The 143,277-nt window shown below is 52.0% G+C and overlaps 5 protein-coding genes across 7 annotated transcripts; all 5 read right to left on the bottom strand.

The window, feature by feature from the left end:
- Positions 1-32,820: 32,820 nt before the first annotated feature.
- On the bottom strand, positions 32,821-36,818 carry LOC134759136 (decreased expression in renal and prostate cancer protein-like). The gene is made up of 2 exons (XM_063709658.1): positions 36,095-36,818; positions 32,821-36,001 (listed from the first exon to the last, which is right to left on the bottom strand). The coding sequence occupies exon 2, from the start codon at positions 35,071-35,073 to the stop codon at positions 34,051-34,053; it is 1,023 nt and encodes a 340-aa protein (XP_063565728.1). The 5' UTR covers positions 35,074-36,001; positions 36,095-36,818; the 3' UTR covers positions 32,821-34,050.
- Positions 36,819-42,346: 5,528 nt separating this feature from the next.
- LOC134759135 (decreased expression in renal and prostate cancer protein-like) lies at positions 42,347-51,416 on the bottom strand. Its single transcript, XM_063709657.1, has 2 exons — positions 45,621-51,416; positions 42,347-45,527 (listed from the first exon to the last, which is right to left on the bottom strand). The coding sequence occupies exon 2, from the start codon at positions 44,597-44,599 to the stop codon at positions 43,577-43,579; it is 1,023 nt and encodes a 340-aa protein (XP_063565727.1). The 5' UTR covers positions 44,600-45,527; positions 45,621-51,416; the 3' UTR covers positions 42,347-43,576.
- On the bottom strand, positions 51,410-55,870 carry LOC134759134 (decreased expression in renal and prostate cancer protein-like). Its single transcript, XM_063709656.1, has 2 exons — positions 55,147-55,870; positions 51,410-55,053 (listed from the first exon to the last, which is right to left on the bottom strand). The coding sequence occupies exon 2, from the start codon at positions 54,123-54,125 to the stop codon at positions 53,103-53,105; it is 1,023 nt and encodes a 340-aa protein (XP_063565726.1). The 5' UTR covers positions 54,126-55,053; positions 55,147-55,870; the 3' UTR covers positions 51,410-53,102.
- An 81-nt stretch (positions 55,871-55,951) lies between these two features.
- LOC134759133 (decreased expression in renal and prostate cancer protein-like) lies at positions 55,952-131,747 on the bottom strand. 3 transcript variants are annotated; one of them, XR_010135069.1, is made up of 5 exons: positions 127,578-131,747; positions 120,298-120,460; positions 116,161-116,326; positions 59,843-69,426; positions 55,952-59,749 (listed from the first exon to the last, which is right to left on the bottom strand). XR_010135069.1 is itself a non-coding variant. In XM_063709654.1 (4 exons), exon 4 carries the CDS (start codon positions 63,649-63,651, stop codon positions 62,629-62,631), a length of 1,023 nt encoding a protein of 340 aa, XP_063565724.1. In that variant the 5' UTR covers positions 63,652-69,426; positions 116,161-116,326; positions 120,298-120,460; positions 127,578-131,747; the 3' UTR covers positions 55,952-62,628. The 3 variants fall into 3 exon arrangements, 2 of the variants coding, with proteins under 2 accessions (XP_063565724.1, XP_063565725.1); XM_063709654.1 differs by having other exon boundaries at positions 55,952-69,426; XM_063709655.1 differs by lacking the exon at positions 120,298-120,460 and having other exon boundaries at positions 55,952-69,426.
- A 1,311-nt stretch (positions 131,748-133,058) lies between these two features.
- On the bottom strand, positions 133,059-136,983 carry C7H8orf33 (chromosome 7 C8orf33 homolog). Its single transcript, XM_004047733.5, has 5 exons — positions 136,599-136,983; positions 136,198-136,509; positions 135,949-136,033; positions 135,652-135,798; positions 133,059-135,074 (listed from the first exon to the last, which is right to left on the bottom strand). Exons 1-5 carry the CDS (start codon positions 136,602-136,604, stop codon positions 134,935-134,937), a joined length of 690 nt encoding a protein of 229 aa, XP_004047781.1. The 5' UTR covers positions 136,605-136,983; the 3' UTR covers positions 133,059-134,934.
- Positions 136,984-143,277: the final 6,294 nt, after the last annotated feature.

Genomic DNA, 143,277 nt, shown 5'->3' with positions numbered 1-143,277 from the left:
GTGAGGCAGTAGGCTCATCTGCGGAGACTGCCGTGAGGTAGGGTATGGGCCTAAATAGGCCATTGTGAGTCATGAGCTTGGTCTGTAGAGGCTGACTGGAGAGAGTTCTGGGCCTGGCGAGGCTGCCGGGAGGTAGGAGCTGGGCCAGAAGATTTAAGCACATTTACGTTTATTAGGCACTTCATTTCCATTATTACACTGGAATATATAATAAAATAATTATAGAACTCACCATAATGTAGAATCAGTGGGCGTGTTAAGCTTGTTTTCCTGAAACTGGATGGTCCCACCTGAGCGTGATGGGAGAAAGTGACAGATCAATAGGTATTAGATTCTCATAAGAACAGCGCAACCTAGATCCCTCACATGCACGGTTCACAACAGGGTGCGTTCTCCTATGAGAATCTAATGCTGCTGCTCATCTGAGAAGGTGGAGCTCAGGCGGGAATGTGAGCAAAGGGGAGTGGCTGTAAATACAGACGAAGCTTCCCTCACTCCCTCACTCGACACCACTCACCTGCTGTGTGGCTCCTTACGGCTCCATGGCTCAGGGGTTGGGGACCCCTGCTCAAGTGCATCCAAAGCGACCCTTCCCACACCAGTCTTCATAGTAGTCAAGGGCAGCAACCACTTAGCCCCCAAGGCATGTGCCTCAGCTGGCATTTCATCACAATCAACAGTAAGTGGTAGCTTGAGTCACTGTGAGGTCACTTCCTGGAAATCACCCTAACCCTGGGCCCTGACCCTAAAACCCTAACCCTGGGCCATGACCCTAAAACCCTAACACTGGGTCCTGACCCTAAAACCCTAACCCTGGGCCCTGACCCTAAAACCCTAACCCTGGGCCCTGACCCTAAAACCCTAACCCTGGGCCCAGGCCCTGACCCTAAAACCCTAACCCTGGGCCATGACCCTAAAACCCTAACCCTGGGTCCTGACCCTAAAACCCTAACCCTGGGCTCTGACCCTAAAACCCTAACCCTGGGCCCTGACCCTAAAAACCTAACCCTGGGCCCAGGCCCTGACCCTAAAACCCTAACCCTGGGCCCTGTCTCTGACCCTAAAACCCTAACCCTTGGCCCTGGCACCGAGCCTAAAACCCTAACCGTGGGCCCTGGCCCTGAGCCTAAAACCCTAACCCTGGGCCCTGGCCCTGAGCCTAAAACCCTAACCCTGGGCCCTGGCCCTGACCCTAAAACCCTAACCCTGGGCCCTGGACCTGACCCTAAAACCCTAACCCTGGGCCCTGGCACTGATCCTAAAACCCTATCCCTGGGCCCTGGCCCTGAGCCTAAAACCCTAACCCTGGGCCCTGGCCCTGACTCTAAAACCCGAACCCTGGGCCCTGGCCCCGAACCTAAAACCCTAAACCTGGGCCCTAGCCCTGAGCCTAAAACCCTAACCCTGGGCCCTGGCCCTGACCCTAAAACCCTAACCCTGGGCCCTGGCCCTGAGCCTAAAACCCTAACCCTGGGCCCTGGCCCTGAGCCTAAAACCCTAACCCTGGGCCATGGCCCTGAGCCTAAAACCCTAACCCTGGGCCCTGACCCTAAAACAACCCTAACTTTGGGCCCTGGCCCTGACCCTAAAACACCCCTAGCCCTGGGCCCTGGCCCTGACCCTAAAACAACCCTAACACTGGGCCCTGGCCCTGACCCTGAAACAACCCTAACCCTGGGCCCTGGCCCAAATTGTAATGAGGTCTGTTGGGCAAAATTCCATATAAGCATAGTATAAATTAATAAAGCAAATCGTGATAAATTAGTACGATTGACTTTCTGGAGTTTCTGACAATAAAAGTAAGGAAAATGCAGAACACAAAGACAGAGAGTAAAAAGAGAAGTTAGGAAAGCATTCTACATGTTTAATAGGAAGACACTGCCCGTGTTCGTGCAGCGGCAGTATGTCGTGACATGACATACTTTGGAGAGAAGTTAACAGATGAGGAAGTTGATAAAAATCATCAGAGAAGCAAAATACTGCTAGCGACACTCAAGGAAACCACGAAATTTCCATAACTTATGTCAGCAAAGTGGGAATATTGTACAGTGTGTGTTGAAGTTCCTATACAACATTGTTTATCTGCCGTTTGTTTGTTTGTAAGGAATGTATATACTAAAAGTTCTTCTTGCTGTCAAAAGAATATGTGTGAATAAGTCATTTTAACTTATTCTTCTGTTTTTCTTTTATCTTCCTGCCATCATCCCACAGCCTTACTTTAGAAATTTTTTCTTTAGAAAATTGAACAAGTGCCCCTTGTGGTGGCACATACCTCGAGGATGGGAGGCAGGGGTGGAAGGGTCACTTGAGGCCATTAGTTTGACACCAGCCTGGCCAACAAAGTGAGACCCCATGTCTGCAAAACAATTTAAAGATTAGCCAAGTATCGTCATGTATACCTACAGTCCCAGCTACCTCAACTTACGGAGAAAGTTCAGGGCCTGGAGAGAAGGCTGGGAGGCAGGAGCTGGGTCTAAAGAGGCCATTGTAACGATGGAGCTGTGCCTGTGGAGGCTGTTGTGAGGCAGTAGGCTCATCTGTGGAGACTGCCGTGAGGTAGGGTATGGGCCTAAATAGGCCATTGTGAGTCATGAGCTTGGTCTGTAGAGGCTGACTGGAGAGAGTTCTGGGCCTGGCGAGGCTGCCGGGAGGTAGGAGCTGGGCCAGAAGATTTAAACACATTTACGTTTATTAGGCACTTCATTTCCATTATTACACTGGAATATATAATAAAATAATTATAGAACTCACCATAATGTAGAATCAGTGGGCGTGTTAAGCTTGTTTTCCTGAAACTGGATGGTCCCACCTGAGCGTGATGGGAGAAAGTGACAGATCAATAGGTATTAGATTCTCATAAGAACAGCGCAACCTAGATCCCTCACATGCACGGTTCACAACAGGGTGCGTTCTCCTATGAGAATCTAATGCTGCTGCTCATCTGAGAAGGTGGAGCTCAGGCGGGAATGTGAGCAAAGGGGAGTGGCTGTAAATACAGACGAAGCTTCCCTCACTCCCTCACTCGACACCACTCACCTGCTGTGTGGCTCCTTACGGCTCCATGGCTCAGGGGTTGGGGACCCCCGCTCAAGTGCATCCAAAGCGACCCTTCCCACACCAGTCTTCATAGTAGTCAAGGGCAGCAACCACTTAGCCCCCAAGGCATGTGCCTCAGCTGGCATTTCATCACAATCAACAGTAAGTGGTAGCTTGAGTCACTGTGAGGTCACTTCCTGGAAATCACCCTAACCCAGGGCCCTGACCCTAAAACCCTAACCCTGGGCCATGACCCTAAAACCCTAACCCTGGGTCCTGACCCTAAAACCCTAACCCTGGGCTCTGACCCTAAAACCCTAACCCTGGGCCCTGACCCTAAAAACCTAACCCTGGGCCCAGGCCCTGACCCTAAAACCCTAACCCTGGGCCGTGGCTCTGACCCTAAAACCCTAACCCTTGGCCCTGGCACCGAGCCTAAAACCCTAACCGTGGGCCCTGGCCCTGAGCCTAAAACCCTAACCCTGGGCCCTGGCCCTGACCCTAAAACCCTAACCCTGGGCCCTGGCCCTGACCCTAAAACCCTAACCCTGGGCCCTGGACCTGACCCTAAAACCCTAACCCTGGGCCCTGGCACTGATCCTAAAACCCTAACCCTGGGCCCTGGCCCTGAGCCTAAAACCCTAACCCTGGGCCCTGGCCCTGACTCTAAAACCCGAACCCTGGGCCCTGGCCCCGAACCTAAAACCCTAACCCTGGGCCCTGGCCCTGACCCTAAAACCCTAACCCTGGGCCCTGGCCCTGACCCTAAAACCCTAACCCTGGGCCCTGGCCCTGACCCTAAAACCCTAACCCTGGGCCCTGGCCCTGAGCCTAAAACCCTAACCCTGGGCCATGGCCCTGAGCCTAAAACCCTAACCCTGGGCCCTGACCCTAAAACAACCCTAACTTTGGGCCCTGGCCCTGACCCTAAAACACCCCTAGCCCTGGGCCCTGGCCCTGACCCTAAAACAACCCTAACACTGGGCCCTGGCCCTGACCCTGAAACAACCCTAACCCTGGGCCCTGGCCCAAATTGTAATGAGGTCTGTTGGGCAAAATTCCATATAAGCATAGTATAAATTAATAAAGCAAATCGTGATAAATTAGTACGATTGACTTTCTGGAGTTTCTGACAATAAAAGTAAGGAAAATGCAGAACACAAAGACAGAGAGTAAAAAGAGAAATTAGGAAAGCATTCTACATGTTTAATAGGAAGACACTGGCCGTGTTCGTGCAGCGGCAGTATGTCGTGACATGACATACTTTGGAGAGAAGTTAACAGATGAGGAAGTTGATAAAAATCATCAGAGAAGCAAAATACTGCTAGCGGCACTCAAGGAAACCACGAAATTTCCATAACTTATGTCAGCAAAGTGGGAATATTGTACAGTGTGTGTTGAAGTTCCTATACAACATTGTTTATCTGCCGTTTGTTTGTTTGTAAGGAATGTATATACTAAAAGTTCTTCTTGCTGTCAAAAGAATATGTGTGAATAAGTCATTTTAACTTATTCTTCTGTTTTTCTTTTATCTTCCTGCCATCATCCCACAGCCTTACTTTAGAAATTTTTTCTTTAGAAAATTGAACAAGTGCCCCTTGTGGTGGCACATACCTCGAGGATGGGAGGCAGGGGTGGAACGGTCACTTGAGGCCATTAGTTTGACACCAGCCTGGCCAACAAAGTGAGACCCCATGTCTGCAAAACAATTTAAAGATTAGCCAAGTATCGTCATGGATACCTACAGTCCCAGCTACCTCAACTTACGGAGAAAGTTCAGGGCCTGGAGAGAAGGCTGGGAGGCAGGAGCTGGGTCTAAAGAGGCCATTGGAACGATGGAGCTGTGCCTGTGGAGGCTGTTGTGAGGCAGTAGGCTCATCTGCGGAGACTGCCGTGAGGTAGGGTATGGGCCTCAATAGGCCATTGTGAGTCATGAGCTTCACCTGTAGAGGCTGACTGGAGAGAGTTCTGGGCCTGGCGAGGCTGCCGGGAGGTAGGAGCTGGGCCAGAAGATTTAAGCACATTTACGTTTATTAGGCACTTCATTTCCATTATTACACTGGAATATATAATAAAATAATTATAGAACTCACCATAATGTAGAATCAGTGGGCGTGTTAAGCTTGTTTTCCTGAAACTGGATGGTCCCACCTGAGCGTGATGGGAGAAAGTGACAGATCAATAGGTATTAGATTCTCATAAGAACAGCGCAACCTAGATCCCTCACATGCACGGTTCACAACAGGGTGCGTTCTCCTATGAGAATCTAATGCTGCTGCTCATCTGAGAAGGTGGAGCTCAGGCGGGAATGTGAGCAAAGGGGAGTGGCTGTAAATACAGACGAAGCTTCCCTCACTCCCTCACTCGACACCACTCACCTGCTGTGTGGCTCCTTACGGCTCCATGGCTCAGGGGTTGGGGACCCCTGCTCAAGTGCATCCAAAGCGACCCTTCCCACACCAGTCCTCATAGTAGTCAAGGGCAGCAACCACTTAGCCCCCAAGGCATGTGCCTCAGCTGGCATTTCATCACAATCAACAGTAAGTGGTAGCTTGACTCACTGTGAGGTCACTTCCTGGAAATCACCCTAACCCTGGGCCCTGACCCTAAAACCCTAACCCTGGGCCATGACCCTAAAACCCCAACCCTGGGTCCTGACCCTGAAACTCTAACCCTGGGCCCTGACCCTAAAAACCTAACCCTGGGCCCAGGCCCTGACCCTAAAACCCTAACCCTGGGCCCTGGCCCTGAACCTAAAACCCTAACCCTGGGCCCTGGCCCTGACCCTAAAACCCTAACCCTGGGCCCAGGCCCTGACCCTAAAACCCTAACCGTGGGCAGTGGCCCTAACCCTAAAACCCTAACCCTGGGCCCTGGACCTGACCCTAAAACCCTAACCCTGGGCCCTGGCACTGATCCTAAAACCCTAACCCTGGGCCCTGGCCCTGAGCCTAAAACCCTAACCCTGGGCCCTGGCCCTGACTCTAAAACCCGAACCCTGGGCCCTGGCCCCGAACCTAAAACCCTAACCCTGGGTCCTGGCCCTGACCCTAAAACCCTAACCCTGGCCCCTGGCCCTGACCCTAAAACCCTAACCCTGGGCCCTGGCCCTGACCCTAAAACCCTAACCCTGGGCCCTGGCCCTGAGCCTAAAACCCTAACCCTGGGCCATGGCCCTGAGCCTAAAACCCTAACCCTGGGCCCTGACCCTAAAACAACCCTAACTTTGGGCCCTGGCCCTGACCCTAAAACACCCCTAGCCCTGGGCCCTGGCCCTGACCCTAAAACAACCCTAACACTGGGCCCTGGCCCTGACCCTGAAACAACCCTAACCCTGGGCCCTGGCCCAAATTGTAATGAGGTCTGTTGGGCAAAATTCCATATAAGCATAGTATAAATTAATAAAGCAAATCGTGATAAATTAGTACGATTGACTTTCTGGAGTTTCTGACAATAAAAGTAAGGAAAATGCAGAACACAAAGACAGAGAGTAAAAAGAGAAATTAGGAAAGCATTCTACATGTTTAATAGGAAGACACTGGCCGTGTTCGTGCAGCGGCAGTATGTCGTGACATGACATACTTTGGAGAGAAGTTAACAGATGAGGAAGTTGATAAAAATCATCAGAGAAGCAAAATACTGCTAGCGACACTCAAGGAAACCACGAAATTTCCATAACTTATGTCAGCAAAGTGGGAATATTGTACAGTGTGTGTTGAAGTTCCTATACAACATTGTTTATCGGCCGTTTGTTTGTTTGTAAGGAATGTATATACTAAAAGTTCTTCTTGCTGTCAAAAGAATATGTGTGAATAAGTCATTTTAACTTATTCTTCTGTTTTTCTTTTATCTTCCTGCCATCATCCCACAGCCTTACTTTAGAAATTTTTTCTTTAGAAAATTGAACAAGTGCCCCTTGTGGTGGCACATACCTCGAGGATGGGAGGCAGGGGTGGAACGGTCACTTGAGGCCATTAGTTTGACACCAGCCTGGCCAACAAAGTGAGACCCCATGTCTGCAAAACAATTTAAAGATTAGCCAAGTATCGTCATGGATACCTACAGTCCCAGCTACCTCAACTTACGGAGAAAGTTCAGGGCCTGGAGAGAAGGCTGGGAGGCAGGAGCTGGGTCTAAAGAGGCCATTGGAACGATGGAGCTGTGCCTGTGGAGGCTGTTGTGAGGCAGTAGGCTCATCTGCGGAGACTGCCGTGAGGTAGGGTATGGGCCTAAATAGGCCATTGTGAGTCATGAGCTTGGTCTGTAGAGGCTGACTGGAGAGAGTTCTGGGCCTGGCGAGGCTGCCGGGAGGTAGGAGCTGGGCCAAAAGATTTAAGCACATTTACGTTTATTAGGCACTTCATTTCCATTATTACACTGGAATATATAATAAAATAATTATAGAACTCACCATAATGTAGAATCAGTGGGCGTGTTAAGCTTGTTTTCCTGAAACTGGATGGTCCCACCTGAGCGTGATGGGAGAAAGTGACAGATCAATAGGTATTAGATTCTCATAAGAACAGCGCAACCTAGATCCCTCACATGCACGGTTCACAACAGGGTGCGTTCTCCTATGAGAATCTAATGCTGCTGCTCATCTGAGAAGGTGGAGCTCAGGCGGGAATGTGAGCAAAGGGGAGTGGCTGTAAATACAGACGAAGCTTCCCTCACTCCCTCACTCGACACCACTCACCTGCTGTGTGGCTCCTTACGGCTCCATGGCTCAGGGGTTGGGGACCCCTGCTCAAGTGCATCCAAAGCGACCCTTCCCACACCAGTCTTCATAGTAGTCAAGGGCAGCAACCACTTAGCCCCCAAGGCATATACCTCAGCTGGCATTTCATCACAATCAACAGTAAGTGGTAGCTTGAGTCACTGTGAGGTCACTTTCTGGAAATCACCCTAACCCTGGGCCCTGACCCTAAAACCCTAACCCTGGGCCATGACCCTAAAACCCTAACCCTGGGTCCTGACCCTAAAACCCTAACCCTGGGCCCTGACCCTAAAAACCTAACCCTGGGCCCTGACCTTAAAAACCTAACCCTGGGCCCAGGCCCTGACCCTAAAACCCTAACCCTGGGCCCTGGCCCTGAACCTAAAACCCTAACCCTGGGCCCTGGCCCTGACCCTAAAACCCTAACCCTGGGCCCAGGCCCTGACGCTACAACCCTAACCGTGGGCAGTGGCCCTAACCCTAAAACCCTAACCCTGGGCCCTGGACCTGACCCTAAAACCCTAACCCTGGGCCCTGGCACTGATCCTAAAACCCTAACCCTGGGCCCTGGCCCTAACCCTAAAACCCTAACCCTGGGCCCTGGCCCCGAACCTAAAACCCTAACCCTGGGCCCTGGCCCTGAGCCTAAAACCCTAACCCTGGGCCCTGGCCCTGACCCTAAAACCCTAACCCTGGGCCCTGGCCCTGACCCTAAAACCCTAACCCTGGGCCCTGGCCCTGAGCCTAAAACCCTAACCCTGGGCCCTGGCCCTGAGCCTAAAACCCTAACCCTGGGCCCTGACCCTAAAACAACCCTAACTTTGGGCCCTGGCCCTGACCCTAAAACACCCCTAGCCCTGGGCCCTGGCCCTGACCCTAAAACAACCCTAACACTGGGCCCTGGCCCTGACCCTGAAACAACCCTAACCCTGGGCCCTGGCCCAAATTGTAATGAGGTCTGTTGGGCAAAATTCCATATAAGCATAGTATAAATTAATAAAGCAAATCGTGATAAATTAGTACGATTGACTTTCTGGAGTTTCTGACAATAAAAGTAAGGAAAATGCAGAACACAAAGACAGAGAGTAAAAAGAGAAATTAGGAAAGCATTCTACATGTTTAATAGGAAGACACTGCCCGTGTTCGTGCAGCGGCAGTATGTCGTGACATGACATACTTTGGAGAGAAGTTAACAGATGAGGAAGTTGATAAAAATCATCAGAGAAGCAAAATACTGGTAGTGACACTCAAGGAAACCACGAAATTTCCATAACTTATGTCAGCAAAGTGGGAATATTGTACAGTGTGTGTTGAAGTTCCTATACAACATTGTTTATCTGCCGTTTGTTTGTTTGTAAGGAATGTATATACTAAAAATTCTTCTTGCTGTCAAAAGAATATGTGTGAATAAGTCATATTAACTTATTCTTCTGTTTTTCTTTTATCTTCCTGCCATCATCCCACAGCCTTACTTTGGAAATTTTTTCTTTAGAAAATTGAACAAGTGCCCCTTGTGGTGGCACATACCTCAAGGATGGGAGGCAGGGGTGGAAGGGTCACTTGAGGCCATTAGTTTGACACCAGCCTGGCCAACAAAGTGAGACCCCATGTCTGCAAAACATTTAAAGATTAGCCAAGTATCGTCATGGATACCTACAGTCCCAGCTACCTCAACTTACGGAGAAAGTTCAGGGCCTGGAGAGAAGGCTGGGAGGCAGGAGCTGGGTCTAAAGAGGCCATTGTAACGATGGAGCTGTGCCTGTGGAGGCTGTTGTGAGGCAGTAGGCTCATCTGCGGAGACTGCCGTGAGGTAGGGTATGGGCCTAAATAGGCCATTGTGAGTCATGAGCTTGGTCTGTAGAGGCTGACTGGAGAGAGTTCTGGGCCTGGCGAGGCTGCCGGGAGGTAGGAGCTGGGCCAGAAGATTTAAGCACATTTACGTTTATTAGGCACTTCATTTCCATTATTACACTGGAATATATAATAAAATAATTATAGAACTCACCATAATGTAGAATCAGTGGGCGTGTTAAGCTTGTTTTCCTGAAACTGGATGGTCCCACCTGAGCGTGATGGGAGAAAGTGACAGATCAATAGGTATTAGATTCTCATAAGAACAGCGCAACCTAGATCCCTCACATGCACGGTTCACAACAGGGTGCGTTCTCCTATGAGAATCTAATGCTGCTGCTCATCTGAGAAGGTGGAGCTCAGGCGGGAATGTGAGCAAAGGGGAGTGGCTGTAAATACAGACGAAGCTTCCCTCACTCCCTCACTCGACACCACTCACCTGCTGTGTGGCTCCTTACGGCTCCATGGCTCAGGGGTTGGGGACCCCTGCTCAAGTGCATCCAAAGCGACCCTTCCCACACCAGTCTTCATAGTAGTCAAGGGCAGCAACCACTTAGCCCCCAAGGCATGTGCCTCAGCTGGCATTTCATCACAATCAACAGTAAGTGGTAGCTTGAGTCACTGTGAGGTCACTTCCTGGAAATCACCCTAACCCTGGGCCCTGACCCTAAAACCCTAACCCTGGGCCATGACCCTAAAACCCTAACACTGGGTCCTGACCCTAAAACCCTAACCCTGGGCCCTGACCCTAAAACCCTAACCCTGGGCCCTGACCCTAAAACCCTAACCCTGGGCCCAGGCCCTGACCCTAAAACCCTAACCCTGGGCCATGACCCTAAAACCCTAACCCTGGGTCCTGACCCTAAAACCCTAACCCTGGGCTCTGACCCTAAAACCCTAACCCTGGGCCCTGACCCTAAAAACCTAACCCTGGGCCCAGGCCCTGACCCTAAAACCCTAACCCTGGGCCCTGTCTCTGACCCTAAAACCCTAACCCTTGGCCCTGGCACCGAGCCTAAAACCCTAACCGTGGGCCCTGGCCCTGAGCCTAAAACCCTAACCCTGGGCCCTGGCCCTGAGCCTAAAACCCTAACCCTGGGCCCTGGCCCTGACCCTAAAACCCTAACCCTGGGCCCTGGACCTGACCCTAAAACCCTAACCCTGGGCCCTGGCACTGATCCTAAAACCCTATCCCTGGGCCCTGGCCCTGAGCCTAAAACCCTAACCCTGGGCCCTGGCCCTGACTCTAAAACCCGAACCCTGGGCCCTGGCCCCGAACCTAAAACCCTAAACCTGGGCCCTAGCCCTGAGCCTAAAACCCTAACCCTGGGCCCTGGCCCTGACCCTAAAACCCTAACCCTGGGCCCTGGCCCTGAGCCTAAAACCCTAACCCTGGGCCCTGGCCCTGAGCCTAAAACCCTAACCCTGGGCCATGGCCCTGAGCCTAAAACCCTAACCCTGGGCCCTGACCCTAAAACAACCCTAACTTTGGGCCCTGGCCCTGACCCTAAAACACCCCTAGCCCTGGGCCCTGGCCCTGACCCTAAAACAACCCTAACACTGGGCCCTGGCCCTGACCCTGAAACAACCCTAACCCTGGGCCCTGGCCCAAATTGTAATGAGGTCTGTTGGGCAAAATTCCATATAAGCATAGTATAAATTAATAAAGCAAATCGTGATAAATTAGTACGATTGACTTTCTGGAGTTTCTGACAATAAAAGTAAGGAAAATGCAGAACACAAAGACAGAGAGTAAAAAGAGAAGTTAGGAAAGCATTCTACATGTTTAATAGGAAGACACTGCCCGTGTTCGTGCAGCGGCAGTATGTCGTGACATGACATACTTTGGAGAGAAGTTAACAGATGAGGAAGTTGATAAAAATCATCAGAGAAGCAAAATACTGCTAGCGACACTCAAGGAAACCACGAAATTTCCATAACTTATGTCAGCAAAGTGGGAATATTGTACAGTGTGTGTTGAAGTTCCTATACAACATTGTTTATCTGCCGTTTGTTTGTTTGTAAGGAATGTATATACTAAAAGTTCTTCTTGCTGTCAAAAGAATATGTGTGAATAAGTCATTTTAACTTATTCTTCTGTTTTTCTTTTATCTTCCTGCCATCATCCCACAGCCTTACTTTAGAAATTTTTTCTTTAGAAAATTGAACAAGTGCCCCTTGTGGTGGCACATACCTCGAGGATGGGAGGCAGGGGTGGAAGGGTCACTTGAGGCCATTAGTTTGACACCAGCCTGGCCAACAAAGTGAGACCCCATGTCTGCAAAACAATTTAAAGATTAGCCAAGTATCGTCATGTATACCTACAGTCCCAGCTACCTCAACTTACGGAGAAAGTTCAGGGCCTGGAGAGAAGGCTGGGAGGCAGGAGCTGGGTCTAAAGAGGCCATTGTAACGATGGAGCTGTGCCTGTGGAGGCTGTTGTGAGGCAGTAGGCTCATCTGTGGAGACTGCCGTGAGGTAGGGTATGGGCCTAAATAGGCCATTGTGAGTCATGAGCTTGGTCTGTAGAGGCTGACTGGAGAGAGTTCTGGGCCTGGCGAGGCTGCCGGGAGGTAGGAGCTGGGCCAGAAGATTTAAACACATTTACGTTTATTAGGCACTTCATTTCCATTATTACACTGGAATATATAATAAAATAATTATAGAACTCACCATAATGTAGAATCAGTGGGCGTGTTAAGCTTGTTTTCCTGAAACTGGATGGTCCCACCTGAGCGTGATGGGAGAAAGTGACAGATCAATAGGTATTAGATTCTCATAAGAACAGCGCAACCTAGATCCCTCACATGCACGGTTCACAACAGGGTGCGTTCTCCTATGAGAATCTAATGCTGCTGCTCATCTGAGAAGGTGGAGCTCAGGCGGGAATGTGAGCAAAGGGGAGTGGCTGTAAATACAGACGAAGCTTCCCTCACTCCCTCACTCGACACCACTCACCTGCTGTGTGGCTCCTTACGGCTCCATGGCTCAGGGGTTGGGGACCCCCGCTCAAGTGCATCCAAAGCGACCCTTCCCACACCAGTCTTCATAGTAGTCAAGGGCAGCAACCACTTAGCCCCCAAGGCATGTGCCTCAGCTGGCATTTCATCACAATCAACAGTAAGTGGTAGCTTGAGTCACTGTGAGGTCACTTCCTGGAAATCACCCTAACCCAGGGCCCTGACCCTAAAACCCTAACCCTGGGCCATGACCCTAAAACCCTAACCCTGGGTCCTGACCCTAAAACCCTAACCCTGGGCTCTGACCCTAAAACCCTAACCCTGGGCCCTGACCCTAAAAACCTAACCCTGGGCCCAGGCCCTGACCCTAAAACCCTAACCCTGGGCCGTGGCTCTGACCCTAAAACCCTAACCCTTGGCCCTGGCACTGAGCCTAAAACCCTAACCGTGGGCCCTGGCCCTGAGCCTAAAACCCTAACCCTGGGCCCTGGCCCTGACCCTAAAACCCTAACCCTGGGCCCTGGCCCTGACCCTAAAACCCTAACCCTGGGCCCTGGACCTGACCCTAAAACCCTAACCCTGGGCCCTGGCACTGATCCTAAAACCCTAACCCTGGGCCCTGGCCCTGAGCCTAAAACCCTAACCCTGGGCCCTGGCCCTGACTCTAAAACCCGAACCCTGGGCCCTGGCCCCGAACCTAAAACCCTAACCCTGGGCCCTGGCCCTGACCCTAAAACCCTAACCCTGGGCCCTGGCCCTGACCCTAAAACCCTAACCCTGGGCCCTGGCCCTGACCCTAAAACCCTAACCCTGGGCCCTGGCCCTGAGCCTAAAACCCTAACCCTGGGCCATGGCCCTGAGCCTAAAACCCTAACCCTGGGCCCTGACCCTAAAACAACCCTAACTTTGGGCCCTGGCCCTGACCCTAAAACACCCCTAGCCCTGGGCCCTGGCCCTGACCCTAAAACAACCCTAACACTGGGCCCTGGCCCTGACCCTGAAACAACCCTAACCCTGGGCCCTGGCCCAAATTGTAATGAGGTCTGTTGGGCAAAATTCCATATAAGCATAGTATAAATTAATAAAGCAAATCGTGATAAATTAGTACGATTGACTTTCTGGAGTTTCTGACAATAAAAGTAAGGAAAATGCAGAACACAAAGACAGAGAGTAAAAAGAGAAATTAGGAAAGCATTCTACATGTTTAATAGGAAGACACTGGCCGTGTTCGTGCAGCGGCAGTATGTCGTGACATGACATACTTTGGAGAGAAGTTAACAGATGAGGAAGTTGATAAAAATCATCAGAGAAGCAAAATACTGCTAGCGGCACTCAAGGAAACCACGAAATTTCCATAACTTATGTCAGCAAAGTGGGAATATTGTACAGTGTGTGTTGAAGTTCCTATACAACATTGTTTATCTGCCGTTTGTTTGTTTGTAAGGAATGTATATACTAAAAGTTCTTCTTGCTGTCAAAAGAATATGTGTGAATAAGTCATTTTAACTTATTCTTCTGTTTTTCTTTTATCTTCCTGCCATCATCCCACAGCCTTACTTTAGAAATTTTTTCTTTAGAAAATTGAACAAGTGCCCCTTGTGGTGGCACATACCTCGAGGATGGGAGGCAGGGGTGGAACGGTCACTTGAGGCCATTAGTTTGACACCAGCCTGGCCAACAAAGTGAGACCCCATGTCTGCAAAACAATTTAAAGATTAGCCAAGTATCGTCATGGATACCTACAGTCCCAGCTACCTCAACTTACGGAGAAAGTTCAGGGCCTGGAGAGAAGGCTGGGAGGCAGGAGCTGGGTCTAAAGAGGCCATTGGAACGATGGAGCTGTGCCTGTGGAGGCTGTTGTGAGGCAGTAGGCTCATCTGCGGAGACTGCCGTGAGGTAGGGTATGGGCCTCAATAGGCCATTGTGAGTCATGAGCTTCACCTGTAGAGGCTGACTGGAGAGAGTTCTGGGCCTGGCGAGGCTGCCGGGAGGTAGGAGCTGGGCCAGAAGATTTAAGCACATTTACGTTTATTAGGCACTTCATTTCCATTATTACACTGGAATATATAATAAAATAATTATAGAACTCACCATAATGTAGAATCAGTGGGCGTGTTAAGCTTGTTTTCCTGAAACTGGATGGTCCCACCTGAGCGTGATGGGAGAAAGTGACAGATCAATAGGTATTAGATTCTCATAAGAACAGCGCAACCTAGATCCCTCACATGCACGGTTCACAACAGGGTGCGTTCTCCTATGAGAATCTAATGCTGCTGCTCATCTGAGAAGGTGGAGCTCAGGCGGGAATGTGAGCAAAGGGGAGTGGCTGTAAATACAGACGAAGCTTCCCTCACTCCCTCACTCGACACCACTCACCTGCTGTGTGGCTCCTTACGGCTCCATGGCTCAGGGGTTGGGGACCCCTGCTCAAGTGCATCCAAAGCGACCCTTCCCACACCAGTCCTCATAGTAGTCAAGGGCAGCAACCACTTAGCCCCCAAGGCATGTGCCTCAGCTGGCATTTCATCACAATCAACAGTAAGTGGTAGCTTGACTCACTGTGAGGTCACTTCCTGGAAATCACCCTAACCCTGGGCCCTGACCCTAAAACCCTAACCCTGGGCCATGACCCTAAAACCCTAACCCTGGGTCCTGACCCTGAAACTCTAACCCTGGGCCCTGACCCTAAAAACCTAACCCTGGGCCCAGGCCCTGACCCTAAAACCCTAACCCTGGGCCCTGGCCCTGAACCTAAAACCCTAACCCTGGGCCCTGGCCCTGACCCTAAAACCCTAACCCTGGGCCCAGGCCCTGACCCTAAAACCCTAACCGTGGGCAGTGGCCCTAACCCTAAAACCCTAACCCTGGGCCCTGGACCTGACCCTAAAACCCTAACCCTGGGCCCTGGCACTGATCCTAAAACCCTAACCCTGGGCCCTGGCCCTGAGCCTAAAACCCTAACCCTGGGCCCTGGCCCTGACTCTAAAACCCGAACCCTGGGCCCTGGCCCCGAACCTAAAACCCTAACCCTGGGTCCTGGCCCTGACCCTAAAACCCTAACCCTGGCCCCTGGCCCTGACCCTAAAACCCTAACCCTGGGCCCTGGCCCTGACCCTAAAACCCTAACCCTGGGCCCTGGCCCTGAGCCTAAAACCCTAACCCTGGGCCATGGCCCTGAGCCTAAAACCCTAACCCTGGGCCCTGACCCTAAAACAACCCTAACTTTGGGCCCTGGCCCTGACCCTAAAACACCCCTAGCCCTGGGCCCTGGCCCTGACCCTAAAACAACCCTAACACTGGGCCCTGGCCCTGACCCTGAAACAACCCTAACCCTGGGCCCTGGCCCAAATTGTAATGAGGTCTGTTGGGCAAAATTCCATATAAGCATAGTATAAATTAATAAAGCAAATCGTGATAAATTAGTACGATTGACTTTCTGGAGTTTCTGACAATAAAAGTAAGGAAAATGCAGAACACAAAGACAGAGAGTAAAAAGAGAAATTAGGAAAGCATTCTACATGTTTAATAGGAAGACACTGGCCGTGTTCGTGCAGCGGCAGTATGTCGTGACATGACATACTTTGGAGAGAAGTTAACAGATGAGGAAGTTGATAAAAATCATCAGAGAAGCAAAATACTGCTAGCGACACTCAAGGAAACCACAAAATTTCCATAACTTATGTCAGCAAAGTGGGAATATTGTACAGTGTGTGTTGAAGTTCCTATACAACATTGTTTATCGGCCGTTTGTTTGTTTGTAAGGAATGTATATACTAAAAGTTCTTCTTGCTGTCAAAAGAATATGTGTGAATAAGTCATTTTAACTTATTCTTCTGTTTTTCTTTTATCTTCCTGCCATCATCCCACAGCCTTACTTTAGAAATTTTTTCTTTAGAAAATTGAACAAGTGCCCCTTGTGGTGGCACATACCTCGAGGATGGGAGGCAGGGGTGGAACGGTCACTTGAGGCCATTAGTTTGACACCAGCCTGGCCAACAAAGTGAGACCCCATGTCTGCAAAACAATTTAAAGATTAGCCAAGTATCGTCATGGATACCTACAGTCCCAGCTACCTCAACTTACGGAGAAAGTTCAGGGCCTGGAGAGAAGGCTGGGAGGCAGGAGCTGGGTCTAAAGAGGCCATTGGAACGATGGAGCTGTGCCTGTGGAGGCTGTTGTGAGGCAGTAGGCTCATCTGCGGAGACTGCCGTGAGGTAGGGTATGGGCCTCAATAGGCCATTGTGAGTCATGAGCTTCACCTGTAGAGGCTGACTGGAGAGAGTTCTGGGCCTGGCGAGGCTGCCGGGAGGTAGGAGCTGGGCCAGAAGATTTAAGCACATTTACGTTTATTAGGCACTTCATTTCCATTATTACACTGGAATATATAATAAAATAATTATAGAACTCACCATAATGTAGAATCAGTGGGCGTGTTAAGCTTGTTTTCCTGAAACTGGATGGTCCCACCTGAGCGTGATGGGAGAAAGTGACAGATCAATAGGTATTAGATTCTCATAAGAACAGCGCAACCTAGATCCCTCACATGCACGGTTCACAACAGGGTGCGTTCTCCTATGAGAATCTAATGCTGCTGCTCATCTGAGAAGGTGGAGCTCAGGCGGGAATGTGAGCAAAGGGGAGTGGCTGTAAATACAGACGAAGCTTCCCTCACTCCCTCACTCGACACCACTCACCTGCTGTGTGGCTCCTTACGGCTCCATGGCTCAGGGGTTGGGGACACCCGCTCAAGTGCATCCAAAGCGACCCTTCCCACACCAGTCCTCATAGTAGTCAAGGGCAGCAACCACTTAGCCCCCAAGGCATGTGCCTCAGCTGGCATTTCATCACAATCAACAGTAAGTGGTAGCTTGACTCACTGTGAGGTCACTTCCTGGAAATCACCCTAACCCTGGGCCCTGACCCTAAAACCCTAACCCTGGGCCATGACCCTAAAACCCTAACCCTGGGTCCTGACCCTGAAACTCTAACCCTGGGCCCTGACCCTAAAACCCTAACCCTGGGCCCTGACCCTAAAAACCTAACCCTGGGCCCAGGCCCTGACCCTAAAACCCTAACCCTGGGCCCTGGCCCTGAACCTAAAACACTAACCCTGGGCCCTGGCCCTGACCCTAAAACCCTAACCCTGGGCCCAGGCCCTGACCCTAAAACCCTAACCGTGGGCAGTGGCCCTAACCCTAAAACCCTAACCCTGGGCCCTGGACCTGACCCTAAAACCCTAACCCTGGGCCCTGGCACTGATCCTAAAACCCTAACCCTGGGCCCTGACCCTGAGCCTAAAACCCTAACCCTGGGCCCTAACCCTAAAACAACCCTAACCCTGGACCCTGACTTTAAAACTACCCTAACCCTGGGCCCTGACCCTAAAACAACCCTAATCCTGGGCCCTGACAGTAAAACAACCATAGCCCTGGGCCCTGACCCTAAAACAACCCTAACTTTGGGCCCTGGCCCTGCCCCTAAAACAACCCTAACCCTGGGCCCTGGCACTGACCCTAAAACAACGCTAACCTTGGGCCCTGGCCCTGACCCTAAAACACCCCTAACCCTGGGACCTAACCCTAAAACAACCCTAACCCTGGACCCTGACTTTAAAACAACCCTAACCCTGGGCCCTGACCCTGAAACAACCCTAACCCTGGGCCCTGACCCTGAAACAACCTTAACCCTGGGCTCTGACCCTAAAACAACCCTAACCCTGGGCCCTGACTCTAAAACAACCCTAACCCTGGGCCCTGAGCCTAAAACCCTAACCATAGGCCCTGGCCCTGAGCCTAAAACCCGAACCCTGGGCCCTGGCCCTGAGCCTAAAAAAATATCCCTAGGCCCTGCCCCTGAGCCTAAAACAATATCCCTAGGCCCTGCCCCTGAGCCTAAAACCCTAACCCTGGGTCCTGGCCCTGAGCCTACAACCCTAACCCTGGGCCCTGGACCTGAGCCTAAAATCCTAACCCTGGGCCCTGGTCCTGAGCCTAAAACCTTAAACCTGGGCCCTGGCCCTGAGCCTAAAACCCTAACCCTGGGCCCTGGCCCTGAGCCTGAAACCCCAAACCTGGGCCCTGGCCCTGAGCCTAAAACCCTAACCCTGGGCCCTGGCCCTGAGCCTAAAACCCTAACCCTGGGCCCTAACCCTAAAACAACCCTAACCCTGGGCCCTGACCCTAAAATAACCCTACCCCTGGGCCCTGACCCTGAAACAACACTAACCCTGGGCCCTGACCCTGAAACCACCCTAACCCTGGGCCCTGACCCTGAAACAACCCTAACCCTCGGCCCTGACACTAAAACAACCCTAACCCTGGGCCCTGACCCTCAAACAACCCTAACCCTGGGCCCTGACCCTAAAACCACCCTAACCCACGGCCCTGACGCTAAAACAACCCTAACCCTGGGCCCTGACCCTAAAACAACCCTAACCCTGGGCCCTGACCCTAAAACCCTAAACCTGGGCCCTGGCCCTGAGCCTAAAACCCTATCTCTGGTCCCTGGCCCTGAGACTAAAACCCTAACAATGGACCCTGGCCGTGAGCCTAAAACCTTAACCCTGGGCCCTGGCCCTGAGCCTAAAACCCAAACCCTGGGCCCTGGCCCTGAGCCAAAAACCCTAACCTTGGGCTCGGGCCCTGAGCCTGAAACCCCAACCCTGGGCCCTGGCCCTGAGCCTAAAACCCTAACCTTGGGCCCTGGACCTGAGCCGAAAACCCTAACCCTGGGCCCTAAACCTAAGAGAACCATAACCCGAGGCCCTGACCCTAAAACAACCCTAACCCTGGGCCCTGACCCTAAAACAACCCTAACCCTGGGCCCGGACCCTAAAACAACCCTAACCCTGGGCCCTGACCCTAAAACAACCCTAACCCTAGACCCTGACCCTAAAACAACCCTAACCCTGGGCCCTAACCCTAAAGCAAACCTAACCCTGGGCCCTGACCCTAAAACAACGCTAACTCTGGGCCCTGACCCTGAAACAACACTAACCCTGGACCCTGACCATAAAACAACCCTAACCCTGGGCCCTGGCCATGACCCTAAAACAACCCTAACCCTGCGCCCTGAGCCTAAAACCCTAACCCTGGGCCCTGGCCCTGAGCCTAAAACCCTAACCATGGGCCCTGGCCCTGACCCTAAAACAACCGTAATCCTGGGCCCTGGCCCTGACCCTAAAACCCTAACCCTGGGCCCTGACCCTAAAACCCTAACCCTGGGCCCTGACCCTAAAACCCTAACCCTGGGCCCTGGCCCTGACCCCAAAACCCTAACCCTGGGCCCTGGCCCTGAGGTTAAACCCTAACCCTGGGCCCTGGCCCTGAGGCTAAAACCCGAACCCTGGGCCCTGGCCCTGACCCCAAAAACCCGAACCCTGGTCCCTGGCCCTGACCCCAAAAACCCGAACCCTGGTCCCTGGCCCTGACCCTAAAACCCAAACCCTGGGCCCTGGCACTGAGCCTAAAACAATCCTACCCCTGAGCCCTGGCCCTGACCCTAAAATAACCCTAAACCTGGGCCCTGGCCCTGACCCTAAAACAACCCTAACCCTGGGCCCTGACCCTAAAACAACCCTAAACCTGGGCCCTGACCCTAAAACAACCCTAAACCTGGGCCCTAACCCTAAAACAACCCTAACCCTGGGCCCTGACCCTGAAACAACCCTAACCCTGGGCCCTGACCCTGAAACAACCCTAACCCTGGGCCCTGACCCTGAAACAAACCTAACCCTGGGCCCTGACCCTGAAACAAACCTATCCCTGGGCCCTGACCCTGAAACAACCCTAACCCTGGGCCCTGACCCTGAAACAACCCTAACCCTGGGCCCTGACCCTGAAACAACCCTAACCCTGGGCCCTGGCCCTGAGACTAAAACCCTAACCCTGGGCCCTAGCCCTAACCCTAAAACAACCCTAAGCCTGGGCCCTGGCCCTGAACCTAAAACAACCCTAACCCTGGGCCCTGGCCCTGAACCAAAAACAACACTAACCCTGGGCCCTGGCCCTGACCCTAAACCAACCCAAACCCTGGACCCTGGCACTGAGCCTAAAACCCTAACCCTGGGCCCTGGCCCTGAGCCTAAAACCCTAACCCTGGGCCCTGGCCCTGAGCTTAAACCCTAACCCTGGGCCCTGACCCTGAGCCTAAAACCCTAAACTTGGCCCAGGCCCTGATCCTGAAACCCTAACCCTGGGCCCAGGCCCTGAGCCTGAAACCCTAACCCTGGGCCCTAACCCTAAAACAACCCTAACCCTAGACCCTGACCTTAAAACAACCCTAACCCTGGGCCCTGACCCTAAAACAACCCTAACCCTGGGCCCTGACCCTAAAACAACCCTAACCCTGGGCCCTGACCTTAAAACAACCCTAACCCTGGGACCTGACCCTAAAACAACCCTAACCCTGGGCCCTGACCCTAAAACCACCCTAACTCTGGGCCCGGACCCTAAAACAACCCTAACCCTGGGCCATGACCCTAAAACAACCCTAACCCTGGGCCCTAACCCTAAAACAACCCTAACCCTGGACCCTGACTTTAAAACAACCCTAACCCTGGGCCCTGACCCTAAAACAACCCTAATCCTGGGCCCTGACAGTAAAACAACCATAGCCCTGGGCCCTGACCCTAAAACAACCCTAACTTTGGGCCCTGGCCCTGCCCCTAAAACAACCCTAACCCTGGGCCCTGGCACTGACCCTAAAACAACGCTAACCTTGGGCCCTGGCCCTGACCCTAAAACACCCCTAACCCTGGGACCTAACCCTAAAACAACCCTAACCCTGGACCCTGACTTTAAAACAACCCTAACCCTGGGCCCTGACCCTGAAACAACCCTAACCCTGGGCCCTGACCCTGAAACAACCTTAACCCTGGGCTCTGACCCTAAAACAACCCTAACCCTGGGCCCTGACTCTAAAACAACCCTAACCCTGGGCCCGGAGCCTAAAACCCTAACCATAGGCCCTGGCCCTGAGCCTAAAACCTGAACCCTGGGCCCTGGCCCTGAGCCTAAAAAAATATCCCTAGGCCCTGCCCCTGAGCCTAAAACCCTAACCCTGGGTCCTGGCCCTGAGCCTACAACCCTAACCCTGGGCCCTGGACCTGAGCCTAAAATCCTAACCCTGGGCCCTGGTCCTGAGCCTAAAACCTTAAACCTGGGCCCTGGCCCTGAGCCTAAAACCCTAACCCTGGGCCCTGGCCCTGAGCCTGAAACCCCAAACCTGGGCCCTGGCCCTGAGCCTAAAACCCTAACCCTGGGCCCTGGCCCTGAGCCTAAAACCCTAACCCTGGGCCCTAACCCTAAAACAACCCTAACCCTGGGCCCTGACCCTAAAATAACCCTACCCCTGGGCCCTGACCCTGAAACAACACTAACCCTGGGCCCTGACCCTGAAACCACCCTAACCCTGGGCCCTGACCCTGAAACAACCCTAACCCTCGGCCCTGACACTAAAACAACCCTAACCCTGGGCCCTGACCCTCAAACAACCCTAACCCTGGGCCCTGACCCTAAAACCACCCTAACCCACGGCCCTGACGCTAAAACAACCCTAACCCTGGGCCCTGACCCTAAAACAACCCTAACCCTGGGCCCTGACCCTAAAACCCTAAACCTGGGCCCTGGCCCTGAGCCTAAAACCCTATCTCTGGTCCCTGGCCCTGAGACTAAAACCCTAACAATGGACCCTGGCCGTGAGCCTAAAACCTTAACCCTGGGCCCTGGCCCTGAGCCTAAAACCCAAACCCTGGGCCCTGGCCCTGAGCCAAAAACCCTAACCTTGGGCTCGGGCCCTGAGCCTGAAACCCCAACCCTGGGCCCTGGCCCTGAGCCTAAAACCCTAACCTTGGGCCCTGGACCTGAGACGAAAACCCTAACCCTGGGCCCTAAACCTAAGAGGACCATAACCCGAGGCCCTGACCCTAAAACAACCCTAACCCTGGGCCCTGACCCTAAAACAACCCTAACCCTGGGCCCGGACCCTAAAACAACCCTAACCCTGGGCCCTGACCCTAAAACAACCCTAACCCTAGACCCTGACCCTAAAACAACCCTAACCCTGGGCCCTAACCCTAAAGCAAACCTAACCCTGGGCCCTGACCCTAAAACAACGCTAACTCTGGGCCCTGACCCTGAAACAACACTAACCCTGGACCCTGACCATAAAACAACCCTAACCCTGGGCCCTGGCCATGACCCTAAAACAACCCTAACCCTGCGCCCTGAGCCTAAAACCCTAACCCTGGGCCCTGGCCCTGAGCCTAAAACCCTAACCATGGGCCCTGGCCCTGACCCTAAAACAACCGTAATCCTGGGCCCTGGCCCTGACCCTAAAACCCTAACCCTGGGCCCTGACCCTAAAACCCTAACCCTGGGCCCTGACCCTAAAACCCTAACCCTGGGCCCTGGCCCTGACCCCAAAACCCTAACCCTGGGCCCTGGCCCTGACCCCAAAACCCTAACCCTGGGCCCTGGCCCTGAGGCTAAAACCCGAACCCTGGGCCCTGGCCCTGACCCCAAAAACCCGAACCCTGGTCCCTGGCCCCGACCCTAAAACCCGAACCCTGGGCCCTGGCACTGAGCCTAAAACAACCCTAACGCTGGGCCCTGGCCCTGACCCTAAAACAACCCTACCCCTGGGCCCTGGCCCTGACCCTAAAACAACCCTAACCCTGGGCCCTGCCCTGACCCTAAAACAAACCTAACCCTGGGCCCTGACCCTGAAACAACCCTACCCCTGGGCCCTGACCCTTAAACAACCCTACCCCTGGGCCCTGACACTGAAACAACCCTAACCCTGGGCCCTGACCCTGAAACAACCCTAACCCTGGGCCCTGACCCTGAAACAACCCTAACCCTGGGCCCTGACCCTGAAACAACCCTAACCCTGGGCCCTGACCCTGAAACAACCCTAACCCTGGGCCCTGACCCTAAAACAGCCCTAACCCTGCGCCCTGAGCCTAAAACCCTAACCCTGGGCCCTGGCCCTGAGCCTAAAGCCCTAACTCTGGGCCTTGGCCCTGAGCCTAAAACCCTATCCCGGGGCCCTACCCCTGAGCCTAAAACCCTAACCCTGGGCCCTGGCCCTGAGCCTAAAACCCTAACCCTGGGACCTGGCCCTGAGCCTAAAACCCTAACCCAGGGCCCTGACCCTGAGCCTAAAACCCTAACCCTGGGCCCTAACCCTAAAACAACCCTAACCCTGGACCCTGACTTTAAAACAACCCTAACCCTGGGCCCTGACCCTAAAAGAACCCTAATCCTGGGCCCTGACAGTAAAACAACCATAGCCCTGGGCCCTGACCCTAAAACAACCCTAACTTTGGGCCCTGGCCCTGACCCTAAAACAACCCTAACCCTGGGCCCTGGCACTGACCCTAAAACAACGCTAACCCTGGGCCCTGGCCCTGACCCTAAAACAACCCTAACCCTGGGCCCTAACCCTAAAACAACCCTAACCCTGGACCCTGACTTTAAAACAAACCTAACCCTGGGCCCTGACCCTGAAACAACCCTAACCCTGGGCCCTGACCCTGAAACAACCTTAACCCTGGGCTCTGACCCTAAAACAACCCTAACCCTGGGCCCTGACTCTAAAACAACCCTAACTCTGGGCCCTAAGCCTAAAACCCTAACCCTAGGCCCTGGCCCTGAGCCTAAAACCCGAACCCTGGGCCCTGGCCCTGAGCCTAAAAAAATATCCCTAGGCCCTGCCCCTGAACCTAAAACAATATCCCTAGGCACTGCCCCTGAGCCTAAAACCCTAACCCTGGGCCCTGGCCCTGAGACTACAACCCTAACCTTGGGCCAATGGCCCTGAGCCTAAAATCCTAACCCTTGGCCCTGGTCCTGAGCCTAAAACCTTAAACCTGGGCCCTGGCCCTGAGCCTAAAACCCTAACCCTGGGCCCTGGCCCTGAGCCTGAAACCCCAACACTGGGCCCTGGCCCTGAGCCTAAAACCCTAACCCTGGGCCCTGGCCCTGAGCCTAAAACCTTAACCCTGGGCCCTAACCCTAAACCCTAACCCTGGGCCCTAACCCTAAAACAACCCTAACCCTGGACCCTGACCCTAAAACAACCCTAACCCTGGGCCCTGACCCTAAAACAACCCTAACCCTGGGACCTGACCCTAAAACAACCCTAACCCTGGGCCCTGACCCTAAAACAACCCTAACCCTGGGCCCGGACCCTAAAACAACCCTAACCCTGGGCCCTGACACTAAAACAACCCTAACCCTGGGCCATGACCCTAAAACAACCCTAACCCTGGGCCCTGGCCCTAAAGCCCTAACCCTGGGCCCTGGCCCTGAGCCTAAAACCCAAACCCTGGGCCCTGGCCCTGAGCCTAAAACCCTAACCCTGGGCCCTGGCCCTGACCCTAAAACAACCGTAATCCTGGGCCCTGACCCTGACTCTAAAACACTAACCCTAGTACCTGGCCCTGAGCCTAAAACCCTAACCCTGGGCCCCGGCCCTGAGCCTAAAACCCTAACCCTGGTCCCTGGCCCTGAGCCTAAAACCCAAACCCTGGGCCCTGGCCCTGAGCCTAAAACCCTAACCCTGGGCCCTGGCCCTTACCCTAAAACCCTAACTCTGGGACCTGGCCCTTACCCTAAAACCCTAACCGTGGTCCCTGACCCTAAAACAACCCTACCCTGGGCCCTGACCCTAAAACAACCCCAACCCTTGGCCCTGACCCTAAAACAACCCTAACCCTGGGCCCTGACACTAAAACAACACTAACCCTGGGCCCTGACCCTAAAACAAACCTAACCCTGGGCCCTGACCCTTAAACAACCCTAACCCGGGGCCCTGACCATAAAACAACCCTAACCCTGAGCCCTGACCCTAAAACAACCCTAACTCTGGGCCCTGACCTTAAAACAAGCCTAACCCTGTGCTCTGACCCAAAAACAACCCTAACCCTGGGCCCTGATCCTGAAACAACCCTTACCCTGGGCCCTGACCCTAAAACAACCCTAACCCTGGGCCCTTACCCTAAAACAACCCTAACCCTGGGCCCTGAGCCTAAAACCCTAACCCTGGGCCCTGGCCCTGAGCCTAAAACCCTATCCCTGGGCCCTGGCCCTGAGCCTAAAACCCTAACCCTGGGCCCTGGCCCTGAGCCTAAAACCCTAACCCTGGGCCCTGGCCCTGAGCCTAAAACCCTAACCTTGGGCTCTGGCCCTGAGCCTGAAACCCCAACCCTGGGCCCTGGCCCTGAGCCTAAACCCTAACCATGGGCCCTGGCCCTGAGCCTAAAACCCTAACCCTGGGCCCTAACCCTAAAACAACCATAACCCAGGGCCATGACCCTAAAACAACCCTAACCCTGGGCCCTGACCCTAAAACAACCCTAACCCTGGGCCCGGACCCTAAAACAACCCTAACCCTGGGCACTGACCCTGAATCAACCCTAACCCTAAGCCCTGACCCTGAAACAACCCTCAACCTGGGCCCTGACCCTGAAACAACCCAAACCCTAGGCCCTGACGCTGAAACAACCCTAACCCTGGGCCCTGACCCTGAAACAACCCTAACCCTGGGCCCTGACCCTGAAACAACCCTAACCCTGGGCACTGACCGTGAATCAACCCTAACTCTAGGCCCTGACCCTGAAACAACCCTAACGCTGGGCCCTGACCCTGAAACAACCCTAACCCTGGGCCCTGACCCTGAAACAACCCTAACCCTGGGCCCTGACCCTGAAACAACCCTAACACTGGGCCCTGACCCTGAAACGACCCTAACCCTGGGCCCTGACCCTGAAACGACCCTAACCCTGGGCCCTGACCCTGAAACGACCCTAACTCTGGGCCCTGACCCTGAAACAACCCTAACCCTGCGCCTTGACCCTGAAACAACCCTAACTCTGAGCCCTGGCCTTGAAACAACCCTAACCCTGAGTCCTGGCCCTGGCCCTGAAACAACCCGAACCCTGGGCCCAGACACTGAAAAAACCCGAACCCTGCGCCCTGACCCTGAAACAACCCTATCCCTGGGCCCTGACTCTAAAAAAACCCTAACCCTGGGCCCTGACCCTAAAACAACCCTATCCCTGGGCCCTGAACCTAAAACAACCATAATCCTGGGCCCTGGCCCTGACCCTAAAACAACCCTAACCCTGGGCCCTGGCCCTGACCCAAAAACAACCCTAAGCCTGGGCCCTGCCCTTACCCTAAAACAACCCTAACCCAGGGCCCTGACCCTGAAACAACCCTAACCCTGGGCCCTGACACTGAAACAACCCTAACCCTGGGCCCTGACCCTGAAACAACCCTAACCCAGGGCCCTGACCCTGAAACAACCCTAACCCTGGGCCCTGACACTAAAACAACCCTAATCCTGTGCCCTGACACTGAAACAACGCTAAACCTGGGCCCTGGCCCTGACCCTAAAACAACCCTAACCCTGGGCCCTGACCCTAAAACAACCCTAACCCTGGGCCCTGACCCTAAAACAACCCTAACCCAGGGCCCTGACCCTAAAACAACCCTAACCCTGGGCCCTGACCCTAAAACAACCCTAACTTTGGGCCCTAGCCCTGACCCTAAAACAACCCTAACCCTGGGCCCTGGCCCTGACCTTAAAACAACGATAACCCTGGGCCCTGTCCCTGACCCTAAAACAAGCCTAACCCTGGGCCCTAACCCTAAAACAACCCTAAACCTGGGCCCAGACCCTAAAACAACCCTAACCCTGGGCCCTGACACTGAGCCTAAAACCCTAACCTTGGGCTCTGGCCCTGAGCCTGAAACCCCAATCCTAGGCCCTGGCCCTGAGCCTAAAACCCTAACCCTGGGCTCTGGCCCTGAGCCTAAAACCCTAACCCTGGGCCCTAGGGCTGAGCCTAAAACCCTAACCCTGGGCCCTGGACCTGAGCAGAAAACCCTAACCTTGGGCTCTGGCCCTGAGCCTGAAACACCAACCCTGGGCCCTGGCACTGAGCCTAAAACCCTAACCCTGGGCCCTGGCCCTGAGCCTAAAACCCTAACCCTGGGCCCTCGCCCTGACCCTAAAACAACCCTAAACCTGGGCCCTGGCCCTGAGCCTAAAACCCTAACCCTGGGCCCTGGACCTGAGCCTAAACCCTAACCCTGGGCCCTGGCCCTGACCCTAAAACCCTAACCCTGGGCCCTGGCCCTGACCCTAAAACCCTAACCCTGGGCCCTGGCCCTAAAACAACCCTAACTTTGGGCCCTGGCCCTGACCCTAAAACACCCCTAGCCCTGGGCCCTGGCCCTGACCCTAAAACAACCCTAACACTGGGCCCTGGCCCTGACCCTGAAACAACCCTAACCCTGGGCCCTGGCCCAAATTGTAATGAGGTCTGTTGGGCAAAATTCCATATAAGCATAGTATAAATTAATAAAGCAAATCGTGATAAATTAGTACGATTGACTTTCTGGAGTTTCTGACAATAAAAGTAAGGAAAATGCAGAACACAAAGACAGAGAGTAAAAAGAGAAATTAGGAAAGCATTCTACATGTTTAATAGGAAGACACTGGCCGTGTTCGTGCAGCGGCAGTATGTCGTGACATGACATACTTTGGAGAGAAGTTAACAGATGAGGAAGTTGATAAAAATCATCAGAGAAGCAAAATACTGCTAGCGGCACTCAAGGAAACCACGAAATTTCCATAACTTATGTCAGCAAAGTGGGAATATTGTACAGTGTGTGTTGAAGTTCCTATACAACATTGTTTATCTGCCGTTTGTTTGTTTGTAAGGAATGTATATACTAAAAGTTCTTCTTGCTGTCAAAAGAATATGTGTGAATAAGTCATTTTAACTTATTCTTCTGTTTTTCTTTTATCTTCCTGCCATCATCCCACAGCCTTACTTTAGAAATTTTTTCTTTAGAAAATTGAACAAGTGCCCCTTGTGGTGGCACATACCTCGAGGATGGGAGGCAGGGGTGGAACGGTCACTTGAGGCCATTAGTTTGACACCAGCCTGGCCAACAAAGTGAGACCCCATGTCTGCAAAACAATTTAAAGATTAGCCAAGTATCGTCATGGATACCTACAGTCCCAGCTACCTCAACTTACGGAGAAAGTTCAGGGCCTGGAGAGAAGGCTGGGAGGCAGGAGCTGGGTCTAAAGAGGCCATTGGAACGATGGAGCTGTGCCTGTGGAGGCTGTTGTGAGGCAGTAGGCTCATCTGCGGAGACTGCCGTGAGGTAGGGTATGGGCCTCAATAGGCCATTGTGAGTCATGAGCTTCACCTGTAGAGGCTGACTGGAGAGAGTTCTGGGCCTGGCGAGGCTGCCGGGAGGTAGGAGCTGGGCCAGAAGATTTAAGCACATTTACGTTTATTAGGCACTTCATTTCCATTATTACACTGGAATATATAATAAAATAATTATAGAACTCACCATAATGTAGAATCAGTGGGCGTGTTAAGCTTGTTTTCCTGAAACTGGATGGTCCCACCTGAGCGTGATGGGAGAAAGTGACAGATCAATAGGTATTAGATTCTCATAAGAACAGCGCAACCTAGATCCCTCACATGCACGGTTCACAACAGGGTGCGTTCTCCTATGAGAATCTAATGCTGCTGCTCATCTGAGAAGGTGGAGCTCAGGCGGGAATGTGAGCAAAGGGGAGTGGCTGTAAATACAGACGAAGCTTCCCTCACTCCCTCACTCGACACCACTCACCTGCTGTGTGGCTCCTTACGGCTCCATGGCTCAGGGGTTGGGGACCCCTGCTCAAGTGCATCCAAAGCGACCCTTCCCACACCAGTCCTCATAGTAGTCAAGGGCAGCAACCACTTAGCCCCCAAGGCATGTGCCTCAGCTGGCATTTCATCACAATCAACAGTAAGTGGTAGCTTGACTCACTGTGAGGTCACTTCCTGGAAATCACCCTAACCCTGGGCCCTGACCCTAAAACCCTAACCCTGGGCCATGACCCTAAAACCCTAACCCTGGGTCCTGACCCTGAAACTCTAACCCTGGGCCCTGACCCTAAAAACCTAACCCTGGGCCCAGGCCCTGACCCTAAAACCCTAACCCTGGGCCCTGGCCCTGAACCTAAAACCCTAACCCTGGGCCCTGGCCCTGACCCTAAAACCCTAACCCTGGGCCCAGGCCCTGACCCTAAAACCCTAACCGTGGGCAGTGGCCCTAACCCTAAAACCCTAACCCTGGGCCCTGGACCTGACCCTAAAACCCTAACCCTGGGCCCTGGCACTGATCCTAAAACCCTAACCCTGGGCCCTGGCCCTGAGCCTAAAACCCTAACCCTGGGCCCTGGCCCTGACTCTAAAACCCGAACCCTGGGCCCTGGCCCCGAACCTAAAACCCTAACCCTGGGTCCTGGCCCTGACCCTAAAACCCTAACCCTGGCCCCTGGCCCTGACCCTAAAACCCTAACCCTGGGCCCTGGCCCTGACCCTAAAACCCTAACCCTGGGCCCTGGCCCTGAGCCTAAAACCCTAACCCTGGGCCATGGCCCTGAGCCTAAAACCCTAACCCTGGGCCCTGACCCTAAAACAACCCTAACTTTGGGCCCTGGCCCTGACCCTAAAACACCCCTAGCCCTGGGCCCTGGCCCTGACCCTAAAACAACCCTAACACTGGGCCCTGGCCCTGACCCTGAAACAACCCTAACCCTGGGCCCTGGCCCAAATTGTAATGAGGTCTGTTGGGCAAAATTCCATATAAGCATAGTATAAATTAATAAAGCAAATCGTGATAAATTAGTACGATTGACTTTCTGGAGTTTCTGACAATAAAAGTAAGGAAAATGCAGAACACAAAGACAGAGAGTAAAAAGAGAAATTAGGAAAGCATTCTACATGTTTAATAGGAAGACACTGGCCGTGTTCGTGCAGCGGCAGTATGTCGTGACATGACATACTTTGGAGAGAAGTTAACAGATGAGGAAGTTGATAAAAATCATCAGAGAAGCAAAATACTGCTAGCGACACTCAAGGAAACCACGAAATTTCCATAACTTATGTCAGCAAAGTGGGAATATTGTACAGTGTGTGTTGAAGTTCCTATACAACATTGTTTATCGGCCGTTTGTTTGTTTGTAAGGAATGTATATACTAAAAGTTCTTCTTGCTGTCAAAAGAATATGTGTGAATAAGTCATTTTAACTTATTCTTCTGTTTTTCTTTTATCTTCCTGCCATCATCCCACAGCCTTACTTTAGAAATTTTTTCTTTAGAAAATTGAACAAGTGCCCCTTGTGGTGGCACATACCTCGAGGATGGGAGGCAGGGGTGGAACGGTCACTTGAGGCCATTAGTTTGACACCAGCCTGGCCAACAAAGTGAGACCCCATGTCTGCAAAACAATTTAAAGATTAGCCAAGTATCGTCATGGATACCTACAGTCCCAGCTACCTCAACTTACGGAGAAAGTTCAGGGCCTGGAGAGAAGGCTGGGAGGCAGGAGCTGGGTCTAAAGAGGCCATTGGAACGATGGAGCTGTGCCTGTGGAGGCTGTTGTGAGGCAGTAGGCTCATCTGCGGAGACTGCCGTGAGGTAGGGTATGGGCCTAAATAGGCCATTGTGAGTCATGAGCTTGGTCTGTAGAGGCTGACTGGAGAGAGTTCTGGGCCTGGCGAGGCTGCCGGGAGGTAGGAGCTGGGCCAAAAGATTTAAGCACATTTACGTTTATTAGGCACTTCATTTCCATTATTACACTGGAATATATAATAAAATAATTATAGAACTCACCATAATGTAGAATCAGTGGGCGTGTTAAGCTTGTTTTCCTGAAACTGGATGGTCCCACCTGAGCGTGATGGGAGAAAGTGACAGATCAATAGGTATTAGATTCTCATAAGAACAGCGCAACCTAGATCCCTCACATGCACGGTTCACAACAGGGTGCGTTCTCCTATGAGAATCTAATGCTGCTGCTCATCTGAGAAGGTGGAGCTCAGGCGGGAATGTGAGCAAAGGGGAGTGGCTGTAAATACAGACGAAGCTTCCCTCACTCCCTCACTCGACACCACTCACCTGCTGTGTGGCTCCTTACGGCTCCATGGCTCAGGGGTTGGGGACCCCTGCTCAAGTGCATCCAAAGCGACCCTTCCCACACCAGTCTTCATAGTAGTCAAGGGCAGCAACCACTTAGCCCCCAAGGCATATACCTCAGCTGGCATTTCATCACAATCAACAGTAAGTGGTAGCTTGAGTCACTGTGAGGTCACTTTCTGGAAATCACCCTAACCCTGGGCCCTGACCCTAAAACCCTAACCCTGGGCCATGACCCTAAAACCCTAACCCTGGGTCCTGACCCTAAAACCCTAACCCTGGGCCCTGACCCTAAAAACCTAACCCTGGGCCCTGACCTTAAAAACCTAACCCTGGGCCCAGGCCCTGACCCTAAAACCCTAACCCTGGGCCCTGGCCCTGAACCTAAAACCCTAACCCTGGGCCCTGGCCCTGACCCTAAAACCCTAACCCTGGGCCCAGGCCCTGACGCTACAACCCTAACCGTGGGCAGTGGCCCTAACCCTAAAACCCTAACCCTGGGCCCTGGACCTGACCCTAAAACCCTAACCCTGGGCCCTGGCACTGATCCTAAAACCCTAACCCTGGGCCCTGGCCCTAACCCTAAAACCCTAACCCTGGGCCCTGGCCCCGAACCTAAAACCCTAACCCTGGGCCCTGGCCCTGAGCCTAAAACCCTAACCCTGGGCCCTGGCCCTGACCCTAAAACCCTAACCCTGGGCCCTGGCCCTGACCCTAAAACCCTAACCCTGGGCCCTGGCCCTGAGCCTAAAACCCTAACCCTGGGCCCTGGCCCTGAGCCTAAAACCCTAACCCTGGGCCCTGACCCTAAAACAACCCTAACTTTGGGCCCTGGCCCTGACCCTAAAACACCCCTAGCCCTGGGCCCTGGCCCTGACCCTAAAACAACCCTAACACTGGGCCCTGGCCCTGACCCTGAAACAACCCTAACCCTGGGCCCTGGCCCAAATTGTAATGAGGTCTGTTGGGCAAAATTCCATATAAGCATAGTATAAATTAATAAAGCAAATCGTGATAAATTAGTACGATTGACTTTCTGGAGTTTCTGACAATAAAAGTAAGGAAAATGCAGAACACAAAGACAGAGAGTAAAAAGAGAAATTAGGAAAGCATTCTACATGTTTAATAGGAAGACACTGCCCGTGTTCGTGCAGCGGCAGTATGTCGTGACATGACATACTTTGGAGAGAAGTTAACAGATGAGGAAGTTGATAAAAATCATCAGAGAAGCAAAATACTGGTAGTGACACTCAAGGAAACCACAAAATTTCCATAACTTATGTCAGCAAAGTGGGAATATTGTACAGTGTGTGTTGAAGTTCCTATACAACATTGTTTATCTGCCGTTTGTTTGTTTGTAAGGAATGTATATACTAAAAATTCTTCTTGCTGTCAAAAGAATATGTGTGAATAAGTCATATTAACTTATTCTTCTGTTTTTCTTTTATCTTCCTGCCATCATCCCACAGCCTTACTTTGGAAATTTTTTCTTTAGAAAATTGAACAAGTGCCCCTTGTGGTGGCACATACCTCAAGGATGGGAGGCAGGGGTGGAAGGGTCACTTGAGGCCATTAGTTTGACACCAGCCTGGCCAACAAAGTGAGACCCCATGTCTGCAAAACATTTAAAGATTAGCCAAGTATCGTCATGGATACCTACAGTCCCAGCTACCTCAACTTACGGAGAAAGTTCAGGGCCTGGAGAGAAGGCTGGGAGGCAGGAGCTGGGTCTAAAGAGGCCATTGTAACGATGGAGCTGTGCCTGTGGAGGCTGTTGTGAGGCAGTAGGCTCATCTGCGGAGACTGCCGTGAGGTAGGGTATGGGCCTAAATAGGCCATTGTGAGTCATGAGCTTGGTCTGTAGAGGCTGACTGGAGAGAGTTCTGGGCCTGGCGAGGCTGCCGGGAGGTAGGAGCTGGGCCAGAAGATTTAAGCACATTTACGTTTATTAGGCACTTCATTTCCATTATTACACTGGAATATATAATAAAATAATTATAGAACTCACCATAATGTAGAATCAGTGGGCGTGTTAAGCTTGTTTTCCTGAAACTGGATGGTCCCACCTGAGCGTGATGGGAGAAAGTGACAGATCAATAGGTATTAGATTCTCATAAGAACAGCGCAACCTAGATCCCTCACATGCACGGTTCACAACAGGGTGCGTTCTCCTATGAGAATCTAATGCTGCTGCTCATCTGAGAAGGTGGAGCTCAGGCGGGAATGTGAGCAAAGGGGAGTGGCTGTAAATACAGACGAAGCTTCCCTCACTCCCTCACTCGACACCACTCACCTGCTGTGTGGCTCCTTACGGCTCCATGGCTCAGGGGTTGGGGACCCCTGCTCAAGTGCATCCAAAGCGACCCTTCCCACACCAGTCTTCATAGTAGTCAAGGGCAGCAACCACTTAGCCCCCAAGGCATGTGCCTCAGCTGGCATTTCATCACAATCAACAGTAAGTGGTAGCTTGAGTCACTGTGAGGTCACTTCCTGGAAATCACCCTAACCCTGGGCCCTGACCCTAAAACCCTAACCCTGGGCCATGACCCTAAAACCCTAACACTGGGTCCTGACCCTAAAACCCTAACCCTGGGCCCTGACCCTAAAACCCTAACCCTGGGCCCTGACCCTAAAACCCTAACCCTGGGCCCAGGCCCTGACCCTAAAACCCTAACCCTGGGCCATGACCCTAAAACCCTAACCCTGGGTCCTGACCCTAAAACCCTAACCCTGGGCTCTGACCCTAAAACCCTAACCCTGGGCCCTGACCCTAAAAACCTAACCCTGGGCCCAGGCCCTGACCCTAAAACCCTAACCCTGGGCCCTGTCTCTGACCCTAAAACCCTAACCCTTGGCCCTGGCACCGAGCCTAAAACCCTAACCGTGGGCCCTGGCCCTGAGCCTAAAACCCTAACCCTGGGCCCTGGCCCTGAGCCTAAAACCCTAACCCTGGGCCCTGGCCCTGACCCTAAAACCCTAACCCTGGGCCCTGGACCTGACCCTAAAACCCTAACCCTGGGCCCTGGCACTGATCCTAAAACCCTATCCCTGGGCCCTGGCCCTGAGCCTAAAACCCTAACCCTGGGCCCTGGCCCTGACTCTAAAACCCGAACCCTGGGCCCTGGCCCCGAACCTAAAACCCTAAACCTGGGCCCTAGCCCTGAGCCTAAAACCCTAACCCTGGGCCCTGGCCCTGACCCTAAAACCCTAACCCTGGGCCCTGGCCCTGAGCCTAAAACCCTAACCCTGGGCCCTGGCCCTGAGCCTAAAACCCTAACCCTGGGCCATGGCCCTGAGCCTAAAACCCTAACCCTGGGCCCTGACCCTAAAACAACCCTAACTTTGGGCCCTGGCCCTGACCCTAAAACACCCCTAGCCCTGGGCCCTGGCCCTGACCCTAAAACAACCCTAACACTGGGCCCTGGCCCTGACCCTGAAACAACCCTAACCCTGGGCCCTGGCCCAAATTGTAATGAGGTCTGTTGGGCAAAATTCCATATAAGCATAGTATAAATTAATAAAGCAAATCGTGATAAATTAGTACGATTGACTTTCTGGAGTTTCTGACAATAAAAGTAAGGAAAATGCAGAACACAAAGACAGAGAGTAAAAAGAGAAGTTAGGAAAGCATTCTACATGTTTAATAGGAAGACACTGCCCGTGTTCGTGCAGCGGCAGTATGTCGTGACATGACATACTTTGGAGAGAAGTTAACAGATGAGGAAGTTGATAAAAATCATCAGAGAAGCAAAATACTGCTAGCGACACTCAAGGAAACCACGAAATTTCCATAACTTATGTCAGCAAAGTGGGAATATTGTACAGTGTGTGTTGAAGTTCCTATACAACATTGTTTATCTGCCGTTTGTTTGTTTGTAAGGAATGTATATACTAAAAGTTCTTCTTGCTGTCAAAAGAATATGTGTGAATAAGTCATTTTAACTTATTCTTCTGTTTTTCTTTTATCTTCCTGCCATCATCCCACAGCCTTACTTTAGAAATTTTTTCTTTAGAAAATTGAACAAGTGCCCCTTGTGGTGGCACATACCTCGAGGATGGGAGGCAGGGGTGGAAGGGTCACTTGAGGCCATTAGTTTGACACCAGCCTGGCCAACAAAGTGAGACCCCATGTCTGCAAAACAATTTAAAGATTAGCCAAGTATCGTCATGTATACCTACAGTCCCAGCTACCTCAACTTACGGAGAAAGTTCAGGGCCTGGAGAGAAGGCTGGGAGGCAGGAGCTGGGTCTAAAGAGGCCATTGTAACGATGGAGCTGTGCCTGTGGAGGCTGTTGTGAGGCAGTAGGCTCATCTGTGGAGACTGCCGTGAGGTAGGGTATGGGCCTAAATAGGCCATTGTGAGTCATGAGCTTGGTCTGTAGAGGCTGACTGGAGAGAGTTCTGGGCCTGGCGAGGCTGCCGGGAGGTAGGAGCTGGGCCAGAAGATTTAAACACATTTACGTTTATTAGGCACTTCATTTCCATTATTACACTGGAATATATAATAAAATAATTATAGAACTCACCATAATGTAGAATCAGTGGGCGTGTTAAGCTTGTTTTCCTGAAACTGGATGGTCCCACCTGAGCGTGATGGGAGAAAGTGACAGATCAATAGGTATTAGATTCTCATAAGAACAGCGCAACCTAGATCCCTCACATGCACGGTTCACAACAGGGTGCGTTCTCCTATGAGAATCTAATGCTGCTGCTCATCTGAGAAGGTGGAGCTCAGGCGGGAATGTGAGCAAAGGGGAGTGGCTGTAAATACAGACGAAGCTTCCCTCACTCCCTCACTCGACACCACTCACCTGCTGTGTGGCTCCTTACGGCTCCATGGCTCAGGGGTTGGGGACCCCCGCTCAAGTGCATCCAAAGCGACCCTTCCCACACCAGTCTTCATAGTAGTCAAGGGCAGCAACCACTTAGCCCCCAAGGCATGTGCCTCAGCTGGCATTTCATCACAATCAACAGTAAGTGGTAGCTTGAGTCACTGTGAGGTCACTTCCTGGAAATCACCCTAACCCAGGGCCCTGACCCTAAAACCCTAACCCTGGGCCATGACCCTAAAACCCTAACCCTGGGTCCTGACCCTAAAACCCTAACCCTGGGCTCTGACCCTAAAACCCTAACCCTGGGCCCTGACCCTAAAAACCTAACCCTGGGCCCAGGCCCTGACCCTAAAACCCTAACCCTGGGCCGTGGCTCTGACCCTAAAACCCTAACCCTTGGCCCTGGCACCGAGCCTAAAACCCTAACCGTGGGCCCTGGCCCTAAGCCTAAAACCCTAACCCTGGGCCCTGGCCCTGACCCTAAAACCCTAACCCTGGGCCCTGGCCCTGACCCTAAAACCCTAACCCTGGGCCCTGGACCTGACCCTAAAACCCTAACCCTGGGCCCTGGCACTGATCCTAAAACCCTAACCCTGGGCCCTGGCCCTGAGCCTAAAACCCTAACCCTGGGCCCTGGCCCTGACTCTAAAACCCGAACCCTGGGCCCTGGCCCCGAACCTAAAACCCTAACCCTGGGCCCTGGCCCTGACCCTAAAACCCTAACCCTGGGCCCTGGCCCTGACCCTAAAACCCTAACCCTGGGCCCTGGCCCTGACCCTAAAACCCTAACCCTGGGCCCTGGCCCTGAGCCTAAAACCCTAACCCTGGGCCATGGCCCTGAGCCTAAAACCCTAACCCTGGGCCCTGACCCTAAAACAACCCTAACTTTGGGCCCTGGCCCTGACCCTAAAACACCCCTAGCCCTGGGCCCTGGCCCTGACCCTAAAACAACCCTAACACTGGGCCCTGGCCCTGACCCTGAAACAACCCTAACCCTGGGCCCTGGCCCAAATTGTAATGAGGTCTGTTGGGCAAAATTCCATATAAGCATAGTATAAATTAATAAAGCAAATCGTGATAAATTAGTACGATTGACTTTCTGGAGTTTCTGACAATAAAAGTAAGGAAAATGCAGAACACAAAGACAGAGAGTAAAAAGAGAAATTAGGAAAGCATTCTACATGTTTAATAGGAAGACACTGGCCGTGTTCGTGCAGCGGCAGTATGTCGTGACATGACATACTTTGGAGAGAAGTTAACAGATGAGGAAGTTGATAAAAATCATCAGAGAAGCAAAATACTGCTAGCGGCACTCAAGGAAACCACGAAATTTCCATAACTTATGTCAGCAAAGTGGGAATATTGTACAGTGTGTGTTGAAGTTCCTATACAACATTGTTTATCTGCCGTTTGTTTGTTTGTAAGGAATGTATATACTAAAAGTTCTTCTTGCTGTCAAAAGAATATGTGTGAATAAGTCATTTTAACTTATTCTTCTGTTTTTCTTTTATCTTCCTGCCATCATCCCACAGCCTTACTTTAGAAATTTTTTCTTTAGAAAATTGAACAAGTGCCCCTTGTGGTGGCACATACCTCGAGGATGGGAGGCAGGGGTGGAACGGTCACTTGAGGCCATTAGTTTGACACCAGCCTGGCCAACAAAGTGAGACCCCATGTCTGCAAAACAATTTAAAGATTAGCCAAGTATCGTCATGGATACCTACAGTCCCAGCTACCTCAACTTACGGAGAAAGTTCAGGGCCTGGAGAGAAGGCTGGGAGGCAGGAGCTGGGTCTAAAGAGGCCATTGGAACGATGGAGCTGTGCCTGTGGAGGCTGTTGTGAGGCAGTAGGCTCATCTGCGGAGACTGCCGTGAGGTAGGGTATGGGCCTCAATAGGCCATTGTGAGTCATGAGCTTCACCTGTAGAGGCTGACTGGAGAGAGTTCTGGGCCTGGCGAGGCTGCCGGGAGGTAGGAGCTGGGCCAGAAGATTTAAGCACATTTACGTTTATTAGGCACTTCATTTCCATTATTACACTGGAATATATAATAAAATAATTATAGAACTCACCATAATGTAGAATCAGTGGGCGTGTTAAGCTTGTTTTCCTGAAACTGGATGGTCCCACCTGAGCGTGATGGGAGAAAGTGACAGATCAATAGGTATTAGATTCTCATAAGAACAGCGCAACCTAGATCCCTCACATGCACGGTTCACAACAGGGTGCGTTCTCCTATGAGAATCTAATGCTGCTGCTCATCTGAGAAGGTGGAGCTCAGGCGGGAATGTGAGCAAAGGGGAGTGGCTGTAAATACAGACGAAGCTTCCCTCACTCCCTCACTCGACACCACTCACCTGCTGTGTGGCTCCTTACGGCTCCATGGCTCAGGGGTTGGGGACCCCTGCTCAAGTGCATCCAAAGCGACCCTTCCCACACCAGTCCTCATAGTAGTCAAGGGCAGCAACCACTTAGCCCCCAAGGCATGTGCCTCAGCTGGCATTTCATCACAATCAACAGTAAGTGGTAGCTTGACTCACTGTGAGGTCACTTCCTGGAAATCACCCTAACCCTGGGCCCTGACCCTAAAACCCTAACCCTGGGCCATGACCCTAAAACCCTAACCCTGGGTCCTGACCCTGAAACTCTAACCCTGGGCCCTGACCCTAAAAACCTAACCCTGGGCCCAGGCCCTGACCCTAAAACCCTAACCCTGGGCCCTGGCCCTGAACCTAAAACCCTAACCCTGGGCCCTGGCCCTGACCCTAAAACCCTAACCCTGGGCCCAGGCCCTGACCCTAAAACCCTAACCGTGGGCAGTGGCCCTAACCCTAAAACCCTAACCCTGGGCCCTGGACCTGACCCTAAAACCCTAACCCTGGGCCCTGGCACTGATCCTAAAACCCTAACCCTGGGCCCTGGCCCTGAGCCTAAAACCCTAACCCTGGGCCCTGGCCCTGACTCTAAAACCCGAACCCTGGGCCCTGGCCCCGAACCTAAAACCCTAACCCTGGGTCCTGGCCCTGACCCTAAAACCCTAACCCTGGCCCCTGGCCCTGACCCTAAAACCCTAACCCTGGGCCCTGGCCCTGACCCTAAAACCCTAACCCTGGGCCCTGGCCCTGAGCCTAAAACCCTAACCCTGGGCCATGGCCCTGAGCCTAAAACCCTAACCCTGGGCCCTGACCCTAAAACAACCCTAACTTTGGGCCCTGGCCCTGACCCTAAAACACCCCTAGCCCTGGGCCCTGGCCCTGACCCTAAAACAACCCTAACACTGGGCCCTGGCCCTGACCCTGAAACAACCCTAACCCTGGGCCCTGGCCCAAATTGTAATGAGGTCTGTTGGGCAAAATTCCATATAAGCATAGTATAAATTAATAAAGCAAATCGTGATAAATTAGTACGATTGACTTTCTGGAGTTTCTGACAATAAAAGTAAGGAAAATGCAGAACACAAAGACAGAGAGTAAAAAGAGAAATTAGGAAAGCATTCTACATGTTTAATAGGAAGACACTGGCCGTGTTCGTGCAGCGGCAGTATGTCGTGACATGACATACTTTGGAGAGAAGTTAACAGATGAGGAAGTTGATAAAAATCATCAGAGAAGCAAAATACTGCTAGCGACACTCAAGGAAACCACGAAATTTCCATAACTTATGTCAGCAAAGTGGGAATATTGTACAGTGTGTGTTGAAGTTCCTATACAACATTGTTTATCGGCCGTTTGTTTGTTTGTAAGGAATGTATATACTAAAAGTTCTTCTTGCTGTCAAAAGAATATGTGTGAATAAGTCATTTTAACTTATTCTTCTGTTTTTCTTTTATCTTCCTGCCATCATCCCACAGCCTTACTTTAGAAATTTTTTCTTTAGAAAATTGAACAAGTGCCCCTTGTGGTGGCACATACCTCGAGGATGGGAGGCAGGGGTGGAACGGTCACTTGAGGCCATTAGTTTGACACCAGCCTGGCCAACAAAGTGAGACCCCATGTCTGCAAAACAATTTAAAGATTAGCCAAGTATCGTCATGGATACCTACAGTCCCAGCTACCTCAACTTACGGAGAAAGTTCAGGGCCTGGAGAGAAGGCTGGGAGGCAGGAGCTGGGTCTAAAGAGGCCATTGGAACGATGGAGCTGTGCCTGTGGAGGCTGTTGTGAGGCAGTAGGCTCATCTGCGGAGACTGCCGTGAGGTAGGGTATGGGCCTAAATAGGCCATTGTGAGTCATGAGCTTGGTCTGTAGAGGCTGACTGGAGAGAGTTCTGGGCCTGGCGAGGCTGCCGGGAGGTAGGAGCTGGGCCAAAAGATTTAAGCACATTTACGTTTATTAGGCACTTCATTTCCATTATTACACTGGAATATATAATAAAATAATTATAGAACTCACCATAATGTAGAATCAGTGGGCGTGTTAAGCTTGTTTTCCTGAAACTGGATGGTCCCACCTGAGCGTGATGGGAGAAAGTGACAGATCAATAGGTATTAGATTCTCATAAGAACAGCGCAACCTAGATCCCTCACATGCACGGTTCACAACAGGGTGCGTTCTCCTATGAGAATCTAATGCTGCTGCTCATCTGAGAAGGTGGAGCTCAGGCGGGAATGTGAGCAAAGGGGAGTGGCTGTAAATACAGACGAAGCTTCCCTCACTCCCTCACTCGACACCACTCACCTGCTGTGTGGCTCCTTACGGCTCCATGGCTCAGGGGTTGGGGACCCCTGCTCAAGTGCATCCAAAGCGACCCTTCCCACACCAGTCTTCATAGTAGTCAAGGGCAGCAACCACTTAGCCCCCAAGGCATATACCTCAGCTGGCATTTCATCACAATCAACAGTAAGTGGTAGCTTGAGTCACTGTGAGGTCACTTTCTGGAAATCACCCTAACCCTGGGCCCTGACCCTAAAACCCTAACCCTGGGCCATGACCCTAAAACCCTAACCCTGGGTCCTGACCCTAAAACCCTAACCCTGGGCCCTGACCCTAAAAACCTAACCCTGGGCCCTGACCTTAAAAACCTAACCCTGGGCCCAGGCCCTGACCCTAAAACCCTAACCCTGGGCCCTGGCCCTGAACCTAAAACCCTAACCCTGGGCCCTGGCCCTGACCCTAAAACCCTAACCCTGGGCCCAGGCCCTGACGCTACAACCCTAACCGTGGGCAGTGGCCCTAACCCTAAAACCCTAACCCTGGGCCCTGGACCTGACCCTAAAACCCTAACCCTGGGCCCTGGCACTGATCCTAAAACCCTAACCCTGGGCCCTGGCCCTAACCCTAAAACCCTAACCCTGGGCCCTGGCCCCGAACCTAAAACCCTAACCCTGGGCCCTGGCCCTGAGCCTAAAACCCTAACCCTGGGCCCTGGCCCTGACCCTAAAACCCTAACCCTGGGCCCTGGCCCTGACCCTAAAACCCTAACCCTGGGCCCTGGCCCTGAGCCTAAAACCCTAACCCTGGGCCCTGGCCCTGAGCCTAAAACCCTAACCCTGGGCCCTGACCCTAAAACAACCCTAACTTTGGGCCCTGGCCCTGACCCTAAAACACCCCTAGCCCTGGGCCCTGGCCCTGACCCTAAAACAACCCTAACACTGGGCCCTGGCCCTGACCCTGAAACAACCCTAACCCTGGGCCCTGGCCCAAATTGTAATGAGGTCTGTTGGGCAAAATTCCATATAAGCATAGTATAAATTAATAAAGCAAATCGTGATAAATTAGTACGATTGACTTTCTGGAGTTTCTGACAATAAAAGTAAGGAAAATGCAGAACACAAAGACAGAGAGTAAAAAGAGAAATTAGGAAAGCATTCTACATGTTTAATAGGAAGACACTGCCCGTGTTCGTGCAGCGGCAGTATGTCGTGACATGACATACTTTGGAGAGAAGTTAACAGATGAGGAAGTTGATAAAAATCATCAGAGAAGCAAAATACTGGTAGTGACACTCAAGGAAACCACAAAATTTCCATAACTTATGTCAGCAAAGTGGGAATATTGTACAGTGTGTGTTGAAGTTCCTATACAACATTGTTTATCTGCCGTTTGTTTGTTTGTAAGGAATGTATATACTAAAAATTCTTCTTGCTGTCAAAAGAATATGTGTGAATAAGTCATATTAACTTATTCTTCTGTTTTTCTTTTATCTTCCTGCCATCATCCCACAGCCTTACTTTGGAAATTTTTTCTTTAGAAAATTGAACAAGTGCCCCTTGTGGTGGCACATACCTCAAGGATGGGAGGCAGGGGTGGAAGGGTCACTTGAGGCCATTAGTTTGACACCAGCCTGGCCAACAAAGTGAGACCCCATGTCTGCAAAACATTTAAAGATTAGCCAAGTATCGTCATGGATACCTACAGTCCCAGCTACCTCAACTTACGGAGAAAGTTCAGGGCCTGGAGAGAAGGCTGGGAGGCAGGAGCTGGGTCTAAAGAGGCCATTGTAACGATGGAGCTGTGCCTGTGGAGGCTGTTGTGAGGCAGTAGGCTCATCTGCGGAGACTGCCGTGAGGTAGGGTATGGGCCTAAATAGGCCATTGTGAGTCATGAGCTTGGTCTGTAGAGGCTGACTGGAGAGAGTTCTGGGCCTGGCGAGGCTGCCGGGAGGTAGGAGCTGGGCCAGAAGATTTAAGCACATTTACGTTTATTAGGCACTTCATTTCCATTATTACACTGGAATATATAATAAAATAATTATAGAACTCACCATAATGTAGAATCAGTGGGCGTGTTAAGCTTGTTTTCCTGAAACTGGATGGTCCCACCTGAGCGTGATGGGAGAAAGTGACAGATCAATAGGTATTAGATTCTCATAAGAACAGCGCAACCTAGATCCCTCACATGCACGGTTCACAACAGGGTGCGTTCTCCTATGAGAATCTAATGCTGCTGCTCATCTGAGAAGGTGGAGCTCAGGCGGGAATGTGAGCAAAGGGGAGTGGCTGTAAATACAGACGAAGCTTCCCTCACTCCCTCACTCGACACCACTCACCTGCTGTGTGGCTCCTTACGGCTCCATGGCTCAGGGGTTGGGGACCCCTGCTCAAGTGCATCCAAAGCGACCCTTCCCACACCAGTCTTCATAGTAGTCAAGGGCAGCAACCACTTAGCCCCCAAGGCATGTGCCTCAGCTGGCATTTCATCACAATCAACAGTAAGTGGTAGCTTGAGTCACTGTGAGGTCACTTCCTGGAAATCACCCTAACCCTGGGCCCTGACCCTAAAACCCTAACCCTGGGCCATGACCCTAAAACCCTAACACTGGGTCCTGACCCTAAAACCCTAACCCTGGGCCCTGACCCTAAAACCCTAACCCTGGGCCCTGACCCTAAAACCCTAACCCTGGGCCCAGGCCCTGACCCTAAAACCCTAACCCTGGGCCATGACCCTAAAACCCTAACCCTGGGTCCTGACCCTAAAACCCTAACCCTGGGCTCTGACCCTAAAACCCTAACCCTGGGCCCTGACCCTAAAAACCTAACCCTGGGCCCAGGCCCTGACCCTAAAACCCTAACCCTGGGCCCTGTCTCTGACCCTAAAACCCTAACCCTTGGCCCTGGCACCGAGCCTAAAACCCTAACCGTGGGCCCTGGCCCTGAGCCTAAAACCCTAACCCTGGGCCCTGGCCCTGAGCCTAAAACCCTAACCCTGGGCCCTGGCCCTGACCCTAAAACCCTAACCCTGGGCCCTGGACCTGACCCTAAAACCCTAACCCTGGGCCCTGGCACTGATCCTAAAACCCTATCCCTGGGCCCTGGCCCTGAGCCTAAAACCCTAACCCTGGGCCCTGGCCCTGACTCTAAAACCCGAACCCTGGGCCCTGGCCCCGAACCTAAAACCCTAAACCTGGGCCCTAGCCCTGAGCCTAAAACCCTAACCCTGGGCCCTGGCCCTGACCCTAAAACCCTAACCCTGGGCCCTGGCCCTGAGCCTAAAACCCTAACCCTGGGCCCTGGCCCTGAGCCTAAAACCCTAACCCTGGGCCATGGCCCTGAGCCTAAAACCCTAACCCTGGGCCCTGACCCTAAAACAACCCTAACTTTGGGCCCTGGCCCTGACCCTAAAACACCCCTAGCCCTGGGCCCTGGCCCTGACCCTAAAACAACCCTAACACTGGGCCCTGGCCCTGACCCTGAAACAACCCTAACCCTGGGCCCTGGCCCAAATTGTAATGAGGTCTGTTGGGCAAAATTCCATATAAGCATAGTATAAATTAATAAAGCAAATCGTGATAAATTAGTACGATTGACTTTCTGGAGTTTCTGACAATAAAAGTAAGGAAAATGCAGAACACAAAGACAGAGAGTAAAAAGAGAAGTTAGGAAAGCATTCTACATGTTTAATAGGAAGACACTGCCCGTGTTCGTGCAGCGGCAGTATGTCGTGACATGACATACTTTGGAGAGAAGTTAACAGATGAGGAAGTTGATAAAAATCATCAGAGAAGCAAAATACTGCTAGCGACACTCAAGGAAACCACGAAATTTCCATAACTTATGTCAGCAAAGTGGGAATATTGTACAGTGTGTGTTGAAGTTCCTATACAACATTGTTTATCTGCCGTTTGTTTGTTTGTAAGGAATGTATATACTAAAAGTTCTTCTTGCTGTCAAAAGAATATGTGTGAATAAGTCATTTTAACTTATTCTTCTGTTTTTCTTTTATCTTCCTGCCATCATCCCACAGCCTTACTTTAGAAATTTTTTCTTTAGAAAATTGAACAAGTGCCCCTTGTGGTGGCACATACCTCGAGGATGGGAGGCAGGGGTGGAAGGGTCACTTGAGGCCATTAGTTTGACACCAGCCTGGCCAACAAAGTGAGACCCCATGTCTGCAAAACAATTTAAAGATTAGCCAAGTATCGTCATGTATACCTACAGTCCCAGCTACCTCAACTTACGGAGAAAGTTCAGGGCCTGGAGAGAAGGCTGGGAGGCAGGAGCTGGGTCTAAAGAGGCCATTGTAACGATGGAGCTGTGCCTGTGGAGGCTGTTGTGAGGCAGTAGGCTCATCTGTGGAGACTGCCGTGAGGTAGGGTATGGGCCTAAATAGGCCATTGTGAGTCATGAGCTTGGTCTGTAGAGGCTGACTGGAGAGAGTTCTGGGCCTGGCGAGGCTGCCGGGAGGTAGGAGCTGGGCCAGAAGATTTAAACACATTTACGTTTATTAGGCACTTCATTTCCATTATTACACTGGAATATATAATAAAATAATTATAGAACTCACCATAATGTAGAATCAGTGGGCGTGTTAAGCTTGTTTTCCTGAAACTGGATGGTCCCACCTGAGCGTGATGGGAGAAAGTGACAGATCAATAGGTATTAGATTCTCATAAGAACAGCGCAACCTAGATCCCTCACATGCACGGTTCACAACAGGGTGCGTTCTCCTATGAGAATCTAATGCTGCTGCTCATCTGAGAAGGTGGAGCTCAGGCGGGAATGTGAGCAAAGGGGAGTGGCTGTAAATACAGACGAAGCTTCCCTCACTCCCTCACTCGACACCACTCACCTGCTGTGTGGCTCCTTACGGCTCCATGGCTCAGGGGTTGGGGACCCCCGCTCAAGTGCATCCAAAGCGACCCTTCCCACACCAGTCTTCATAGTAGTCAAGGGCAGCAACCACTTAGCCCCCAAGGCATGTGCCTCAGCTGGCATTTCATCACAATCAACAGTAAGTGGTAGCTTGAGTCACTGTGAGGTCACTTCCTGGAAATCACCCTAACCCAGGGCCCTGACCCTAAAACCCTAACCCTGGGCCATGACCCTAAAACCCTAACCCTGGGTCCTGACCCTAAAACCCTAACCCTGGGCTCTGACCCTAAAACCCTAACCCTGGGCCCTGACCCTAAAAACCTAACCCTGGGCCCAGGCCCTGACCCTAAAACCCTAACCCTGGGCCGTGGCTCTGACCCTAAAACCCTAACCCTTGGCCCTGGCACCGAGCCTAAAACCCTAACCGTGGGCCCTGGCCCTGAGCCTAAAACCCTAACCCTGGGCCCTGGCCCTGACCCTAAAACCCTAACCCTGGGCCCTGGCCCTGACCCTAAAACCCTAACCCTGGGCCCTGGACCTGACCCTAAAACCCTAACCCTGGGCCCTGGCACTGATCCTAAAACCCTAACCCTGGGCCCTGGCCCTGAGCCTAAAACCCTAACCCTGGGCCCTGGCCCTGACTCTAAAACCCGAACCCTGGGCCCTGGCCCCGAACCTAAAACCCTAACCCTGGGCCCTGGCCCTGACCCTAAAACCCTAACCCTGGGCCCTGGCCCTGACCCTAAAACCCTAACCCTGGGCCCTGGCCCTGACCCTAAAACCCTAACCCTGGGCCCTGGCCCTGAGCCTAAAACCCTAACCCTGGGCCATGGCCCTGAGCCTAAAACCCTAACCCTGGGCCCTGACCCTAAAACAACCCTAACTTTGGGCCCTGGCCCTGACCCTAAAACACCCCTAGCCCTGGGCCCTGGCCCTGACCCTAAAACAACCCTAACACTGGGCCCTGGCCCTGACCCTGAAACAACCCTAACCCTGGGCCCTGGCCCAAATTGTAATGAGGTCTGTTGGGCAAAATTCCATATAAGCATAGTATAAATTAATAAAGCAAATCGTGATAAATTAGTACGATTGACTTTCTGGAGTTTCTGACAATAAAAGTAAGGAAAATGCAGAACACAAAGACAGAGAGTAAAAAGAGAAATTAGGAAAGCATTCTACATGTTTAATAGGAAGACACTGGCCGTGTTCGTGCAGCGGCAGTATGTCGTGACATGACATACTTTGGAGAGAAGTTAACAGATGAGGAAGTTGATAAAAATCATCAGAGAAGCAAAATACTGCTAGCGGCACTCAAGGAAACCACGAAATTTCCATAACTTATGTCAGCAAAGTGGGAATATTGTACAGTGTGTGTTGAAGTTCCTATACAACATTGTTTATCTGCCGTTTGTTTGTTTGTAAGGAATGTATATACTAAAAGTTCTTCTTGCTGTCAAAAGAATATGTGTGAATAAGTCATTTTAACTTATTCTTCTGTTTTTCTTTTATCTTCCTGCCATCATCCCACAGCCTTACTTTAGAAATTTTTTCTTTAGAAAATTGAACAAGTGCCCCTTGTGGTGGCACATACCTCGAGGATGGGAGGCAGGGGTGGAACGGTCACTTGAGGCCATTAGTTTGACACCAGCCTGGCCAACAAAGTGAGACCCCATGTCTGCAAAACAATTTAAAGATTAGCCAAGTATCGTCATGGATACCTACAGTCCCAGCTACCTCAACTTACGGAGAAAGTTCAGGGCCTGGAGAGAAGGCTGGGAGGCAGGAGCTGGGTCTAAAGAGGCCATTGGAACGATGGAGCTGTGCCTGTGGAGGCTGTTGTGAGGCAGTAGGCTCATCTGCGGAGACTGCCGTGAGGTAGGGTATGGGCCTCAATAGGCCATTGTGAGTCATGAGCTTCACCTGTAGAGGCTGACTGGAGAGAGTTCTGGGCCTGGCGAGGCTGCCGGGAGGTAGGAGCTGGGCCAGAAGATTTAAGCACATTTACGTTTATTAGGCACTTCATTTCCATTATTACACTGGAATATATAATAAAATAATTATAGAACTCACCATAATGTAGAATCAGTGGGCGTGTTAAGCTTGTTTTCCTGAAACTGGATGGTCCCACCTGAGCGTGATGGGAGAAAGTGACAGATCAATAGGTATTAGATTCTCATAAGAACAGCGCAACCTAGATCCCTCACATGCACGGTTCACAACAGGGTGCGTTCTCCTATGAGAATCTAATGCTGCTGCTCATCTGAGAAGGTGGAGCTCAGGCGGGAATGTGAGCAAAGGGGAGTGGCTGTAAATACAGACGAAGCTTCCCTCACTCCCTCACTCGACACCACTCACCTGCTGTGTGGCTCCTTACGGCTCCATGGCTCAGGGGTTGGGGACCCCTGCTCAAGTGCATCCAAAGCGACCCTTCCCACACCAGTCCTCATAGTAGTCAAGGGCAGCAACCACTTAGCCCCCAAGGCATGTGCCTCAGCTGGCATTTCATCACAATCAACAGTAAGTGGTAGCTTGACTCACTGTGAGGTCACTTCCTGGAAATCACCCTAACCCTGGGCCCTGACCCTAAAACCCTAACCCTGGGCCATGACCCTAAAACCCTAACCCTGGGTCCTGACCCTGAAACTCTAACCCTGGGCCCTGACCCTAAAAACCTAACCCTGGGCCCAGGCCCTGACCCTAAAACCCTAACCCTGGGCCCTGGCCCTGAACCTAAAACCCTAACCCTGGGCCCTGGCCCTGACCCTAAAACCCTAACCCTGGGCCCAGGCCCTGACCCTAAAACCCTAACCGTGGGCAGTGGCCCTAACCCTAAAACCCTAACCCTGGGCCCTGGACCTGACCCTAAAACCCTAACCCTGGGCCCTGGCACTGATCCTAAAACCCTAACCCTGGGCCCTGGCCCTGAGCCTAAAACCCTAACCCTGGGCCCTGGCCCTGACTCTAAAACCCGAACCCTGGGCCCTGGCCCCGAACCTAAAACCCTAACCCTGGGTCCTGGCCCTGACCCTAAAACCCTAACCCTGGCCCCTGGCCCTGACCCTAAAACCCTAACCCTGGGCCCTGGCCCTGACCCTAAAACCCTAACCCTGGGCCCTGGCCCTGAGCCTAAAACCCTAACCCTGGGCCATGGCCCTGAGCCTAAAACCCTAACCCTGGGCCCTGACCCTAAAACAACCCTAACTTTGGGCCCTGGCCCTGACCCTAAAACACCCCTAGCCCTGGGCCCTGGCCCTGACCCTAAAACAACCCTAACACTGGGCCCTGGCCCTGACCCTGAAACAACCCTAACCCTGGGCCCTGGCCCAAATTGTAATGAGGTCTGTTGGGCAAAATTCCATATAAGCATAGTATAAATTAATAAAGCAAATCGTGATAAATTAGTACGATTGACTTTCTGGAGTTTCTGACAATAAAAGTAAGGAAAATGCAGAACACAAAGACAGAGAGTAAAAAGAGAAATTAGGAAAGCATTCTACATGTTTAATAGGAAGACACTGGCCGTGTTCGTGCAGCGGCAGTATGTCGTGACATGACATACTTTGGAGAGAAGTTAACAGATGAGGAAGTTGATAAAAATCATCAGAGAAGCAAAATACTGCTAGCGACACTCAAGGAAACCACAAAATTTCCATAACTTATGTCAGCAAAGTGGGAATATTGTACAGTGTGTGTTGAAGTTCCTATACAACATTGTTTATCTGCCGTTTGTTTGTTTGTAAGGAATGTATATACTAAAAGTTCTTCTTGCTGTCAAAAGAATATGTGTGAATAAGTCATTTTAACTTATTCTTCTGTTTTTCTTTTATCTTCCTGCCATCATCCCACAGCCTTACTTTAGAAATTTTTTCTTTAGAAAATTGAACAAGTGCCCCTTGTGGTGGCACATACCTCGAGGATGGGAGGCAGGGGTGGAACGGTCACTTGAGGCCATTAGTTTGACACCAGCCTGGCCAACAAAGTGAGACCCCATGTCTGCAAAACAATTTAAAGATTAGCCAAGTATCGTCATGGATACCTACAGTCCCAGCTACCTCAACTTACGGAGAAAGTTCAGGGCCTGGAGAGAAGGCTGGGAGGCAGGAGCTGGGTCTAAAGAGGCCATTGGAACGATGGAGCTGTGCCTGTGGAGGCTGTTGTGAGGCAGTAGGCTCATCTGCGGAGACTGCCGTGAGGTAGGGTATGGGCCTCAATAGGCCATTGTGAGTCATGAGCTTCACCTGTAGAGGCTGACTGGAGAGAGTTCTGGGCCTGGCGAGGCTGCCGGGAGGTAGGAGCTGGGCCAGAAGATTTAAGCACATTTACGTTTATTAGGCACTTCATTTCCATTATTACACTGGAATATATAATAAAATAATTATAGAACTCACCATAATGTAGAATCAGTGGGCGTGTTAAGCTTGTTTTCCTGAAACTGGATGGTCCCACCTGAGCGTGATGGGAGAAAGTGACAGATCAATAGGTATTAGATTCTCATAAGAACAGCGCAACCTAGATCCCTCACATGCACGGTTCACAACAGGGTGCGTTCTCCTATGAGAATCTAATGCTGCTGCTCATCTGAGAAGGTGGAGCTCAGGCGGGAATGTGAGCAAAGGGGAGTGGCTGTAAATACAGACGAAGCTTCCCTCACTCCCTCACTCGACACCACTCACCTGCTGTGTGGCTCCTTACGGCTCCATGGCTCAGGGGTTGGGGACCCCTGCTCAAGTGCATCCAAAGCGACCCTTCCCACACCAGTCTTCATAGTAGTCAAGGGCAGCAACCACTTAGCCCCCAAGGCATATACCTCAGCTGGCATTTCATCACAATCAACAGTAAGTGGTAGCTTGAGTCACTGTGAGGTCACTTTCTGGAAATCACCCTAACCCTGGGCCCTGACCCTAAAACCCTAACCCTGGGCCATGACCCTAAAACCCTAACCCTGGGTCCTGACCCTAAAACCCTAACCCTGGGCCCTGACCCTAAAAACCTAACCCTGGGCCCTGACCTTAAAAACCTAACCCTGGGCCCAGGCCCTGACCCTAAAACCCTAACCCTGGGCCCTGGCCCTGAACCTAAAACCCTAACCCTGGGCCCTGGCCCTGACCCTAAAACCCTAACCCTGGGCCCAGGCCCTGACGCTACAACCCTAACCGTGGGCAGTGGCCCTAACCCTAAAACCCTAACCCTGGGCCCTGGACCTGACCCTAAAACCCTAACCCTGGGCCCTGGCACTGATCCTAAAACCCTAACCCTGGGCCCTGGCCCTAACCCTAAAACCCTAACCCTGGGCCCTGGCCCCGAACCTAAAACCCTAACCCTGGGCCCTGGCCCTGAGCCTAAAACCCTAACCCTGGGCCCTGGCCCTGACCCTAAAACCCTAACCCTGGGCCCTGGCCCTGACCCTAAAACCCTAACCCTGGGCCCTGGCCCTGAGCCTAAAACCCTAACCCTGGGCCCTGGCCCTGAGCCTAAAACCCTAACCCTGGGCCCTGACCCTAAAACAACCCTAACTTTGGGCCCTGGCCCTGACCCTAAAACACCCCTAGCCCTGGGCCCTGGCCCTGACCCTAAAACAACCCTAACACTGGGCCCTGGCCCTGACCCTGAAACAACCCTAACCCTGGGCCCTGGCCCAAATTGTAATGAGGTCTGTTGGGCAAAATTCCATATAAGCATAGTATAAATTAATAAAGCAAATCGTGATAAATTAGTACGATTGACTTTCTGGAGTTTCTGACAATAAAAGTAAGGAAAATGCAGAACACAAAGACAGAGAGTAAAAAGAGAAATTAGGAAAGCATTCTACATGTTTAATAGGAAGACACTGCCCGTGTTCGTGCAGCGGCAGTATGTCGTGACATGACATACTTTGGAGAGAAGTTAACAGATGAGGAAGTTGATAAAAATCATCAGAGAAGCAAAATACTGGTAGTGACACTCAAGGAAACCACGAAATTTCCATAACTTATGTCAGCAAAGTGGGAATATTGTACAGTGTGTGTTGAAGTTCCTATACAACATTGTTTATCTGCCGTTTGTTTGTTTGTAAGGAATGTATATACTAAAAATTCTTCTTGCTGTCAAAAGAATATGTGTGAATAAGTCATATTAACTTATTCTTCTGTTTTTCTTTTATCTTCCTGCCATCATCCCACAGCCTTACTTTGGAAATTTTTTCTTTAGAAAATTGAACAAGTGCCCCTTGTGGTGGCACATACCTCAAGGATGGGAGGCAGGGGTGGAAGGGTCACTTGAGGCCATTAGTTTGACACCAGCCTGGCCAACAAAGTGAGACCCCATGTCTGCAAAACATTTAAAGATTAGCCAAGTATCGTCATGGATACCTACAGTCCCAGCTACCTCAACTTACGGAGAAAGTTCAGGGCCTGGAGAGAAGGCTGGGAGGCAGGAGCTGGGTCTAAAGAGGCCATTGTAACGATGGAGCTGTGCCTGTGGAGGCTGTTGTGAGGCAGTAGGCTCATCTGCGGAGACTGCCGTGAGGTAGGGTATGGGCCTAAATAGGCCATTGTGAGTCATGAGCTTGGTCTGTAGAGGCTGACTGGAGAGAGTTCTGGGCCTGGCGAGGCTGCCGGGAGGTAGGAGCTGGGCCAGAAGATTTAAGCACATTTACGTTTATTAGGCACTTCATTTCCATTATTACACTGGAATATATAATAAAATAATTATAGAACTCACCATAATGTAGAATCAGTGGGCGTGTTAAGCTTGTTTTCCTGAAACTGGATGGTCCCACCTGAGCGTGATGGGAGAAAGTGACAGATCAATAGGTATTAGATTCTCATAAGAACAGCGCAACCTAGATCCCTCACATGCACGGTTCACAACAGGGTGCGTTCTCCTATGAGAATCTAATGCTGCTGCTCATCTGAGAAGGTGGAGCTCAGGCGGGAATGTGAGCAAAGGGGAGTGGCTGTAAATACAGACGAAGCTTCCCTCACTCCCTCACTCGACACCACTCACCTGCTGTGTGGCTCCTTACGGCTCCATGGCTCAGGGGTTGGGGACCCCTGCTCAAGTGCATCCAAAGCGACCCTTCCCACACCAGTCTTCATAGTAGTCAAGGGCAGCAACCACTTAGCCCCCAAGGCATGTGCCTCAGCTGGCATTTCATCACAATCAACAGTAAGTGGTAGCTTGAGTCACTGTGAGGTCACTTCCTGGAAATCACCCTAACCCTGGGCCCTGACCCTAAAACCCTAACCCTGGGCCATGACCCTAAAACCCTAACACTGGGTCCTGACCCTAAAACCCTAACCCTGGGCCCTGACCCTAAAACCCTAACCCTGGGCCCTGACCCTAAAACCCTAACCCTGGGCCCAGGCCCTGACCCTAAAACCCTAACCCTGGGCCATGACCCTAAAACCCTAACCCTGGGTCCTGACCCTAAAACCCTAACCCTGGGCTCTGACCCTAAAACCCTAACCCTGGGCCCTGACCCTAAAAACCTAACCCTGGGCCCAGGCCCTGACCCTAAAACCCTAACCCTGGGCCCTGTCTCTGACCCTAAAACCCTAACCCTTGGCCCTGGCACCGAGCCTAAAACCCTAACCGTGGGCCCTGGCCCTGAGCCTAAAACCCTAACCCTGGGCCCTGGCCCTGAGCCTAAAACCCTAACCCTGGGCCCTGGCCCTGACCCTAAAACCCTAACCCTGGGCCCTGGACCTGACCCTAAAACCCTAACCCTGGGCCCTGGCACTGATCCTAAAACCCTATCCCTGGGCCCTGGCCCTGAGCCTAAAACCCTAACCCTGGGCCCTGGCCCTGACTCTAAAACCCGAACCCTGGGCCCTGGCCCCGAACCTAAAACCCTAAACCTGGGCCCTAGCCCTGAGCCTAAAACCCTAACCCTGGGCCCTGGCCCTGACCCTAAAACCCTAACCCTGGGCCCTGGCCCTGAGCCTAAAACCCTAACCCTGGGCCCTGGCCCTGAGCCTAAAACCCTAACCCTGGGCCATGGCCCTGAGCCTAAAACCCTAACCCTGGGCCCTGACCCTAAAACAACCCTAACTTTGGGCCCTGGCCCTGACCCTAAAACACCCCTAGCCCTGGGCCCTGGCCCTGACCCTAAAACAACCCTAACACTGGGCCCTGGCCCTGACCCTGAAACAACCCTAACCCTGGGCCCTGGCCCAAATTGTAATGAGGTCTGTTGGGCAAAATTCCATATAAGCATAGTATAAATTAATAAAGCAAATCGTGATAAATTAGTACGATTGACTTTCTGGAGTTTCTGACAATAAAAGTAAGGAAAATGCAGAACACAAAGACAGAGAGTAAAAAGAGAAGTTAGGAAAGCATTCTACATGTTTAATAGGAAGACACTGCCCGTGTTCGTGCAGCGGCAGTATGTCGTGACATGACATACTTTGGAGAGAAGTTAACAGATGAGGAAGTTGATAAAAATCATCAGAGAAGCAAAATACTGCTAGCGACACTCAAGGAAACCACGAAATTTCCATAACTTATGTCAGCAAAGTGGGAATATTGTACAGTGTGTGTTGAAGTTCCTATACAACATTGTTTATCTGCCGTTTGTTTGTTTGTAAGGAATGTATATACTAAAAGTTCTTCTTGCTGTCAAAAGAATATGTGTGAATAAGTCATTTTAACTTATTCTTCTGTTTTTCTTTTATCTTCCTGCCATCATCCCACAGCCTTACTTTAGAAATTTTTTCTTTAGAAAATTGAACAAGTGCCCCTTGTGGTGGCACATACCTCGAGGATGGGAGGCAGGGGTGGAAGGGTCACTTGAGGCCATTAGTTTGACACCAGCCTGGCCAACAAAGTGAGACCCCATGTCTGCAAAACAATTTAAAGATTAGCCAAGTATCGTCATGTATACCTACAGTCCCAGCTACCTCAACTTACGGAGAAAGTTCAGGGCCTGGAGAGAAGGCTGGGAGGCAGGAGCTGGGTCTAAAGAGGCCATTGTAACGATGGAGCTGTGCCTGTGGAGGCTGTTGTGAGGCAGTAGGCTCATCTGTGGAGACTGCCGTGAGGTAGGGTATGGGCCTAAATAGGCCATTGTGAGTCATGAGCTTGGTCTGTAGAGGCTGACTGGAGAGAGTTCTGGGCCTGGCGAGGCTGCCGGGAGGTAGGAGCTGGGCCAGAAGATTTAAACACATTTACGTTTATTAGGCACTTCATTTCCATTATTACACTGGAATATATAATAAAATAATTATAGAACTCACCATAATGTAGAATCAGTGGGCGTGTTAAGCTTGTTTTCCTGAAACTGGATGGTCCCACCTGAGCGTGATGGGAGAAAGTGACAGATCAATAGGTATTAGATTCTCATAAGAACAGCGCAACCTAGATCCCTCACATGCACGGTTCACAACAGGGTGCGTTCTCCTATGAGAATCTAATGCTGCTGCTCATCTGAGAAGGTGGAGCTCAGGCGGGAATGTGAGCAAAGGGGAGTGGCTGTAAATACAGACGAAGCTTCCCTCACTCCCTCACTCGACACCACTCACCTGCTGTGTGGCTCCTTACGGCTCCATGGCTCAGGGGTTGGGGACCCCCGCTCAAGTGCATCCAAAGCGACCCTTCCCACACCAGTCTTCATAGTAGTCAAGGGCAGCAACCACTTAGCCCCCAAGGCATGTGCCTCAGCTGGCATTTCATCACAATCAACAGTAAGTGGTAGCTTGAGTCACTGTGAGGTCACTTCCTGGAAATCACCCTAACCCAGGGCCCTGACCCTAAAACCCTAACCCTGGGCCATGACCCTAAAACCCTAACCCTGGGTCCTGACCCTAAAACCCTAACCCTGGGCTCTGACCCTAAAACCCTAACCCTGGGCCCTGACCCTAAAAACCTAACCCTGGGCCCAGGCCCTGACCCTAAAACCCTAACCCTGGGCCGTGGCTCTGACCCTAAAACCCTAACCCTTGGCCCTGGCACCGAGCCTAAAACCCTAACCGTGGGCCCTGGCCCTAAGCCTAAAACCCTAACCCTGGGCCCTGGCCCTGACCCTAAAACCCTAACCCTGGGCCCTGGCCCTGACCCTAAAACCCTAACCCTGGGCCCTGGACCTGACCCTAAAACCCTAACCCTGGGCCCTGGCACTGATCCTAAAACCCTAACCCTGGGCCCTGGCCCTGAGCCTAAAACCCTAACCCTGGGCCCTGGCCCTGACTCTAAAACCCGAACCCTGGGCCCTGGCCCCGAACCTAAAACCCTAACCCTGGGCCCTGGCCCTGACCCTAAAACCCTAACCCTGGGCCCTGGCCCTGACCCTAAAACCCTAACCCTGGGCCCTGGCCCTGACCCTAAAACCCTAACCCTGGGCCCTGGCCCTGAGCCTAAAACCCTAACCCTGGGCCATGGCCCTGAGCCTAAAACCCTAACCCTGGGCCCTGACCCTAAAACAACCCTAACTTTGGGCCCTGGCCCTGACCCTAAAACACCCCTAGCCCTGGGCCCTGGCCCTGACCCTAAAACAACCCTAACACTGGGCCCTGGCCCTGACCCTGAAACAACCCTAACCCTGGGCCCTGGCCCAAATTGTAATGAGGTCTGTTGGGCAAAATTCCATATAAGCATAGTATAAATTAATAAAGCAAATCGTGATAAATTAGTACGATTGACTTTCTGGAGTTTCTGACAATAAAAGTAAGGAAAATGCAGAACACAAAGACAGAGAGTAAAAAGAGAAATTAGGAAAGCATTCTACATGTTTAATAGGAAGACACTGGCCGTGTTCGTGCAGCGGCAGTATGTCGTGACATGACATACTTTGGAGAGAAGTTAACAGATGAGGAAGTTGATAAAAATCATCAGAGAAGCAAAATACTGCTAGCGGCACTCAAGGAAACCACGAAATTTCCATAACTTATGTCAGCAAAGTGGGAATATTGTACAGTGTGTGTTGAAGTTCCTATACAACATTGTTTATCTGCCGTTTGTTTGTTTGTAAGGAATGTATATACTAAAAGTTCTTCTTGCTGTCAAAAGAATATGTGTGAATAAGTCATTTTAACTTATTCTTCTGTTTTTCTTTTATCTTCCTGCCATCATCCCACAGCCTTACTTTAGAAATTTTTTCTTTAGAAAATTGAACAAGTGCCCCTTGTGGTGGCACATACCTCGAGGATGGGAGGCAGGGGTGGAACGGTCACTTGAGGCCATTAGTTTGACACCAGCCTGGCCAACAAAGTGAGACCCCATGTCTGCAAAACAATTTAAAGATTAGCCAAGTATCGTCATGGATACCTACAGTCCCAGCTACCTCAACTTACGGAGAAAGTTCAGGGCCTGGAGAGAAGGCTGGGAGGCAGGAGCTGGGTCTAAAGAGGCCATTGGAACGATGGAGCTGTGCCTGTGGAGGCTGTTGTGAGGCAGTAGGCTCATCTGCGGAGACTGCCGTGAGGTAGGGTATGGGCCTCAATAGGCCATTGTGAGTCATGAGCTTCACCTGTAGAGGCTGACTGGAGAGAGTTCTGGGCCTGGCGAGGCTGCCGGGAGGTAGGAGCTGGGCCAGAAGATTTAAGCACATTTACGTTTATTAGGCACTTCATTTCCATTATTACACTGGAATATATAATAAAATAATTATAGAACTCACCATAATGTAGAATCAGTGGGCGTGTTAAGCTTGTTTTCCTGAAACTGGATGGTCCCACCTGAGCGTGATGGGAGAAAGTGACAGATCAATAGGTATTAGATTCTCATAAGAACAGCGCAACCTAGATCCCTCACATGCACGGTTCACAACAGGGTGCGTTCTCCTATGAGAATCTAATGCTGCTGCTCATCTGAGAAGGTGGAGCTCAGGCGGGAATGTGAGCAAAGGGGAGTGGCTGTAAATACAGACGAAGCTTCCCTCACTCCCTCACTCGACACCACTCACCTGCTGTGTGGCTCCTTACGGCTCCATGGCTCAGGGGTTGGGGACCCCTGCTCAAGTGCATCCAAAGCGACCCTTCCCACACCAGTCCTCATAGTAGTCAAGGGCAGCAACCACTTAGCCCCCAAGGCATGTGCCTCAGCTGGCATTTCATCACAATCAACAGTAAGTGGTAGCTTGACTCACTGTGAGGTCACTTCCTGGAAATCACCCTAACCCTGGGCCCTGACCCTAAAACCCTAACCCTGGGCCATGACCCTAAAACCCTAACCCTGGGTCCTGACCCTGAAACTCTAACCCTGGGCCCTGACCCTAAAAACCTAACCCTGGGCCCAGGCCCTGACCCTAAAACCCTAACCCTGGGCCCTGGCCCTGAACCTAAAACCCTAACCCTGGGCCCTGGCCCTGACCCTAAAACCCTAACCCTGGGCCCAGGCCCTGACCCTAAAACCCTAACCGTGGGCAGTGGCCCTAACCCTAAAACCCTAACCCTGGGCCCTGGACCTGACCCTAAAACCCTAACCCTGGGCCCTGGCACTGATCCTAAAACCCTAACCCTGGGCCCTGGCCCTGAGCCTAAAACCCTAACCCTGGGCCCTGGCCCTGACTCTAAAACCCGAACCCTGGGCCCTGGCCCCGAACCTAAAACCCTAACCCTGGGTCCTGGCCCTGACCCTAAAACCCTAACCCTGGCCCCTGGCCCTGACCCTAAAACCCTAACCCTGGGCCCTGGCCCTGACCCTAAAACCCTAACCCTGGGCCCTGGCCCTGAGCCTAAAACCCTAACCCTGGGCCATGGCCCTGAGCCTAAAACCCTAACCCTGGGCCCTGACCCTAAAACAACCCTAACTTTGGGCCCTGGCCCTGACCCTAAAACACCCCTAGCCCTGGGCCCTGGCCCTGACCCTAAAACAACCCTAACACTGGGCCCTGGCCCTGACCCTGAAACAACCCTAACCCTGGGCCCTGGCCCAAATTGTAATGAGGTCTGTTGGGCAAAATTCCATATAAGCATAGTATAAATTAATAAAGCAAATCGTGATAAATTAGTACGATTGACTTTCTGGAGTTTCTGACAATAAAAGTAAGGAAAATGCAGAACACAAAGACAGAGAGTAAAAAGAGAAATTAGGAAAGCATTCTACATGTTTAATAGGAAGACACTGGCCGTGTTCGTGCAGCGGCAGTATGTCGTGACATGACATACTTTGGAGAGAAGTTAACAGATGAGGAAGTTGATAAAAATCATCAGAGAAGCAAAATACTGCTAGCGACACTCAAGGAAACCACGAAATTTCCATAACTTATGTCAGCAAAGTGGGAATATTGTACAGTGTGTGTTGAAGTTCCTATACAACATTGTTTATCGGCCGTTTGTTTGTTTGTAAGGAATGTATATACTAAAAGTTCTTCTTGCTGTCAAAAGAATATGTGTGAATAAGTCATTTTAACTTATTCTTCTGTTTTTCTTTTATCTTCCTGCCATCATCCCACAGCCTTACTTTAGAAATTTTTTCTTTAGAAAATTGAACAAGTGCCCCTTGTGGTGGCACATACCTCGAGGATGGGAGGCAGGGGTGGAACGGTCACTTGAGGCCATTAGTTTGACACCAGCCTGGCCAACAAAGTGAGACCCCATGTCTGCAAAACAATTTAAAGATTAGCCAAGTATCGTCATGGATACCTACAGTCCCAGCTACCTCAACTTACGGAGAAAGTTCAGGGCCTGGAGAGAAGGCTGGGAGGCAGGAGCTGGGTCTAAAGAGGCCATTGGAACGATGGAGCTGTGCCTGTGGAGGCTGTTGTGAGGCAGTAGGCTCATCTGCGGAGACTGCCGTGAGGTAGGGTATGGGCCTAAATAGGCCATTGTGAGTCATGAGCTTGGTCTGTAGAGGCTGACTGGAGAGAGTTCTGGGCCTGGCGAGGCTGCCGGGAGGTAGGAGCTGGGCCAAAAGATTTAAGCACATTTACGTTTATTAGGCACTTCATTTCCATTATTACACTGGAATATATAATAAAATAATTATAGAACTCACCATAATGTAGAATCAGTGGGCGTGTTAAGCTTGTTTTCCTGAAACTGGATGGTCCCACCTGAGCGTGATGGGAGAAAGTGACAGATCAATAGGTATTAGATTCTCATAAGAACAGCGCAACCTAGATCCCTCACATGCACGGTTCACAACAGGGTGCGTTCTCCTATGAGAATCTAATGCTGCTGCTCATCTGAGAAGGTGGAGCTCAGGCGGGAATGTGAGCAAAGGGGAGTGGCTGTAAATACAGACGAAGCTTCCCTCACTCCCTCACTCGACACCACTCACCTGCTGTGTGGCTCCTTACGGCTCCATGGCTCAGGGGTTGGGGACCCCTGCTCAAGTGCATCCAAAGCGACCCTTCCCACACCAGTCTTCATAGTAGTCAAGGGCAGCAACCACTTAGCCCCCAAGGCATATACCTCAGCTGGCATTTCATCACAATCAACAGTAAGTGGTAGCTTGAGTCACTGTGAGGTCACTTTCTGGAAATCACCCTAACCCTGGGCCCTGACCCTAAAACCCTAACCCTGGGCCATGACCCTAAAACCCTAACCCTGGGTCCTGACCCTAAAACCCTAACCCTGGGCCCTGACCCTAAAAACCTAACCCTGGGCCCTGACCTTAAAAACCTAACCCTGGGCCCAGGCCCTGACCCTAAAACCCTAACCCTGGGCCCTGGCCCTGAACCTAAAACCCTAACCCTGGGCCCTGGCCCTGACCCTAAAACCCTAACCCTGGGCCCAGGCCCTGACGCTACAACCCTAACCGTGGGCAGTGGCCCTAACCCTAAAACCCTAACCCTGGGCCCTGGACCTGACCCTAAAACCCTAACCCTGGGCCCTGGCACTGATCCTAAAACCCTAACCCTGGGCCCTGGCCCTAACCCTAAAACCCTAACCCTGGGCCCTGGCCCCGAACCTAAAACCCTAACCCTGGGCCCTGGCCCTGAGCCTAAAACCCTAACCCTGGGCCCTGGCCCTGACCCTAAAACCCTAACCCTGGGCCCTGGCCCTGACCCTAAAACCCTAACCCTGGGCCCTGGCCCTGAGCCTAAAACCCTAACCCTGGGCCCTGGCCCTGAGCCTAAAACCCTAACCCTGGGCCCTGACCCTAAAACAACCCTAACTTTGGGCCCTGGCCCTGACCCTAAAACACCCCTAGCCCTGGGCCCTGGCCCTGACCCTAAAACAACCCTAACACTGGGCCCTGGCCCTGACCCTGAAACAACCCTAACCCTGGGCCCTGGCCCAAATTGTAATGAGGTCTGTTGGGCAAAATTCCATATAAGCATAGTATAAATTAATAAAGCAAATCGTGATAAATTAGTACGATTGACTTTCTGGAGTTTCTGACAATAAAAGTAAGGAAAATGCAGAACACAAAGACAGAGAGTAAAAAGAGAAATTAGGAAAGCATTCTACATGTTTAATAGGAAGACACTGCCCGTGTTCGTGCAGCGGCAGTATGTCGTGACATGACATACTTTGGAGAGAAGTTAACAGATGAGGAAGTTGATAAAAATCATCAGAGAAGCAAAATACTGGTAGTGACACTCAAGGAAACCACGAAATTTCCATAACTTATGTCAGCAAAGTGGGAATATTGTACAGTGTGTGTTGAAGTTCCTATACAACATTGTTTATCTGCCGTTTGTTTGTTTGTAAGGAATGTATATACTAAAAATTCTTCTTGCTGTCAAAAGAATATGTGTGAATAAGTCATATTAACTTATTCTTCTGTTTTTCTTTTATCTTCCTGCCATCATCCCACAGCCTTACTTTGGAAATTTTTTCTTTAGAAAATTGAACAAGTGCCCCTTGTGGTGGCACATACCTCAAGGATGGGAGGCAGGGGTGGAAGGGTCACTTGAGGCCATTAGTTTGACACCAGCCTGGCCAACAAAGTGAGACCCCATGTCTGCAAAACATTTAAAGATTAGCCAAGTATCGTCATGGATACCTACAGTCCCAGCTACCTCAACTTACGGAGAAAGTTCAGGGCCTGGAGAGAAGGCTGGGAGGCAGGAGCTGGGTCTAAAGAGGCCATTGTAACGATGGAGCTGTGCCTGTGGAGGCTGTTGTGAGGCAGTAGGCTCATCTGCGGAGACTGCCGTGAGGTAGGGTATGGGCCTAAATAGGCCATTGTGAGTCATGAGCTTGGTCTGTAGAGGCTGACTGGAGAGAGTTCTGGGCCTGGCGAGGCTGCCGGGAGGTAGGAGCTGGGCCAGAAGATTTAAGCACATTTACGTTTATTAGGCACTTCATTTCCATTATTACACTGGAATATATAATAAAATAATTATAGAACTCACCATAATGTAGAATCAGTGGGCGTGTTAAGCTTGTTTTCCTGAAACTGGATGGTCCCACCTGAGCGTGATGGGAGAAAGTGACAGATCAATAGGTATTAGATTCTCATAAGAACAGCGCAACCTAGATCCCTCACATGCACGGTTCACAACAGGGTGCGTTCTCCTATGAGAATCTAATGCTGCTGCTCATCTGAGAAGGTGGAGCTCAGGCGGGAATGTGAGCAAAGGGGAGTGGCTGTAAATACAGACGAAGCTTCCCTCACTCCCTCACTCGACACCACTCACCTGCTGTGTGGCTCCTTACGGCTCCATGGCTCAGGGGTTGGGGACCCCTGCTCAAGTGCATCCAAAGCGACCCTTCCCACACCAGTCTTCATAGTAGTCAAGGGCAGCAACCACTTAGCCCCCAAGGCATGTGCCTCAGCTGGCATTTCATCACAATCAACAGTAAGTGGTAGCTTGAGTCACTGTGAGGTCACTTCCTGGAAATCACCCTAACCCTGGGCCCTGACCCTAAAACCCTAACCCTGGGCCATGACCCTAAAACCCTAACACTGGGTCCTGACCCTAAAACCCTAACCCTGGGCCCTGACCCTAAAACCCTAACCCTGGGCCCTGACCCTAAAACCCTAACCCTGGGCCCAGGCCCTGACCCTAAAACCCTAACCCTGGGCCATGACCCTAAAACCCTAACCCTGGGTCCTGACCCTAAAACCCTAACCCTGGGCTCTGACCCTAAAACCCTAACCCTGGGCCCTGACCCTAAAAACCTAACCCTGGGCCCAGGCCCTGACCCTAAAACCCTAACCCTGGGCCCTGTCTCTGACCCTAAAACCCTAACCCTTGGCCCTGGCACCGAGCCTAAAACCCTAACCGTGGGCCCTGGCCCTGAGCCTAAAACCCTAACCCTGGGCCCTGGCCCTGAGCCTAAAACCCTAACCCTGGGCCCTGGCCCTGACCCTAAAACCCTAACCCTGGGCCCTGGACCTGACCCTAAAACCCTAACCCTGGGCCCTGGCACTGATCCTAAAACCCTATCCCTGGGCCCTGGCCCTGAGCCTAAAACCCTAACCCTGGGCCCTGGCCCTGACTCTAAAACCCGAACCCTGGGCCCTGGCCCCGAACCTAAAACCCTAAACCTGGGCCCTAGCCCTGAGCCTAAAACCCTAACCCTGGGCCCTGGCCCTGACCCTAAAACCCTAACCCTGGGCCCTGGCCCTGAGCCTAAAACCCTAACCCTGGGCCCTGGCCCTGAGCCTAAAACCCTAACCCTGGGCCATGGCCCTGAGCCTAAAACCCTAACCCTGGGCCCTGACCCTAAAACAACCCTAACTTTGGGCCCTGGCCCTGACCCTAAAACACCCCTAGCCCTGGGCCCTGGCCCTGACCCTAAAACAACCCTAACACTGGGCCCTGGCCCTGACCCTGAAACAACCCTAACCCTGGGCCCTGGCCCAAATTGTAATGAGGTCTGTTGGGCAAAATTCCATATAAGCATAGTATAAATTAATAAAGCAAATCGTGATAAATTAGTACGATTGACTTTCTGGAGTTTCTGACAATAAAAGTAAGGAAAATGCAGAACACAAAGACAGAGAGTAAAAAGAGAAGTTAGGAAAGCATTCTACATGTTTAATAGGAAGACACTGCCCGTGTTCGTGCAGCGGCAGTATGTCGTGACATGACATACTTTGGAGAGAAGTTAACAGATGAGGAAGTTGATAAAAATCATCAGAGAAGCAAAATACTGCTAGCGACACTCAAGGAAACCACGAAATTTCCATAACTTATGTCAGCAAAGTGGGAATATTGTACAGTGTGTGTTGAAGTTCCTATACAACATTGTTTATCTGCCGTTTGTTTGTTTGTAAGGAATGTATATACTAAAAGTTCTTCTTGCTGTCAAAAGAATATGTGTGAATAAGTCATTTTAACTTATTCTTCTGTTTTTCTTTTATCTTCCTGCCATCATCCCACAGCCTTACTTTAGAAATTTTTTCTTTAGAAAATTGAACAAGTGCCCCTTGTGGTGGCACATACCTCGAGGATGGGAGGCAGGGGTGGAAGGGTCACTTGAGGCCATTAGTTTGACACCAGCCTGGCCAACAAAGTGAGACCCCATGTCTGCAAAACAATTTAAAGATTAGCCAAGTATCGTCATGTATACCTACAGTCCCAGCTACCTCAACTTACGGAGAAAGTTCAGGGCCTGGAGAGAAGGCTGGGAGGCAGGAGCTGGGTCTAAAGAGGCCATTGTAACGATGGAGCTGTGCCTGTGGAGGCTGTTGTGAGGCAGTAGGCTCATCTGTGGAGACTGCCGTGAGGTAGGGTATGGGCCTAAATAGGCCATTGTGAGTCATGAGCTTGGTCTGTAGAGGCTGACTGGAGAGAGTTCTGGGCCTGGCGAGGCTGCCGGGAGGTAGGAGCTGGGCCAGAAGATTTAAACACATTTACGTTTATTAGGCACTTCATTTCCATTATTACACTGGAATATATAATAAAATAATTATAGAACTCACCATAATGTAGAATCAGTGGGCGTGTTAAGCTTGTTTTCCTGAAACTGGATGGTCCCACCTGAGCGTGATGGGAGAAAGTGACAGATCAATAGGTATTAGATTCTCATAAGAACAGCGCAACCTAGATCCCTCACATGCACGGTTCACAACAGGGTGCGTTCTCCTATGAGAATCTAATGCTGCTGCTCATCTGAGAAGGTGGAGCTCAGGCGGGAATGTGAGCAAAGGGGAGTGGCTGTAAATACAGACGAAGCTTCCCTCACTCCCTCACTCGACACCACTCACCTGCTGTGTGGCTCCTTACGGCTCCATGGCTCAGGGGTTGGGGACCCCCGCTCAAGTGCATCCAAAGCGACCCTTCCCACACCAGTCTTCATAGTAGTCAAGGGCAGCAACCACTTAGCCCCCAAGGCATGTGCCTCAGCTGGCATTTCATCACAATCAACAGTAAGTGGTAGCTTGAGTCACTGTGAGGTCACTTCCTGGAAATCACCCTAACCCAGGGCCCTGACCCTAAAACCCTAACCCTGGGCCATGACCCTAAAACCCTAACCCTGGGTCCTGACCCTAAAACCCTAACCCTGGGCTCTGACCCTAAAACCCTAACCCTGGGCCCTGACCCTAAAAACCTAACCCTGGGCCCAGGCCCTGACCCTAAAACCCTAACCCTGGGCCGTGGCTCTGACCCTAAAACCCTAACCCTTGGCCCTGGCACTGAGCCTAAAACCCTAACCGTGGGCCCTGGCCCTGAGCCTAAAACCCTAACCCTGGGCCCTGGCCCTGACCCTAAAACCCTAACCCTGGGCCCTGGCCCTGACCCTAAAACCCTAACCCTGGGCCCTGGACCTGACCCTAAAACCCTAACCCTGGGCCCTGGCACTGATCCTAAAACCCTAACCCTGGGCCCTGGCCCTGAGCCTAAAACCCTAACCCTGGGCCCTGGCCCTGACTCTAAAACCCGAACCCTGGGCCCTGGCCCCGAACCTAAAACCCTAACCCTGGGCCCTGGCCCTGACCCTAAAACCCTAACCCTGGGCCCTGGCCCTGACCCTAAAACCCTAACCCTGGGCCCTGGCCCTGACCCTAAAACCCTAACCCTGGGCCCTGGCCCTGAGCCTAAAACCCTAACCCTGGGCCATGGCCCTGAGCCTAAAACCCTAACCCTGGGCCCTGACCCTAAAACAACCCTAACTTTGGGCCCTGGCCCTGACCCTAAAACACCCCTAGCCCTGGGCCCTGGCCCTGACCCTAAAACAACCCTAACACTGGGCCCTGGCCCTGACCCTGAAACAACCCTAACCCTGGGCCCTGGCCCAAATTGTAATGAGGTCTGTTGGGCAAAATTCCATATAAGCATAGTATAAATTAATAAAGCAAATCGTGATAAATTAGTACGATTGACTTTCTGGAGTTTCTGACAATAAAAGTAAGGAAAATGCAGAACACAAAGACAGAGAGTAAAAAGAGAAATTAGGAAAGCATTCTACATGTTTAATAGGAAGACACTGGCCGTGTTCGTGCAGCGGCAGTATGTCGTGACATGACATACTTTGGAGAGAAGTTAACAGATGAGGAAGTTGATAAAAATCATCAGAGAAGCAAAATACTGCTAGCGGCACTCAAGGAAACCACGAAATTTCCATAACTTATGTCAGCAAAGTGGGAATATTGTACAGTGTGTGTTGAAGTTCCTATACAACATTGTTTATCTGCCGTTTGTTTGTTTGTAAGGAATGTATATACTAAAAGTTCTTCTTGCTGTCAAAAGAATATGTGTGAATAAGTCATTTTAACTTATTCTTCTGTTTTTCTTTTATCTTCCTGCCATCATCCCACAGCCTTACTTTAGAAATTTTTTCTTTAGAAAATTGAACAAGTGCCCCTTGTGGTGGCACATACCTCGAGGATGGGAGGCAGGGGTGGAACGGTCACTTGAGGCCATTAGTTTGACACCAGCCTGGCCAACAAAGTGAGACCCCATGTCTGCAAAACAATTTAAAGATTAGCCAAGTATCGTCATGGATACCTACAGTCCCAGCTACCTCAACTTACGGAGAAAGTTCAGGGCCTGGAGAGAAGGCTGGGAGGCAGGAGCTGGGTCTAAAGAGGCCATTGGAACGATGGAGCTGTGCCTGTGGAGGCTGTTGTGAGGCAGTAGGCTCATCTGCGGAGACTGCCGTGAGGTAGGGTATGGGCCTCAATAGGCCATTGTGAGTCATGAGCTTCACCTGTAGAGGCTGACTGGAGAGAGTTCTGGGCCTGGCGAGGCTGCCGGGAGGTAGGAGCTGGGCCAGAAGATTTAAGCACATTTACGTTTATTAGGCACTTCATTTCCATTATTACACTGGAATATATAATAAAATAATTATAGAACTCACCATAATGTAGAATCAGTGGGCGTGTTAAGCTTGTTTTCCTGAAACTGGATGGTCCCACCTGAGCGTGATGGGAGAAAGTGACAGATCAATAGGTATTAGATTCTCATAAGAACAGCGCAACCTAGATCCCTCACATGCACGGTTCACAACAGGGTGCGTTCTCCTATGAGAATCTAATGCTGCTGCTCATCTGAGAAGGTGGAGCTCAGGCGGGAATGTGAGCAAAGGGGAGTGGCTGTAAATACAGACGAAGCTTCCCTCACTCCCTCACTCGACACCACTCACCTGCTGTGTGGCTCCTTACGGCTCCATGGCTCAGGGGTTGGGGACCCCTGCTCAAGTGCATCCAAAGCGACCCTTCCCACACCAGTCCTCATAGTAGTCAAGGGCAGCAACCACTTAGCCCCCAAGGCATGTGCCTCAGCTGGCATTTCATCACAATCAACAGTAAGTGGTAGCTTGACTCACTGTGAGGTCACTTCCTGGAAATCACCCTAACCCTGGGCCCTGACCCTAAAACCCTAACCCTGGGCCATGACCCTAAAACCCTAACCCTGGGTCCTGACCCTGAAACTCTAACCCTGGGCCCTGACCCTAAAAACCTAACCCTGGGCCCAGGCCCTGACCCTAAAACCCTAACCCTGGGCCCTGGCCCTGAACCTAAAACCCTAACCCTGGGCCCTGGCCCTGACCCTAAAACCCTAACCCTGGGCCCAGGCCCTGACCCTAAAACCCTAACCGTGGGCAGTGGCCCTAACCCTAAAACCCTAACCCTGGGCCCTGGACCTGACCCTAAAACCCTAACCCTGGGCCCTGGCACTGATCCTAAAACCCTAACCCTGGGCCCTGGCCCTGAGCCTAAAACCCTAACCCTGGGCCCTGGCCCTGACTCTAAAACCCGAACCCTGGGCCCTGGCCCCGAACCTAAAACCCTAACCCTGGGTCCTGGCCCTGACCCTAAAACCCTAACCCTGGCCCCTGGCCCTGACCCTAAAACCCTAACCCTGGGCCCTGGCCCTGACCCTAAAACCCTAACCCTGGGCCCTGGCCCTGAGCCTAAAACCCTAACCCTGGGCCATGGCCCTGAGCCTAAAACCCTAACCCTGGGCCCTGACCCTAAAACAACCCTAACTTTGGGCCCTGGCCCTGACCCTAAAACACCCCTAGCCCTGGGCCCTGGCCCTGACCCTAAAACAACCCTAACACTGGGCCCTGGCCCTGACCCTGAAACAACCCTAACCCTGGGCCCTGGCCCAAATTGTAATGAGGTCTGTTGGGCAAAATTCCATATAAGCATAGTATAAATTAATAAAGCAAATCGTGATAAATTAGTACGATTGACTTTCTGGAGTTTCTGACAATAAAAGTAAGGAAAATGCAGAACACAAAGACAGAGAGTAAAAAGAGAAATTAGGAAAGCATTCTACATGTTTAATAGGAAGACACTGGCCGTGTTCGTGCAGCGGCAGTATGTCGTGACATGACATACTTTGGAGAGAAGTTAACAGATGAGGAAGTTGATAAAAATCATCAGAGAAGCAAAATACTGCTAGCGACACTCAAGGAAACCACAAAATTTCCATAACTTATGTCAGCAAAGTGGGAATATTGTACAGTGTGTGTTGAAGTTCCTATACAACATTGTTTATCTGCCGTTTGTTTGTTTGTAAGGAATGTATATACTAAAAGTTCTTCTTGCTGTCAAAAGAATATGTGTGAATAAGTCATTTTAACTTATTCTTCTGTTTTTCTTTTATCTTCCTGCCATCATCCCACAGCCTTACTTTAGAAATTTTTTCTTTAGAAAATTGAACAAGTGCCCCTTGTGGTGGCACATACCTCGAGGATGGGAGGCAGGGGTGGAACGGTCACTTGAGGCCATTAGTTTGACACCAGCCTGGCCAACAAAGTGAGACCCCATGTCTGCAAAACAATTTAAAGATTAGCCAAGTATCGTCATGGATACCTACAGTCCCAGCTACCTCAACTTACGGAGAAAGTTCAGGGCCTGGAGAGAAGGCTGGGAGGCAGGAGCTGGGTCTAAAGAGGCCATTGGAACGATGGAGCTGTGCCTGTGGAGGCTGTTGTGAGGCAGTAGGCTCATCTGCGGAGACTGCCGTGAGGTAGGGTATGGGCCTCAATAGGCCATTGTGAGTCATGAGCTTCACCTGTAGAGGCTGACTGGAGAGAGTTCTGGGCCTGGCGAGGCTGCCGGGAGGTAGGAGCTGGGCCAGAAGATTTAAGCACATTTACGTTTATTAGGCACTTCATTTCCATTATTACACTGGAATATATAATAAAATAATTATAGAACTCACCATAATGTAGAATCAGTGGGCGTGTTAAGCTTGTTTTCCTGAAACTGGATGGTCCCACCTGAGCGTGATGGGGGAAAGTGACAGATCAATAGGTATTAGATTCTCATAAGAACAGCGCAACCTAGATCCCTCACATGCACGGTTCACAACAGGGTGCGTTCTCCTATGAGAATCTAATGCTGCTGCTCATCTGAGAAGGTGGAGCTCAGGCGGGAATGTGAGCAAAGGGGAGTGGCTGTAAATACAGACGAAGCTTCCCTCACTCCCTCACTCGACACCACTCACCTGCTGTGTGGCTCCTTACGGCTCCATGGCTCAGGGGTTGGGGACACCCGCTCAAGTGCATCCAAAGCGACCCTTCCCACACCAGTCCTCATAGTAGTCAAGGGCAGCAACCACTTAGCCCCCAAGGCATGTGCCTCAGCTGGCATTTCATCACAATCAACAGTAAGTGGTAGCTTGACTCACTGTGAGGTCACTTCCTGGAAATCACCCTAACCCTGGGCCCTGACCCTAAAACCCTAACCCTGGGCCATGACCCTAAAACCCTAACCCTGGGTCCTGACCCTGAAACTCTAACCCTGGGCCCTGACCCTAAAACCCTAACCCTGGGCCCTGACCCTAAAAACCTAACCCTGGGCCCAGGCCCTGACCCTAAAACCCTAACCCTGGGCCCTGGCCCTGAACCTAAAACACTAACCCTGGGCCCTGGCCCTGACCCTAAAACCCTAACCCTGGGCCCAGGCCCTGACCCTAAAACCCTAACCGTGGGCAGTGGCCCTAACCCTAAAACCCTAACCCTGGGCCCTGGACCTGACCCTAAAACCCTAACCCTGGGCCCTGGCACTGATCCTAAAACCCTAACCCTGGGCCCTGACCCTGAGCCTAAAACCCTAACCCTGGGCCCTAACCCTAAAACAACCCTAACCCTGGACCCTGACTTTAAAACTACCCTAACCCTGGGCCCTGACCCTAAAACAACCCTAATCCTGGGCCCTGACAGTAAAACAACCATAGCCCTGGGCCCTGACCCTAAAACAACCCTAACTTTGGGCCCTGGCCCTGCCCCTAAAACAACCCTAACCCTGGGCCCTGGCACTGACCCTAAAACAACGCTAACCTTGGGCCCTGGCCCTGACCCTAAAACACCCCTAACCCTGGGACCTAACCCTAAAACAACCCTAACCCTGGACCCTGACTTTAAAACAACCCTAACCCTGGGCCCTGACCCTGAAACAACCCTAACCCTGGGCCCTGACCCTGAAACAACCTTAACCCTGGGCTCTGACCCTAAAACAACCCTAACCCTGGGCCCTGACTCTAAAACAACCCTAACCCTGGGCCCTGAGCCTAAAACCCTAACCATAGGCCCTGGCCCTGAGCCTAAAACCCGAACCCTGGGCCCTGGCCCTGAGCCTAAAAAAATATCCCTAGGCCCTGCCCCTGAGCCTAAAACAATATCCCTAGGCCCTGCCCCTGAGCCTAAAACCCTAACCCTGGGTCCTGGCCCTGAGCCTACAACCCTAACCCTGGGCCCTGGACCTGAGCCTAAAATCCTAACCCTGGGCCCTGGTCCTGAGCCTAAAACCTTAAACCTGGGCCCTGGCCCTGAGCCTAAAACCCTAACCCTGGGCCCTGGCCCTGAGCCTGAAACCCCAAACCTGGGCCCTGGCCCTGAGCCTAAAACCCTAACCCTGGGCCCTGGCCCTGAGCCTAAAACCCTAACCCTGGGCCCTAACCCTAAAACAACCCTAACCCTGGGCCCTGACCCTAAAATAACCCTACCCCTGGGCCCTGACCCTGAAACAACACTAACCCTGGGCCCTGACCCTGAAACCACCCTAACCCTGGGCCCTGACCCTGAAACAACCCTAACCCTCGGCCCTGACACTAAAACAACCCTAACCCTGGGCCCTGACCCTCAAACAACCCTAACCCTGGGCCCTGACCCTAAAACCACCCTAACCCACGGCCCTGACGCTAAAACAACCCTAACCCTGGGCCCTGACCCTAAAACAACCCTAACCCTGGGCCCTGACCCTAAAACCCTAAACCTGGGCCCTGGCCCTGAGCCTAAAACCCTATCTCTGGTCCCTGGCCCTGAGACTAAAACCCTAACAATGGACCCTGGCCGTGAGCCTAAAACCTTAACCCTGGGCCCTGGCCCTGAGCCTAAAACCCAAACCCTGGGCCCTGGCCCTGAGCCAAAAACCCTAACCTTGGGCTCGGGCCCTGAGCCTGAAACCCCAACCCTGGGCCCTGGCCCTGAGCCTAAAACCCTAACCTTGGGCCCTGGACCTGAGCCGAAAACCCTAACCCTGGGCCCTAAACCTAAGAGAACCATAACCCGAGGCCCTGACCCTAAAACAACCCTAACCCTGGGCCCTGACCCTAAAACAACCCTAACCCTGGGCCCGGACCCTAAAACAACCCTAACCCTGGGCCCTGACCCTAAAACAACCCTAACCCTAGACCCTGACCCTAAAACAACCCTAACCCTGGGCCCTAACCCTAAAGCAAACCTAACCCTGGGCCCTGACCCTAAAACAACGCTAACTCTGGGCCCTGACCCTGAAACAACACTAACCCTGGACCCTGACCATAAAACAACCCTAACCCTGGGCCCTGGCCATGACCCTAAAACAACCCTAACCCTGCGCCCTGAGCCTAAAACCCTAACCCTGGGCCCTGGCCCTGAGCCTAAAACCCTAACCATGGGCCCTGGCCCTGACCCTAAAACAACCGTAATCCTGGGCCCTGGCCCTGACCCTAAAACCCTAACCCTGGGCCCTGACCCTAAAACCCTAACCCTGGGCCCTGACCCTAAAACCCTAACCCTGGGCCCTGGCCCTGACCCCAAAACCCTAACCCTGGGCCCTGGCCCTGAGGTTAAACCCTAACCCTGGGCCCTGGCCCTGAGGCTAAAACCCGAACCCTGGGCCCTGGCCCTGACCCCAAAAACCCGAACCCTGGTCCCTGGCCCTGACCCCAAAAACCCGAACCCTGGTCCCTGGCCCTGACCCTAAAACCCAAACCCTGGGCCCTGGCACTGAGCCTAAAACAATCCTACCCCTGAGCCCTGGCCCTGACCCTAAAATAACCCTAAACCTGGGCCCTGGCCCTGACCCTAAAACAACCCTAACCCTGGGCCCTGACCCTAAAACAACCCTAAACCTGGGCCCTGACCCTAAAACAACCCTAAACCTGGGCCCTAACCCTAAAACAACCCTAACCCTGGGCCCTGACCCTGAAACAACCCTAACCCTGGGCCCTGACCCTGAAACAACCCTAACCCTGGGCCCTGACCCTGAAACAAACCTAACCCTGGGCCCTGACCCTGAAACAAACCTATCCCTGGGCCCTGACCCTGAAACAACCCTAACCCTGGGCCCTGACCCTGAAACAACCCTAACCCTGGGCCCTGACCCTGAAACAACCCTAACCCTGGGCCCTGACCCTGAAACAACCCTAACCCTGGGCCCTGACCCTAAAACAGCCCTAACCCTGCGCCCTGAGCCTAAAACCCTAACCCTGGGCCCTGGCCCTGAGCCTAAAGCCCTAACTCTGGGCCTTGGCCCTGAGCCTAAAACCCTATCCCGGGGCCCTGCCCCTGAGCCTAAAACCCTAACCCTGGGCCCTGGCCCTGAGCCTAAAACCCTAACCCTGGGACCTGGCCCTGAGCCTAAAACCCTAACCCAGGGCCCTGAGCCTGAGCCTAAAACCCTAACCCTGGGCCCTAACCCTAAAACAACCCTAACCCTGGACCCTGACTTTAAAACAACCCTAACCCTGGGCCCTGACCCTAAAAGAACCCTAATCCTGGGCCCTGACAGTAAAACAACCATAGCCCTGGGCCCTGACCCTAAAACAACCCTAACTTTGGGCCCTGGCCCTGACCCTAAAACAACCCTAACCCTGGGCCCTGGCACTGACCCTAAAACAACGCTAACCCTGGGCCCTGGCCCTGACCCTAAAACAACCCTAACCCTGGGACCTAACCCTAAAACAACCCTAACCCTGGACCCTGACTTTAAAACAAACCTAACCCTGGGCCCTGACCCTGAAACAACCCTAACCCTGGGCCCTGACCCTGAAACAACCTTAACCCTGGGCTCTGACCCTAAAACAACCCTAACCCTGGGCCCTGACTCTAAAACAACCCTAACTCTGGGCCCTAAGCCTAAAACCCTAACCCTAGGCCCTGGCCCTGAACCTAAAACCCGAACCCTGGGCCCTGGCCCTGAGCCTAAAAAAATATCCCTAGGCCCTGCCCCTGAACCTAAAACAATATCCCTAGGCACTGCCCCTGAGCCTAAAACCCTAACCCTGGGCCCTGGCCCTGAGCCTACAACCCTAACCTTGGGCCAATGGCCCTGAGCCTAAAATCCTAACCCTTGGCCCTGGTCCTGAGCCTAAAACCTTAAACCTGGGCCCTGGCCCTGAGCCTAAAACCCTAACCCTGGGCCCTGGCCCTGACCCTAAAACAACCGTAATCCTGGGCCCTGACCCTGACTCTAAAACACTAACCCTAGTACCTGGCCCTGAGCCTAAAACCCTAACCCTGGGCCCCGGCCCTGAGCCTAAAACCCTAACCCTGGTCCCTGGCCCTGAGCCTAAAACCCAAACCCTGGGCCCTGGCCCTGAGCCTAAAACCCTAACCCTGGGCCCTGGCCCTTACCCTAAAACCCTAACTCTGGGACCTGGCCCTTACCCTAAAACCCTAACCGTGGTCCCTGACCCTAAAACAACCCTACCCTGGGCCCTGACCCTAAAACAACCCCAACCCTTGGCCCTGACCCTAAAACAACCCTAACCCTGGGCCCTGACACTAAAACAACACTAACCCTGGGCCCTGACCCTAAAACAAACCTAACCCTGGGCCCTGACCCTTAAACAACCCTAACCCGGGGCCCTGACCATAAAACAACCCTAACCCTGAGCCCTGACCCTAAAACAACCCTAACTCTGGGCCCTGACCTTAAAACAAGCCTAACCCTGTGCTCTGACCCAAAAACAACCCTAACCCTGGGCCCTGATCCTGAAACAACCCTTACCCTGGGCCCTGACCCTAAAACAACCCTAACCCTGGGCCCTTACCCTAAAACAACCCTAACCCTGGGCCCTGAGCCTAAAACCCTAACCCTGGGCCCTGGCCCTGAGCCTAAAACCCTATCCCTGGGCCCTGGCCCTGAGCCTAAAACCCTAACCCTGGGCCCTGGCCCTGAGCCTAAAACCCTAAGCCTGGGCCCTGGCCCTGAGCCTAAAACCCTAACCTTGGGCTCTGGCCCTGAGCCTGAAACCCCAACCCTGGGCCCTGGCCCTGAGCCTAAACCCTAACCATGGGCCCTGGCCCTGAGCCTAAAACACTAACCCTGGGCCCTAACCCTAAAACAACCATAACCCAGGGCCATGACCCTAAAACAACCCTAACCCTGGGCCCTGACCCTAAAACAACCCTAACCCTGGGCCCGGACCCTAAAACAACCCTAACCCTGGGCACTGACCCTGAAACAACCCTAACCCTGGGCCCTGACCCTGAAACAACCCTAACCCTGGGCACTGACCGTGAATCAACCCTAACTCTAGGCCCTGACCCTGAAACAACCCTAACGCTGGGCCCTGACCCTGAAACAACCCTAACCCTGGGCCCTGACCCTGAAACAACCCTAACCCTGGGCCCTGACCCTGAAACAACCCTAACACTGGGCCCTGACCCTGAAACGACCCTAACCCTGGGCCCTGACCCTGAAACGACCCTAACCCTGGGCCCTGACCCTGAAACGACCCTAACTCTGGGCCCTGACCCTGAAACAACCCTAACCCTGCGCCTTGACCCTGAAACAACCCTAACTCTGAGCCCTGGCCTTGAAACAACCCTAACCCTGAGTCCTGGCCCTGGCCCTGAAACAACCCGAACCCTGGGCCCAGACACTGAAAAAACCCGAACCCTGCGCCCTGACCCTGAAACAACCCTAACCCTGGGCCCTGACTCTAAAAAAACCCTAACCCTGGGCCCTGACCCTAAAACAACCCTATCCCTGGGCCCTGAACCTAAAACAACCATAATCCTGGGCCCTGGCCCTGACCCTAAAACAACCCTAACCCTGGGCCCTGGCCCTGACCCAAAAACAACCCTAAGCCTGGGCCCTGCCCTTACCCTAAAACAACCCTAACCCTGGGCCCTGACCCTGAAACAACCCTAACCCTGGGCCCTGACACTGAAACAACCCTAACCCTGGGCCCTGACCCTGAAACAACCCTAACCCAGGGCCCTGACCCTGAAACAACCCTAACCCTGGGCCCTGACACTAAAACAACCCTAATCCTGTGCCCTGACACTGAAACAACGCTAAACCTGGGCCCTGGCCCTGACCCTAAAACAACCCTAACCCTGGGCCCTGACCCTAAAACAACCCTAACCCTGGGCCCTGACCCTAAAACAACCCTAACCCAGGGCCCTGACCCTAAAACAACCCTAACCCTGGGCCCTGACCCTAAAACAACCCTAACTTTGGGCCCTAGCCCTGACCCTAAAACAACCCTAACCCTGGGCCCTGGCCCTGACCTTAAAACAACGATAACCCTGGGCCCTGTCCCTGACCCTAAAACAAGCCTAACCCTGGGCCCTAAGCCTAAAACAACCCTAAACCTGGGCCCAGACCCTAAAACAACCCTAACCCTGGGCCCTGACACTGAGCCTAAAACCCTAACCTTGGGCTCTGGCCCTGAGCCTGAAACCCCAATCCTAGGCCCTGGCCCTGAGCCTAAAACCCTAACCCTGGGCTCTGGCCCTGAGCCTAAAACCCTAACCCTGGGCCCTAGGGCTGAGCCTAAAACCCTAACCCTGGGCCCTGGACCTGAGCAGAAAACCCTAACCTTGGGCTCTGGCCCTGAGCCTGAAACACCAACCCTGGGCCCTGGCACTGAGCCTAAAACCCTAACCCTGGGCCCTGGCCCTGAGCCTAAAACCCTAACCCTGGGCCCTCGCCCTGACCCTAAAACAACCCTAAACCTGGGCCCTGGCCCTGAGCCTAAAACCCTAACCCTGGGCCCTGGACCTGAGCCTAAACCCTAACCCTGGGCCCTGAACCTAAAACAACCCTAAATTTGGGCCCTGGCCCTGACCCTGAAACAACCCTAACCCTGGGCCCTGGCCCTGACCCTAAAACAACGCTAACCCTGGGCCCTGGCCCTGACCCTAAAACAATCCTAACCCTGGGCCCCGACACTAAAACAACCCTAACCCTGGGCCCTGACCCTAAAACAACCCTAACCCTGGGCACTGACCCTACAACAACCCTAACTTTGGGCCCTAGCCCTGACCCTAAAACAACCCTAACCCTGGGCCCTGGCCCTGAGCCTAAAACCCTAACCCTGGGACCTGGCCCTGAGCCTAAAACCCTAACCCAGGGCCCTGAGCCTGAGCCTAAAACCCTAACCCTGGGCCCTGACCCTAAAACAACCCTAACCCTGGGACCTAACCCTAAAACAACCCTAACCCTGGACCCTGACTTTAAAACAAACCTAACCCTGGGCCCTGACCCTGAAACAACCCTAACCCTGGGCCCTGACCCTGAAACAACCTTAACCCTGGGCTCTGACCCTAAAACAACCCTAACCCTGGGCCCTGACTCTAAAACAACCCTAACTCTGGGCCCTAAGCCTAAAACCCTAACCCTAGGCCCTGGCCCTGAACCTAAAACCCGAACCCTGGGCCCTGGCCCTGAGCCTAAAAAAATATCCCTAGGCCCTGCCCCTGAACCTAAAACAATATCCCTAGGCACTGCCCCTGAGCCTAAAACCCTAACCCTGGGCCCTGGCCCAGAGCCTACAACCCTAACCTTGGGCCAATGGCCCTGAGCCTAAAATCCTAACCCTTGGCCCTGGTCCTGAGCCTAAAACCTTAAACCTGGGCCCTGGCCCTGAGCCTAAAACCCTAACCCTGGGCCCTGGCCCTGACCCTAAAACAACCGTAATCCTGGGCCCTGACCCTGACTCTAAAACACTAACCCTAGTACCTGGCCCTGAGCCTAAAACCCTAACCCTGGGCCCCGGCCCTGAGCCTAAAACCCTAACCCTGGTCCCTGGCCCTGAGCCTAAAACCCAAACCCTGGGCCCTGGCCCTGAGCCTAAAACCCTAACCCTGGGCCCTGGCCCTTACCCTAAAACCCTAACTCTGGGACCTGGCCCTTACCCTAAAACCCTAACCGTGGTCCCTGACCCTAAAACAACCCTACCCTGGGCCCTGACCCTAAAACAACCCCAACCCTTGGCCCTGACCCTAAAACAACCCTAACCCTGGGCCCTGACACTAAAACAACACTAACCCTGGGCCCTGACCCTAAAACAAACCTAACCCTGGGCCCTGACCCTTAAACAACCCTAACCCGGGGCCCTGACCATAAAACAACCCTAACCCTGAGCCCTGACCCTAAAACAACCCTAACTCTGGGCCCTGACCTTAAAACAAGCCTAACCCTGTGCTCTGACCCAAAAACAACCCTAACCCTGGGCCCTGATCCTGAAACAACCCTTACCCTGGGCCCTGACCCTAAAACAACCCTAACCCTGGGCCCTTACCCTAAAACAACCCTAACCCTGGGCCCTGAGCCTAAAACCCTAACCCTGGGCCCTGGCCCTGAGCCTAAAACCCTATCCCTGGGCCCTGGCCCTGAGCCCAAAACCCTAACCCTGGGCCCTGGCCCTGAGCCTAAAACCCTAACCCTGGGCCCTGGCCCTGAGCCTAAAACCCTAACCTTGGGCTCTGGCCCTGAGCCTGAAACCCCAACCCTGGGCCCTGGCCCTGAGCCTAAACCCTAACCATGGGCCCTGGCCCTGAGCCTAAAACCCTAACCCTGGGCCCTAACCCTAAAACAACCATAACCCAGGGCCATGACCCTAAAACAACCCTAACCCTGGGCCCTGACCCTGAAACAACCCTAACCCTGGGCCCTGACCCTGAAACAACCCTAACCCTGGGCACTGACCGTGAATCAACCCTAACTCTAGGCCCTGACCCTGAAACAACCCTAACGCTGGGCCCTGACCCTGAAACAACCCTAACCCTGGGCCCTGACCCTGAAACAACCCTAACCCTGGGCCCTGACCCTGAAACAACCCTAACACTGGGCCCTGACCCTGAAACGACCCTAACCCTGGGCCCTGACCCTGAAACGACCCTAACCCTGGGCCCTGACCCTGAAACGACCCTAACTCTGGGCCCTGACCCTGAAACAACCCTAACCCTGCGCCCTGACCCTGAAACAACCCTAACTCTGAGCCCTGGCCTTGAAGCAACCCTAACCCTGAGTCCTGGCCCTGAAACAACCCGAACCCTGGGCCCAGACACTGAAAAAACCCGAACCCTGCACCCTGACCCTGAAACAACCCTAACCCTGGGCCCTGACTCTAAAAAAACCCTAACCCTGGGCCCTGACCCTAAAACAACCCTATCCCTGGGCCCTGAACCTAAAACAACCATAATCCTGGGCCCTGGCCCTGACCCTAAAACAACCCTAACCCTGGGCCCTGGCCCTGACCCAAAAACAACCCTAAGCCTGGGCCCTGCCCTTACCCTAAAACAACCCTAACCCTGGGCCCTGACCCTGAAACAACCCTAACCCTGGGCCCTGACACTGAAACAACCCTAACCCTGGGCCCTGACCCTGAAACAACCCTAACCCAGGGCCCTGACCCTGAAACAACCCTAACCCTGGGCCCTGACACTAAAACAACCCTAATCCTGTGCCCTGACACTGAAACAACGCTAAACCTGGGCCCTGGCCCTGACCCTAAAACAACCCTAACCCTGGGCCCTGACCCTAAAACAACCCTAACCCTGGGCCCTGACCCTAAAACAACCCTAACCCAGGGCCCCGACCCTAAAACAACCCTAACCCTGGGCCCTGACCCTAAAACAACCCTAACTTTGGGCCCTAGCCCTGACCCTAAAACAACCCTAACCCTGGGCCCTGGCCCTGACCTTAAAACAACGATAACCCTGGGCCCTGTCCCTGACCCTAAAACAAGCCTAACCCTGGGCCCTAAGCCTAAAACAACCCTAAACCTGGGCCCAGACCCTAAAACAACCCTAACCCTGGGCCCTGACACTGAGCCTAAAACCCTAACCTTGGGCTCTGGCCCTGAGCCTGAAACCCCAATCCTAGGCCCTGGCCCTGAGCCTAAAACCCTAACCCTGGGCTCTGGCCCTGAGCCTAAAACCCTAACCCTGGGCCCTAGGGCTGAGCCTAAAACCCTAACCCTGGGCCCTGGACCTGAGCAGAAAACCCTAACCTTGGGCTCTGGCCCTGAGCCTGAAACACCAACCCTGGGCCCTGGCACTGAGCCTAAAACCCTAACCCTGGGCCCTGGCCCTGAGCCTAAAACCCTAACCCTGGGCCCTCGCCCTGACCCTAAAACAACCCTAAACCTGGGCCCTGGCCCTGAGCCTAAAACCCTAACCCTGGGCCCTGGACCTGAGCCTAAACCCTAACCCTGGGCCCTGAACCTAAAACAACCCTAAATTTGGGCCCTGGCCCTGACCCTGAAACAACCCTAACCCTGGGCCCTGGCCCTGACCCTAAAACAACGCTAACCCTGGGCCCTGGCCCTGACCCTAAAACAATCCTAACCCTGGGCCCCGACACTAAAACAACCCTAACCCTGGGCCCTGACCCTAAAACAACCCTAACCCTGGGCACTGACCCTACAACAACCCTAACTTTGGGCCCTAGCCCTGACCCTAAAACAACCCTAACCCTGGGCCCTGGCCCTGAACCTAAAACAACGCTAACCCTGGGCCCTGGCCCTGACCCTAAAACAACCCTAACCCTGGGCCCTGACCCTAAAACTACCCTAAACCTGGGCACTGACCCTAAAACAACACTAACCCTGTGCCCTGACCCTAAAACAACCCTAACCCTGGGCCCTGACACTAAAACAACCCTAAACCTGGGCCCTGACCCTAAAACAACCCTAACTCTGGGCCTTGACCCTGAAACAACCCTAACCCTGGACCCTGACCATAAAACAACCCTAACCCTGGGCCCTGGCCATGACCCTAAAACAACCCTAACCCTGCGCCCTGAGCCTAAAACCCTAACCCTGCGCCCTGGCCCTGAGACTAAAACCCTAACCCTGGGCCCTAGCCCTAACCCTAAAACAACCCTAAGCCTGGGCCCTGGCCCTGAACCTAAAACAACCCTAACCCTGGGCCCTGGCCCTGAACCAAAAACAACACTAACCCTGGGCCCTGGCCCTGACCCTAAACCAACCCAAACCCTGGACCCTGGCCCTGAGCCTAAAACCCTAACCCTGGGCCCTGGCCCTGAGCCTAAAACCCTAACCCTGGGCCCTGGCCCTGAGCTTAAACCCTAACCCTGGGCCCTGACCCTGAGCCTAAAACCCTAAACTTGGCCCAGGCCCTGATCCTGAAACCCTAACCCTGGGCCCAGGCCCTGAGCCTGAAACCCTAACCCTGGGCCCTAACCCTAAAACAACCCTAACCCTAGACCCTGACCTTAAAACAACCCTAACCCTGGGCCCTGACCCTAAAACAACCCTAACCCTGGGCCCTGACCCTAAAACAACCCTAACCCTGGGCCCTGACCTTAAAACAACCCTAACCCTGGGACCTGACCCTAAAACAACCCTAACCCTGGGCCCTGACCCTAAAACCACCCTAACTCTGGGCCCGGACCCTAAAACAACCCTAACCCTGGGCCATGACCCTAAAACAACCCTAACCCTGGACCCTGACTTTAAAACAACCCTAACCCTGGGCCCTGACCCTAAAACAACCCTAATCCTGGGCCCTGACAGTAAAACAACCATAGCCCTGGGCCCTGACCCTAAAACAACCCTAACTTTGGGCCCTGGCCCTGCCCCTAAAACAACCCTAACCCTGGGCCCTGGCACTGACCCTAAAACAACGCTAACCTTGGGCCCTGGCCCTGACCCTAAAACACCCCTAACCCTGGGACCTAACCCTAAAACAACCCTAACCCTGGACCCTGACTTTAAAACAACCCTAACCCTGGGCCCTGACCCTGAAACAACCCTAACCCTGGGCCCTGACCCTGAAACAACCTTAACCCTGGGCTCTGACCCTAAAACAACCCTAACCCTGGGCCCTGACTCTAAAACAACCCTAACCCTGGGCCCTGAGCCTAAAACCCTAACCATAGGCCCTGGCCCTGAGCCTAAAACCCGAACCCTGGGCCCTGGCCCTGAGCCTAAAAAAATATCCCTAGGCCCTGCCCCTGAGCCTAAAACAATATCCCTAGGCCCTGCCCCTGAGCCTAAAACCCTAACCCTGGGTCCTGGCCCTGAGCCTACAACCCTAACCCTGGGCCCTGGACCTGAGCCTAAAATCCTAACCCTGGGCCCTGGTCCTGAGCCTAAAACCTTAAACCTGGGCCCTGGCCCTGAGCCTAAAACCCTAACCCTGGGCCCTGGCCCTGAGCCTGAAACCCCAAACCTGGGCCCTGGCCCTGAGCCTAAAACCCTAACCCTGGGCCCTGGCCCTGAGCCTAAAACCCTAACCCTGGGCCCTAACCCTAAAACAACCCTAACCCTGGGCCCTGACCCTAAAATAACCCTACCCCTGGGCCCTGACCCTGAAACAACACTAACCCTGGGCCCTGACCCTGAAACCACCCTAACCCTGGGCCCTGACCCTGAAACAACCCTAACCCTCGGCCCTGACACTAAAACAACCCTAACCCTGGGCCCTGACCCTCAAACAACCCTAACCCTGGGCCCTGACCCTAAAACCACCCTAACCCACGGCCCTGACGCTAAAACAACCCTAACCCTGGGCCCTGACCCTAAAACAACCCTAACCCTGGGCCCTGACCCTAAAACCCTAAACCTGGGCCCTGGCCCTGAGCCTAAAACCCTATCTCTGGTCCCTGGCCCTGAGACTAAAACCCTAACAATGGACCCTGGCCGTGAGCCTAAAACCTTAACCCTGGGCCCTGGCCCTGAGCCTAAAACCCAAACCCTGGGCCCTGGCCCTGAGCCAAAAACCCTAACCTTGGGCTCGGGCCCTGAGCCTGAAACCCCAACCCTGGGCCCTGGCCCTGAGCCTAAAACCCTAACCTTGGGCCCTGGACCTGAGCCGAAAACCCTAACCCTGGGCCCTAAACCTAAGAGAACCATAACCCGAGGCCCTGACCCTAAAACAACCCTAACCCTGGGCCCTGACCCTAAAACAACCCTAACCCTGGGCCCGGACCCTAAAACAACCCTAACCCTGGGCCCTGACCCTAAAACAACCCTAACCCTAGACCCTGACCCTAAAACAACCCTAACCCTGGGCCCTAACCCTAAAGCAAACCTAACCCTGGGCCCTGACCCTAAAACAACGCTAACTCTGGGCCCTGACCCTGAAACAACACTAACCCTGGACCCTGACCATAAAACAACCCTAACCCTGGGCCCTGGCCATGACCCTAAAACAACCCTAACCCTGCGCCCTGAGCCTAAAACCCTAACCCTGGGCCCTGGCCCTGAGCCTAAAACCCTAACCATGGGCCCTGGCCCTGACCCTAAAACAACCGTAATCCTGGGCCCTGGCCCTGACCCTAAAACCCTAACCCTGGGCCCTGACCCTAAAACCCTAACCCTGGGCCCTGACCCTAAAACCCTAACCCTGGGCCCTGGCCCTGACCCCAAAACCCTAACCCTGGGCCCTGGCCCTGAGGTTAAACCCTAACCCTGGGCCCTGGCCCTGAGGCTAAAACCCGAACCCTGGGCCCTGGCCCTGACCCCAAAAACCCGAACCCTGGTCCCTGGCCCTGACCCCAAAAACCCGAACCCTGGTCCCTGGCCCTGACCCTAAAACCCAAACCCTGGGCCCTGGCACTGAGCCTAAAACAATCCTACCCCTGAGCCCTGGCCCTGACCCTAAAATAACCCTAAACCTGGGCCCTGGCCCTGACCCTAAAACAACCCTAACCCTGGGCCCTGACCCTAAAACAACCCTAAACCTGGGCCCTGACCCTAAAACAACCCTAAACCTGGGCCCTAACCCTAAAACAACCCTAACCCTGGGCCCTGACCCTGAAACAACCCTAACCCTGGGCCCTGACCCTGAAACAACCCTAACCCTGGGCCCTGACCCTGAAACAAACCTAACCCTGGGCCCTGACCCTGAAACAAACCTATCCCTGGGCCCTGACCCTGAAACAACCCTAACCCTGGGCCCTGACCCTGAAACAACCCTAACCCTGGGCCCTGACCCTGAAACAACCCTAACCCTGGGCCCTGACCCTGAAACAACCCTAACCCTGGGCCCTGACCCTAAAACAGCCCTAACCCTGCGCCCTGAGCCTAAAACCCTAACCCTGGGCCCTGGCCCTGAGCCTAAAGCCCTAACTCTGGGCCTTGGCCCTGAGCCTAAAACCCTATCCCGGGGCCCTGCCCCTGAGCCTAAAACCCTAACCCTGGGCCCTGGCCCTGAGCCTAAAACCCTAACCCTGGGACCTGGCCCTGAGCCTAAAACCCTAACCCAGGGCCCTGAGCCTGAGCCTAAAACCCTAACCCTGGGCCCTAACCCTAAAACAACCCTAACCCTGGACCCTGACTTTAAAACAACCCTAACCCTGGGCCCTGACCCTAAAAGAACCCTAATCCTGGGCCCTGACAGTAAAACAACCATAGCCCTGGGCCCTGACCCTAAAACAACCCTAACTTTGGGCCCTGGCCCTGACCCTAAAACAACCCTAACCCTGGGCCCTGGCACTGACCCTAAAACAACGCTAACCCTGGGCCCTGGCCCTGACCCTAAAACAACCCTAACCCTGGGACCTAACCCTAAAACAACCCTAACCCTGGACCCTGACTTTAAAACAAACCTAACCCTGGGCCCTGACCCTGAAACAACCCTAACCCTGGGCCCTGACCCTGAAACAACCTTAACCCTGGGCTCTGACCCTAAAACAACCCTAACCCTGGGCCCTGACTCTAAAACAACCCTAACTCTGGGCCCTAAGCCTAAAACCCTAACCCTAGGCCCTGGCCCTGAACCTAAAACCCGAACCCTGGGCCCTGGCCCTGAGCCTAAAAAAATATCCCTAGGCCCTGCCCCTGAACCTAAAACAATATCCCTAGGCACTGCCCCTGAGCCTAAAACCCTAACCCTGGGCCCTGGCCCTGAGCCTACAACCCTAACCTTGGGCCAATGGCCCTGAGCCTAAAATCCTAACCCTTGGCCCTGGTCCTGAGCCTAAAACCTTAAACCTGGGCCCTGGCCCTGAGCCTAAAACCCTAACCCTGGGCCCTGGCCCTGACCCTAAAACAACCGTAATCCTGGGCCCTGACCCTGACTCTAAAACACTAACCCTAGTACCTGGCCCTGAGCCTAAAACCCTAACCCTGGGCCCCGGCCCTGAGCCTAAAACCCTAACCCTGGTCCCTGGCCCTGAGCCTAAAACCCAAACCCTGGGCCCTGGCCCTGAGCCTAAAACCCTAACCCTGGGCCCTGGCCCTTACCCTAAAACCCTAACTCTGGGACCTGGCCCTTACCCTAAAACCCTAACCGTGGTCCCTGACCCTAAAACAACCCTACCCTGGGCCCTGACCCTAAAACAACCCCAACCCTTGGCCCTGACCCTAAAACAACCCTAACCCTGGGCCCTGACACTAAAACAACACTAACCCTGGGCCCTGACCCTAAAACAAACCTAACCCTGGGCCCTGACCCTTAAACAACCCTAACCCGGGGCCCTGACCATAAAACAACCCTAACCCTGAGCCCTGACCCTAAAACAACCCTAACTCTGGGCCCTGACCTTAAAACAAGCCTAACCCTGTGCTCTGACCCAAAAACAACCCTAACCCTGGGCCCTGATCCTGAAACAACCCTTACCCTGGGCCCTGACCCTAAAACAACCCTAACCCTGGGCCCTTACCCTAAAACAACCCTAACCCTGGGCCCTGAGCCTAAAACCCTAACCCTGGGCCCTGGCCCTGAGCCTAAAACCCTATCCCTGGGCCCTGGCCCTGAGCCTAAAACCCTAACCCTGGGCCCTGGCCCTGAGCCTAAAACCCTAAGCCTGGGCCCTGGCCCTGAGCCTAAAACCCTAACCTTGGGCTCTGGCCCTGAGCCTGAAACCCCAACCCTGGGCCCTGGCCCTGAGCCTAAACCCTAACCATGGGCCCTGGCCCTGAGCCTAAAACACTAACCCTGGGCCCTAACCCTAAAACAACCATAACCCAGGGCCATGACCCTAAAACAACCCTAACCCTGGGCCCTGACCCTAAAACAACCCTAACCCTGGGCCCGGACCCTAAAACAACCCTAACCCTGGGCACTGACCCTGAAACAACCCTAACCCTGGGCCCTGACCCTGAAACAACCCTAACCCTGGGCACTGACCGTGAATCAACCCTAACTCTAGGCCCTGACCCTGAAACAACCCTAACGCTGGGCCCTGACCCTGAAACAACCCTAACCCTGGGCCCTGACCCTGAAACAACCCTAACCCTGGGCCCTGACCCTGAAACAACCCTAACACTGGGCCCTGACCCTGAAACGACCCTAACCCTGGGCCCTGACCCTGAAACGACCCTAACCCTGGGCCCTGACCCTGAAACGACCCTAACTCTGGGCCCTGACCCTGAAACAACCCTAACCCTGCGCCTTGACCCTGAAACAACCCTAACTCTGAGCCCTGGCCTTGAAACAACCCTAACCCTGAGTCCTGGCCCTGGCCCTGAAACAACCCGAACCCTGGGCCCAGACACTGAAAAAACCCGAACCCTGCGCCCTGACCCTGAAACAACCCTAACCCTGGGCCCTGACTCTAAAAAAACCCTAACCCTGGGCCCTGACCCTAAAACAACCCTATCCCTGGGCCCTGAACCTAAAACAACCATAATCCTGGGCCCTGGCCCTGACCCTAAAACAACCCTAACCCTGGGCCCTGGCCCTGACCCAAAAACAACCCTAAGCCTGGGCCCTGCCCTTACCCTAAAACAACCCTAACCCTGGGCCCTGACCCTGAAACAACCCTAACCCTGGGCCCTGACACTGAAACAACCCTAACCCTGGGCCCTGACCCTGAAACAACCCTAACCCAGGGCCCTGACCCTGAAACAACCCTAACCCTGGGCCCTGACACTAAAACAACCCTAATCCTGTGCCCTGACACTGAAACAACGCTAAACCTGGGCCCTGGCCCTGACCCTAAAACAACCCTAACCCTGGGCCCTGACCCTAAAACAACCCTAACCCTGGGCCCTGACCCTAAAACAACCCTAACCCAGGGCCCTGACCCTAAAACAACCCTAACCCTGGGCCCTGACCCTAAAACAACCCTAACTTTGGGCCCTAGCCCTGACCCTAAAACAACCCTAACCCTGGGCCCTGGCCCTGACCTTAAAACAACGATAACCCTGGGCCCTGTCCCTGACCCTAAAACAAGCCTAACCCTGGGCCCTAAGCCTAAAACAACCCTAAACCTGGGCCCAGACCCTAAAACAACCCTAACCCTGGGCCCTGACACTGAGCCTAAAACCCTAACCTTGGGCTCTGGCCCTGAGCCTGAAACCCCAATCCTAGGCCCTGGCCCTGAGCCTAAAACCCTAACCCTGGGCTCTGGCCCTGAGCCTAAAACCCTAACCCTGGGCCCTAGGGCTGAGCCTAAAACCCTAACCCTGGGCCCTGGACCTGAGCAGAAAACCCTAACCTTGGGCTCTGGCCCTGAGCCTGAAACACCAACCCTGGGCCCTGGCACTGAGCCTAAAACCCTAACCCTGGGCCCTGGCCCTGAGCCTAAAACCCTAACCCTGGGCCCTCGCCCTGACCCTAAAACAACCCTAAACCTGGGCCCTGGCCCTGAGCCTAAAACCCTAACCCTGGGCCCTGGACCTGAGCCTAAACCCTAACCCTGGGCCCTGAACCTAAAACAACCCTAAATTTGGGCCCTGGCCCTGACCCTGAAACAACCCTAACCCTGGGCCCTGGCCCTGACCCTAAAACAACGCTAACCCTGGGCCCTGGCCCTGACCCTAAAACAATCCTAACCCTGGGCCCCGACACTAAAACAACCCTAACCCTGGGCCCTGACCCTAAAACAACCCTAACCCTGGGCACTGACCCTACAACAACCCTAACTTTGGGCCCTAGCCCTGACCCTAAAACAACCCTAACCCTGGGCCCTGGCCCTGAGCCTAAAACCCTAACCCTGGGACCTGGCCCTGAGCCTAAAACCCTAACCCAGGGCCCTGAGCCTGAGCCTAAAACCCTAACCCTGGGCCCTGACCCTAAAACAACCCTAACCCTGGGACCTAACCCTAAAACAACCCTAACCCTGGACCCTGACTTTAAAACAAACCTAACCCTGGGCCCTGACCCTGAAACAACCCTAACCCTGGGCCCTGACCCTGAAACAACCTTAACCCTGGGCTCTGACCCTAAAACAACCCTAACCCTGGGCCCTGACTCTAAAACAACCCTAACTCTGGGCCCTAAGCCTAAAACCCTAACCCTAGGCCCTGGCCCTGAACCTAAAACCCGAACCCTGGGCCCTGGCCCTGAGCCTAAAAAAATATCCCTAGGCCCTGCCCCTGAACCTAAAACAATATCCCTAGGCACTGCCCCTGAGCCTAAAACCCTAACCCTGGGCCCTGGCCCAGAGCCTACAACCCTAACCTTGGGCCAATGGCCCTGAGCCGAAAATCCTAACCCTTGGCCCTGGTCCTGAGCCTAAAACCTTAAACCTGGGCCCTGGCCCTGAGCCTAAAACCCTAACCCTGGGCCCTGGCCCTGACCCTAAAACAACCGTAATCCTGGGCCCTGACCCTGACTCTAAAACACTAACCCTAGTACCTGGCCCTGAGCCTAAAACCCTAACCCTGGGCCCCGGCCCTGAGCCTAAAACCCTAACCCTGGTCCCTGGCCCTGAGCCTAAAACCCAAACCCTGGGCCCTGGCCCTGAGCCTAAAACCCTAACCCTGGGCCCTGGCCCTTACCCTAAAACCCTAACTCTGGGACCTGGCCCTTACCCTAAAACCCTAACCGTGGTCCCTGACCCTAAAACAACCCTACCCTGGGCCCTGACCCTAAAACAACCCCAACCCTTGGCCCTGACCCTAAAACAACCCTAACCCTGGGCCCTGACACTAAAACAACACTAACCCTGGGCCCTGACCCTAAAACAAACCTAACCCTGGGCCCTGACCCTTAAACAACCCTAACCCGGGGCCCTGACCATAAAACAACCCTAACCCTGAGCCCTGACCCTAAAACAACCCTAACTCTGGGCCCTGACCTTAAAACAAGCCTAACCCTGTGCTCTGACCCAAAAACAACCCTAACCCTGGGCCCTGATCCTGAAACAACCCTTACCCTGGGCCCTGACCCTAAAACAACCCTAACCCTGGGCCCTTACCCTAAAACAACCCTAACCCTGGGCCCTGAGCCTAAAACCCTAACCCTGGGCCCTGGCCCTGAGCCTAAAACCCTATCCCTGGGCCCTGGCCCTGAGCCTAAAACCCTAACCCTGGGCCCTGGCCCTGAGCCTAAAACCCTAACCCTGGGCCCTGGCCCTGAGCCTAAAACCCTAACCTTGGGCTCTGGCCCTGAGCCTGAAACCCCAACCCTGGGCCCTGGCCCTGAGCCTAAACCCTAACCATGGGCCCTGGCCCTGAGCCTAAAACACTAACCCTGGGCCCTAACCCTAAAACAACCATAACCCAGGGCCATGACCCTAAAACAACCCTAACCCTGGGCCCTGACCCTAAAACAACCCTAACCCTGGGCCCGGACCCTAAAACAACCCTAACCCTGGGCACTGACCCTGAATCAACCCTAACCCTAAGCCCTGACCCTGAAACAACCCTCAACCTGGGCCCTGACCCTGAAACAACCCAAACCCTAGGCCCTGACGCTGAAACAACCCTAACCCTGGGCCCTGACCCTGAAACAACCCTAACCCTGGGCCCTGACCCTGAAACAACCCTAACCCTGGGCACTGACCGTGAATCAACCCTAACTCTAGGCCCTGACCCTGAAACAACCCTAACGCTGGGCCCTGACCCTGAAACAACCCTAACCCTGGGCCCTGACCCTGAAACAACCCTAACCCTGGGCCCTGACCCTGAAACAACCCTAACACTGGGCCCTGACCCTGAAACGACCCTAACCCTGGGCCCTGACCCTGAAACGACCCTAACCCTGGGCCCTGACCCTGAAACGACCCTAACCCTGGGCCCTGACCCTGAAACAACCCTAACCCTGCGCCCTGACCCTGAAACAACCCTAACTCTGAGCCCTGGCCTTGAAACAACCCTAACCCTGAGTCCTGGCCCTGAAACAACCCGAACCCTGGGCCCAGACACTGAAAAAACCCGAACCCTGCGCCCTGACCCTGAAACAACCCTAACCCTGGGCCCTGACCCTAAAACAACCCTATCCCTGGGCCCTGAATCTAAAACAACCATAATCCTGGGCCCTGGCCCTGACCCTAAAACAACCCTAACCCTGGGCCCTGGCCCTGACCCAAAAACAACCCTAAGCCTGGGCCCTGCCCTTACCCTAAAACAACCCTAACCCTGGGCCCTGACCCTGAAACAACCCTAACCCTGGGCCCTGACACTGAAACAACCCTAACCCTGGGCCCTGACCCTGAAACAACCCTAACCCAGGGCCCTGACCCTGAAACAACCCTAACCCTGGGCCCTGACACTAAAACAACCCTAATCCTGTGCCCTGACACTGAAACAACGCTAAACCTGGGCCCTGGCCCTGACCCTAAAACAACCCTAACCCTGGGCCCTGACCCTAAAACAACCCTAACCCTGGGCCCTGACCCTAAAACAACCCTAACCCAGGGCCCTGACCCTAAAACAACCCTAACCCTGGGCCCTGACCCTAAAACAACCCTAACTTTGGGCCCTAGCCCTGACCCTAAAACAACCCTAACCCTGGGCCCTGGCCCTGACCTTAAAACAACGATAACCCTGGGCCCTGTCCCTGACCCTAAAACAAGCCTAACCCTGGGCCCTAACCCTAAAACAACCCTAAACCTGGGCCCAGACCCTAAAACAACCCTAACCCTGGGCCCTGACACTGAGCCTAAAACCCTAACCTTGGGCTCTGGCCCTGAGCCTGAAACCCCAATCCTAGGCCCTGGCCCTGAGCCTAAAACCCTAACCCTGGGCTCTGGCCCTGAGCCTAAAACCCTAACCCTGGGCCCTAGGGCTGAGCCTAAAACCCTAACCCTGGGCCCTGGACCTGAGCAGAAAACCCTAACCTTGGGCTCTGGCCCTGAGCCTGAAACACCAACCCTGGGCCCTGGCACTGAGCCTAAAACCCTAACCCTGGGCCCTGGCCCTGAGCCTAAAACCCTAACCCTGGGCCCTCGCCCTGACCCTAAAACAACCCTAAACCTGGGCCCTGGCCCTGAGCCTAAAACCCTAACCCTGGGCCCTGGACCTGAGCCTAAACCCTAACCCTGGGCCCTGAACCTAAAACAACCCTAAATTTGGGCCCTGGCCCTGACCCTGAAACAACCCTAACCCTGGGCCCTGGCCCTGACCCTAAAACAACGCTAACCCTGGGCCCTGGCCCTGACCCTAAAACAATCCTAACCCTGGGCCCCGACACTAAAACAACCCTAACCCTGGGCCCTGACCCTAAAACAACCCTAACCCTGGGCACTGACCCTACAACAACCCTAACTTTGGGCCCTAGCCCTGACCCTAAAACAACCCTAACCCTGGGCCCTGGCCCTGAACCTAAAACAACGCTAACCCTGGGCCCTGGCCCTGACCCTAAAACAACCCTAACCCTGGGCCCTGACCCTAAAACTACCCTAACCCTGGGCACTGACCCTAAAACAACACTAACCCTGTGCCCTGACCCTAAAACAACCCTAACCCTGGGCCCTGACACTAAAACAACCCTAAACCTGGGCCCTGACCCTAAAACAACCCTAACTCTGGGCCTTGACCCTGAAACAACCCTAACCCTGGACCCTGACCATAAAACAACCCTAACCCTGGGCCCTGGCCATGACCCTAAAACAACCCTAACCCTGCGCCCTGAGCCTAAAACCCTAACCCTGCGCCCTGGCCCTGAGACTAAAACCCTAACCCTGGGCCCTAGCCCTAACCCTAAAACAACCCTAAGCCTGGGCCCTGGCCCTGAACCTAAAACAACCCTAACCCTGGGCCCTGGCCCTGAACCAAAAACAACACTAACCCTGGGCCCTGGCCCTGACCCTAAACCAACCCAAACCCTGGACCCTGGCACTGAGCCTAAAACCCTAACCCTGGGCCCTGGCCCTGAGCCTAAAACCCTAACCCTGGGCCGTGGCCCTGAGCTTAAACCCTAACCCTGGGCCCTGACCCTGAGCCTAAAACCCTAAACTTGGCCCAGGCCCTGATCCTGAAACCCTAACCCTGGGCCCAGGCCCTGAGCCTGAAACCCTAACCCTGGGCCCTAACCCTAAAACAACCCTAACCCTAGACCCTGACCCTAAAACAACCCTAACCCTGGGCCCTGACCCTAAAACAACCCTAACCCTGGGCCCTGACCCTAAAACAACCCTAACCCTGGGCCCTGACCTTAAAACAACCCTAACCCTGGGACCTGACCCTAAAACAACCCTAACCCTGGGCCCTGACCCTAAAACCACCCTAACTCTGGGCCCGGACCCTAAAACAACCCTAACCCTGGGCCATGACCCTAAAACAACCCTAACCCTGGGCCCTGGCCCTAAAACCCTAACCCTGGGCCCTGGCCCTGAGCCTAAAACCCAATCCCTGGTCCCTGGCCCTGAGCCTAAAACCCTAACCCTGGGCCCTGGCCCTGAGCCTAAAACCCTAACCCTGGGCCCTGGCCCTGAGCCGAAAACCCTATCCCTGGACCCTGGCCCTGAGCCGAAAACCCTAACCTTGGGCTCTGGCCTTGAGCCTGAAACCACAACCCTGGGCCCTGGGCCTGAGCCTAAAACCCTAACCCTGGCCCCTGGCCCTGAGCCTAAAACCCTAACCCTGGGCCCTAACCCTAAGAGAACCATAACCCTGGGCCCTGACCCTAAAACAAACCTAACCCTGAGCCCTGACCCTAAAACAACCGTAACCCTGGGCCCTGGCCCTGACCCTAAAACAACCCTAAACCTGGGCCCTGGCCCTGAGCCTAAAACCCTAACCCTGGGCCCTGGACCTGAGCCTAAAACACTAACCCTGGGCCCTGAACCTAAAACAACACTAACCTTGGGCCCTGGCCCTGCACCTAAAACAACGCTAACCCTGGGCACAGGCCCTGACCCTAAAACAACCCTAACCCTGGGCCCCGACCCTAAAACAACCCTAACCCTGGGCACTGACCCTGAATCAACCCTAACCCTAAGCCCTGACCCTGAAACAACCCTCAACCTGGGCCCTGACCCTGAAACAACCCAAACCCTAGGCCCTGACGCTGAAACAACCCTAACCCTGGGCCCTGACCCTGAAACAACCCTAACCCTGGGCCCTGACCCTGAAACAACCCTAACCCTGGGCACTGACCGTGAATCAACCCTAACTCTAGGCCCTGACCCTGAAACAACCCTAACGCTGGGCCCTGACCCTGAAACAACCCTAACCCTGGGCCCTGACCCTGAAACAACCCTAACCCTGGGCCCTGACCCTGAAACAACCCTAACACTGGGCCCTGACCCTGAAACGACCCTAACCCTGGGCCCTGACCCTGAAACGACCCTAACCCTGGGCCCTGACCCTGAAACGACCCTAACTCTGGGCCCTGACCCTGAAACAACCCTAACCCTGCGCCCTGACCCTGAAACAACCCTAACTCTGAGCCCTGGCCTTGAAACAACCCTAACCCTGAGTCCTGGCCCTGAAACAACCCGAACCCTGGGCCCAGACACTGAAAAAACCCGAACCCTGCACCCTGACCCTGAAACAACCCTAACCCTGGGCCCTGACTCTAAAAAAACCCTAACCCTGGGCCCTGACCCTAAAACAACCCTATCCCTGGGCCCTGAACCTAAAACAACCATAATCCTGGGCCCTGGCCCTGACCCTAAAACAACCCTAACCCTGGGCCCTGGCCCTGACCCAAAAACAACCCTAAGCCTGGGCCCTGCCCTTACCCTAAAACAACCCTAACCCTGGGCCCTGACCCTGAAACAACCCTAACCCTGGGCCCTGACACTGAAACAACCCTAACCCTGGGCCCTGACCCTGAAACAACCCTAACCCAGGGCCCTGACCCTGAAACAACCCTAACCCTGGGCCCTGACACTAAAACAACCCTAATCCTGTGCCCTGACACTGAAACAACGCTAAACCTGGGCCCTGGCCCTGACCCTAAAACAACCCTAACCCTGGGCCCTGACCCTAAAACAACCCTAACCCTGGGCCCTGACCCTAAAACAACCCTAACCCAGGGCCCCGACCCTAAAACAACCCTAACCCTGGGCCCTGACCCTAAAACAACCCTAACTTTGGGCCCTAGCCCTGACCCTAAAACAACCCTAACCCTGGGCCCTGGCCCTGACCTTAAAACAACGATAACCCTGGGCCCTGTCCCTGACCCTAAAACAAGCCTAACCCTGGGCCCTAACCCTAAAACAACCCTAAACCTGGGCCCAGACCCTAAAACAACCCTAACCCTGGGCCCTGACACTGAGCCTAAAACCCTAACCTTGGGCTCTGGCCCTGAGCCTGAAACCCCAATCCTAGGCCCTGGCCCTGAGCCTAAAACCCTAACCCTGGGCTCTGGCCCTGAGCCTAAAACCCTAACCCTGGGCCCTAGGGCTGAGCCTAAAACCCTAACCCTGGGCCCTGGACCTGAGCAGAAAACCCTAACCTTGGGCTCTGGCCCTGAGCCTGAAACACCAACCCTGGGCCCTGGCACTGAGCCTAAAACCCTAACCCTGGGCCCTGGCCCTGAGCCTAAAACCCTAACCCTGGGCCCTCGCCCTGACCCTAAAACAACCCTAAACCTGGGCCCTGGCCCTGAGCCTAAAACCCTAACCCTGGGCCCTGGACCTGAGCCTAAACCCTAACCCTGGGCCCTGAACCTAAAACAACCCTAAATTTGGGCCCTGGCCCTGACCCTGAAACAACCCTAACCCTGGGCCCTGGCCCTGACCCTAAAACAACGCTAACCCTGGGCCCTGGCCCTGACCCTAAAACAATCCTAACCCTGGGCCCCGACACTAAAACAACCCTAACCCTGGGCCCTGACCCTAAAACAACCCTAACCCTGGGCACTGACCCTACAACAACCCTAACTTTGGGCCCTAGCCCTGACCCTAAAACAACCCTAACCCTGGGCCCTGGCCCTGAACCTAAAACAACGCTAACCCTGGGCCCTGGCCCTGACCCTAAAACAACCCTAACCCTGGGCCCTGACCCTAAAACTACCCTAACCCTGGGCACTGACCCTGAAACAACACTAACCCTGTGCCCTGACCCTAAAACAACCCTAACCCTGGGCCCTGACACTAAAACAACCCTAAACCTGGGCCCTGACCCTAAAACAACCCTAACTCTGGGCCTTGACCCTGAAACAACCCTAACCCTGGACCCTGACCATAAAACAACCCTAACCCTGGGCCCTGGCCATGACCCTAAAACAACCCTAACCCTGCGCCCTGAGCCTAAAACCCTAACCCTGCGCCCTGGCCCTGAGACTAAAACCCTAACCCTGGGCCCTAGCCCTAACCCTAAAACAACCCTAAGCCTGGGCCCTGGCCCTGAACCTAAAACAACCCTAACCCTGGGCCCTGGCCCTGAACCAAAAACAACACTAACCCTGGGCCCTGGCCCTGACCCTAAACCAACCCAAACCCTGGACCCTGGCCCTGAGCCTAAAACCCTAACCCTGGGCCCTGGCCCTGAGCCTAAAACCCTAACCCTGGGCCCTGGCCCTGAGCTTAAACCCTAACCCTGGGCCCTGACCCTGAGCCTAAAACCCTAAACTTGGCCCAGGCCCTGATCCTGAAACCCTAACCCTGGGCCCAGGCCCTGAGCCTGAAACCCTAACCCTGGGCCCTAACCCTAAAACAACCCTAACCCTAGACCCTGACCTTAAAACAACCCTAACCCTGGGCCCTGACCCTAAAACAACCCTAACCCTGGGCCCTGACCCTAAAACAACCCTAACCCTGGGCCCTGACCTTAAAACAACCCTAACCCTGGGACCTGACCCTAAAACAACCCTAACCCTGGGCCCTGACCCTAAAACCACCCTAACTCTGGGCCCGGACCCTAAAACAACCCTAACCCTGGGCCATGACCCTAAAACAACCCTAACCCTGGGCCCTAACCCTAAAACAACCCTAACCCTGGACCCTGACTTTAAAACAACCCTAACCCTGGGCCCTGACCCTAAAACAACCCTAATCCTGGGCCCTGACAGTAAAACAACCATAGCCCTGGGCCCTGACCCTAAAACAACCCTAACTTTGGGCCCTGGCCCTGCCCCTAAAACAACCCTAACCCTGGGCCCTGGCACTGACCCTAAAACAACGCTAACCTTGGGCCCTGGCCCTGACCCTAAAACACCCCTAACCCTGGGACCTAACCCTAAAACAACCCTAACCCTGGACCCTGACTTTAAAACAACCCTAACCCTGGGCCCTGACCCTGAAACAACCCTAACCCTGGGCCCTGACCCTGAAACAACCTTAACCCTGGGCTCTGACCCTAAAACAACCCTAACCCTGGGCCCTGACTCTAAAACAACCCTAACCCTGGGCCCTGAGCCTAAAACCCTAACCATAGGCCCTGGCCCTGAGCCTAAAACCCGAACCCTGGGCCCTGGCCATGAGCCTAAAAAAATATCCCTAGGCCCTGCCCCTGAGCCTAAAACAATATCCCTAGGCCCTGCCCCTGAGCCTAAAACCCTAACCCTGGGTCCTGGCCCTGAGCCTACAACCCTAACCCTGGGCCCTGGACCTGAGCCTAAAATCCTAACCCTGGGCCCTGGTCCTGAGCCTAAAACCTTAAACCTGGGCCCTGGCCCTGAGCCTAAAACCCTAACCCTGGGCCCTGGCCCTGAGCCTGAAACCCCAAACCTGGGCCCTGGCCCTGAGCCTAAAACCCTAACCCTGGGCCCTGGCCCTGAGCCTAAAACCCTAACCCTGGGCCCTAACCCTAAAACAACCCTAACCCTGGGCCCTGACCCTAAAATAACCCTACCCCTGGGCCCTGACCCTGAAACAACACTAACCCTGGGCCCTGACCCTGAAACCACCCTAACCCTGGGCCCTGACCCTGAAACAACCCTAACCCTCGGCCCTGACACTAAAACAACCCTAACCCTGGGCCCTGACCCTCAAACAACCCTAACCCTGGGCCCTGACCCTAAAACCACCCTAACCCACGGCCCTGACGCTAAAACAACCCTAACCCTGGGCCCTGACCCTAAAACAACCCTAACCCTGGGCCCTGACCCTAAAACCCTAAACCTGGGCCCTGGCCCTGAGCCTAAAACCCTATCTCTGGTCCCTGGCCCTGAGACTAAAACCCTAACAATGGACCCTGGCCGTGAGCCTAAAACCTTAACCCTGGGCCCTGGCCCTGAGCCTAAAACCCAAACCCTGGGCCCTGGCCCTGAGCCAAAAACCCTAACCTTGGGCTCGGGCCCTGAGCCTGAAACCCCAACCCTGGGCCCTGGCCCTGAGCCTAAAACCCTAACCTTGGGCCCTGGACCTGAGCCGAAAACCCTAACCCTGGGCCCTAAACCTAAGAGAACCATAACCCGAGGCCCTGACCCTAAAACAACCCTAACCCTGGGCCCTGACCCTAAAACAACCCTAACCCTGGGCCCGGACCCTAAAACAACCCTAACCCTGGGCCCTGACCCTAAAACAACCCTAACCCTAGACCCTGACCCTAAAACAACCCTAACCCTGGGCCCTAACCCTAAAGCAAACCTAACCCTGGGCCCTGACCCTAAAACAACGCTAACTCTGGGCCCTGACCCTGAAACAACACTAACCCTGGACCCTGACCATAAAACAACCCTAACCCTGGGCCCTGGCCATGACCCTAAAACAACCCTAACCCTGCGCCCTGAGCCTAAAACCCTAACCCTGGGCCCTGGCCCTGAGCCTAAAACCCTAACCATGGGCCCTGGCCCTGACCCTAAAACAACCGTAATCCTGGGCCCTGGCCCTGACCCTAAAACCCTAACCCTGGGCCCTGACCCTAAAACCCTAACCCTGGGCCCTGACCCTAAAACCCTAACCCTGGGCCCTGGCCCTGACCCCAAAACCCTAACCCTGGGCCCTGGCCCTGAGGTTAAACCCTAACCCTGGGCCCTGGCCCTGAGGCTAAAACCCGAACCCTGGGCCCTGGCCCTGACCCCAAAAACCCGAACCCTGGTCCCTGGCCCTGACCCTAAAACCCGAACCCTGGGCCCTGGCACTGAGCCTAAAACAATCCTACCCCTGAGCCCTGGCCCTGACCCTAAAATAACCCTAAACCTGGGCCCTGGCCCTGACCCTAAAACAACCCTAACCCTGGGCCCTGACCCTAAAACAACCCTAAACCTGGGCCCTGACCCTAAAACAACCCTAAACCTGGGCCCTGACCCTAAAACAACCCTAACCCTGGGCCCTGACCCTGAAACAACCCTAACCCTGGGCCCTGACCCTGAAACAACCCTAACCCTGGGCCCTGACCCTGAAACAAACCTAACCCTGGGCCCTGACCCTGAAACAAACCTATCCCTGGGCCCTGACCCTGAAACAACCCTAACCCTGGGCCCTGACCCTGAAACAACCCTAACCCTGGGCCCTGACCCTGAAACAACCCTAACCCTGGGCCCTGACCCTGAAACAACCCTAACCCTGGGCCCTGACCCTAAAACAGCCCTAACCCTGCGCCCTGAGCCTAAAACCCTAACCCTGGGCCCTGGCCCTGAGCCTAAAGCCCTAACTCTGGGCCTTGGCCCTGAGCCTAAAACCCTATCCCGGGGCCCTGCCCCTGAGCCTAAAACCCTAACCCTGGGCCCTGGCCCTGAGCCTAAAACCCTAACCCTGGGACCTGGCCCTGAGCCTAAAACCCTAACCCAGGGCCCTGAGCCTGAGCCTAAAACCCTAACCCTGGGCCCTAACCCTAAAACAACCCTAACCCTGGACCCTGACTTTAAAACAACCCTAACCCTGGGCCCTGACCCTAAAAGAACCCTAATCCTGGGCCCTGACAGTAAAACAACCATAGCCCTGGGCCCTGACCCTAAAACAACCCTAACTTTGGGCCCTGGCCCTGACCCTAAAACAACCCTAACCCTGGGCCCTGGCACTGACCCTAAAACAACGCTAACCCTGGGCCCTGGCCCTGACCCTAAAACAACCCTAACCCTGGGCCCTAACCCTAAAACAACCCTAACCCTGGACCCTGACTTTAAAACAACCCTAACCCTGGGCCCTGACCCTGAAACAACCCTAACCCTGGGCCCTGACCCTGAAACAACCTTAACCCTGGGCTCTGACCCTAAAACAACCCTAACCCTGGGCCCTGACTCTAAAACAACCCTAACCCTGGGCCCTAAGCCTAAAACCCTAACCCTAGGCCCGGGCCCTGAACCTAAAACCCGAACCCTGGGCCCTGACCCTGAGCCTACAACCCTAACCTTGGGCCAATGGCCCTCAGCCTAAAATCCTAACCCTGGGCCCTGGTCCTGAGCCTAAAACCTTAAACCTGGGCCCTGGCCCTGAGCCTAAAACCCTAACCCTGGGCCCTGACCCTGAGCCTGAAACCCCAACCCTGGGCCCTAGCCCTGAGCCTAAAACCCTAACCCTGGGCCCTGGCCCTGAGCCTAAAACCTTAACCCTGGGCCCTAACCCTAAAACAACCCTAACCCTGGGCCCTAACCCTAAAACAACCCTAACCCTGCACCCTGACCCCAAAACAACCCTAACCCTGGGCCCTGACCCTAAAACAACCCTAACCCTGGGACCTGACCCTAAAACAACCCTAACCCTGGGCCCTGACCCTAAAACAACCCTAACCCTGGGCCCGGACCCTAAAACAACCCTAACCCTGGGCCCTGACACTAAAACAACCCTAACCCTGGGCCATGACCCTAAAACAACCCTAACCCTGGGCCATGGCCCTAAAACCCTAACCCTGGGCCCTGGCCCTGAGCCTAAAACCCAAACCCTGGGCCCTGGCCCTGAGCCTAAAACCCTAACCCTGGGCCCTGGCCCTGAGCCTAAAACCCTATCCCTGGGCCCTGGCCCTGAGCCTAAAACCCTAACCCTGGGCCCTGGCCCTGAGCCTAAAACCCTAACCCTGGGCCCTGGCCCTGAGCCTAAAACCCTAACCTTGGGCTCTGGCCCTGAGCCTGAAACCCCAACCCTGGGCCCTGGCCCTGAGCCTAAACCCTAACCATGGGCCCTGGCCCTGAGCCTAAAACACTAACCCTGGGCCCTAACCCTAAAACAACCATAACCCAGGGCCATGACCCTAAAACAACCCTAACCCTGGGCCCTGACCCTAAAACAACCCTAACCCTGGGCCCGGACCCTAAAACAACCCTAACCCTGGGCACAGACCCTGAATCAACCCTAACCCTAAGCCCTGACCCTGAAACAACCCTCAACCTGGGCCCTGACCCTGAAACAACCCAAACCCTAGGCCCTGACGCTGAAACAACCCTAACCCTGGGCCCTGACCCTGAAACAACCCTAACCCTGGGCCCTGACCCTGAAACAACCCTAACCCTGGGCACTGACCGTGAATCAACCCTAACTCTAGGCCCTGACCCTGAAACAACCCTACCCCTGGGCCCTGACCCTGAAACAACCCTAACCCTGGGCCCTGACCCTGAAACAACCCTAACCCTGGGCCCTGACCCTGAAACAACCCTAACACTGGGCCCTGACCCTGAAACAACCCTAACCCTGGGCCCTGACTCTAAAACAACCCTAACCCTGGGCCCTGACCCTAAAACAACCCTATCCCTGGGCCCTGAACCTAAAACAACCATAATCCTGGGCCCTGGCCCTGACCCTAAAACAACCCTAACCCTGGGCCCTGGCCCTGACCCAAAAACAACCCTAAGCCTGGGCCCTGCCCTTACCCTAAAACAACCCTAACCCTGGGCCCTGACCCTGAAACAACCCTAACCCTGGGCCCTGACACTGAAACAACGCTAACCCTGGGCCCTGACCCTGAAACAACCCTAACCCAGGGCCCTGACCCTGAAACAACTCTAACCCTGGGCCCTGACACTACAACAACCCTAATCCTGTGCCCTGACCCTGAAACAACGCTAAACCTGGGCCCTGGCCCTGACCCTAAAACAACCCTAACCCTGGGCCCTGACCCTAAAACAACCCTAACCCTGGGCCCTGACCCTAAAACAACCCTAACCCTGGGCCCTGACCCTAAAACAACCCTAACCCTGGGCCCTGACCCTGAAACAACCCTAACCCTGGGCCCTGACCCTGAAACAACCCTAACCCTGGGCCCTGACCCTGAAACAAACCTAACCCTGGGCCCTGACCCTGAAACAAACCTATCCCTGAGCCCTGACCCTGAAACAACCCTAACCCTGGGCCCTGACCCTGAAACAACCCTAACCCTGGGCCCTGACCCTGAAACAACCCTAACCCTGGGCCCTGACCCTGAAACAACCCTAACCCTGGGCCCTGACCCTAAAACAGCCCTAACCCTGCGCCCTGAGCCTAAAACCCTAATACTGGGCCCTGGCCCTGAGCCTAAAGCCCTAACTCTGGGCCTTGGCCCTGAGCCTAAAACCCTATCCCGGGGCCCTGCCCCTGAGCCTAAAACCCTAACCCTGGGCCCTGGCCCTGAGCCTAAACCCTAACCATGGGCCCTGGCCCTGAGCCTAAAAAAATATCCCTAGGCCCTGCCCCTGAGCCTAAAACAATATCCCTAGGCCCTGCCCCTGAGCCTAAAACCCTAACCCTGGGTCCTGGCCCTGAGCCTACAACCCTAACCCTGGGCCCTGGACCTGAGCCTAAAATCCTAACCCTGGGCCCTGGTCCTGAGCCTAAAACCTTAAACCTGGGCCCTGGCCCTGAGCCTAAAACCCTAACCCTGGGCCCTGGCCCTGAGCCTGAAACCCCAAACCTGGGCCCTGGCCCTGAGCCTAAAACCCTAACCCTGGGCCCTGGCCCTGAGCCTAAAACCCTAACCCTGGGCCCTAACCCTAAAACAACCCTAACCCTGGGCCCTGACCCTAAAATAACCCTACCCCTGGGCCCTGACCCTGAAACAACACTAACCCTGGGCCCTGACCCTGAAACCACCCTAACCCTGGGCCCTGACCCTGAAACAACCCTAACCCTCGGCCCTGACACTAAAACAACCCTAACCCTGGGCCATGACCCTAAAACAACCCTAAGCCTGGGCCCTGCCCTTACCCTAAAACAACCCTAACCCTGGGCCCTGACCCTAAAACAACCCTAACCCTGGGCCCTGACCCTAAAACAACCCTAACTTTGGGCCCTAGCCCTGACCCTAAAACAACCCTAACCCTGGGCCCTGGCCCTGACCTTAAAACAACGATAACCCTGGGCCCCGTCCCTGACCCTAAAACAAGCTTAACCCTGGGCCATAACCCTAAAACAATCCTAAACCTGGGCCCAGACCCTAAAACAACCCTAACCCTGGGCCCTGACACTGAGCCTAAAACCCTAACCTTGGGCTCTGGCCCTGAGCCTGAAACCCCAATCCTGGGCCCTGGCCCTGAGCCTAAAACCCTAACCCTGGGCTCTGGCCCTGAGCCTAAAACCCTAACCCTGGGCCCTAGGGCTGAGCCTAAAACCCTACCCCTGGGCCCTGGACCTGAGCAGAAAACCCTAACCCTGGGCTCTGGCCCTGAGCCTGAAACACCAACCCTGGGCCCTGGCACTGAGCCTAAAACCCTAACCCTGGGCTCTGGCCCTGAGCCTAAAACCCTAACCCTGGGCCCTAACCCTAAAAGAACCATAACCCTCGGCCCTGACCCTAAAACAACCCTAACCCTGGGCCCTGACCCTAAAACAACCATAACCCTGGGCCCTGGCCCTGACCCTAAAACAACCCTAACTCTGGGACCTGGCCATGACCCTAAAACAACCCTAACCCTGGGCCCTCGCCCTGACCCTAAAACAACCCTAAACCTGGGCCCTGGCCCTGAGCCTAAAACCCTAACCCTGGGCCCTGGACCTGAGCCTAAACCCTAACCCTGGGCCCTGAACCTAAAACAACCCTAAATTTGGGCCCTGGCCCTGACCCTGAAACAACCCTAACCCTGGGCCCTGGCCCTGACCCTAAAACAACGCTAACCCTGGGCCCTGGCCCTGACCCTAAAACAATCCTAACCCTGGGCCCCGACACTAAAACAACCCTAACCCTGGGCACTGACCCTAAAACAACACTAACCCTGTGCCCTGACCATAAAACAACCCTAACCCTGGGCCCTGACCCTAAAACAACCCTAAACCTGGGCCCTGACCCTAAAACAACCCTAACTCTGGGCCTTGACCCTGAAACAACCCTAACCCTGGACCCTGACCATAAAACAACCCTAACCCTGGGCTCTGGCCATGACCCTAAAACAACCCTAACCCTGCGCCCTGAGCCTAAAACCCTAACCCTGCGCCCTGGCCCTGAGACTAAAACCCTAACCCTGGGCCCTGGCCCTAACCCTAAAACAACCCTAAGCCTGGGCCCTGGCCCTGAACCTAAAACAACCCTAACCCTGGGCCCTGGCCCTGAACCAAAAACAACCCTAACCCTGGGCCCTGGCCCTGACCCTAAAACAACCCAAACCCTGGACCCTGGCACTGAGACTAAAACCCTAACCCTGGACCCTGTCCCTGAGCTTAAACCCTAACCCTGGGCCCTGACCCTGAGCCTAAAACCCTAAACATGGCCCAGGCCCTAATCCTGAAACCCTAACCCTGGGCCCAGGCCCTGAGCCTGAAACCCTAACCCTGGGCCCTAACCCTAAAACAACCCTAACCCTAGACCCTGACCCTAAAACAACCCTAACCCTGGGCCCTGACCCTAAAACAACCCTAACCCTGGGCCCTGACCCTAAAAAAACCCTAACCCTGGGCCCTGACCTTAAAACAACCCTAACCCTGGGACCTGACCCTAAAACAACCCTAACCCTGGGCCCTGACCATAAAACCACCCTAACCCTGGGCCCGGACCCTAAAACAACCCTAACCCTGGGCCATGACCCTAAAACAACCCTAACCCTGGGCCCTGGCCCTAAAACCCTAACCCTGGGCCCTGGCCCTGAGCCTAAAACCAAATCCCTGGTCCCTGGCCCTGAGCCTAAAACCCTAACCCTGGGCCCTGGCCCTGAGCCTAAAACCCTAACCCTGGGCCCTGGCCCTGAGCCGAAAACCCTATCCCTGGACCCTGGCCCTGAGCCGAAAACCCTAACCTTGGGCTCTGGCCTTGAGCCTGAAACCCCAACCCTGGGCCCTGGGCCTGAGCCTAAAACCCTAACCCTGGCCCCTGGCCCTGAGCCTAAAACCCTAACCCTGGGCCCTAACCCTAAGAGAACCAAAACCCTGGGCCCTGACCCTAAAACAAACCTAACCCTGAGCCCTGACCCTAAAACAACCGTAACCCTGGGCCCTGGCCCTGACCCTAAAACAACCCTAAACCTGGGCCCTGGCTCTGAGCCTAAAACCCTAACCCTGGGCCCTGGACCTGAGCCTAAAACACTAACCCTGGGCCCTGAACGTAAAACAACACTAACCTTGGGCCCTGGCCCTGAACCTAAAACAACGCTAACCCTGGGCCCTGTCCCTGACCCTAAAACAACCCTAACCCTGGGCCCCGACCCTAAAACAACCCTAACCCTGGGCCCCGACCCTAAAACAACCCTAACCCTGGGCCCCGACCCTAAAACAACCCTAACCCTGGGCCCCGACCCTAAAACAACCCTAACCCTGGGCCCCGACCCTAAAACAACCCTAACCCTGGGCCCCGACCCTAAAACAACCCTAACCCTGGGCCCCGACCCTAAAACAACCCTAACCCTGGGCCCCGACCCTAAAACAACCCTAACCCTGGGCCCCGACCCTAAAACAACCCTAACCCTGGGCCCCGACCATAAAACAACCCTAACCCTGGGCCCCGGGCCCCGACCCTAAAACAACCCTAACCCTGGGCCCCGGGCCCCGACCATAAAAGAACCCTAACCCTGGGCCCCGGGCCCCGACCTTAAAACAACCCTAACCCTGGACCCCGGGCCCCGACCCTAAAACAACCCTAACCCTGGGCCCCGGGCCCCGACCCTAAAACAACCCTAACCCTGGGCCCCAGGCCCCGGCCCTAGAGCCGTAACCCTGGGCCCCGGGCCCCGGCCCTAGAGCCCTAACCCTGGGCCCCGGGCCCCGGCCCTAGAGCCCTAACCCTGGGCACCGGGCCCCGGCCCTAGAGCCCTAACCCTGGGCCCCGGGCCCCGGCCCTAGAGCCCTAACCCTGGGCCCCGGGCCCCGGCCCTAGAGCCCTAACTCTGGGCCCCGGGCCCCGGCCCTAGAGCCCTAACCCTGGGCCCTGACCCTAAAACCCTAACCCTGGGCCCTGACCCTAAATCCCTAACCCTGGGCCCTGACCCTAAAACTCTAACTCTGGGCCCTGGCTCTGACCCTAAAAACCTAACCCTGGGCCCTGCCCCAGAGCCTAAAACCCTAACTCTGGGCCCTAGCCCTGAGGCTAAAACCCTAACCCTGGGCCCTGGCCCTGAGGCTAAAACCCTAACCCTGGGCCCTGGCCCTGACCCTAAAACCCTAACCCTGGGCCCTGGCCCTGACCCTAAAACCCTAACCCTGGGCCCTGGCCCTTACCCTAAAACCCTAACCCTGGGCCCTGGCCCTGATCAAAAAACCCTAACCGTGGGCCCTGACCCTAAAACAACCCTAACCCTGGGCCCTGACCCTAAAACAACCCTAACCCTGGGCCCTTACCCTAAAAAAACCCTAACTCTGGGCCCTGACCCTAAAACAACCCTAACACTGGGCCCTGACCCTAAAACAACCCTAACCCTGGGCCCTGGCCCTGACCCTAAAACAACCCTAACCCTGGGCCCTGGCCCTGACCCTAAAACAACCCTAACCCTGAGCCCTGGCCCTGAGCCTAAAGCCCTATCCCTGGGCCCTGGCCCTGAGCCGAAAACCCTAACCTTGGGCTCTGGCCCTGAGCCTGAAACCCCAACCCTAGGCCCATGCCCTGAGCCTGAAACCCTAACCCTGGGCCCTGGCCCTGAGCCGAAAACCCTAACCCTGGGCCCTAAACCTAAGAGAACCATAACCCTAGGCCCTGACCCTAAAACAACCCTAACCCTGGGCCCTGACCCGAAAACAACCCCAACCCTGGGCCCGGACCCTAAAACAACCCTAACCCTGGGCCCTGACCCTAAAACAACCCTAACCCTGGACCCTGACCCTAAAACAACCCTAACCCTGGGCCCTGACCCTAAAGCAAACCTAACCCAGGGCCCTGACCCTAAAACAACCCTAACTCTGGGCCCTGACCCTGAAACAACCCTAACCCTGGACCCTGACCATAAAACAACCCTAACCCTGGGCCCTGGCCATGACCCTAAAACAACCCTAACCCTGCGCCCTGAGCCTAAAACCCTAACCCTGGGCCGTGGCCCTGAGCCTAAAACCCTAACCCTGGGCCCTGGCCCTAACCCTAAAACAACCCTATGCCTGGGCCCTGGCCCTGAACCTGAAACAACCCTAACCCTGGGCCCTGGCCCTGAACCAAAAACAACCCTAACCCTGGGCCCTGGCCCTGACCCTAAAACAACCCAAACCCTGGACCCTGGCCCTGAGCCTAAAACCCTAACCTTGGGCCCTGACCCTGAGCCTAAAACCCTAACCCTGGGCCCTGGCCCTGAGCCTAAAACCCTAACCCTGGGCCCTGACCCTGAGCCTAAAACCCTAAACTTGGCCCAGGCCCTGATCCTGAAACCCTAACCCTGGGCCCAGGCCCTGAGCCTGAAACCCTAACCCTGGGGCCTAACCCTAAAAAAACCCTAACCCTGGACCCTGACCCTAAAACAACCCTAACCTTGGGCCCTGACCCTAAAACAACCCGAACCCTGGGCCCTGACCCTAAAACAACCCTAACCCTGGACCCTGACCTTAAAACAACCCTAACCCTGGGACCTGACCCTAAACCAACCCTAACCCTGGGCCCTGACCCTAAAACAACCCTAACCCTGGGCCCGGACCCTAAAACAACCCTAACCCTGGGCCCTGACACTAAAACAACCCAAACCCTGGGCCATGACCCTAAAACAACCCTAACCCTGGGCCCTGGCCCTAAAACCCTAACCCTGGGCCCTGGCCCTGAGCCTAAAACCCAATCCCTGGTCCCTGGCCCTGAGCCTAAAACCCTAACCCTGGGCCCTGGCCCTGAGCCTAAAACCCTAACCCTCGGCCCTTGCCCTGAGCCGAAAACCCTATCCCTGGACCCTGGCCCTGAGCCGAAAACCCTAACCTTGGGCTCTGGCCTTGAGCCTGAAACCCCAACCCTGGGCCCTGGGCCTGAGCCTAAAACCCTAACCCTGGCCCCTGGCCCTGAGCCTAAAACGCTAACCCTGGGCCCTAACCCTAAGAGAACCATAACCCTGGGCCCTGACCCTAAAACAACCCTAACCCTGGGCCCTAACCCTAAAACAACCGTAACCCTGGGACCTGCCCATGACCCTAAAACAACCCTAACCCTGGGCCCTGGCCCTGACCCTAAAACAACCCTAAACCTGGGCCCTGGCCCTGAGCCTAAAACCCTAACCCTGGGCCCTGGACGTGAGCCTAAAACACTAACCCTGGGCCCTGAACCTAAAACAACACTAACTTTGGGCCCTGGTCCTGAACCTAAAACAACGCTAACCCTGGGCCCTGGCCCTGACCCTAAAACAACCCTAACCCTGGGCCCCGACCCTAAAACAACCCTAACCCTGGGCCCCGACCCTAAAACAACCCTAACCCTGGGCCCCGGGCCCCGACCCTAAAACAACCCTAACCCTGGGCCCCGGGCCCCGACCCTAAAACAACCCTAACCCTGGGCCCCGGGCCCCGACCCTAAAACAACCCTAACCCTGGGCCCCGGGCCCCGACCCTAAAACAACCCTAACCCTGGGCCCCGGGCCCCGACCCTAAAACAACCCTAACCCTGGGCCCCGGGCCCCGACCCTAAAACAACCCTAACCCTGGGCCCCGGGCCCCGACCCTAAAACAACCCTAACCCTGGGCCCCGGGCCCCGACACTAAAACAACCCTAACCTTGGGCCCCGGGCCCCGACCCTAAAACAACCCTAACCCTGGGCCCCGGGCCCCGACCCTAAAACAACCCTAACCCTGGACCCTAAAACAACCCTAACCCTGGGCCCCGGGCCCCGAACCTAAAACAACCCTAACCCTGAGCCCCGGGCCCCGACCCTAAAACAACCCTAACCCTGGGCCCCGGGCCCCGACCCTAAAACAACCCTAACCCTGGGCCCCGGGCCCCGACCCTAAAACAACCCTAACCCTGGGCCCCGGGCCCCGACCCTAAAACAACCCAAACCCTGGGCCCCGGGCCCCGACCCTAAAACAACCCTAACCCTGGGCCCCGGGCCCCGACCCTAAAACAACCCTAACCCTGGGCCCCGGGCCCCGACCCTAAAACAACCCTAACCCTGGGCCCCGGGCCCCGACCCTAAAACAACCCTAACCCTGGGCCCCGGGCCCCGACCCTAAAACAACCCTAACCCTGGGCCCCGGGCCCCGACCCTAAAACAACCCTAACCCTGGGCCCCGGGCCCCGACCCTAAAACAACCCTAACCCTGGGCCCCGGGACCCGACCCTAAAACAACCCTAACCCTGGGCCCCGGGCCCCGGCCCTAAAACAACCCTAACCCTGGGCCCCGGGCCCCGGCCCTAAAACAACCCTAACCCTGGGCCCCGGGCCCCGGCCCTAAAACAACCCTAACCCTGGGCCCCGGGCCCCGGCCCTAGAGCCCTAACCCTGGACCCCGGGCCCCGGCCCTAGAGCCCTAAACCCTGGGCCCCGGGCCCCGGCCCTAGAGCCCTAAACCCTGGGCCCCGGGCCCCGGCCCTAGAGCCCTAACTCTGGGCCCCGGGCCCCGGCCCTAGAGCCCTAACCCTGGGCCCTGACCCTAAAACCCTAACCCTGGGCCCTGACCCTAAATCCCTAACCCTGGGCCCTGACCCTAAAACTCTAACTCTGGGCCCTGGCTCTGACCCTAAAAACCTAACCCTGGGCCCTGGCCCAGAGCCTAAAACCCTAACTCTGGGCCCTGGCCCTGAGGCTAAAACCCTAACCCTGGGCCCTGGCCCTGAGGCTAAAACCCTAACCCTGGGCCCTGGCCCTGACCCTAAAACCCTAACCCTGGGCCCTGGCCCTGACCCTAAAACCCTAACCCTGGGCCCTGGCCCTTACCCTAAAACCCTAACCCTGGGCCCTGGCCCTGATCAAAAAACCCTAACCGTGGGCCCTGACCCTAAAACAACCCTAACCCTGGGCCCTGACCCTAAAACAACCCTAACCCTGGGCCCTAACCCTAAAACAACCGTAACCCTGGGACCTGCCCATGACCCTAAAACAACCCTAACCCTGGGCCCTGGCCCTGACCCTAAAACCCTAACCCTGGGCCCTGGCCCTTACCCTAAAACCCTAACCCTGGGCCCTGGCCCTGATCAAAAAACCCTAACCGTGGGCCCTGACCCTAAAACAACCCTAACCCTGGGCCCTGACCCTAAAACAACCCTAACCCTGGGCCCTAACCCTAAAACAACCGTAACCCTGGGACCTGCCCATGACCCTAAAACAACCCTAACCCTGGGCCCTGGCCCTGACCCTAAAACAACCCTAAACCTGGGCCCTGGCCCTGAGCCTAAAACCCTAACCCTGGGCCCTGGACGTGAGCCTAAAACACTAACCCTGGGCCCTGAACCTAAAACAACACTAACTTTGGGCCCTGGCCCTGAACCTAAAACAACGCTAACCCTGGGCCCTGGCCCTGACCCTAAAACAACCCTAACCCTGGGCCCCGACCCTAAAACAACCCTAACCCTGGGCCCCGACCCTAAAACAAACATAACCCTGGGCCCCGACCCTAAAACAACCCTAACCCTGGGCCCCGACCCTAAAACAACCCTAACCCTGGGCCCCGGGCCCCGACCCTAAAACAACCCTAACCCTGGGCCCCGGGCCCCGACCCTAAAACAACCCTAACCCTGGGCCCCGGGCCCCGACCCTAAAACAACCCTAACCCTGGGCCCCGGGCCCCGACCCTAAAACAACCCTAACCCTGGGCCCCGGGCCCCGACCCTAAAACAACCCTAACCCTGGGCCCCGGGCCCCGACCCTAAAACAACCCTAACCCTGGGCCCCGGGCCCCGACCCTAAAACAACCCTAACCCTGGGCCCCGGGCCCCGACCCTAAAACAACCCTAACCCTGGGCCCCGGGCCCCGACCCTAAAACAACCCTAACCCTGGGCCCCGGGCCCCGACCCTAAAACAACCCTAACCCTGGGCCCCGGGCCCCGACCCTAAAACAACCCTAACCCTGGGCCCCGGGCCCCGACCCTAAAACAACCCTAACCCTGGGCCCCGGGCCCCGACCCTAAAACAACCCTAACCCTGGGCCCCGGGCCCCGACCCTAAAACAACCCTAACCCTGGACCCTAAAACAACCCTAAAACTGGGCCCCGGGCCCCGAACCTAAAACAACCCTAACCCTGAGCCCCGGGCCCCGACCCTAAAACAACCCTAACCCTGGGCCCCGGGCCCCGACCCTAAAACAACCCTAACCCTGGGCCCCGGGCCCCGACCCTAAAACAACCCTAACCCTGGGCCCCGGGCCCCGACCCTAAAACAACCCAAACCCTGGGCCCCGGGCCCCGACCCTAAAACAACCCTAACCCTGGGCCCCGGGCCCCGACCCTAAAACAACCCTAACCCTGGGCCCCGGGCCCCGACCCTAAAACAACCCTAACCCTGGGCCCCGGGCCCCGACCCTAAAACAACCCTAACCCTGGGCCCCGGGCCCCGACCCTAAAACAACCCTAACCCTGGGCCCCGGGCCCCGACCCTAAAACAACCCTAACCCTGGGCCCCGGGCCCCGACCCTAAAACAACCCTAACCCTGGGCCCCGGGACCCGACCCTAAAACAACCCTAACCCTGGGCCCCGGGCCCCGACCCTAAAACAACCCTAACCCTGGGCCCCGGGCCCCGGCCCTAAAACAACCCTAACCCTGGGCCCCGGGCCCCGGCCCTAAAACAACCCTAACCCTGGGCCCCGGGCCCCGGCCCTAGAGCCCTAACCCTGGGCCCCGGGCCCCGGCCCTAGAGCCCTAAACCCTGGGCCCCGGGCCCCGGCCCTAGAGCCCTAAACCCTGGGCCCCGGGCCCCGGCCCTAGAGCCCTAACTCTGGGCCCCGGGCCCCGGCCCTAGAGCCCTAACCCTGGGCCCTGACCCTAAAACCCTAACCCTGGGCCCTGACCCTAAATCCCTAACCCTGGGCCCTGACCCTAAAACTCTAACTCTGGGCCCTGGCTCTGACCCTAAAAACCTAACCCTGGGCCCTGGCCCAGAGCCTAAAACCCTAACTCTGGGCCCTGGCCCTGAGGCTAAAACCCTAACCCTGGGCCCTGGCCCTGAGGCTAAAACCCTAACCCTGGGCCCTGGCCCTGACCCTAAAACCCTAACCCTGGGCCCTGGCCCTGACCCTAAAACCCTAACCCTGGGCCCTGGCCCTTACCCTAAAACCCTAACCCTGGGCCCTGGCCCTGATCAAAAAACCCTAACCGTGGGCCCTGACCCTAAAACAACCCTAACCCTGGGCCCTGACCCTAAAACAACCCTAACCCTGGGCCCTTACCCTAAAAAAACCCTAACTCTGGGCCCTGACCCTAAAACAACCCTAACACTGGGCCCTGACCCTAAAACAACCCTAACCCTGGGCCCTGGCCCTGACCCTAAAACAACCCTAACCCTGGGCCCTGTCCCTGACCCTAAAACAACCCTAACCCTGGGCCCTGGCCCTGAGCCTAAAACCCTAACCCTGGGCCCTGGCCCTGAGCCTAAAACCCTAACCCTGGGACCTGACCCTAAAACAACCCTAACTTTGGGCCCTGGCCCTGACCCTAAAACACCCCTAGCCCAGGGCCCTGGCCCTGACCCTAAAACAACCCTAACCCTGGGCCCTGGCCCTGACCCTAAAACAACCCTAACCCTGGGCCCTGGCCCTGAGCCTAAAGCCCCAACCCTGGGCCCTGGCCCTGAGCCAAAAACCCTAACCTTGGGCTCTGGCCCTGAGCCTGAAACCCCAACCCTAGGCCCTGGCCCTGAGCCTAAAACCCTAACCCTGGGCCCTGGCCCTGAGCCTAAAACCCTAACCCTGGGCCCTAACACTAAAACAACCATAACCATGGGCCCTGACCCTAAAACAACCCTAACCCTTGGCCCTGACCCTAAAACAAACCCAACCCTTGGCCCTGACCCTAAAACAAACCTAACCCTGAGCCCTGACCCTAAAACAACCGTAACCCTGGGCCCTGGCCCTGACCCTAAAACAACCCTAAACCTGGGCCCTGGCCCTGAGCCTAAAACCCTATGCCTGGGCCCTGGACCTGAGCCTAAAACCCTAACCCTGGGCCCTGACCCTAAAACAACCCTAAACCTGGGCCCTGGCCCTGACCCTAAAACAACCCTAACCCTGGGACCTGACCCTAAAACAACCCTAACCATGGACCCTAACCCTAAAACAACCCTAACCCTGGGCTCTGACCCTAAAACAACCCTAACCCTGGGCCCTGACCCTAAAACAACCCTAACCCTGGGACCTGACCCTAAAACAACCCTAACCCTGGGCCCTGACCCTAAAACAACTCTAACCCTGGGCCCTGACCCTAAAACAACCCTAACCCTGGGCCCTGACCCTAAAACAACCCTAAACCTGGGCCCTGACCCTAAAACAACCCTAACCCTGGGCCCTGACCCTAAAACAACCCTAACCCGGGGCCCTGACCCTAAAACAACCCTAACCCTGGGCCCTGACCCTAAAACCCTAACCCTGGGCCCTGGCCCTGAGCCTAAAACCCTATCTCTGGTCCCTGGCCCTCAGCCTAAAACCCTAACCCTGGGCCCTGGCCCTGAGCCTAAAACCCTAACCCTGGGCCTGATGGAGGATGCAGTGAGCCAACATAGTGCCATTGCACTCCAGCCTGGGTGACAGAGTGAGACTCTGTCTCAAAAAAAAAAAAAAAAAAAGAGTCTGAAGGGTGATGTTAATTGCACCACTCTTTGTAATAGCAAAGAAAACACGTAGAAACAACAACTGTCAATAAATTGTGGTATATAAAATGGACTATTAGGTTGTTAAAATGAAATGAATCTATATATACTAACAGAGAAAGATGTATATGAGGTACTGCTAAAACAGCAGTTGCCAAACACTATCTATATGGTATAACTGCAGCATTTTAAAAAATGAAATATCTGCTGGGTACAGTGGCTCACATCTGTAATCTCAGCACTTTGGGAGGCCGATGCAGGAGAATCACTTGAGCCCAGGAGACTAGCTTGGGCAACATAGCACAATGCTGTCTCTACAAAAAAATATAAAAAATTAGCTGGGCATGGTGTGCACCTGTAGTCCCATCTCCTGGGGGGCGAGGGTTGCTGAGGTGGGAGGATGGTTTGAGCCCAGGAGGTGGAGGTTGCAGTGAGCCGAGATTGCGCCACTACACTCCAGCCTGGGTGACAGAGCAAGACCCTCTCTAGAAAGAAAAAATAAAATATGTGTATATTTATATTTATATACAGCATATATTTGTATCTCTACATGTGATATCATGGTGGTAATTAGCACAGTTTACCAAATAGCCTGATTCTCCTCTTTACACCCTCACGGTGGGATTGCACATCCCCCATCCCTCTGAGGTTAGCCATGGCCCTGTAACTTGCTTCAGCGAATCAAATGTGAGCCGAAGTGATGCATCACTTCTGGGTAGACGTTTTAAAAACCAGTGCAAATTCACCACCACATGCTCTTTCCCTCCCTCAGTGACTCATGAAAGCAGGTGTCACAATGGGAGACCACGATCTCAATAACCAAGATGATGAGAGACCCCTGCTCCCCAACCCCACCAGCGCCCATTGAACCCATAGCATGGGCAAGAAATAAACTTTGGTTGTATTAAGCCACTGCTCTGAACTCTTAAGTCACCTCATGTAAAATGACCAGATTCATCTTCCTAGATGTATAAATTCAGAAACCTTTTATTGGGAACAGAGCTTTTGTGTATACAATCACACAATTATTATTATAACCACCTTATAAGGCATTATTATCTCTAGTGCACAGATGAAGACCAGGGAGGTTGGCATGCCTAAGATAAGATACACACTAATGTCAGAGCTAAAGCTGGAACCTAAGTCTTCAAGTCTACTAGTTTTGTTTGTTTGCTTTTGAAAGTTATCCCACCGCCCTGTCATAAGTACAGATGGTTCCTAATGATCCACTAGTGGTTCCCTGGTATTTGCAGCTCCTTTAAGGAATTAAAGACATTTATGAAATTGGCTGGGCACAGTGGCTCATGCCTGTAATCCCCGCACTCTGGGAGGCTGAGGCAGGTGGATCACTTGAGGTCAGAGTTCAAGACCAGCCCAGGCAACATGGTGAAACCCCATCTCTACTAAAAATACAAAATTTAGCTGGCCATGGTGGTGGGTGCCTGTAATCCCAGCTACTCAAGAGGCTGAGGCAGAATTGCTTGAACCCGGAACACAGAGGTTGCAGTGAGCAGAGATCGTGGCACTATACTCCAGCCTGGGTGACAGAGTGAGACTCCACTTCAAAAAGAAAAACAAAAAAAATGTTGCCCAGGCTAGTCCTGAACTCGTGAGCTCAAGCGATCCTCCTGCCTCAGCCTCCCAAAGTGCTAGAATTGCAGGTGGGAGCCATGGCACCTGATCGAGAAATACACTTTTGAAAAGAGTTAAGAGAATTTTTTTTTTATCTCACAGAGTTTTAAAAAATGTTAATACAAAGATTCAAGAATAAATATGCTTTCTTACTAGCATGACTTGTTATTTCTTCTTTCATAAGTCAGAAATGAGAAAAGGTAGTTTTATTTGTTACATGTATAAGTTCTACCACTTTCCAACCTAGAATTATCAACTATTTAAAATAATATGTTCAGTACATCAGAAAGTATCTGAAAATAATCAAGCCAGATATAAAAGACAAAAAAATTGCTAAGTTATTACTTATGACACCAAGCTTATAATCCAACCATTCACAGATGCTATACACAAAGAGAAGGGAACTAGACCGGGTATGGTGACCTGTAATCCCATCACACTGGGAGGCTAAGGTGGGAGGACTGCTTGAGCTCAGGATCTCAAGACCAGACTGGGTAATATAGCAAAATCCTGTCTCTACTAAAATACAAAAATTAGTTGGGCATGGTGGCCTGCGCCTGTAGTCCCAGCTACTTGGGAGGCTGAGGTGGGAGAATCACCTGTGCCCAGGAAGTCAAGGCTGCAGTGAGCTGTGATTGCACCACTGCATTCCAGCCTAGGAGAGAGAGTGAGACCTGAGTTTTTTCCTCCATGCCTTGCTACCTGTGCTGCCCCACGGGGAACGGAGGGAGCTGAGGCTGAAGAAGCAGGGATGGGTCAGAACATAAAGGGCCTGCATGCCATATTATGGAGAAGATGCTTTATCTCACCAGCAATGCAGAGTCCCCGTACAGTTTTTAAAAACACAGTGACGTAAGATTTGTTTTCCACACAGATCACTCTTCTTGTGGAGGTGTAATTTAATCCTCAATTCTTCAATTTCATCTAAAGCCCACATTGATCCACCCTCCTCTCCCAGAAATTCATGTACCCCAGGTTAAGAACTCCTGTCCAAGAATAAGATAACAGCAGCAGGAACAATGAGAGGATTAAAAAAAAAAATTCCAGAAGATGCTAATCTAAAGGAAGTGATGACTGCATGGAATCAGTAGGGAATGAAGAATTCAGGTTTCTAGCTCTGATGTTTCAACAGACGGTGGTGTCACAACTAAGACAGGAAATATAGGAGAAAGAGAAACACTTTTAAAACTACAAGAATGTAGTTTTAAAAAAAAAATCTTAGATATGTTCCTGAAAAATGTGGCATAAGCCTGATCCTATTTCCCCAGTGAATTCCACAATAACCTCCACAATGTTTTCAACTGACAGTGTTTCACTAATACTTTATCTTTCTCTACTCTCTTCTGTTCTTTAATTAGCTAATTAACTAAAAACAAATCTGCACATGCTAGAAGGCCTAAAGAATTTTTTTTTTTTTTTTTTTTTTTTGAGACGGAGTCTCGCTCTGTTGCCCAGGTTGGAGTGGAGGTAGTGGCACAATCTCCATTCACTGCAAGCTCCACCTCCCGGGTTCACACCATTCTCCTGCCTCAGCCACCCAAGTAGCTGGGACTACAGGCGCCCACCACCACGCCCGGCTAATTTTTTGTATTTTTAGTAGAGACGGGGTTTTACCATGTTAGCTAGGATGGTCTCGATTTCCTGACCTCATGATTTGCCCACCTCAGCCTCCCAAAGTGATGGGATTACAGGCGTGAGCCACCACGCCCGGCCAGAAATATTTCTATTTTTAAAAATTCCTTTCTGGATTGTGTATAATCACTGCCTAATATGTTTGGTAAATCTGGTAAGTTCTTACATCATATCTGTATTTACAGAGACCCTTTGCTGACCACCTCCTGCCTTTATCCCACCCGAGTCAGAGAGCGAGACCTCCAGCAGAAGCCTTCTTACCTTTGACAGTTCTCCCAGGTGAGGCCACACCCAGCCCAGTTTGTCCAGCACACACTCGTCAAACTTTGCCTGCTGTTTGCGTCAGTGACAAAATAACTGCTGGCCAGTATAATCAATGCAAGTCCAATATTCTGTAAAAGGCTCTGCACAGTGACGTTTTATCTGCCTGGAAAAGAAAGCTGGGTTAGGGGCATCTCTTTGCAAAACAATGAAAAACAGAAAAGTGAGAAAAAAATAGGTACAGATCTCAAATACATAGCCTTGCTTTTTGAAAGGTATGTGAGTACATATTCTTACCTCACTTACAAGACAACTTCAGGATCCTCAATTTGAGAACAAGTTAGTAAACAAAAAAGATTTCTGAGGTAGAAAACCTAATTTCTTTATATAGTAAGAAGAAAAGAGCGTAGCCTAATGCACGCCTATCTTACTCAGAGAGGAACTCCTTACTTGGGGCCTATTTATTCTTTTCTTTAGATCCAATTCCTCTAAGGGTATCAGCTTAGCAAATTTAGAAGAGAAGGAGGCATAATTAAATCATGGACATGCTGATAGAAGTCAAACGCGACAGACAACGGCAAAGGAAGAGACAGAATTATAAAAAGCAAATACACAAACTAACAAGCAGAAGATCCTGGGATCATTCAGTATAAAGACAAACTGTACTCCACTCCTCAAAAGCTCAAGGTCCTCATTTTATTTACGCATTGAACAAAAATAGATATTAATCCTTGCTATCAAGAACAAAGTTATATTATATTTGGTATTCTCTGTTAAGAAGCAGGCTAGCATATAATTCATTCTGTGGCCATCAAAAATGGCTAGAGAAAATTTAACTTCTGTGTATAAAAAGAATAAGTTTCAGTTTTTTGCAAAATCCTCCTTATCTTTTCAACCCTGCTAGTATGCATGTTCAAGCAAGAATAAAATACCATCATTTTATGTAAAAGCCATACTTGAGGCAGTGAAATTCAGAACACCTTTCTCCCAATGAAATAATAATTTTATTATTTAAGTGCTTACCTGTCATACTCCAGAAATCTAGCTACACTCTCACATGAATCTTGTTTAACATGGATCAGGAAGGAAGGATCTCAGAGATGGCTTAAGGAAGTATACAGTGAAAAATATGCTTTCCACCCTGCCCAATAAGCCACTCAGTTGCTCTCCTAGAGGTCCACCAATGTCACCAGCTTCTTAGGTTTCCCTTCCGGGTATACTAAGCATAACCTGCACCCACATAACTTCTACTCAAGAATCACTTTGGTAGAAAGCAACCATTTCCAATGGGAGTTTTATATTCCTCCAAAACGCAGCAGCAGCAGACGGGCTGCAAGCCACTACTCTAGTAGCACGGATCCCTGTTCTGGACCCTGTTACCCATACCTAACAATTATCTACTAATGCCTAAAACCAGCAACTTCAGCAGTGAGAAATTCCTCTATGGAGGCAGTTAGGCACCTTGGGAATTTGTGAAATCCAAACATTCCTTAAAATGTACTACCACTGGGCCATGGAAAAAATGCTTTGCAAAAGTTCTCTTAGAAAATAAAAATTGTTTAGGCTGGATGCTGTGGCTCATGCCTGTAATCCCAGCACCTTGGGAGGCCAAGGTGGGTGGATCACTTGAGGCCAGGAGTTCAAGACCAGCCTGGCCAACATGGCAAAACCCCATCTCTACTAAAAATACAAAAATTAGCCAGGCAGGTGGCACACACCCGTAATCCCAGCTACTCAGGTGGCTGAGGCATGAGAATCGCTTGAACCCAGGAGGCAGAGGTTGCAGCGAACAAAGATCACGCCACAGCACTACAGCCTGGGTGACAGAGTGAGACTCTGTCTCAAAAAAAAAAAAGAAAAAATTGTTTAAATAAACACACACACACACTCAGTCTCGCTGGCAATCAAATCAATGCAAATTGAAACATTTGCACCTCCCAAATACTGCAAATTAAATATTTGCACCTCCCAAATATTTAAATACTATGCATACCAGAATCCAGCGCTGAGGACAGCATAAATTGATCCAACATTTAAAAAACAAAAGCATTTGCTGGGCACGGTGGCTCACGCTTGTAATCCCAGCACTTTGGGAGGCCAAGGCAGATGGATCACGAGATCAGGAGATTGAGACCATCGTGAAACCCCGTCTCTACTAAAAATACAAAAAATTAGCTAGGCGTGGTACTGGGTGCCTATAGTCCCAGCTACTCGGGAGGCTGAGGCAGGAGAATGGCGTGAAGCCGGGAGGCGGAGCTTGCAGTAAGCCAAGACCGTGCTACTGCACTCCAGCCTGGGCGACAGAGCGACACCCCATCTCAAAAAAAAAAAAAAAAAAAAGCGATACAGTTCAAGAGCCATAATGATGTTCAAAGCCCTTTATAGAGTAAACTCACTGTTAGGAAATTTATGCCAAGGAATTATTAACTGATGAAAATGATCTATACGCAAAGGTAATCACTGCAGATTTATCCAAAATAACCAAAAACTGAAATCAACAATGATGTTCAATAACAGGAATTGGTCAGGTACGTTATGGTTGGTTTATCCACTGATGGAATAATATATAACCATTAAGAATGATGATCATGGTCAGGTGTGGTGGCTCACACCTGCAATCCCAGCACTTTGGGAGGCCAAGGAGAGCGGATCACTTGAGGTCAGGAGTTCAAGACCAGCCTGGCCAACATGCTGAAACCCCATCTCTACCAAAAATACAAAAAAATTAGCCAGGCGTAGTGGCGCAGGCCTGTAGACCCAGCTATTCAGGAGGCTGAGACATGTGACTCGCTTGAAGCCAGGAGGCAGAGGTTGCAGTGAGCCAAGATCACACCATTGCACTCCAGCCTGGGCAACAGAGTGAGACTCCGTCTCAAAAAAAAAAAAAAAGATGATCATGAAGACTATATAGCAACTTCGAAGAATGTTTCCAATAATATCAAGTGAAAAATGAATTTCTCAATGTATACATACTATGATTATAACCACAAAAATATCTTTGCATAGGGACAGAGACAGCAGATGCAAGAAAGGAAGAAAGCAGCTACTGTGCTAAGGTATCTATTTTTTTTCTCTAACTTCATTGTAGTGGACATCGGTGGTTTCTGCCTAGCCAGCAGTCATTCCCCATTCTTCTGTAACATCCTTCTAATTTTCCTTTGGGAACAACCCCTCCCTGTCTCTCAGCAATGTGGTTTGGATGAAGCTAAGTCCACTCCCCATCTCAGGCCTGACCAATTAGAGCTTTTTATCTCCTGAAGCACAAGTGATGCAATGATATGTATACGAAGTCCGCCAGCCAGGACAATTAGACTCAGTCCAGGAGCTTCTGCTCACTTCTGGATAAAGGGCACACTTTGTCTAGGTTTGCTAAGCAAGTATCAACAGAACAGCAACTCGAGTGGCTGGTGGCCATTTTTGGTACAGCAAGGTGAGAGTCTTTCTGAAATGAGGTCAACAGAGAAAACCAGGACTAAGAGATTGTGAAAAGAGGAGAGGCAAAAAGACATCAAGTAGTTGTGAAATTATTTAAGCCCTTGAATCCAGCCCTGCCTGATGCCAGGCCTATTTCTGGACTTCAGAGTTACAAGAGCCAATTTCCTTTGAGTTGACTTTCTCTCCTTTTAAATAGAGTGCTAATATGCTTGTTAAAACATTTTCCTACAATTACACAGTTTAGTTTTTTTTTACTTAAGTATCAAGCACAATGACCTACCTAAAACCTAACTCCGAATACAGTTTTCTTTCCATCATACCTGTGTTCTGTAGTAATGACAAAACCTAGTGAATGCCTGCTTAAAAAGGACTGTGATAGGTTGTTTTACGTGCCTTTTCAAATTTTTCACAGCGAAAAGACTTTCCCCTTGCTGTAGCAAAAATGGTCACGAGTCACTTGCTTAGCAAACCTAGATAGGTATTATTTTACAATTTGGAAACTGAGATTCATGGAGATAAAAGAACTTGCCAGATAATAAAAACAAAACCAAAAATAATTATCATCCTTTGAATGTTTTACCTTGGTCTGATTTCAAAGCCTATGTACTTCCTAATAAAATCCAGATTATTAGCTGGCTGTTCACTTATTCATTTAAACCTTTATGCTTCAACCAAGTAGGCACTGATACCAAAGATTTTTACCTAAAGAAGTCCAAAGCACACTTGTTGACCAGTTTGCCTTCCTCTAAACACCGCCTCGGATCTTTCTCTTCCCAGCGGCAGAGCATAAACTCCTTGTTGGGCTTATCACATTGAGCTCCATAGTGATGGCCGCAGCTTTAAGCACAGCAGAACTAATTTTCACCTAGGAAAGGAAAGATGGGACAAAGGCCACAGACTGTGAACCAGAATACCACTTTCTCAGATTTACCTCATGCGGGTCAGAATAGAGAACACAAAAGTAGCACTGTTCTGACTTTACCAAGAAAATTAAACACTGTCATAATAATAATTTTTTTTTTTTTTTGAGACAGGGTTTCACTCCCATCCCCCAGGCTGGAGTGCAGTGGCGCGATCTCGGCTTACTGCAACTTCGGCCTCCCAGGCTCAAGCGATTCTGCTGCCTCAGCCTCCCAAGTAGCTGGGATTACAGGCATAAGCCACCTCGCCCAGCGATTCTTTAAAATCTATGGTGATTTAGAGAACACGAAGCTCTTTCACACATATTATTTTCTTCACTTTTACAATAGTCTCATGAAGAGATTAATATTCCCATTTTAGAGCAGAAGAAATGGCACCCCTAATAGAATCTTTATTTATGGTAGAAAGAAAAGGGTGTAGAGAAGGATGAAGTCTTCTGGGATGCAGGGAGAGGAACCAACTCTGGAGAGCTTTGCTGAGTTTCTGCTGCTGGAATAAAATTAATAGATATATAAGGCTGGGCACAGTGGCTCATACAGGTAATCCCAGCACTTTGGGAGGCCAAAGCAGGCAGATCACTTGAGGCCAGGAGCTCAAGAACAGCCTGGCCAACATGGTGAAAGCTTGTCTCTAGTAAAGATACTAGAGATGTATCTGGGCGTGGTGGTGCACACCTGTAATCCCAGCTACTAGGGAGGTTGAGGCATGAGAATTGCTTGAACCCAGGAGGCAGAGGTTGCAGTGAGCCAAGATCACGCTACTGCACTCCAGCCGGGGTGACAGAGCAAGACTCTGTCTCAAAAAAAAAAAAAAAATTAAATTAAATTAAATTAAAGGATAAATAAAACTCCCAGAGGACTACGGAGTCACAGAAGATGAGGCTGGAAGAGATCACAAAGAGCATCTAGTCCATCTAGTCCATCTAGTAATAACTAATAATAAAGTACTAAAATCTACAAATTTTTTAAAAATCAGAGCGTATCCAAGGTTGCCATCCCTTTATGCCCACCAATTTCGCTCAATAGTATTTTAGTGATATTTTCTTGAGAAGATACACAGTGTAGATATAGCCAGCTCAGAGAGAACTGCAAACTGTCCAGGGCCTACAAACAGCTGCTTAAGCAAGAGACCTGTGGTCCCTTTTCTGTACTACCTTTTCTTATACCAATACCACAATGTTTTAATTACTGTCACTGAAGATAACATTTTGTTATCTGGGAGAACCATCCTCCTCATTCTTCCTTTTCAAAACTTTTTTGGCTATTCTTTCAGATGAACACCTTCCCCCAATAATTTGCATTCAAATTGTATTAAATTTAGTTATATGTTAAATTAGGGAACAATGGGCACTTTTTATAATACTGGGTGCCTGCTCAAACTTCACATCCTCAGAGAGCCTCTCTCTAATCATCTTACATAAGCTATCATCAGTGGTCACTCATGTGGTCTGGTCTTAGCATTCATGTGCTAAGTCTGATCAATTCTAGACATACTTGTTCTTTCCTCTCTGTAAGCACAGTTTCTGTATTAAGCACCAATTACACTGGGGTCATTAACATCTTTCTCAATAATTTTAAGAGCCCCTGAGTGGTCTGTGTGTGACTAGAACATAAGCTCCCAGAGGGAAGGGATTTTGTTTTCAACAGAGATCCACTACTGTAAAGATATCAATTCTCCCTATATTAAGCTATGGTAATTAAATATAATGTTGACTACGGTACACACCAAGCACCCAAAATAGTGTCTAGCACAAGTAGCTGTTGAGCACCCACTCTTTGCTAGAAAATGGGGATACAATAATTAGAAAACAGATATGAATACATCAATCACACCTTCTCATCCACAACACAGTATTTCTCTCCATTTATTCATAGTCAAGTCATTCTTGTCCTTTGGTTAAAACTAGTTTCCTTCATTATAGGGACCTTGAACATTTCTTGTTTATTCCTCCGTATTTTAGCACTTTTGATACTATCTAAATAGGATAGTTTTTCTATTAGACTTTCAAACTGTTTACTGCTTGCTTGTATACTGTATTTTCTCTCCAGCCATCTTACTGAACTCTTGTTAGTTCTGACACAAAACTCAAGAAGATTAACAGAAAAACTGCCATTTACAAATAAAAACTGTCTCTTTCCCTTCTGCTACTTTATTTTTTTCTTCTTATTCTCATTTCCTATTTTATTGCTTTAACCAACCCCTTCAGGACAATACAGATGAAGAGCAATGACAGCAGACAACCTTCCCTTTTTCTAAAATTAAAAGCAAGTTTGGTATAATATTTGCTGTTGGTATCTGGAATATAGTTGTTTGGATATTCCTTGTTAAGAAAGCTTCTTTCTAATTCTAATTAGTTTTGCTTTACTGTTGTTTTCTATACCAGAAAAGACTAAAATTTTTAGGCTTTGTTTTCATTAATTTATAAATGTAACATAGAGCATTAACAGATTTTGTAAAACTGATCCAATGTATTTCTAGAATAAAATCTAGTCTGTCACAGTGTATTATGCTTTAATACACTACTGAATTTGATTTGTAAAATTAAAAATTGTTGTGTGAGAACAGTCTGTAATTTTATTTTATTATTTTTTTGAGACCGAGTTTCGCTCTTGTCCAGGCTGGAGGGCAGTGGCGCAATCTCGGCTCACCGCAACCTCCACCTCCCGGGTTCAAGTGATTCTCCTGCCTCAGCCTTCCTGAGTAGCTGGGATTACAGGCATGCACCACCACATCCGGCTAATTTTGTATTTTTGGTAGAGACGGGGTTCCTCCATGTTGGTCAGGCTGGTCTCAAACTCCCGACCTCAGATGATCCTCCCACCTCAGCCTCCCAAAGTGCTGGGATTATAGGCGTGGGCCACCACGCCCAGCTGTAATTTTATTTTTTATGCACTTTATGCAGCTAGGTTATTAATAAAAGGCAAGGAAAGATGACAAGAGTAATTAATCTATACACTATAGAAAGGAGAATAAAGTTATGACTATGTCTATTAATAGTGCAACAGTTACAATTATCAAAGATAAAGTTATGACATAAGTGAAATCTGCCATGATGACTCTAATAAATTTATGTTTAAAATCTGTAAAGTTTTTGTATTAAAGTTTTTGAAAATAAAAGAATTTATTTAGGTAAACTGGCACACATTTGCTTGTTTTATTACCTATAAACAGCTAGGAGAATAAAAACTAACACTCAAACTTTTCTAAAAGCTTAATATATTTTAATAATTAAGTTAGTTATATTTACTTGTCATATGCCTTAAAAGAGCTTTAACTGGCTGATTCAATTATTCAAAGGCCCAAAACTATACGGCCCAAAAAGCCTGACACATTATTTCCCTACAAATGTGGAAATCTTATCAAAATGAAGGTATACACATGTTGCTGAGCACATAAAACACCATCCCTGTCACAGGAAAATAAAGGAAGACATTGAGTCTGTTTCATAATTAATGAAAAAGAGGGATGTGCTAGAGACAACACAGTGAGTCAGTGGCAACCCCAGAACTAGAACACAGAGATTGTGACCTCCAACCAGGCTTCTTCGAGGTGGATGAGCCTGAGATGTCACCATATCCCCTCACCTGCTTCTTCACTGAGACTGATGAATTCCAACAGAAACAACATCCTTTCACAGCTGTTTACCATGAATATCGTCTCAAATTCATTCAGATCTCTTTGTCTCAAACAACACAGAATTTCAACATCCTTCTCATTTATTCTCACAACAGCCTCACTGCACAGCAGGGCTACACAGTCTGCAGGTGTGGAAACTGAGACAAAGTCACCATCTAGAGCCAATCAACCTTCTAGTCCTGTCCTTGTCTCCTTAAACTACGTCTGTACCTCTTTTTGTAGTACTTTATTTATACCATGCCTTGAGTTTTCCTAAATTTATGTAAAACAGAGAATAGTACTTAATAGAACTGTTATGAAGATTAAATGAGTTAATATATATAAAAATAATAAGAACAGTGCCTATCACATCGAAAGCACACCATAAATATTAGCTATTTTTATTTTTACTCAAAATTATCAAATGTGTCCAAGGACTTTCCAGTCCAAAGCTTCTGACTTCTGACTGCTTTTTCAATGGGGATGTGTCATAACTCCTAAGCCAATGAGGTCCAAAATGTATTTAACTCGCTCTCCAAACGGGCTCCTTTTTCTGGCTTCACCAGTACTATTGCCACGCTGCAAATCTGACTTTGATTCTTCAACCTTCCCTACCTCCAATATCTAATCCATTGCTAAGTCTGATCAATTCTAGATATACTTGTTCTTTGCTCTCTGTAAGCACAGTCTCTGTAAGCACCAATTACACTGGGATCATTAACATCTTTCTCAATAATTTTCAGAGCCACTGAGACCAGTCTCCCTGCTTTTCTTTCTCTTTCTTCAATCCATTCTTCACACAGCTGCTACTGTGATCTCCCTAAATGACAATTCTTATTTTACTCTGCTGTTATATTAGCAACCAAACTCTCATTCAGCCTTAACAGCAGAATAAAGCCTCAACTTCTTAACGGGTACCGAAAGGCTTCTGGACCCAAACTATCTTTCCACCCTTCTCACCCACAACACTTCAAAAAGGGACTGACTATTTACTGTTCTCTCAAAACACTGAACTCCTTTTTGACTCTCTGCATTTTCCCATCTCCTTACTTTTGCTCGGACCCTACCCTCACTTAGAGGGGTCTTCTCTTCATCTCCACCCATAAATGCCATTCTTCATATGCCATTTAGTCATGTCTTACATTATGCCCAAAAAGTGCTTTCTCTATTCCCTTTATAGTTTCAGAGAATTTTATAGCTGGGATCACCTCATCTTACAAATAACCGTGTCTGCAAATGCTAAAACCAAGTAATCAAGGTGACCGGCAGGTAGGCCTAGAATTTAGATACAACTTCAAATCTTTTCCTAAACCACATCTTCCCCCTTTCATAGTATTTAATCACACCTTGTCTTGTATTTTAGTTATTTATGTAATTATTCGTATGTTCATTCAATTGTGTGAAGAGTAAAGGCAAATGTATTTCAGATGCATCAGTTGTATGAAGTAGAACTTCAGATGTTTGTTGAACCTAATAAAAATTGCAACAAGAAATACAGCAACTCAAGATTAACCCAGCTACATGGGGTGGGGGCAGGGGGGTGGTTCACCGGGGGGAACAAAAGAATGGGGGCCACATGGCAGCTCCCCTCTGCCACCTCAGAGTAAATGTCACTTTAATATAATAAAGTCCCTGAACATAGCTAATAATTTCTTCCTCTGAGGAAAATAACAGTTGCCACTCTCACAGGCATCTAAGATTAAATGAAGCATTGCAGGTAGAAGACTTAACATATGGCCAGGCGCGGTGGCTCACGCCTGTAATCCCAGCACTTTGGGAGGCCGAGGCAGGCAGATTACGAGGTCAGGAGATCGAAACCATCCTGGCTAACACGGTGAAACCCCGTCTCTACTAAAAATACAAAATATTAGCCGGGTGTGGTGATGAGCGCCTGTAGTCGCAGCTACTCGGCAGGCTGAGGCAGCAGAATCGCTTGAACCCGGGAGGCGGAGGTTGCAGTGGGCCAATATCGCGCCACTGTACTCCAGCCTGGGCGACAGAGCGAGACTCTCAAAAACAACAAAACAAACAAACAAAACACTTAACATAGTGCCTGGTATATCATTGCTGGTACATCATTTCTAGTCTTGGCCTTCCTCTCCTTTAATGTAGCCTGTTCTACTATCCAGCCCTGCCATGACACTCCTCTGCCTTAAAACCTTCCACCTCTTCCCACCACCTCCCTTACTGGATCAAGTCCAAACTGTTTGGTCTGGCCTTGTAGAAGCTGCTTCCAAGTCCTATCTCAGCCCAAGTTGCCTCTCCAGGCTCAGCACCTGCTGCTTCCCACCACCACCACTAAGGTCACATCAAACTGTACTTGGCTCCCTAAACACACAAGTTCTGCTAGGCCGTCTCATTCTTGTGAGTTTTCACCCATAATATAGTGGAAAAGCACTGGTTTTAAAATCAGACCTGGGTTCACTTCCAGCTCTATTACTTACGAGCTCCGTGACCTTGGGCAAATCATTTCTACTCTCGGGGACTAATTCCTTATTTATAACGTTACGACCAATTGTGTGTGTGTGTGTGTGTGTGTGTGTGTGTGTGTGTGTGTGTGTATATATGGTATATATACGGTATATATATGGTATATATATGGTATATATATATATGGTGTATATATATGGCATATATATATATATATATATCCTACCTTATAGTGTTGCTGGGAGGATTCAATGAATTAATGCATGGAAAGTAATTAGCATCCTGCCTGGTATCTAGAAAGGACTTGATCATGTTAGCTATAATTAGTAGGGTATGTTTCTACTTCACTTCTCACAGCACTAACTTCATTGTAGTGTGACTGCCTCTTTATGTGTCTGTCTGGATTGTAAAGTCCATGAAAGCACGAAGTACATCTCTTCCAGCGTTACGTGCACACGTTAATTACTCAAATGATATCTCTTGAATAAACGAATGCTTTAAATGGGTCCTGTTACCAAACACCTTCCCAAAGCTGTGAGTAGATGCACGCTCCAATATTGTCTCATTTTCCCGCGGCTTCGTCACCCCACTCTATGCACTCTGCACCGGTGATACCACTTTAAGGTAGGTGACCGTCCCCCTCGACTGTGAGCCCCTAGGGTTGTATACTCACCTCGCATGCAAGTTTGAGGATTAAGCGACATAAGCTAAGGAAAATGACTGGTTGGTGCTTAATAAAATGTATCACTATTATTCACGGAAGGAGAAACAGGTCGCTGTGGAGGGCGAAAGGGGGAGGATTCTAGAGCCACTGCAGGATGCGACAGGGTGGGGTAGAGAGGGGAGGCGACTCCCAAAGCTGCGGAGGGGACCTCCGGGGGTCGACCTGTATATGCGTTGGAGGACTGGGGAGGGGGGCCCGGGTCCCAGGATCCGCGGAGCCCAAGCGAGGCTAGGCCCAGGCCCGAGAAGCCGCAGCCCCATGTCTCCCTTGCCTGTCCTCCGGATAGCCTCACCTCATCTACTTTCAGCTCCTCTAGAGTGGGCAGCTCCACTATCCCCGGCATGACGGCTGCAGCCCCGACCTCGACGAGAAGCCCTCAGCCGCGTCGCCCCCGTCTCCTCGAACTCCCCTTTCGACCGCCGAGCGCCACACGGCGCCTGCGCATGCGCATCTGGCAACACGCAGGCGTATCGCCCTGCCCAACCAGGAGCGACGGAGCGTGCGCAATACCGAGAACTCTTCCGCCTCCGGCGGGGTGGGGCTTCGACTCGGCTCCGCCCACCCCTCCAGGTTGTCATAGTGATGCCGTATCCACTGAGACTCCGGATCCTAACAGCTGGAAGCTAAAAACAGGCGCCATGGAGTACACAGGGAGCAAATATATCGGGGAATATGTAGATGGGAGGTAAGGGGCTCATTTGATTCACTTACTATACCTTGGATAGCTGTGACTGGAAAAAGACGGCTTTTTGCTTCTGCGAAACACCTTGTGCCAGGCACTTTCACAAACTTGCCCGAGTGATTTTTTCAAGGACCGTATCTAATAAGCAGCAAAGCTGAGATGCATTCATTCCATATATACTTATATGTGTGTGTGCATTGACTGTGTGTGTGTGCTATCTGCCAGCTTTAAACATAGGAATAAGAATATTTAAAATGTCAAGATCCTTGCTCTTAATGGAGTTTATAATCCAGTTGGAGATGTATTGCCAATAAACAAATGTGATAAAATAATTACAGATAATGGTAAATGCTATAAAAACAAACACGAAGATTAGGGAAGAGAGACTGGCTAATCTGAATCTACACGTTCTCCCTTTTTCCAAGGAGGATCTAGGGGATTGGTAATTATTAGTTCTAGTGGGTTATAGTGACTGGCAGCACAGGAGGGGTTGGCTTCCCCCTTCTGAAGATGAACAGCTACACGGTCGCTACCTTCCAGGAGGAGTTCACGATCTAGGGATTATTATAGAGGATTATATACACAAATCACTGTAGTGGACTAGTAGTAAAAAACAATTCAACGTGTAACCCTGGGGATCGATGGGACAGGGTTAAACCCCCAAGTTGCCATTTTAGTTAGAGGGGAGGTCCACAAGCGCTCTTCCAAACCAGTGTTTCAAAACCTTTTATGAGGAGCTGAATCTGCCAGCACCAGAACTTCTGAAAAAGACAAAAAATTTGTTTCTCCAATTAGCAGAAAATGTAACTCATTCACTTAATGTTACATCTTATGTATGCGGGGGAACCACTATCGGAGACCGATGGCCTTCGGAAGCCCGAGAGTTGGTGCCTACTGATCCAGCTCCTAATATAATTCCAGTTCAGAAGGCCCAAGTTAGCAACTTCTGGGTCCTAAAAACCTCAATTATTGGACAATACTGTATAGCTAGAGAAGGAAAAGACTTTATCATCCCTGTAGGAAAGCTTAATTGTATAGGACAGAAGTTGTACAACAGCACAACAAAGACAATTACTTGATGGGGCCTAAACCACACTGAAAAGAACCCATTTAGTAAATTTTCTAAATTAAAAACTGCCTGGGCTCATCCAGAATCTCATCAGGACTGGGCAGCTCCCGCTGGCCTATACTGGAAATGTGGGCACAGAGCCTACATTCAGTTACCTAATAAGTGGGCAGGCAGTTGTGTTACTGGCACTATTAAGCTGTCCCCATAAAAACGGGTGAGCTCCTAAGTTTCCCTGTCTATGCCTCCCGAGAAAAGAGAGGCATAGTTATAGGAAAGACAATGAGTGGCCCCCTGAAAGGATCATACAGTATTATGGGCCTGCCACACGGGCACAAGACAGCTCATAGGGATACCGAACCCCCATCTACATGCTCAATCGGATCATATAGTTGCAGGCCGTCTTAGAAATAATTACTAATTAAACTGGCAGAGCTTTGACTGTTTTAGCTTGGCAGGAAACCCAAATGAGTAATGTTATCTATCAGAATAGACTGGCCTTGGACTACTTGCTGGCAGCTGAAGGAGGAGTTTGTAGAAAATTTAACTTAACCAATTGCTGCCTACAAATAGATGATCAAGGACAGGTGGTTGAAAACATAGTCAGGGACATGACAAAGTTGGCAGATGTGCCTGTACAGGTTTGGCACGAGTTTGATCCTGAGTCTTTATTTGGAAAATGGTTTCCAGCTATGGGAGGATTTAAAACCCTCATTGTAGGTGTATTGCTAGTAATAGGAACTTGCTTACTGCTCCCCTGTGTATTACTCTTGCTTTTTCAAATGATAAAAAGTTTTGTTGCTACTTTAGTTCATCAAAAAACTTCAGCACAAGTGTATTATATAAATCACTATCGCTCTATCTCACAAAGAGACTCAGAAAGTGAAGATGAGAGTGAGAACTCCCACTAAGAAGTGAAAATTCTCAAAGGGGGGAAATACAGAATGAGACCACCACTTCTCCTGTTGTCCTTCCCAGCTTCTCCCCAATCTCCCCTTTTCCCTAGTTTATAAGGCAGGAGAAAAGGGAGAAAGCAAAAAGTTGTAAAGAAACAGAAGATAAATAGCTAGACGACGTTGGCGCCACCACCTGGCCATGGTGGTTAAAATAATAATAATGTTAACCCCTGACCAAAACTACTGGTGTTATCTGTAAATTCCAGACATTGTATGAGAAAGCACTGTAAAACTTTTTGTTCTGTTAGCTGATGCATGTAGCCCCCAGTCACGTTCCTCACGCTTACTTGATCTATTATGACCCTTTCACGTGGACCCCCTAGAGTTGTAAACCCTTAAAAGGGCTAGGAATTTCTTTTTTGGGGAGCTCGGCTCTTAAGACATGAGTCTGCTGATGCTCCTGGCCGAATAAAAACCCTCTTCCTTCTTTAATCCGGTGTCTGACGAGTTTTGTCTGCAACTCGTCCTGCTACAGGGTGACTGTAAATGATGCCAAACCCATGAAAAACAGATGGACCTAGAGTTGGTAAATTTATCAAACATAATGAAGAAAGTAAATGAAACTTTTTTCTTTTCTTTTCTGAGACGGAGTTTCACTCTTGTCACCCAGGCTGCAGTGCAATGGCATGATCTCAGCTCACTGCAACCTCTGCCTACCGGGTTCAAGCCATTCTCCTGTCTCAGCCTCCAGAGTAGCTGGGATTGCAGGCGTGCGCCACTACGCCTGGCTAAATATCGTATTTTTAGTAGAGACGGGGTTTCACCATGTTGGCCAGGCTGGTCTCGAACTTCTGGAAGTGATCTACCTGCCTAGGCCTCCCAAAGTGCTGGGATTACAGGTGTGAGCCATGGCGCCCTGCCTAAAAGTAGATGAAACCTTTTAAGATGTTGAAGAAAAATATACAAGCTGCAAAATTATCTTGTAAAGCAACCAAGAAGAATACTTTAAAATCCTCTGAGGAAGCAGCTCTGCTCTAAGAATGCTTAAAGAAGAAAATCTAAGGTTGCCAAAAATCCACTTGTTAACTTGAGGTCATAGGATGTAAATAACATTTTAGAGAGCCAGATATCTCTGCACACATTACAAAATAATATGGGTAAGTATGAACAAGCTTCCAAGGGAAATGGAACCTGATGATAACCATGCTAAGTACAGAGAAGCCCTTAGTTGAGTTCTGCGAGGTTAAGGAAGGGTTTGAAATTAGAGGTGATGGAGGGATTATAGCAGAAGGCAAACAATGATGTTAGTGACAAACAGCTCTGCAAGCCGAATCTGAATCTATGACCCCAAACCCTAACTTCACCTAATTTCTAACCCTAACCACATCACTGACCCAAAACTAACTCTAACCCAATCCTCTCACTCTGAAACCTCACCTTCACCCTCTAACCCTTACTCCATCCCCGAAGACTCACCCTAAACCCATCACTCTCTAATCCTCTCCACCACCCTCACCCTAACCCAACCCCGACCTGATCCTCAAGTCAAACTGGGACACTTAGGCTGGACAGACCAAGAATGGGTGGTTTTAACAGGGCCCAATAGGGAACCCCTGGAGGAAGAACCATGGATAACCTAGCAAAGGAAAAAGGGGAAGATCTGCCCTAGCATCTCCTTTACTCAAGCACTCCAAACTCATAGAAAAAGATCTGAGGAGCAAAGAGCCAACCACCAATGGGGGATGCTGGAGGGGCAGCAAGGTGATAAGATCCAAAAGATAAGGACAGTGCTAGTCCAATCATCCCAAGTTCCTAGTGGACAGTTAATTTATTGGCTCATTCTAATATGGAAGACCGAACATCAGACCCATGAGGCATCTCACAAGAGACAGGAGTATTAAAAGATTTAGTAAAAGCGTGTTTAGGTGAAATGTAAATGCAACAGTGTTTTCATGGGCACATAACAAGACAGGGCTGGGTAGTGGGGAAAAGACCTGGTCTGAACTGTGAAGTGAACCAGGCTTCTGTTTCCCTGAGATGCAGAGTTCTAAAACCCCTTACTTGAAGCTCTGCATCTGGGTTGTAAATCAAGGAATCTTTTTGAGATCAGACATTTCCTTCCTACTGATGATTTCTAACAGCAAAGTGGCTGTCCATGATTTTAATAAACAAGGATTCTCAGTGGGAAAACAGACACTCAGTGGGGTCATTATGACACTTTAAATCTGCAGTGACCATGGAGGAAATCTGTTTCCTAAATCTGTTACCTCGGCCTGATGAATGATAGGGCAGAGCTTTCTCACACAAAGCTGATGTTTACTTTCCTGGAAGCCAGTTATGCTAAGATCTGGAGGAAGAATAATCCAGGCAAAAGGAAGAGCAAGGTTGAAGACCTTGAATTAAGTCCAGTTACCCCAGGAGCAGAGGGAGACAACATCAGAGCGGCCATCAGGAGCATAAACATGCGCAGGCCTAGGCAGGGCCTTGTACATCAGCCTTCATATCATATCCTAGGTACAGTGAAGTCACTGAATCAGAAGATAGTGATCCAACATACATGAAGGGGCAGTCTGGCTAACACAGTAGGCAGGGTAAGAACAAAGTAGAGTGAGCAGCAGTGACGATAAAGAAAATGTGAAATACTTGAGATTTATTTTGAAGACAGATCTGATATGCCAGTTGAAGTATTAAAAGTATATATGTAATCCCAGCACTTTGGGAGGCCAGGGTGGGTGGATAACCTGAGTCCAGGAGGTCAAGACCAGCCTGACCAACATGGAGAAACCCCATCTCTACTAAAAATACAAAATTGGCCAGGCATTGTGGTGCACACCTGTAATCCCAGCTATTCGGGAGGCTGAGGCAGGAGAATCGCTTGATCCCAGGAGGCAGAGGTTGCAGTGAGCCAAGATCACGACATTACACTCCAGCCTGGGTAAGAAGAGCAAAGCTCCTCAAAAAAAAAAAAAAAAAGTATGCGGTGCTGGAGAGACAGCAATTGAGGATGACACAGGCTTGCTGCCAAATCAACTAGACAGGCATGTAGGGTCCAGCCCCACAGGGACGGTGGGTTTTCTCTCCATGTGCAGAGACAAAAGATTGTAGAAATAAAGACACAAGACAAAGAGATAAAAGAAAAGACAGCTGGGCCTGGGGGACCACTACCACCAAGACGCAGAGACCAGTAGTGGCCCCAAATGCCACGCTGCACTGATATTTATTGGATATAAGACAAAGGGGCAGGGTAAGGAATGTGAACCATCTCCAATAATAGGTAAGGTCACATGGGTCATGTGTCCACTGGACAGGGGGCCCTTCCCTGCCTGGCAGCAGAGGCAGAGAGAGAGAGAGAAGAGAGAGAGACAGCTTATGCCATTATTTCTGCATATCAGACTTTTAGTACTTTCACTGATTTGCTCCTGCTATCTAAAAGGCAGAGCCAGGTATACAGGATGGAACATGAAAGCGGACTAGGAGCGTGACCACTGAAGCACAGCATCACAGGGAGACAGGCCTCCGGATAACCGCGGGCGGGCCTGACTGATGTCAGGCCCTCCACAAGAGGTGGAGGAGTAGTCTTCTCTAAACTCCCCCGGGGAAAGGGAGGCTCCTTTTCCCAGTCTGCTAAGTAGCTGGTGTTTTTCCTTGACACTGATGCTACTGCTAGACCATGGTCCACTTTGCAACAGGCATCTTCCCAGACACTGGTGTTACTGCTAGACCAAGAAGCACTCTGGTGGCCCTGTCGGGGCATAAGAGAAGCCTCACACTCTTGTCTTCCGGCCACTTCTCACTATGTCCCCTCAGCTCCTATCTCTGTATGGCCTGATTTTTCCTAGGTTATGATTGTAAAGTGAGGATTATTATAATATTGGAATAAAGAGTAATTGCTATAAACTAATGATTAATGATACTCACATATAATCATGTCTATGATCTAGACCTAGTATAACTCTTCTTATTTTATATATTTTATTATACTGCAACAGCTCGTGCCCTCGGTCTCTTTCCTCGGCACCTGGGTGGCTTGCCACCCACATAGGCAGTCATGCCATTCACTGAAAAGCAGAAGCCAAAGGGAAACCAGAGCCTAATCAAGTGTTTTAAACACATCAGGTTTGAAATGCCTATGAAGCACCCAAGTGGAAATGCTGAGTAGGCAGCTGGGCTCCAGGTATCAATCTAGTCTGGGAACTGAGTTTGGAAGACACCAGCAAACATCAAGCCACCAATGAGGATTAGGTCACCTGGAGATTCCCAATTCCATGGAACAGAGGGCCCGAGACTGAATGGCCAACATTTAGACAAGAAGTCTGCCAAGGCTCAATCCAGGTCTCAGGCCAGAACTGTTAGCGCAAGAAGCTCCTTGCTCCTAAGAACAGAGCCTGGCCTGATAGGTGCCATGCTGGTTCCCTGAGGATGATACCTGCTCAGGAATGAAGGCAACATGCACAAAGGTACCAGGTGAGGGACTGGACCCAGGGATACCACACCCCTGCATCTTCTCTATTTCCTCTAACATAGGTGGTCAGCATACTTTCACTCCTTATCCAATTTTATAAAAAATAGAGATTAGGGCAATGTGACATAACAGCATTAAGCACTAAACCATTTGACAGGGATTCCTTTCAAAAGTGAAAACCAGTGTACGATTATACAGCTTCTCCACTAATCTTTGTTACCAACAGCCACTTAATCTAATCCTAAAGACTGAGTACAATATTCCTTCTACAATACTTTGAACACTCACTTCAATTTATTGCATATTTTCTAAATGCACCTCTCTCTCTCTTCTGAAAGAGAGAACATTTCATCAGAAAACGAACGGGGTCTTTTGCCTATCTGATGGTCTCACACCTTCACAACAGCTACATATCCTTGGACCAGCCAGGGACAGACCAACTCCAGGGTTCTCTGACAACAGAAGTCCTGGAAATGCTCTGCACTCAAAACAAACCCCTACACCACCCCAAGGGAGGGGGATTGTTTCAGGTTGGGGGAGATGCTAAAAGAAATTGAACCTAAACTCTTCATCAGGCATGTCCAGAGTGGCTTTGGCTCTCCATGTAGGGCGAGGCCTGCAGACCCTTTGGCTCTTCTTTCTGGTGGCTCCATCTACAGGTTGCACCTGGGCTGAATAAGCAGCTGTCAGGGGGAGAGAAGCAGCGTTATGTCAGAACTGAATAATAACAGCTAACATTACCTGTACAGTTATGTTTGCCCATACAATTCTAACCACTTTGCATAAATTAACTGATTAATTCCTCAAATTTGTAAGGTTGATATTACTATCATCCCCCACTTAGAGAGGTTCAGTAGTTTGCAAAAGGTGTTAGTACTACTATGTGGTAGATCCAGGATTTGAACCTAGCTGATCTGGCCCCACGAATTGCACTCAAACTGCTATGGGATATGGCTTCATTGCTAGTAGAGAAAGCCAAGACACAAAGACATGAGGCAGCTTTCCCCAACCCAGGAGCAGGACCAACATAGGACCATGCTCTTTCCCACTCCTCCCAGGACCTCCCCGCTGCTTCCCAGGTTCAGTCCTAGGAAGAGGAAAGAAAGGTCCACGCTTTCTGTTTCCCTGCTCCCTCAGGCTTCCCTGAGCCCAACTCCTTCCCCCACCAGGCTTGTTGCTCTGGGCCTTCTTCCTTTCACCCCCTAGACACTTCCTCCTTAAGTTAGGCCTTCCTGAATCAACCAGTGGCTAGCTCCTCACCAGCTCTGAGAGCCCGCAGGGCCTCACACCGTTCGGCTTCCATCTGAGCCCTATAGTCTCCAAACAAGGAGTGCATCAGCTGCCTCTTCCGGGGCAGGGGCGTTCTTTTGCTGCGCAGGGTTCGGATTGCTCCAATAGTCTGCTCTTCTGCGAATAAAAATAAAGGACTAGTGAACACCTCTATTACTGACCTCCTACCACCCCGCCGCAAAGGCAACAACTCCATACTCTGCCACCACCCGCAGGCCAGGCAGTGCCACTGTTCACATCCCCCAGCTCTATAGAAGGGTCCCTTACTCTGTTTCGGGGTGGGTTTCTGCCTCTTGAGGCCCAGCTCCAGTTGCTCCACACACCAAGCCAATTCCTGGGCCAACTGTTGTGCCTGTGATGGATTTGGGGAAGTGGCTGTGAGAGGGCACAGTAAAACCATAGCCGCCGGCCCCATCTCATCCCCCTCCCCGCCTTAACTCCGCGGACCCCAGATCACACGTGCCCGTGGATTCGCACCCGTGGATTCCACCCTTCCCGACTGAAGCCCGCCCTTGCCTGGGCCTCAGCGCTTAGGGGAACTTCTTCTAGGGCGAGTTTCTCTGAGGCCTTCTCGCCTCCATTTGCCACAGAGGCCCTGTTCCGGGTTTTCTTCTTATTCTTTTGTTTTTTCGACGCTGTGCCGCCTTCATCGCCTAACGGGTGCGCTCTGGAGTCAGCGTTACTGCACGTAGGTTGCCCTGGGCAGAGACAGACAGTGGAAGGATTCCGGGCGCTGGAAACCGGGCCGGGAAGCCGGGGTCTGCGGGACGCGCAGGGAGTACCCGGGCCTGGGGCCGCCGCTGCCTCCCCAGCAAGATGTCCCAGGGCCTGGAGAAAGGGGGGGTAGCACGAGGGTCACCGAGAGCCGCCAACAATGCAAGGCCCAGCCACCCGCGAGTCTTCTCCACACCGCTCACCGCCATGCGCCGCAGTCTCCACCGGAACTATGCGGTGCGCAGAGTCCGACGCCGAATTCCGTCCTTCAAGAACGCGCCTGCGACTCTAGGTTCCGCGGGGCGCGGGCGGGGCGCGGGCGGGGCGGGGCGCGGGCGGGGCGGGGCGGGGCGGGGGCGGGGCGCGGCTGGGGTGGGATGAAGCTGGGGCGGGGCTGGGGCGAAGCTGGGACGGGGCTGGGAGGAAGCTGAGATGGGGCTGGGGCGGGGCCTGGGGTTTCGGGGAAGAGGCTGAAGAGGGGTCTCGGAAGAACCCTTGTGAGCGAGTGATCGCGGGCACTGACTACGTGCCCGGCACCTTTCCGGATAAAAGTTCAAAGCTCTCCACAAGGGTGTGTCTTCTCAAGGCTCACCTTTTGGTGGGGAGGGAAAAGCAAGTAAACAGCACATGAGCAGCTATGGCGCAAGAGGGTGGTCGGCAAAGACCCCTGGGAAATGGGGAAGAGCGAGGGTCAGGGCGCGGTCGTTTGAGAGGCCGGCATCTCGGGACGTGGAGGCTGGGGTGAGGTCTGAGAGTTGGGAGGGCCCCCGTCATGGGCTTACTTCCGTTCTAACGCAGTGGGAAGTCGCTGCAAGATGTAAATCTGAAGAGTGGCATAATCGTAGACGTATGTTCTGCAGATCTCTCTGCTCTTGTGTAACGAGTGGGGCACATGGGGTGGAGGGACGTGGAGGGGTTTCAGAAGCAGACGCGGGAAGAGCCTTGGACAGGATATGGACGTGAGGGAGGGTGGCGGTATGGGGGAGAGGGAGAGCCCCATCCCACCACCTCTCTTCCCCTGGATGCTTCCCTCCCACTATACCTTCCTAGAGACCTGGGGTCACACACAACACTCGACCCCCGCCGATGGAGGCATGACAACCGAGAGGAATTGCGTAGGGGTTGAGGTGAGGCTGAGTAAGGCTTCAGGAGGGCAACGGGCTATGCCAGGAGGGTGGGTTGTGTTGCTTGAGAAGGTAAGGGTCCGAGATGTCTGATGATTCCTTTCGGGGACACAGGAGTGGAAAGTGGTGTTTCCTGAGACGGTGGGTTGGGAAGTGTTAGCTGCCTGGTCTGCAAGGTCTCGAAGGGTAAAAGTTTGGTCATCACTGACAGTTATTTACTGCAGTGTGACAGATTACTCCCAAAATTCGGCGGATTGGCCGGGCGCGGTGGCTCACGCCTGTAATCCCAACACTTTGGGAGGCCGATGCGGGCGGATCACGAGGTCAGGAGATTGAGACCACCCTGGCTAACATAGGGAAACCCCGTCTCTACTAAAAAATACCAAAAAATTAGCCGGGCATAGTGGCGGGCACTTGTAGTCCCAGCTACTCGGGAGGCTGAGGCAGGAGAATGGCATGAACACGGGAGGTGGAGCTTGCAGTGAGCCAAGATCGCACCCCTGCACTCCAGCCTGGGTGACAGAGCGAGACTCCATCTAAAAAAAAAAAAAAAAAAAAAAAAAAGCAGAATTTAAACGGGACACGCAGTAAAGGAGATGCGGCATACAGTAATTTATTACAAAGGAGAAAGAATATTTGGAAAGTTAAGTGCACAATGGACAGTACACCCTGAGAGAGAGAGAGGATTCAGGGCCAGCTGCTCATAAGGTTGAGGCAGCAAAGACCCATGAGGGAGACTCCCTTTATGGGGGGGTCTTACATGATTATTCATAAGGAATTGGGAAGAGGTGCTACTAGTGAGTATGTTCTGGATGGTCCTCTGAGTGCACATGTGCGGTAGCTGTATGTTCTTACATGCTTGTTTTCATACAATGCTTGTTCTACATGCTTGTATATGATTGTTCGTACATGTCACATGTCTTATTAGCATCTTAAATCTCCAACCAGGGCTCTGTTTTTTACTATTATAATGAGCGAAAGGTCAGTCTGAGGACAGGTAAAATCAAAATGTACATGCTCTTTGCAGGGGAAATTCCCTACTGAAGATAGTTTTGCTTGAAAGAGCTTAACCACAATGTGAAGGCAGAGGCTTATTGTGCTGATTGCACAGTCACAACAGTTGCTGCATCCCGAGGACATGGTTACTTCCTTGACTACCTATCCTGCCTCACTTTCAATGCTCTGATTTTATCCATTACCTTCCTGACTCATATGCTATTTTTGTCTTGACTTCATTTCTATCTTTGTTTTTAAATCCACCATATTAGACTTAATTCTATTTACAGTCAGTGTTTTCAAATATACAACTTTTGTTTTTCTTAGAGTCCATGTCTCACTCTGTCACCTAGGCTGTCCTGGGCTCAACTGATCCTCCCTCCTGCCTCAGCCTCCCAAGTAGCTGGGACCACAGGCATGCACCATCATACCGGCTAATTTTGTAATTTTTTGTAGAGATGGGGTCTCACCAGGATGCCCAGGCTGGTCTTGAACTCCTGGGCTCAAGCAATCTTCCCACCTCAGCCTCCCATGCCTGGCATCATTCCTTATATCTCAGTTCTGATATCATTTCTTTAAATGTACATCCTTTTAAAGCTCCTTTAATGAAATCTGTTATGGTGTTTTGGGTTTTGCTCATCTGAAAATGCCTATTTTTATTCTAATTCCTGGAAGATAGTTTGGATAGAAACACAATTTGAGGTTAACAGTTATTGTCTCTCAGAATTTTGAAAATGAGCCATTTCTATAGACCTCTCCCACCTCTGGGACCCCACTCAACCCTGTATTCTTACCTCTATTATTGTACTGATTTGGTTATCTGTCTCTACATACCTTTGTATCCCAACTAGACTGAGAGATATGAGGAAAAGAGGCCAAGTGTTTCTGCATCTCTGATTTGCCATTGTCAGGCACACTACCAGGCACATAGGAGCTGCACAGTAATTGTAGGTTGATGTAATCATGAATAACCTTGGATTTGAACTGTTGCCTTTCCAGTGCTATATTTTCTATGGTTCCTCTTGTGGCAGGAAACATGAGTCTTCAGAAAAGATTTTTCCATAGTTAGCAAATCACACCAAAATATTTATTAAGGGGCTGAATGAATAAGGCAATGGGATGGGTACAGTGAAAGAACAAGAGAAGTACCCTGACCTTGAAGGACACAGTTTAAGAAAACAGATATCCAGGCTGGGCACAGTGGCTCCGCATGTAATCCCAGCACTTTGAGAGGCCAAGGCAGGCAGATTGCCTGAGCCCAGGAGTTTGAGACCAGCCTGGGCAACATGGTCTCTATAAAAAATTTAAAAAATTAGCCAGTTGTGGTCCCAGCTACTTGGGAGGCTGAGGCAGGAGGATGGCTTTGGGCAGCGGTGGGAAGGGGGATGGTGCAGGGGCGGATGTTGCAGTGAGCCAAGATTCTACGACCACCCTCCAGCCTGGGTGACAGAGAAAGACCTAGTCTCAAAAAAAAAAAAAAGAAAAAAGAAAGAAAGAAAACATACATCTAAATATGTTTATATATACTGTGTCTCCATTAACATAATTACAAGTTTGGATCACATTTTACTTTTATTTTTTTCTCATTTTTTTCTATGATAAAGCCTGATTTTTTAAACTTAAAATTAGCCTAAAGACTTTGTCACAGTATTTATGTTCATAAAGTTTATCGATAGAGTGGATTTTCTGCTACTGAACAGGCTCTAAACTATTAAAGACTACATACCCTGATACTTCATAAGTTTTGACACATAATATAAGGTTTTTGCACATGCATGAGGTTCATAGGCTTTGTCTCTTCTTTGATTCTTTTTGATCCAGAAAGTGGTATGAATTCTGTATGGTCTTCCCATATTCGCTGTACCCATAGGGTTTCTCTTTACCTGGAACTGTCTTAGGTTCTGCAGGAGCTATGAATCTACAAAAAACTTTCCTACATTTACTGTAGTTATCAGATTTCCTTCCAATGTGAATCTGCTGATGTATAACAAGGGTTGGATTCTGACCAAACACCTTCCCACATTCATTGCACTCCTGTAATTTCTCTCTGTGATGAATATCCTGATGTCAAATAAGGTACAAATTTGGATGGGAATTTTTGCCAAATTCCTTGCATTCATATGGCTTATTTCCTGTGTGGATCCTATGATGTGAAATAAGGTGTGACCTGTAACTAAAGGCTCTTCCACATTCATTTACATTCATATGGTTTCTCTCAGCATGAACTCTGACAGAATAAGATTTAAACTCTGGATGAAAGTTTTCCCACATTCATTACATCCATTAGGTTTCACTCCAGTGTTAATTATCTGATTTTTAGCAAGTGCTGAGCTCCAATTTAAGGCTTTTCCACATTGATTGCATTCATGGGCCTTTTCTCTACTGTGAATTATCTGATACTGAATAAGGTGTGATTTTGAATGGAAAGCTCTTCCACGGTAATTACATACTTATGACTTCTTTCCACTGAATTTTTTGATGCTGAATTAGGTGTGAGCTCTGTGCAAAGGTTTTCTCATACTTTCTGTATTCATGAGATATTAAATCTTTGGTACTTAATACATTTCTGGATAAAAGCTTTCCCACATTCATAATATTCATAAGGTTTCTCTCCAGTAAGAACTTCTATTTATTTATTTTTTTACACAGTATTACTCTGTAGCACAGGATGGAGTGCAGTGGCACAATCTCAGCTCACTGCAGCCTCCTCCCTCTGAGGTCAAGTGATTCTGCTGCCTCAGCCTCCTGAGTAGCTGGGATTACAGGCACCCACCACCAAGCCTGGCTGATTTTTGTATTTTTAGTAGAGACAGAGTTTCATCATGCTGGCCAGGCTGGTCTCAAACTCCTGCCCTCAGATGTTCCACCCACCTTGGCCTCCCAAAGTGCTGGGATTACAGGCATGAGCCACCACGCCCGACCCTAGAACTTTTTAATGGTGAATTACAACTGAGCTCTGGCTGAAGGGTTTCTCTCGTTCATTACATTGACAGAGTTTCTTATCAGATAAATACTCTGATGTTCAATAAGGAGTAATTTCTGCATAACAGCTTTTCCACATATATTCACAGGGTTTCTCTCTCATGAGGCTTTTCTGATGTCTCATTAAGTCTGAATTTAATTTGAAATTTTGGTCACACACCTGTCATTTCTGACACCTCTTCTGTAGGAACACTAGTATATATAATAGCATTTGAGCACAGACTCATGCAGCTCCTGTATTTGTTACATTTAAGACCTCTCTCCATTGCATGACTGTTTGGATGGATCAGTATCACTGCCTGGAAATCTCTCTCTCGTAAAGAAAGGAAAATATTTGATCTGTCATCTGCAAGATGTTTGTAATGATTTTCTCAGTCTCTCTAATTTCTTTCTTTTTTTTTTTTTGAGACAGAGTCTTGCTCTGTTGCCCAGGCTAGAGTGCTGTGGGGCAATCTCGGCTCACTGCAACCTCCGCCTCCTGGGTCCAAGCGATTCTCCTGCCTCAGCCTCCTGAGTAGCTGGAATTACAGGCGCCTGCCACTGTGCCCAGCTCCTTTTTGCATTTTTAGTAGAGACAGGGTTTCACCATACTGTCCAGGCTGGTCTCGAACTCCTGACCTCATGATCCACCTGCCTCAGCCTCCCAAAGTGCTGGGATTACAGGCGTGAGCCACCACACCTGGCCCCCAGTCTCCCTAATTTTTATAAGTTTCTTCAAGCTTGGCTTCCTGCAGAAAGTTACATATAAAAGCTTGGCTTCCTGCAGAATGTTACATATAAAAGCTTGGCTTCCTGCAGAATGTTACATATAAAAGCTTGGCTTCCTGCAGAATGTTACATATAAAAGCTTGGCTTCCTGCAGAATGTTACATATAAAAGCTTGGCTTCCTGCAGAATGTTACATATAAAAGCTTGGCTTCCTGCAGAATGTTACATATAAAAGCTTGGCTTCCTGCAGAATGTTACATATAAAAGCTTGGCTTCCTGCAGAATGTTACATATAAAAGCTTGGCTTCCTGCAGAATGTTACATATAAAAGCTTGGCTTCCTGCAGAATGTTACATATAAAAGCTTGGCTTCCTGCAGAATGTTACATATAAAAGCTTGGCTTCCTGCAGAATGTTACATATAAAAGCTTGGCTTCCTGCAGAATGTTACATATAAAAGCTTGGCTTCCTGCAGAATGTTACATATAAAAGCTTGGCTTCCTGCAGAATGTTACATATAAAAGCTTGGCTTCCTGCAGAATGTTACATATAAAAGCTTGGCTTCCTGCAGAATGTTACATATAAAAGCTTGGCTTCCTGCAGAATGTTACATATAAATCTTTCCAATATCCACCTCCCACCTCAAGTGGCTCTCTTTCTTTTTTTTTTTTTTTTTTGAGATGGAGTCTTGCTCTGTCACCCAGACTGGAGTGCAGTGGTGCGATTTCGGCTCACTGCAAGCTCCGCCTCCTGAGTTCATGCCATTCTCCTGCCTCAGCCTCCCCAGCAGCTGGGACTACAGGTGCACACTGCCACGCCTGGCTACTTTTTTTGTATTTTTAGTAGAGACAGGGTTTCACTGTGTTAGCCAGGATGGTCTCGATCTCCTGACCTCATGATCAGCTTGCCTCGGCCTCCCAAAGTGCTGGGATTACAGGTGTAAGCCACCGTGTTGGGCCTCAAGTGGCTCTATTTATTTAAAAACTTCCATGTTTGTAGTTAGCTGGGTCTCAGAATCTGAAACAATCAAGAAAAAAGCATAGAAAACCATAACTAGCCAGGCGTGGTGGCTC

The sequence above is a fragment of the Gorilla gorilla genome, chromosome 7 (assembly GCF_029281585.2).
Source record: "Gorilla gorilla gorilla isolate KB3781 chromosome 7, NHGRI_mGorGor1-v2.1_pri, whole genome shotgun sequence".
In the NCBI taxonomy this organism is placed as follows: Eukaryota; Metazoa; Chordata; class Mammalia; order Primates; family Hominidae; genus Gorilla; species Gorilla gorilla.
This window is presented reverse-complemented; position numbering and strand designations above follow the sequence as displayed.

Excerpts from the sequence above, each read along its gene's own strand:
- LOC134759133 (XM_063709654.1), bottom strand. The coding sequence starts at position 63,651 with ATGCTTATATGGAATTTTGCCCAACAGACCTCATTACAATTTGGGCCA.
- LOC134759134 (XM_063709656.1), bottom strand. The coding sequence starts at position 54,125 with ATGCTTATATGGAATTTTGCCCAACAGACCTCATTACAATTTGGGCCA.
- C7H8orf33 (XM_004047733.5), bottom strand. Across the intron at positions 136,034-136,197 it reads CCCTAAGCGCTGAGGCCCAG|GCACAACAGTTGGCCCAGGA; the intron begins GCAAGGGCGGGC and ends AATCCATCACAG. Across the intron at positions 135,075-135,651 it reads CCTGCGGGCTCTCAGAGCTG|CTGCTTATTCAGCCCAGGTG; the intron begins GTGAGGAGCTAG and ends TCCCCCTGACAG.
- LOC134759135 (XM_063709657.1), bottom strand. The coding sequence starts at position 44,599 with ATGCTTATATGGAATTTTGCCCAACAGACCTCATTACAATTTGGGCCA.
- LOC134759136 (XM_063709658.1), bottom strand. The coding sequence starts at position 35,073 with ATGCTTATATGGAATTTTGCCCAACAGACCTCATTACAATTTGGGCCA.